Source organism: Podarcis melisellensis (assembly GCF_964234715.1).
Source record: "Podarcis melisellensis genome assembly, chromosome: 13".
In the NCBI taxonomy this organism is placed as follows: domain Eukaryota; kingdom Metazoa; phylum Chordata; class Lepidosauria; order Squamata; family Lacertidae; genus Podarcis; species Podarcis melisellensis.
In genome coordinates, this window is record NC_138545.1 from 41,599,577 (window position 1) to 41,743,292 (window position 143,716).

Consider the following 143,716-nt stretch of genomic DNA (forward strand, 5'->3'; position numbering starts at 1 on the left):
AACAAGGGAATCTTAAAAGGGTTGAAAACAGACAGGGATGTTTTCCCCCCAGCAAAAGAAACATGATACAGTGGTACCTTGGTTTACGAACTTAATCTATTCCGGAAATCCGTTCTTAAACCAAAGCATTCTTAAACCAAGGTGTGCTTTCCCATAGCAGCGGGGGACTCAATTTACAAATGGAACACGCTCAACAGGAAGCGGAACATGTTCTGCTTCCAAGGCAAAGTTCACAAACCAAAATTCCAGGTTTGAAGTTCTCAATCCAAGTTGTTCATAAACTAAGCTGTTCTTAAATCAAGGTACCACTGTACATGGAATGATGCTGGGAGGACCAAAGAGAATAAAGGGGATGGGAAGATCAGTCGGTGCTCTGTGCAAACAGCGAATAAATGCAGGGCCATAAATAGGGGTAACGGCAGTGGGAAGAGTCACAACATGAGGACTAACAAATTGACTCTGACCCTTTGGGAAACAAGTACACACACGCTTTCCCCCAAATTACTAGTTTATTAGAAAGTTTATTTTCCTCATTTTTACAGCATGTATATATATTTATATATATACTTTTTATGTGACAAAAGTTAAATATAGCCTGCCGATACTGAAGTAATAGTGCGTTCTCTTTTGTGGTAAGCACTCTTGTGGAAGTCCAGTCTCCTCCTCCCTGCTGGGGCGCCGAGTCTCCCGTCTGAACCTCAAGGGAATGAAGCACTGAGAAATTAATACTGTTACTTCTTGAATTATCTACAGCGACTACCAAGAACCGAGTCCCTTTGTCACAGCAGCAGTTTCCAGTGCTTGTCTCGTTGTAGCCAAGGGTAAGGAAGCTTGAAAGCAGTCCACAGTCTTGCCATTTCAGGGCAGCAGCCAGCAGTGGTTATTTCTGAATTTCTGAAAATGCAGGCCGCATCTCAGGATATACAAGCAAGTAGCGCGCTTTGGGTCTGGACACGTGTCCCAAAACAGCCGCTGCTTTGCAGGATCTCGGCCTCCTTTTGCACTCAGCAAAAGAACCTTGAGATTCCAGGAGCCCTAGATTCCTAGTTCACTTTGGGGCCGCACCCGGGGGAGTGGCAACTGGGTGATGTCTTTTCTCTCAAGGGGCAGTTGTGAGGAAAGGGCATCCCATAAAAGAAAACCCCAAGGGGGGGGGGAGGAAAGGGATTCGGAACGAAAACACACCACTCAAAACCTCTCCAAAACATAAAAAAGGCACATATTTGAAAACAAAGAGCCTTAACACACACACACACCCATCCACACACACCTAGAAGCTATGTTGTTGCTGCAATGACTCAAAACAAGTGGTTGAATCCCAGGGGAAATAGCTGGGCTCTCAGATGTTGTTGTCTTTTGTGGGTCCCGTCTATTCCTGCGACCAGAAAGCGACTGTTTGCTTTGCCAAACGAACGGACTCTTTCTCTCAAACGTAAGGGGCCTGGCTACCGACTGAAGCACACAGTGAATGACACCTCAGCTGCCTCACAAACCTGCCTTTTCACAGAAATTACAAGAGATGTCATTACACAAGATGGACTTTGTTAGCTATGGGACAAAGGAGTCCAGATCACTGCTCCTTTGTTTATTTCCAAACCCTGTGACATTTTCTCCTATAAAATGAAAGTCTTTTTTTATGGTACATTTAAAAAAAATGAGCTCAATTAAAATATACATGCTTGAAATCATTTTGTGCCCTAGCCATAACTAGAAGCATTGAACCTTTGACAAGAATTTCCTTTCCAACTACGTTAAAATGTATAGATAACTAAAGCCACCTGAACGAGTACCACTCAAAGAACGGGCTGTAAAAAATGTTATTGCGGTATACTATCAATATGGAACATTTGTCAGAGGAGCTACAAAAAGCAGCATTGACATGTACAGAGTTCAGTGCAATTTCTTAAATTCTTTTTTTTTTCTTCTTCTGAAAAAAAATAATCATAAGTTAATAAGGAACCATCAATATTACAGAGGAAAAGAGTACAAGTTACAGAGTCATGTTCAGGATGTTCACAGGACTCCAGTACAACATATTGCTTCAAGGACTGATCAAGGAATTGCTCTCTGCTCTCTCAGCAGCGCCGTAAAGGGTGTGTAGAAAGGAGAGCACTGCCAAGCTGGTCTGGGGGTGGAAACTGGTCACTAAAAAGCAACTTCCCAGTTTGTGGTGCTCAGTGGGGGCTGCTGAACATGGTTCCCCGAATAGGAGCTGGAGAGAGGGGAGAGGGCAACAGAGGAGATGGATCAAGTGCTGAGTATTTCTTGGTTCTGTTGCTCGGGCTAAGCTTTAAGGTGGATTCAAATCACTAACTTGATATTGATGCCCAAATAAGATAGATGTGTATACCCACTTTAGGTCTTCAGAGTGGGTAGTAAATGATTTCTAATACGTGAACTGGAAATTAAAAAGGGCTGCATTTGCTAAAGGACTGCACATCCCTGAAGAAGCCACCTCCCTGGGCGCACGAGCCCCTGAATATCCTTACAAGCAAACCACCAGCAGCACAGCTCTCCCATCTTTCACAGGCCTGTTCCCTCGTGCCTCCCTGCCTCTGCCCAATCCTCCCCCTTCCTGGGCTGTTCTCAGGTCCAGAGACAGCCGCCACTGCCTTCCCGAGAACGAGAGAGACTGATGCACACGCACAGAGACAGACAGACATGCCCCTGTCCTCTCTTTCCCCTAACCCTCCCCTCCCCGATAGAGGCTGCCTCTCTCGTTCTTTCATGTGCCGTGGCTGGGAGGGTGCTGCAAATCCTGTCCTGAGAAAATGGGGTGCAGGAGAGGGTGGAGGTGCAACGCCGTGGCTGCCGCTGCCGCTGGCCGGGGTGCCAGGAGGGTCGGGTAGAGGGCAGCGTGGTGGACGGGGTGGAAAGTGAAAGGACCCGGGTGGATGGCAGACGCGGGGATGATATGGATGGGGTGGCTGGCCAGGAAGGTGCCGGGGTGCCCAGGGATGATGGAGTGGGTCAGGTGGGACAAGGAGATGGGGGTCAAGTGGGGCTGAGGGATATGGTGCACTTGAGCAAGAGGCTGGGGGTGAGGGTGGGGGTGGATGCCGATGGCTGCGGCCGCGGCGGCAGCGTGGTGCTGCAGAATGGCGTGCTGCACGGTGGTGATGGAGGTGGCTGCGGCTGCGGCTGGCTGCTGGATGTGGATGGGCTGCAAGGCAGGAGCCGTGGCTGGAGCCAGGGCGGCCGAGGCTGGGAAGGCCTTGACCTGCTTGGCCAGGAGCTGCTGCTGGATGTGCTGCTGGGCGGCCTGCTGGAGCTTGCTGTACTTCTCCATCTCCTCCGGGGTGAAGGTGATGGGCTGGCTTTCCAGTGGCGCCAGGGAAGAGTCTTCACTGCCTTCCGGCTCCCCGCTGATGCTCGGCTCCGCGCTGTGTGGGACGTAGCTGGGGAAGGGCTCCACTTCGGGGGCCAGGGGCACCATCCTGCCTTCGAGGGAGATGGGCTGGGCGCTGCCATCCAGAGGCTCGCCGGCTTCACTTTCCGCGGGGGCAGGGAACGGGTGCGGCACGGGCAGGTCGCCGGATCCAAAGTGTTCCGGGAGGGCTGGCGGCTCCAGGGGCATGGGAGCCATCTCCACGCCTGCTTCTTCTGGCTTCTGATCTCCCAGAAGGCTCTCCTGGGTCTCTATCACCAGGGTTTCGTCCACTGTGGGTTGGCTTGCTGCAGCTGCCTCCCCGCCATCGTGGGGAGTTTCGTCGAGCTCAGACAGCTCCAGCTCCTCCCCGGTCCCCAATCCTAACCCGGACTCCTCACACTGCTTGGCGTTTGGCTTTCGGACTGTGGGCAGCTTCCCGATCAAGGGAAGGACTGGCTTGTTGCCTAGGGAGGGAGGGAGCTTAGGGCCAAAGTAGCCTTGCGGGGGATCTTTCAGCTTGATCCCAACTTTGTGAGGCCCTGAGGGGGAGTCCTCGCTGCCGCTGGGCTTCTTCTCCACCTTCCTGGACTGAACTTTTTCCAGGAGGAGCTTAGCCGTGGCGGAGTTCTTCTCCTCGGAGCTGCAGTTGCTCCCCAGGCTGGAGTTGCCGCTGTTTTGGGAGAGGCTGGCAGTGGTCCCTGTCGCTTCATCGCCTCTCGCTTCCTCCCTCCTCGCGGGCCCTTCCCCTGGTCTGCCTCTGAAGTAGTGGGGGGACTGGGAGCGGTAGATCTTTGAGCGGATGAAGTCTCGCCGTGCAGATCTCCTCTCCCCAGGGCTTTCGTGGCCACGGGACCCCTTCCTGGAGAGAGACCGCTGGGAGAGGCTCCTGGCACTCCGGCTGCGCTCCCGGCTGTAGCTCCTGCTCCGTTTCCAGCTGTGCCCGGTCCGGCTGCGGCTCCGCCGCTTGCCCCGGCTGTGGCTACAGCTGCTGCTGCGCGTCCTGCCCCGGCTCCTCGTCCTCGACCTCCCCCTGGTGTGGGTTCGGCTGCGGCTGCGGGATCTGCTCCTGCTCAGGCTGTAGTCGTCTTCCGAAGAAGAGTATTTGTGCCGTTTCGACCTGCGCTTGGAACTGGCGTAGTCGGAATCGTCCTCCGAGTCGTGGGAGCGCTTGGTGCGGCTCCGGGAGCGGTCGCTGTAGTCACTGTAGCTGTCTTCTGAGTAGCTGCGCCGCCGGCTGTACCGGCTGTTGTCAGAGGAGGCGTACGAACTCGTTGAGTAGGACCTCTGGGATGACCTTCGGGAGGAATGCCGGCGCCCTGACCGGGAGCGGCTTCGGGAACAGTTGCTACCAGAGTCATAATCGTCGCTGTATTGCGAAGCAGACTTCTGCCGGAAGTGCTTGTGGCAGGAGTCCTCGTCGCTCTCGTAGCCGCCGCTGCTCTGCCGGCCTCTGTGGCTGGAGTGGGCGGAGGTAGAGGCTCGCCTTTTGGCGGTGGATGACGCCTGCTGCGGGTCCCCTTTGGTTTTTTTGCCACCATGATCTTGGGAAGAGGTGCCGCCGTCCTCTTTCTTGTTGCCGCTTTCTTCGGTGGAAAGAGACTTCCGCTGAGAGTCTTGAGCGCACCACTTTCTTTTCTTGAGGTGGCCGGTTTCGTCGGCCCCTTGTGCCCGCTCCAGCTCCGTGGCAAAGGACGGCTTGCTCTTTTTGTGTTTGTGTTTCTTCCGCTTCTTGGATTTCTCTTCTGCCAGGTCCCCATCCCTGCTTTTGTCTTCTGCCTCGCCTTTGCGCCTGCGTTTGTGTTTCGTGGACTTCTTGTGCTTCTTCTTCTTCTTGTGCTTGTGGGATTTCCCCACTTTGTCCTTGCGGCCAACAAGGCTGCCTTTGCTGCTGTCTTCTGGCCCCTCGCCCTTGCCAGCCGACACAGGATTGGACTCCTGCTTGCTGCAGGCAGACAGGGACTTGCTCTCCGGCACTGCTGTGGAGGTGCCTGCAGGAGCGCCCACCTCTTTGCTCTTGCTCATGCTGCCCTCTTCAGCAGGTGGTGCTTTCTCCTTGGGAAGGCTGCTTGCAGCTTTCTGTTTCTCCGCCCCTTTCGCTTTAATGTCTTTGTTGCGGGACAGCTTAAAGTCAAAATACAAGGGATTGCAGCTGTATGACACAGAGGGCTCTGCTTTGGTGAAGATCAGCAGTTCGGAAGGCCACTGGAGGGTGGTGCTCTCGTCTTTACTGAGCACTGGGAAGAAAGGTCCTGTCAAATGCTTAGGCCCATCTGTGCCTTCTTTACTGGTTGACGCAAGCTGGGGAAGCTCTTTGGTGACCTCAGACTCCGCAGAACCGCTTCCCTTGAGTGGCTTGCCTTCCTGCCCGCCTGCCTCTTCTGGAGGGTCTTTAACTTCAGTTTTGCTGCCTTTGCTGGAAGGACTCGGTTCCTTCTGGTGGGTGGCACACTCTGCTGCTGTCACCTTCTCACCATTCTTTGTCGCTTTGGGTTTTGGGGAGTTGCTCCGCTTTCTTTCGCGAGCCATTTTCTTGCTCATGGCTTCTGCTTCGACTTGTTCCGTGGCCTTCATAAACAGCAGGAACTGGAAGTTCGGCTTCACCTTGCAGTGAGCAGGCGGGATGTAGTGGTAATACTCTGGCTCTAGTGCCATGGGGCCGTCGTCTCGCTTCATCTTTTTCAGCTTTGACAGGGTGGTGTTTAGACCTTCCTTCTCGTGCGCTTGCTCCTCTTCGTCGCCTTTGCTGTCAGGGCTGTTTGTCCCCTCGACCTCCCCAAATTTCCCCAGGGCTCCAGGATCGGACTGGGCTTTCTCATCCGCTTTGACTTCGTCATCGGGAGAACTGGACTCATCAACGTGGTCTTTGAAGACGGAGGCAATTGACTCTAGTTTCACTGGGGCTTTTTTGGCAAATGAGAAAGACACGCCTATCTTAAGAGGGTTAACCCCTGAGCTGATGGCTTGCGGTACCTGGACAGGAACCTGCCCAAGCCCGATGTTGCTACTAGTTTGCCCAGTGGCACAAACAAGACCCTTGTCTGTGGTCATACTGGCAACTGGCCCAGGAGCTGGTGAAAAAGAGCAGCAACTGCTGGGAGCTGCTGAATCGACGTCATCCTCTCCTCCTTCCTCGTCTACTGCCACAGTAGTGGTTCTAAACATCGGCCCGCTTCCTGGAGCACTGGGGGATTGAAATGGGACAGGGGTAAAGGGGAGGGAGAAACAATAGTTAGATACTGCTTAACATTAACATCTTAACCTTTATCTCTTACCCATGCCTATTCAACCTCTCACTAATTTCCTGGAATTGCTTTGAAAGCTAACAGTATGTCCAGGAACAAAGTTTTAATCTACACTTCCACTGTATTGTATGTGGAATAATTCATGTGCTCCAACCAGCACATCCTTGACAGAATTCAAGTATTCGTGATTTTTTTTTTTTAAAAGGTGTCTTAAGATTCAAGCCTTCCTGGTTATATAAAAGAATCAAGACGAAAACATCGCAAGGTTTTGATGCACACAAGTAAGAGCTGCCTCATCCATTTCAGGCCTGAACCTTTCCCCAACTCAGATCCTGTTCACTAGAGCAGTTAGTTCAATTAAATCTGTCTCCCTCCACTCACATAACACACTGCCCTTCCAACATGGGGAATGGAGAATCAAACTTGCGGACTGGCCACTGGTGAGCTAAGCATTCCTCATGGGGGCGGGCATAATAAATGTTTTACAAAAATATGAAGAATAACTTGCTATCCAGTCCGTTAAAAACAGCCTGAATAAAAGGGGAAGTCAATTGTATGTTTAACTTAACTAACTTGCTGGCACAAGGAGCCCATTCACTTACCATTCAGGTTGCTTCCTCTGCTCAGCCAACTCGTGGAGACGACGGAGGGCTTTCTCCTGCTTCCTCTCATCTTTCCGGGATCTCGAGGAAACATTGCGAGCAAACTCCCTTTGCTTGAGATCCTTCAACCTCTGTAGCAAAGCAAGAGAAAAGGAAAATAGAAGGGAATAAGATGGAACGGTGAACCTTTTCAAGTATTTCCAAAAGAGTTTCCCAGCTGGCCATCCTTAACCCATTCCGCGTCATTTGACCAGGGGTGGGTAACCAGCAGCTCTCCTAATTTTGTTGGAATTCAACTCACACCAGCCCCAGCCAGCATGGCCATCGGGGATGATGAGAGCTGTAATCCAGCAGCATCTGGAGAGCCATAGGTTTCCCACCTGTGCACTAGACAATTTAGAGGCACTCCCTGAACTCACTGATATAGAGCACATCCTTTCCATGTAGAAGGTCCCAGATGCAGTCCCTGGCATCTCCAGATAAGAGGGCTTGGAAAGATCTCTGCCCAAGACCCTGAACACTCTAAGTAGACAATACTGAGCTAGATAGTTCAGTGGTCTGACTTAATAGCAGACCATATAGTCACAGGGTGGGCTCACTAAAAGTCTCCAAAGAGTAGCCATTTTAGAGTGTAAGCAAGAAGCATTGAAGCACTTCCGAGAAAGGATTAAGAGAGGAAGAAGATACTATATTTAGGTATACAAGAGCAGTAGGGAGGAACAGTTCTATCTCCCTATACAATCCAGGATGCTTAGAATTGCAGGTTCCTTTTCAGAGGAAAACTGGCGGAAAAGGCTTAAGGGCTAAATTTGTTAACCAACCTTGCTGCGAAATCCCAGTGACTGAACAAAGACTGGGAGTGGGGTGCTCTTGCTACAGCAAGCATTGAAACTCATCTGATTGTGTCTGGTGACACAGCAATTGTTTAAATATTGCAATTGTTTTTAGGCTTAGCATATCTCAAATTGTGCTCTTTGCAGCCACAGCTACCCGTCCCCTCCCACACGCATCCATCCATAGCAGAGAGCAGGAAGAAAGTTTTGCCCCAGCAACTAAATGCATCAGGTGAAGAATACGCCTTTAGAAAGAATCGGCTTATATGGACTTGTCCCCGGCCACAATATGGAAGCTGCGGCTTTGGCACAGAACTCTCGAGTTTTTGCCCCTAGCCCAGAGCAGACTCAAGTCTAGCATTACTCCGCTGAAAATGGACACCACTTTGAATGAGATGAGATGATGCAGGGAGGGGAGGTGATGGGTTCTCCAAAACTAGTAAGACATCATTGAATGGGGTTATGGTTTCACTGAACTGAGAGTGGAAGAAGAGGAGCGGAATGCATAGCTACGTTCTCAGACATGCACACAGAAAGACAGAGCTACAGACACTAGTAGGAAAAAAAACTCACTCTTATGATCTGGCCTCCATAATATGCTTTCATTATATCAGTTGACAATATCATATCATGAGTGGGGGGGGGGAGGTAAAAAAAAATACATGAGAGCAGAAGAGAGAGAGAAAGAAAAAAAGGGCAACCATTACTAACATCAATGCTCAGAATATCTGCAAGCTTATTCTATTGGATATGGAACTGGTTCACAGCTAAGAAGGCACAGAGGAACAGGACTCTCATCAAGTAGGATAACACTAATAACTTTGCCAGGACAAATAAGCTGGGGTGGGTCACTACATAGTCAAACACTGGTTCTACGAGGCTGCCTTGAGCGGAGAAGAGGAGAGAAAACACAAAACAAGTAAGTATCCCTGTAATGTGAAAGGAGCAGCATTTATAGCTGGGACATGGAATCTGGGGCCCTCCAGATGTTGCTATTAACGGTATTTGTTAGAGCACAATTCCTATAGTTGCTGGCCATGCTGGCTGGGGCTGATGGAGCTTGGTAGTCCAACGACATCTGACAGGCCATAGGTTCCCCATCGCTGATTTACAGGAAAGGTGAAGCTGGAGGAGAAGCCTTGAGAGAACCAAATGGCTTTCAAGTACATCTATGAAAGTCTGAAATTTCATAAACCGGATCCCTCCATAAAGAACCATTTCCAAGGTTCTTTGGAAGCATTTGTGGAACCAGTTTCATTTTGGAATGAATCCTGGTCTCCTTCAACCCCTTGCATGAACCACTCTTGTAATGTTCAGTTGAAAATGTTCAACATAAGGGTGGTATATAAATAGCGCATGCAAAAACCTCTAAATGAGTATGCAAAAGACCTCTAGATTTACCTTCCCCTGTTGCAGCCACAGAACCCCCAGATGGGTCAAATCCTGTTCATGCCCATCTGAAGAATACACACAGCTGGGAAAACCAAGTCTTCACAAGAATGAACAAAAGCACCAGCAGCGTGGGAAGACAGCACCAAAGCAGTGGGAAGGCTCTTGCAGCAAGCCCCATGTGCATGATAGAGCTCTGCTATTAAAGAAAATTATAGCCCACTTTAATGATGGGCCGTAAGGATGCCTCTTGCTTAGCACTTTGACAAGTGTGGGGAACAAAGAGTGCGACAAGTTGGGCTCATCTGTAGCGGTTTGGCATGAGCTGTGATATGATTATAGCGCTGCATTTATTAGACTGGGTGACAGGATAGGCGGGGTTTTTGTTCGTTTGTTTTGTTTTTGCAGAGGCTCGCTTTGCGTTTCGAATTTGCAAGAGCAGAGTAAGACACAAATTTACATCCCTTGGCAGAGTGCACTTTTAATACATGCAAGAGGGCAATATAGTTAGCAGAGGCATGCACATTCTCAGTGAACGCCTTGCAATTTGCACCAAGAAAGCCGATTTTAGAAACCTGCATTTATTATGTCCTGCTAGTCAGTGAAAAGGGCAGGTACTCAGCCATGGAGGTTCTGCCACCTGATCACTTGGTCACCCTGCAGCAGAAACATCTATATGCTTAAAATTTTACATCTGCACTCCACCTTAATCTGGAATTACGCATTTTACTTGCATTCATTCACACAGGTGAAGAATTGCTGCCAGCCATTAAATGTGAGGGAAGTTACCCATGGTGGTTAAAAGCTGTTGCCATTTACAATAATCCACAAATGGAACAGCCATGTGGGCTCTAGCGTGCCCGGTTAGAGGGGCAGGAGGCATGCAGATCCACTAATTTGGCATGTTTCTTTGGTCTTCACCACTAGTTTTATTTCCCTTGTTGCCTTCCCGAAGCAGCCCTTTAACTTCCGGAAGTGATGAACTGTCCCAGACAGTTATGAGTAGCGCAATAAGGCAGGTAAGGTGCAGGATGAATAACAAGGCATCTAAAACCAACATATTTAGCTTGTGCCATAATTAAAGGCAGTAGTTTAAAACAACCATATATATAAAATATGTGCTCAGGTGGAAAAACTTGTTTCAAAACAGTATGAATAGTTAATAAGAGAGGATGAGTTAGCCTGTGATGTTTCCCTATTTAAAATACAGAAGCTTCCTGCTCCTTCAAGTTCTAGACCCCAATGGAGCTTTTTTTTCATCCTGGCCCCACCCCACCCCCGCAACATCAACTCTGAATACTATCATGCTCTAACTTCCAGCTCTTTTGTTTTATTTGCAAACGTAAAACAAATTGTAGGACGCGGGTGGCACTGTGGATTAAACCACAGAGCCTAGGACTTGCCAATCAGAAGGTCGGCAGTTCGAATCCCCGTGACGGGGTGAGCTCCCGTTGCTCGGTCCCTGCTCCTGCCAACCTAGCAGTTCGAAAGCACATCAAAGTACAAGTAGATAAATAGGTACCGCTCTGGCGGGAAGGTTAACGGTGTTTCCGTGCGCTGCTCTGGTTTGCCAGAAGCGGCTTGGTCATGCTGGCCACATGACCCAGAAGCTGTACACCGGCTTCCTCGGCCAATAAAGCGAGATGAGTGCTGCAACCCCAGAGTCGGCCACAACTGGACCTAATGGTCAGGGGTCCCTTTACCTTTACCCTGTGGGAACAAGAGCACAAATTGTCCTGCTGCCTCTGCTGCCTCACGTAGGTGGTCCCAGCCTTGCTGAGGGACTGATGCCTTGCTGAGGGACTGATGAGCGCTATAACCCCAGAGTCGGCCACAACTGGACCTAATGCTCAGGGGTCCCTTTACCTTTAAAACAAATTGCAGAAAGCAAAACCAACAACAGGGGTGCAATATAAGTACACTTGGAGGCAGGTTGAGTAAGGCATCCAGGTCTTTTTGCTTCATCTGAATATAAATTGCACTGGCACATCGACAGAGAAAGCTTGTGTTCCCCTTTGCTCTGGCAAGTTCCCTCCACCACCCCAGCTTCCGGTGAAGCATGCAAAGGTAGGGGTGGGCGTCTTCCCTCCCCTTCGCAAAATGTACTGTTCAGGAGGCCTCTAAAGTGCTTTAGCAGCAAATGCACAGGAATAGCTGAGTCCCAGTAGAGGGAGTAGAGGACTGCAGGGAGATTTGCCTGCCAATTCAGCCTGCACCTAAGGGCTTTTCTGAGACTTGCCAGATAAGCATAACAAGCAGACCTAGGGCAAGAGGATTCCTTTCAAGCAGGCCTAATGGCCTGTTTAGCTTGTTAAATTGTTTGTTCGAGGATCAGATCAGAAAATGGAGCTATCATCATCCCCTGCTCCAGGGAATCTCAGAAGCTGGGAATAACAAATTACAAAAATCTTACTCGGCTCTCAATTTTTAAAAAGCTCACTCAATTCCCACAGAAGCCGACCTTCTAGGAAGAAGCGGCAGAGAAAGTAGAAATATGTGTGAGGCATTATTCTCCCAACCTTAAGGGAGTTGGGTGTTGCTGATGGGTAGCGATTCTCTCCCTGCCCCACCAATCCACCACCAAGCTTTCTCTTTCTTAGCATTTTGATGGAATTTTAAAATGGAGTTTTCAGCATCCACTTTATAAATGATTTGTAATGTTTTCTTCTTTTTAAGGCTTTTGTGTTTCACTCTTTAGTCTTGTTATTTATTGCTATATTCATGGTTTTCTTTTACAGTGGACGCTCGGGTTGCGAACGTGATCCGTGCGGGATGCACGTCCGCAACCCGCAGCGGCGTTACTTCTGCGTGATTTAGCGCTTCTGCCGAAACCCAGAAGTAACCCGTTCCAGTACTTCCGAGTTTCAGCAGTCCGCAACCTGAAGCGTCTGTAACCCGAGGTATGAATGTATAAACTACGGGGAGGGGGGCGGGTAATTAAGTGTGGTAGTTACTGTACAGTGGTACCTCGCAAGACGAAATTAATTCGTTTTGCGAGTTTTTTCGTCTTGTGAATTTTTCGTCTTGCGAAGCACGGATGCACCCTGGGTATTAACGGTTTTAAGAAAAAGGAAACAAACTTGCAAGACGTTTTCGTCTTGCGAAGCAAGCCCATAGGGAAATTTGTCTTGTGAAGCAACTCAAAAAACGAAAAACTCTTTTGTCTTGCGAGTTTTTCGTCTTACAAGGCATTCGTCTTGCGAGGTACCACTGTATAAACAATTTGCTGCCTGAAACTAAGAGAAAGGGCTGCCTTTGCAAACTCCCAAGAGCAGTGAATGCTTGCGCTCTCTCTCTCTCTCTCTCTCTCTCTCTCTCTCTCTCTCTCTCTTTTTCACACACACACACACACACACACACACACACACACAAACACACAGCTTAAAAATGTGGTGCTTGAAGGCTGCTCAGGACAAAGCTTTGCAGATGTAACCATAGCTGCTAATTTGGATGTCTAGGCTGTGGCAGCATGCAAGCTTACTGAAGAGGAAGCTCCACTGAACTCAGGAGGACATGCTGTTGAGCAAAGAAGCATAGATTCAGGCAGTAAATGGGCAGACAGAGATTTGCTGGTAAGCAAAGGGGCCTGTTGGACCCATTAGACAAAGACACAAGTGACATGCAAGGCATACTGTGCTGCCTTTTCTTCCCCTGCAGAGCAAGCCAGAGGCTTAGCAGTGAATGCTCCCTGCAGCCAAGACGGGAGTTTGCTTTTCATCCCCATCCCAAATTCTCGTGAACTGGGCAGACCCATCTCCCCCCCCGCCCCACCCCATTTGCTGAAGCAGAGGAAGAGCCTCTTCACATGCCATTTATGCCTCCTGCTTGCCTCAGCCCATGCAGATGCTCCTCAAAGCCATACATATCCAATTGGTCATTGCGAGAGCTTTTTAGAGAAACTTCACAGCCATGTCAGCTGCTGTGTGCTCTTAAAACCATAATGTATTTTCTGGAGGTTTAATTAAACCAAGAGACCGTGTGCTTTATAGGAAACCAAACAACTGAAAAAGTATTTTTAATTTCTGCTTGGTAAAAACTGTAAAATGGCTTAGTTTGCACGCAAAAGGAAAGTCATTCACTTGGCTACTTGGACTACTCGTCTACGTACACTTACTGGAGAATAAACCCTGCTGAGTTCAGTGCTACTAAATTTCAAATAAATTATTATGAATCTCAATACAACTCACAATCCATTTAAGGTGTAAACCTATTTCTTCAGAAGGAAGACCCACTAAAATTATGGTAAGATTGGGCTTTGGAACGAACCTTGGGACAATGATTATCCGGGAAGTTTAGCCACAATGTGCGGAAACCTGATTTCATATGTTTAGTGCAGAAGATAACACCCAAATTAATAACACATGCCTCTCATTCTGATTAAACTGGTATCTGCTTTGAAAATGTTGAGTTCTGCCAGAGTTGGCTGGCAGAAAACAGTAGGACGACTGCTGGACCCAAGCTGAAATTGTGAAACGGTAGCTAGCTCATTATTAACCACAAGTGAGTTATCTGAAGTCATCTGAAGAAGTATGCATGCACTCAGCAGTTCATACGAAGAACAAAACTTACCGTATTTTTGCTCTATAAGACGCACCAGACCATAAGACGCACCTAGTTTTTGGAGGAGGAAAACAAGAAAAAAAATATTCTGAATCTCAGTAGCCAGAACAGCAAGAGGGATCGCTGCGCAGTGAAAGCAGTGATCCCTCTTGCTGTTCTGGCTTCTGGGATAGCTGCGCAGCCTGCATTCGCTCGATAAGATGCACACACATTCCCCCTTACTTTTTAGGAGGGAAAAAGTGAGTCTTATAGAACAAAAAATATGGTAGTTGGTCTTTAAGGTGCTACCAGACAATTTTTTAAATTATATTTCCACAAGTGGGTTGTGCGTCTCAAGTGAAATATAGGGCGCTCCTACACATCAGGAAGCAGAGTCCTTAAATAGTTGTCTCATTTATACCCAGCCTTCCTCCAAGGTATGCAAGTTCCCTCGTCTGCTCTTCACAACAGCCCACTAATATAAGGCATGCAAACCAGGGAGTTTCATTGCTAAGTAGGCATTATAAACTTTGTTGTACACATTATCTAGCAGCATCAACAGCCTGGCCCCCACTAAGCACTGCACATCACGTGCTGGGTAAGCCGGGGGGGGGCACCAACTCATCCCTCTTGGCACATTTGGCTAAAGATCACGCCCCGCCCCACCCTGCTCGCCCTCAATTCTGGCACAAAGGGACTACAGATAATCTTTAGCTTCCCAACAGTGACCAAAGCAGCCTTGGCATTTCTTCACAGAATCTTCCCAATTGTTTGATCCAGCAATGTTGTTGACATTCCCTGCCTTGTGCAGTGGCCTCAGCATATTTGAAGGCTGACATGATGCATGCTGAGACGCATTTCTTCCTCCTTCTTACTCGAGGGAGTTCCACGGTTTGGCTTTGTATGTGGGAGTGCCTGGCGGAGCATGCCTAAGTCACATGAATGCACACACTTGTTGTGATGTGAGCACAGAATCGGAAAGCCTGCGGATGAAGGGGCTCTTTCAGAGGTCTGCTGGCTTCCATTTCCTTCCTCTGGCAGTGCTGCTCTTTGTGGGCAATGCATTGCGTGGGCACTTAAGCAATTTCTCAATCAATCACTGTAAGAAGTGACCCCGAACAACACCAAAGGTGACACCGGGTAGCATTTTATGTCTCGGGAAGCGCTATCAAAGCAACAGAGGAGCAAAGCCACAAACACAAAATGTGTTAGAGGTGTCAAGAGTTCTGCTCAAAAGCAAGCCTCTATGTGCAGCCATATGATGCGGGGGACAACTTCCACGTGCAAAAATATTTCTGCTCATTATAGCATGCTAGCAAGGACGATCTGGCCCACAAAATCTAACGGAGCATCGGAAACATGTGAAATGCAGTTTCTAATGTTCTCAGATGGCTCTGCTTTCAGGTTTAGGGTGTTGTTTGAGGACTAGAGAGGAAAATGTGGGGAAGCTACATTCCCATCTTTGTTACTGTTCTCTTACTGGGTCTTGTTTCAAATGGAAGTGAGAATCAGAGCCTGCAGACACTTGACAAGAAATTCTCCTACAATAAAAGCTAAAGGTAAAGGGACCCCTGACCATTAGGTCCAGTCGTGACCGACTCTGGCGTTGCGGTGCTCATCTCGCTTTACTGGCCAAGGGAGCCGGCGTGCAGCTTCCAGGTCATGTGGCCAGCATGTCTAAGCCGCTTCTGGCGAACCAGAGCAGCGCACAGAAACACCGTTTACCTTCCCACCGGAGTGGTACCTATTTCTCTACTTGCACTTTGATGTGCTTTCAAACTGCTAGGTTGGCAGGAGCAGGGACCGAGCAACGGGAGCTCACCCCGTCGTGGGGATTCGAACCGCCAACCTTCTGATCAGCAAGTCCTAGGCTCTGTGGTTTAACCCACAGTGCCACCCGCGTCCCTTAAAAAGCTAAAGGTAGCTACTGTATTACTGTATTGTGAATCCTGACCCCCATGCTAACACAAAATACTTTGATGACCAAGCAAATATATGTGCTTTATTTTTTATAATAAATTTCATTTGATTAATAAACAAACCTTTTTCAGCAGGTTTAAAGCAGCATAAGTTTTCAGGCCCAGCTACGAAGTCTGCAATTCACCTATTGTTGGTCTGACACAAGACATAAGGCTCAGTCTCAATGTAGAGTGATCCTGCCGGGAAAGGTGTTGAGGACTAAACTGATGATAAGTTATTTGTTTTGTTCTCATAGGGCAGAACAGGCCTGGCTTTCGTAGCATGTTTTAAGAAGACTACAGTGGAGCCACAATTTGGTTAAAATTGTAGGGAGTAGGAGGTGGGTCCTTTGCATTAAATGAAGGGCCTCTCTACCTTCTCCTCCTCACTGTTCCCATTTGAAGACTGATTTGGAGTGACACTGAGCCCTTGGTTCGTGACTGATTTGGTTTCCCTAATATGACTCAGTCACCCAAATGTACTGAGGGAGAAATCAGAAACCTTTACGGTACCAACTGAGCAGCAATAATTGTCATGCAATTTGTAAAAACCCTTGGCACCAAGAAAATATCAAAGGGCAACATTCAGTAGTGATAGCAGTGAGGTCTGATGGTGAAGTGAAGGAACTAGCAGCAAAGTGGGTGGACTGAGATATGAAAGCAAGCAAACCACATGGTGTTGTGTAGAAGGAGGAGGATTCTGGCATGGGAGGCTACCCAAAACTTACAGGAATGAATGAAGGTGTTGACAGTCCAGAACTGGTACCAAGCCAGCATTCCTTTTTGGTACTGTAGAGTCCTTTTTCTCAACATGGTTTAAAAATGGGTGAATGAAAGATTCTTTGAGCAGGATTGCTCCTATTTCCTTCCCACACACCCCATTCCCTCGAGCAAGAGGTCTAGATGCTCTGGACACTGGCCTGAATGAGTAAAATGAAGCAGTTTCTTTCCCCAGTGGTAACATGCAGTGTTTTCCCATTGTAGGGGTGCGGCACAGAAAGAGGAACCCCAGTTCTACTCAACTTCCTGCTCCATCAGATCATTCTTATAGTCCCAGCACCCAGGACTCTCCTAAAACTGTCCTATGCTCTTCCAAAAGGAAGGATCCCACAGCTTGAGTTAATTTTAAATAACAGCAATTCAGTGGCGAATAAGTACCGTAGGTGCAAAGTGTAGATCTTTTTACGCCCCATTATTTTGAGAGACCGCAAGAAAAAATGCACCACACTCTGGATCCCAGGCTGTCACCATGAGAACAGCAAACTGGGACCAGGTGTTTCCAATACACAATCCTCATCACTAGAGTGTCCTGTCTTTAACCACCTTTACCACACTCATTCCTTTCTTTAAACTTCAAATAAAGAAAATTCCAAGGTCTCCTTGGGCAGCTTGTACTAGTGCTGAACAGCTCAAATAGCTGAAGATGCCATTCCTGAAGTTTAATTCCTTCCTGAAGAGTAACAACCGTGTCTTCTCTATCTGGTCATGACTTTTCGGGGGGGGGGGTGACAGTGACATGGATAACGATGCCACGTTTAGGGGAAGGAACACTATCAGTGAAGGAGCAATGAAGTAGGGTGGTGTGGGTTCAAGAGACATGGGAAGAATAGCGGGGTGGGAATGGAGAGGAAAGCTGAGGGTGAAAATCCAAGTGAGCTGGCAGGAATGCAGTTAGAGCAAAAGGACTGCAAGTAAATTGACAATTTTTCGAAAGCCCTTATCTAATAATAATTATTCTAAAAAAAGAATCTCAAGAGCCACAGGGGACTAGGGAAGGAAAAGCAGCTAAGGGAAGTAGAAGGAGGAAATACATCAAGAGGGAAGCTTTCTAACATGCTATAAGCTTCCCTAATCAAGGTATATTAATGTAGATTCCTTTTCTATCCCCCCCGCCAGTGTTGTTGTGAAGGCAAGCTAGCAAGCCACATAGGACCAACATCTAAATTGCCTGTGCCTGATTTATTTCAAACACAAGGTCAGCTTAACTCACTAATAACCAAAGTCATTTCTACATGTTCCAAGAGGGGATTTGCTCAGGTGCTCGACTCGGCTTCCTTGACAGATTCATCAACAATGAATCCCAAAGTTAAGTGTGTGTATATAAGTGACCATGCATTCCTTCCATAGGCGAAGGTGAAGCTAAGAGGTTGTTGGCTGACATCCACCGCTGAAGTGGACTACTTGCAGGGCCAGGGAAAAAAGGTCCTGCTGCAGCAGATCTCCAACCGAATGCTGGTGAAATGCTGCAGTTCAAATTAAATCTTGGCACAGATCATGGCGGGGGAAGAGGGGGAGGATGCACATGGCTGGAGGAAGAGATGAAAAATGTAAGCCATGAGCAACTTAGAGATGGGAGTGAAATAACAAATCCTCTCACTGACCTGAATTTACCTTTTGACCTAGCATGCTTTTGAACCAGTCTTCAGCTCAGCTAACTAAAGGACAAGTGAAGCTGCTTCTCTCTATTTCAGGGGTGGGGACTGGATCAGGCAGGAGGGCCAAATCAGTAGCTTCCACCTTCCTCACAGTCCGTGTCTGACTAGTGGGTTGACTCACCCACTTGCCTATCAACTGACATCACTATTATATTGGGTGACTTCAATTCACAAGGGCCTTCAGAAACTCATTTCATGATCTTGAGCCAATGATTTGAAAGGGGCTTTGAAAGGCACCACTGATTAGCCCCTTTTGGCTGAGCCAGGTATTTCCTTGCTCCACACCTGACGTTTTATATGACATCAGGTGGATGACAGGTACAGTCTGGCAGTCCTCATTAAGCCTGTGGGCTTGAGGTTCCTCATCCCTGCTCTATTTTAAGGTGTGAAGCAAAAATGCCTTGAAGCACAAATGCTTTCCTTCTTGAACTTGAAAAAAAGCAAAAGGTAGACACTGATTTTCCTGATTTCCAGACACAATCTCCCCAATGAACAGCCCCTAGTTGGAACACTTTCTGGTGCTCTAAAGATTAGGCTTATATTAGCATACATAACCACCATGATCTCATTTTTTAATGGTTATGCTCTGTACTCATAAGCTTCAAGAATTCTGATACAACTCCAAGTGTGCTTTCAGCAGTTAGCATATTTGTTGGCAAAACAGGTTTACAATCTCATTTCCTGTTTTCTTTTCATTGTGACTTCTGTATAATTTTGCCCCAAATGACACGAGGGGCTTCTCTCTCACTCCACAAGAGAAGGGTGATGCTGCCACCAGGACCAATATGGGGTGATTAAGCAGGACTGTGTCATACTCTCACTTTATAAGGTTTCCTACCGATACACACACAGTACTTGCTGGCTCCAACCTTATTGGCAATCTTAGCTGTTTTCTCCAATGCCTGTCTATTCCCAAGAACTATTGATTATGTTTTTTAAAAAATCTAAATGTTCAAACCTGAAGCACACATTTTATGAATATTATCCCCCTCCTTTATTGAAATTCAAAGCAGCTAACAGAAGTTAAAGCCTATGCAAAATCAATATTGAATTAAAAGCTGTAACACTTCAAAACCACAGAAAACAACAAAACAATAAAAGCAACGAGGTCAGGTTGATTGAAGTATCACCCCACTCCCCAAGCCTCAGTTTTGGGACCTGATTGCATTGACATAAGTAGGGGTTGCCAACCTTTTTGGGCCCATGTGAGAGAGGGTTGTGAGCATCACCCTGCCACCTCTCCATCCCTTTCCCTCTGCTAGACAAACAGAAAGAACAAAGGTACATGCATGTGGGTCTCTCTACTATTCCAAGGTGTCCGGGTAAATATGAGAACTAACAGAATCAAAAACAGATACACTTACGTATGTCTGATTTTACAGTGTCCCCTTAAACCCCACTAAATTAAAGCTTCTAGTAGCAAACTGCACAGTAAAAAGAACTGAATGTATGATTTTCACAGTTTAGTCAATGGAGGCAGGCATGACCTGCAATTTGATGATTGTTGGGAGAAGAGGAAACATGAAGAAAACATGCAATTCTAAGAAGACCCGTTTTTCTGAATCTGACACAGGCATGCGTGAATCCCTGCACATGCCTTCTCTCACACAAATTTATTCTCCCCCTCCCCCATCGGCACCACACATTATCTTTCCTTGCACCTCTGTTTTCTTCCTCCTTTCCCTTCTAACATCTCTGTTGCTCTGCTTTCTGCTGCTCAAATGCCAAACTGAACTTTGAGAAACACAAGGAGTTGAAAAAGGAAATAGGAAAGACTCTCAGAGGCCTCATGGGCACCAGGTCAAGCTCTCAAGGGTGTCAGTGATCTCATGGGCCTCATGTTGATAATCCTAGCCTTAGAACATGAATGCTTCTGAGCATGCCCAGAATTCAGATCACTCCACAAAGTGAGATCACAGTCTTCTACAGTCTCACATTTAGGTTTACACAGGTCAGAGGAGTTTCAAAGGAAACTTGAGCCCCTTCACCTGCTTTTTACACTTTATATCTAATGCAAAAATCAGGCAAACATGATTTAAAAGACCTGGCCAGTAAATGAGGATCATTCTGCCTGTTACAGTTTGCCAAAAATATCAAAATGGCACTAATGATCTAATGAGCTTTCTTTCTATTGTGTCATGTTGTCCATTCTACATTATCAAAAGCTTCCAACTGTTTACCTCCTACATTAGATGTGAAAGCCTTCAAGCCTGACATATTTACACAGAATCTATAACTATTTATAACTATATCAATTTCCATAACTCTAAATCCTCTCCCCCCTCCCCAACTTTAAGCTAATCACCTACTATCAAAGTCCAAAACAGGTGCTGTCTTAATTTCCTTCCAAGTCAGGACAAAAAATTAACACTTGATGCTAGGATTAAGTTCAGCTGAAATCATTCACTAAACCATGGGGCATCAAGGCAGACTGTGGGGAAGATGACAGCAAAGCAGACAACAGAAAATAAAGTCACTGTATGGATAAAACTACTGCCTCTCCCCACAGGAAGATGATCAAACCACATAAGACAATAGGCTGTCCATTTACCTGTTTGTGGGCGTGGTCATAGGAATTGATGTGGTTGTCAAACTCTTGATGCTTCTGGTACTGCTTATCACAGAGCTCACAGTAAAAATTGGCTCGAAGGTCCTCAAGGGCCTTGGCAATCGCCTTTTCTTTGTCCACATAATCCTGTAACAGCAGACAGAGTCTATTACACTTTGTTTAACTAGCCTAACAACAACAAAATGGTCAGGAAAGGTCTAGAAAGCATTAAAAAGGCCAACTGGCAACAGTCTATTTAGCCGCTACTTTTCAACTCACTGCTTAGGCTATACAGTAGTACTTCTGGTTACGTAACCCTCTGGATGCGTAAACTTTGGGATGCGAAAGCGGCAAACCCAGGAGTATTTTACTGGGTTTTGCTGCACACGCATGCACAGAAGCGGTCCTCAGGTTGCGGAAACCTCTGGATCCGACCGGACCTCCGGAACGGATCCTGTCCGCAACCGGAGGTACCACTGTACTGGTTTTTTAAGCCGCTAGCTGCCATAGGAATGCAGCCTCAGGGACCCTGTTACCAGGAAAGATCATCATGGCAATGGGGAGACCAATCCAGCCCCATTTATTAGCCAGAGAAGGAGCAACTGCAGGGAGTTTGTTCCCTTCCCAAGTACAGGAAAATGTGTCAGTTACCTGCGACTGAAGAACTGAAGGGAAGCACAGGCTCTGGCCTCTACCATCAGCCATGTGATCTAGGGCCACTGGAAGGCTTCCCAGAAGGACTTGGCTATTAAGTTTAATAGTTGAAACTGGGTGGACCTGAAATGCATTCTGCTAGTCCAGTGCCTTTGCAAGAACTTCAGCAACCAGTCAATGGTCCACTGATGGATCCTGTCCCTTGACTGGTTTATAAAGTTCATGTCTTGTGCATGTGTGACCAAATGAGTCCGCACAAAGACGTTTCATCCACAGCAGAGGGAATTCATTGGGGTACCTTGTACTTCTGTCTCAGTTCTTCGGTGTCTTCCTTCTCCACTTCCAAGACCCGCCTCCGTTCTGTGGCGTCTTCGGCATAATCAAGCTAATCAACAAAAGCAGAGTGAGAGAGATCAGTCAGCCATGCATGTACACTGAGCATTACCCAACCAGTCAAGAAAATGTCACATGTAGCAAACATGCAACTGATTCCTCTCCAATGTGAGTCTGCTCGCCCCCACAGTGAGAACAAAACACAAAACAATTAGCTAATATTTCCATGCTGGCGAACCCCCAGTAGGGACACCAGATGCGAATAGATTTTTGTTTCAAGGAAATTAGTTTTATTTATTTGATTTAGCAAGATTTATGAACAAAACTTGGGATGTGGGTGGCGCTGTGAGTTAAACCACAGACCCTAGGGCTTGTCGATCAGAAGGTTGGCGGTTTGAATCCCTGCGACGGGGTGAGCTCCTATTGCTTGGTCCCTGCTCCTGCTAACCTAGCAGTTCGAAAGCATGTCAAAGTGCAAATAAATAGGTACCGCTCAGGCAGGAAGGTAAACAGCGTTTCCGTGCGCTGCTCTCATTCGCCAGAAGTGGCTTAGTCATGCTGGCCACATGACCTGGAAGCTGTACGCCGGCTCCCTCGGCCAATAAAGCGAGATGAGTGCCGCAACCCAGAGTCAGTCACGACTGGACCTAATGGTCAGGGGTCCCTTTACCTTTACCTATGCACAAAACTAGGAGCCTGACATTAAGGTTTCAATAGGATCAAAAAAGAAAGAAAAAGAAAAGAAGAGAGGACAGTTCCCCCCACAATACTGCAAACCTTAATCCCTAAAAAAGCAGCATTCAAAATTTATGCCAACCCAGTCTAAGAAATGACTACATTGTCTTATTCAGAGCCTATTCTGTCTACTCTGGCTGACGGAGACTCTCCAAGGTCTCAGGCAGAAATTTTTCCTAGTCCTGGAGAGCCTTTTAACTGGAGGTGCCAAGAAGAGATCCTGGAAACTTCAGCACACAAAGCTAGAGTCCCTTCCTGACTATACTGACTCTGAACTTTTGGAAATCCCAAGTTTAATTATTATAACGGATAGCTACTAACAATAGCAGCATGAAACCACCATCCATCTGTCTAGTCCCTTTTAAAGCCTTCTAAATGAACAGGATTCACCACATCTAGCAAAAATTGACGCCACGTACTTCTGAATTTCCATGAATCTGCCGGCAATTCCAATGGATGGCCCCGGCTCATGTTTTGAGAAGACAACTGTAGCAATTGTAAGGGCACTGTGCTAGAGACTGTATGGTTTTTAATTATAGTTTTACAAACATGTCATGGACGACCTGAGTGAAGCTTGGGGACCACAGTTTGGGAACTTCTGGGGTAGGATGTTTGGCATCAGCTAGAAAGCAGAGAAGTCATCACTACTTCTCCAGTGTGCTCAGCAATCAAAATATGCTGCATTCTTCTGACAGGATTATAGTTCATCTGTTCATTAGTTCAGTGTTTCCCAACCGGTGTTCCGCGGCACACTAGTGTGCCGCGAGACGTTGCCTGGTGTGCCGTGGGAGGGAGGCGGGCGAGTCAGGCGGCGAGAGGCCTTAGGCGCCCTGCAGAAAGGTGTCCTCTTTGTGGGTGGGTTCTCCCCCCTCCCTTAGCGCATCGTATTTAGTTGGGGATTCTGGAGAGGGGGGCGGGGGCGCGCTGGCCCCGAGCGGAACAGACGCGCCGTCGTCCCCACCTCCCTCTCCTCAGTAGCTCCGAGCCGACTGACTGAGGGTGGGACGCGGCCAGCGGCGTCCTCTCTCTCTCTCTCTCTCCGCCTCCCAGCACCGCTTTTCCCGAGGCGGGCGCGCGCCTAAGGCTGAATGGGAGCAGCCTGGAGGCTTGGCGGCCTCTCAGCGGCTCATGACGGGCGTCCCCGAGGCGGGAGGTGCTGAGCAGGGGCTCGGCGCGAGGGATGCGTGGTGGTGCCTGCGCGCGCGTGACTTAAGAGGGCGACCTGCTGCCTCTCCTCTCTCTCCCCTCCCTCTCCTCCTGGGCACGGAGTCCCCGGCACAGCTTGGCGCTACTACAGCTACAGCTGCTGCTGCTCCTGCTTGGATGAAGGCGGCTGCTTCTTCCTAACGCCCAGCCTCTGAGGGACCACAGTCTCCCGCCCTTTTTTTTTGGCGGGATGCTGAGGTAAAGGATCCCCTCGCGCGCGGGCGGGCATCTCTTTGGGCAGGGCGCGTGTGGAGGCTTAAGGTGGGGAGTGTGGAGGGGTTGCCGCTTGCGAGGGGAGGGTTCATATTGTATTGGGCTGCGGTGTGGGCGACACGGCTCTCCAATGGCCAGCCCGCGGAGGAACATTGAGTTGGAGCATTTCGAGGAGAGGGACAAAAGGCGCACTGAATAAAGTATTTTATAATTTTTCAAATTTCTGTTTACTTACTATTTCATAATAAAGTAATTATAAAATACTTTCTTTGTGTTTATTTCATTCCTATTAAAGAGAGTTACTTTATATATAGTCAATATAGGCACAGAGTTAATTTTTTAAACATTTTCTAATGGTGGTGTGCCTCGAGATTTTTTTCATGAAACAAGTGTGCCTTTGCCCAAAAAAGGTTGGGAAACACTGCATTAGTTTACTTTCCTAAACTTGGCGAGTTTTGCTCACATCATCAACAGTGTTAACTGAGTAACCTTTCCCACGGCACAAGTGTGGGGCAGTTTTGTACTTTTTAGGGGATAGGCGAACGTTTGCGCACAAGAATAGTAACAGACCCAATTAATATGTTTGTTAAATGTTCAATTACAATTTTAATCTGCTGATTGAAGGCTAATATACAACTTTCTTTCCGGGAAAAGAAAAGTGCAGGAGGAGGAGAGAGGAGTCTATGTTCTCAATGTCAAGTCATTCAAGATATTCAAAATCTTCAAAAAGCACCCCCATCCCCCAAGGAGCTCCATATGTACAGAGGCTAACAAAGGTCCGTATAGTTAAAGCTATGGTTTTCCCAGTAGTGATGTATGGAAGTGAGAGCTGGACTATAAAGAAGGCTGATCGCGGAAGAATTGATGCTTTTGAATTGTGGTACTGGAGGAGACTCTTGAGAGTCCCATGGACTGCAAGAAGATCAAGCCTATCCATTCTTAAGGAAATCAGCCCTGAGTGCTCACTGGAAGGACAGATCCTGAAGGTGAGGCTCCAATACTTTGGCCACCTCACGAGAAGAGAAGACTCCCTGGAAAAGACCCTGATGTTGGGAAAGATGGGAGGGCACAAGGAGAAGGGGACGACAGAGGACGAGATGGTTGGACAGAGTTGTCGAAGCTACCAGCATGAGTTTGACCAAACTGCGGGAATGGAAGACAGGAGTACCTTGAGTGCTCTGGTCCATGGGGTCACGAAGAGTGAGACACGACTAAACAACTAAACAACAACAACACATACTGTACACTGAATGGTAGTTCACTTACCTCCATTTCCATCCGTCCCATGCCCATGACATCATATTTGACGACAATCGGGATGGGATCTGTCCTTCCTGCAAGAGAAGAAAACCGGTTAGGGGTGTGTTGGGTGGGGTGGGGAGAATGATCAGCCTCTGGTGAGTCGCTTTGTACACATTGGGTTTGGGTTGGTTAGAGATCTTGCCTTGGAGTGCAGAGACCAGAAAGCTACAGAGAACCAAACACAAGCCATTCTCACAGCTTACAATCACAAGCCCGCACATTTCGGGTGCCAGACCTGTTCTGCTTTTAGCCCTTGCTGCCAGCAGCTCTCAGCCCAGATATTCTAGCAACTTTACAGTGAGATCAAACACCCTCACACCGGAAGATAAAATAATTCTGGGCATGGACGAAGAACACAAAAGAGAGATTCAGGTGATAAAACAGAATACTAGGTATTCTTGAATGATCTTGGCTGAAGATCAGAAATGTTCTAGTTAATAAAAATGCATTAATGCCCAGCAAGTCTAGCTTCACAAACAAAATACTGAAGTGATGTCATAGGAAGACAGAATTCTTCCCTCTGCAATGTTAAGCTTTAAGTCTTTCAACCAAAAAATGGGCCTCCTGGATTCTGCCGCTCTGGGTGTCCTATCCTTTACTTGTAAGCTGTGAAAAGGACTAGTTGCGAAGAAAACTGACTTTGAAACTAATCAAACTATGCTGAAGATTCCGTACGTATTTTTAATTCACTCATAACCAGCCAAACAAAGCAAAATGGGGCAGACGAGCACTTTGACTATCACAGCCTTTGGGGGGGGTGTTTATTTTTACATCACAACATGCGCTGTGAGTTGTGATGTAAGGCCACTGGAAAAAAGGAGTTACTTACCTTATCCGGTGCATACCTTGAGTGAAAAAACAGAACGTTTACTTCCCTTATTATCTGTCTTGGGGGGATCGGTGTCAATAATATACTCTCTTTGTTATACACACAAATACACATATTATTATACCCTTGGGCCAAAAGATGTCCAAGCTTGAGTTGTGCCAAAATAAGGAGACCAGATTGTCAAAACCAATCCAAATGGCACAAGAGGTATTGCTTTAGAGAACCCATGTCTCAAAAAGTTGGCTATCAACACCTTTTGACTTTTGAGAGCTAGTGTAGTCCAGCTGACAGAGGGCTGCACTTAAGAGACCTGGGTTCACATCTCACCTCTGTCAAAGGACTCAGGTGGCCTTGCCTCTGCTCCTTATCTCTGCAGTATGAATTGTGGACTTCCTCACAAGATCATTGTGAGGGTTTTTTTTATTGAAGAGTTCTTTGCACTTGAAGTGCCATCAAAACAAAGACAAACTAATTCCAGACTCTCCCAGACATAAATTTAACTTGGGAATGAATATCAGCATGGTTCCAAGCCAAACAAGTGTCTTACATAAAAGAACCATTTTCAACATATTTATAATTTGGAATGTGGGGCTGAAAGATTCAAATCTAGAAAAACTGGTCTCTCCAATAGCATTTTCCACCAATGTAGCTTTTATATAGGTATACACACATTTTCAGTAAAAAGGGGGGTGGGAAGGGGATTTTATGCCCAATGGTATAAGAAGCAGTGACTGCAATTTTGAGCAAAAGGACCAAATTCATGATAGCTTATTAAAAACTATACACATTTCCCTACCCCCCAAAATGTTTGTTTTGTTTTCTTCAAGAGTTGTGATTGTTGTATCCAGGTTTGTGATTGTGGCGGGCTCCTTCATAATATGAAGAATGCATCAGTACTTTTGCTTTCTAAGGCAGTCAAAGTTTTTAGTTTTTCAATTAGCTAGAAAATTGCCGTAGCAACTGCTAACAACACCCACCACATGTTGGGAGAAGGGAGGCGGGAAATCAGGTTTGGACAATATTAGAAATTTGATATTTGAAGTGATTCTCCACAAATTTTTGGCAGCTCTAACACAAACATCCCTTCTGAGCATTAACCCCTCAATGAACAAGGATCAGACACGAAAGAGTGCATGAAGAAATGGAAAGGAAAAAAAGGGAAATGAAAAGACCAAGCAGAAAAGATGAAGGCTACAACAGAGAAAAGTAAGCCTAACATATTTGGTGCTCTGATGACAAAAAAAGAAGTAAATTCAGTCTGAAAATTAAAAATTACCACTAAGTTTACCATCACCACAACAAGTCCCGGATCATTATGCTGTAAAAAAGAAACACCATTTGTTAGGCAGGAAACTGTCAGGGACAGAAAACAGGCCTATGGGGCAGGGGGGATGTGTAGGGGGAAGGAATGAAAGTGGTGCCTAAGACTTCCTGCCCGCCCGCCCCACCCTTCTTGGAACTGGGAACAAGCTGCAACTCTGGTTTACAAAGGGTTTTTTTGCAAATTGACAACGAAAACATGTCCCCTGATGTTGTTCGACTACAACTCCCATCATCCCTGACCACTGGTCCTGCTGGCTAGGGATGATGGGAGCTGTAGTCCACAATCATCTGGGCATCAAAGGTTGAGAAAGGCTAGTCTAGATTCCCCCATGAGCTTTAGGGTGAAGGTCTGAAACATGGAGCCTCTTAATCTATGGGTTGGCGCCATTTAGTATCTAGACTGGTGCTGGAAGAAGAGGGGCCTGGCTTCGTGCCCCCCTGCATGAAGTCTCACAGAATAGGGGGCAGACTATTACTTCACAAAAGAAAAACTAGTATGTCAGTGAAAAGATTATATGTTGCAACTTATTTCCCCTGACATGTTAGTTTTCTATGGTGAGGGCATGGGGGTGGGTTTATGAAGCATTCAATCACATGTTTCCACCTGGCTGACATTTGCCACTTAAGGGAAGAGGTGGAAGATCTAATTTTCCAACTTGTGTTCTATGTTAAGTTGTTCAGCCAGGGGAGTGTGGGACACTTCATAAGAATGATGAACGATGGACAGAGTGGGGGGGGGAGAGAGTTAAATTTTCCCGCCACCCACACCAATATCACAATCAATTGTATGCATTTCCCAGCAGGACCAGCAGGCCAGAGGTGGCTGATTTATACTGGGAAAACAATGCATGAGAGAAGAAATTAAACTGATCCAATTCTCTAGTTAGCCGCTATGGCAACTTGAGAATCTGGATAGACTCAGAACATGTGTCACAAAACAAGAACACAGCTAGCTGTAGCAGTTTCCTTGTAAGAACCGTTTGACAGCTTCCTGGAAATACATCCACCATGGCCCCTGCTCCAGACCCCAATGTAAAGTCATCCTTTCCTTTCCAGAATTCAAATATAAGGGCAAAGGCTGTCAACTCTACACACCTGTCACTAAATGTATTAATTACACTGCCAAACCGAAGCAACATTGATTCAATTACATTAAAATTTATGTGGTGTTTTGGGGGCAAAAAAAGATGTCCTCCAAGAGCTGCTTACATCATTATTATTTTAAGTTGTTTTAAGACAAAAAACTGAATGAAATAAACTGCAAAAAATAAATAGAAATAAATTACAGAAGAAATAAATTACATCAAGCATCTGCAGCAAAAAGCCAGATAATAAGGGAGTATGTCTTTCAATGCACCCTGGACCCAAACCATTTATTGGCTTTGAAGGTGATAACCAGCACTTTAAAAATTGGTCTCAGAAATAAACCAGGAACCAGTATAGACCAAAGCGTGTTAAAATATCATGCTCTGAATGGGAGGCCTCAGCACCTTAGGAGCAACATTCTGCATCAGCTTCCAGTTCTGAGACAAACTTCAGTTGTCTTAAGCTGAACGTGAGCAAATGTGTGACAGTGGCTGTATCTGCCTTCTCCAGGAAAAGGCCAATGATGGTACACTGCCTTAAGCTATGCAGAAGCACTTCTGACTCCAAATGGAGCCAAGGAGAAAAGCCGGGCTCAGAAGCACCTTCAAATTGCAAACCTGAGCCCTTCGAAGGGAGTGCTTCCCCTCCAAAAACAGGTCAAACACACAATCTTTCTCGCTGACCAAGATAACTTTGTCTTGCTTGGGTTTTCAGGTTGTTAGACTACACCTTGCTCCCAGGCACAGTTTAGGGTTTCAACTGCCTTCATAGAAGATCCCAGTGTTTGAGTTACGTGTCATCCACATACAAACAACCCCACACTCTAATTCTCTGGACAATCCCCTTCCCCGTTGTTTCATTCCAATGACAAACAGGATGGAAGACGGGGAACATGACAACCCAATGGCCAAGGACCACCTTCTGAAACCTGCACTCCAAGAAGGACCAGAAACAGCACAAATCACTGCCCTCCCCAGCACCTGAGTGGCCAGGTAATCCTGAAAAATACCATGGCTGATGCCCTGAAAGGTCCAAGAGAACATAGGTGTACTCCCTAGTCCAGCACAGGCTGTCCACCAATGCGGTCTCAGTCTCTGGGTCCAGAAACCAGAATGAGATGTCTCGACGTGATCTGCATTATCCAGTAACTTTTATCTGCCTTTGCCTAATTAGCAGACAGTTGAATGGTTTGTTTCCCCCTGGTTCCAGAATCACCTTTCTGAAAAAGCAGAATCTATACTTCTTGGTATAGTGAGGCAAAGTATTTCCAGGGCTGCGGTGTTAAGAAATAGAATGATGCTTCACATCCCAAGGGTAGCTCAGTTGGTTGGAGTGTGGTGCTGATAACACTAAGGTTGCAGTTTCGATACCTGTATGATACAGCTGCATATTCAGGTTGGACTGGGTGATCCTCAGAATCCATTCCAACTTCTATGAAATGGAGCACCTGACTCTAACAGGTACCACTTGGAAGGAGATTCCCTTCATTAGGAGGGATGCTGCAGACTGACCCCATCACTAGCAGCAAGCTCTCCAATACAGCACGTTCATTGATTGATTCAGGCAAAGCAATTAATAGTTAAAAGCTGTTAACAACTTCCTCCATTTATGTGTGAAAGAGATCATTTCAGTCTTATTTGTAAGAAGAATAAGTTGTTCTTAAAAACGCTTAACTTCTAAGATGTGAGCAATGCTTGGCGAGATCTCACGTAGCAAAATGGAAGGGGGGAGGAAAGCAGATGGTGTGTTCATGCCTTCTTTGGGGAGACATTTTTCCAAGGAGCTCAGAGCTGCATATAATGAAATACCCAGGCTGTTTTCCTTTCCCCTCAAGGTGCTGGCCAGACAATGAGTTGCCTTTAGGCTAGAGATGTTAAATTTCAGATGAGCCAGAAGGTCAAAATGCTCACTTAATAAATATGTCCAGAGGCAACACACATATTTTTGCATCACCAATAGCAGAGAGCGTGTTTAGAAATATCCCAGCCCTCATCATTCAAGCAATATTTCCACGTACTGCCTGCCAAAATCCTTTCAACAGAACCAGCACCAATCTTCCCTTGTCAACTCCCCCTTTATCGTCTAAGCCCCTTCCCCATTTGCCATTGCTTAAGCCTCAAAATCCCTTCAAGTATCTTGCCAACAAATTTCCACATCATCCAAGTTCTATAAATAAAATTCATTTGAATAAATATGTGTGCGTCACTTTGGGGGCCTTAAAAAGGGTCCCCAAAGCAGCTGAAATAAAAACACATTAAATTTTATTCTCTACTGACTAAATAGGCTACTACCATCTATATTACTATATTATCTGGGGTGGGGGGAAATCAAAGACTATAGAAGATTCTGTCATATTCTCTTCTCTTTAATCAAGTTGTTTGGCAGTTCTGACATAGCAGAGCTTGGGAGAAGGGAAGGGGATTACTGATTCTTAGGGCAAGATGGGAAACTACTAGCCTGCAGAAGAAGTTGCTCCTGTCCAAATACCAACCCCTTTTAAGACGAAAACCAAGATAGCTTTTTAAACATTGTACATGGTATCTTTACGGCTTGATATTCTACAGCTTAAATACTCCACATACACCCCATGCCATCTGCACACCCGTGACAGAAACACATGCTTAACCTTTTTTTTTTAAGGAGGAACTCCAAGTTGCATTCCTCACACAGCACCTGCCTTAAGCTTTGCAAATATCTGAAAGATAATCTAGCAAGACATGTGGAGGTGGAGAAAGAAAGCAGGCTGTGTGAAGTCTCTGGGTCAGTCCCAGCAGGTGTCCGTTCTCTGAGTTCTCACATTTCCTTGGGATTTAAAGAAACAGAAGTGCTTTTTGAACATTAAAACTTTGCATTAGAAAAAAAGGAGCAGGGCTATTATTTACTTATTCATTCAATTTATACACTGCCCTATATCTGGAGGTCTCAGGGCGGTTCATAACAAGACCACAACATATAAAATCAAACCAAAAGCAATACCCCCCCCAAAAAAAAAGCCAGATTCTAAAAGGGTGTTGGATGTCAGTAAGATCAACCAAAGGCCTATGTTTTCAGTTGCTGTGCAGTAAGGACTAATGCACTGTATGCTCTGTAGCAAAGCCCTGAGTTGCAGAAATCCCTCTCTCTCTCTGCTCCAGGCAAGACCAGTGACATCATGCAAACACCTGAGGTCCAGGGACACTATGATTTGCCCAGCACTGGCCTGAGCACCAAGTGAAGGAGTCTAAGGAACTGATCCTGCAGGATACTATAATTCTTAATCAGGGGATAAAGAGTTGGGAATGGATGTCTGAGCCTGACAAAAGTCCCTTCCTGCTGCAGGTTGTTGGGGGGGGGGTGCTAATATAGAAAATACATGCATATAACCAGATATGCATCTTGGCTCACAAATAATAAAAAAGCATTTTTGCTAGCAGCATGTGTGTTGGAAGGGGCTCTGAAAGGAGATAGCCAGTGGCGGTGGGGTGGGATTTGCAATTTCAAAAGGAGTGTTGTACTAAAAAAAATTGTGTGTGTATTGTACTGGATCCAACATGTGTGCACACCTTCTCTCTCCTGATTCTTGCAGCAGCACACTTTCTTCCCTTAGTTTCTCTGTTTTCCTTCGCACAGTCTCCCAGAGCTCTTTCCTTTCCTTTCTATCCTCTTGGCTTCTCCACTTTCTGTTCAAGAGCTTTGAGACTTACACAGAGCTGTAAAAGGAACAGAAAGGAGTACGGTACAGTGGTACCTCAGGTTAAGCACTTAATTCGTTCCAGAAGTCCGTTCTTAACCTGAAACTGTTCTTAACCTGAAGCACCACTTTAGCTAATGGGGCCTCCCACTGCTGCCAGAGCACGATTTCTGTTCTCATCCAGAAGCAAAGTTCTTAACCCGAGGTACTATTTCTGGGTTAGCGGAGTCTGTAACCTGAAGCGTATGTAACCTGAAGCGTATGTAACCCGAGGCACCACTGTAGTTTGTTTGATTTCCTGCTTCAGCTGTTAGGTACTTTTCAGGGAGAAGGGCAGTGCTTTTCCCCCCTTAAGAAATGTTTAGTACTCTCATTTTGACTCAAGAAAATCACCATTTTATAGTTCAAATTGGGAAAAATAAATACAGCAAATGGACAAAAGATTCACAAAATGTTTAGGGGTATGTGTACCCCTGTGTACCCCCCCCCCCAAAAAAAAAAGCACTGGAGAAGGGTAACATTTGTGATCTCATGATTAATGGGAGGGAGATCTCAGAGGCTTAATGGCCCAAGTTTAGTGCTACAAGGATGAGCCAATGTATGCTCCAAGCTCCCGTGCTCTGCCCTCCCTCTCTTGCTCTGGCTCTGTCATGGCCATGAGAAAGGGAAGGGAATCATGTGCTAATAGTATTGATTAATCACAGTTTAGCATTACGTGCAGGGACGCGGGTGGCGCTGTGGTCTAAGCCACTGAGCCTAGGGCTTGCCGATCAGAAGGTTGGCAATTTGAATCCCCGCAACGGGGTGAGCTCCCGTTGTTCGGTCCCAGCTCCTGCCCACCTAGCAATTCGAAAGCTAGGTGCAAGTAGATAAACAGGTACCACTCCGGCGGGAGGGTAAACGGCGTTTCCATGTGTTGCTCTGGTTTCAGTGTTCCGTTGTGCCAGAAGCGGCTTAGTCATGACCCAGAAAAACTGTCTGTGGACAAATGTTGGCTCCCTCAGCCAGTAAAGTGAGATGAGCGCCGCAAACCCAGTCATCCGCGACTGGACTTAATGGTCAGGGTCCCTTTACCTTTTTAAGCATTATGTGCAAGCCCAAACTAGTCGTTTAGTTGTGTCTGACTCTTCGTGACTTCTGCCTTTCTCCACCTCCACATGTCTTGCTAGATGGTCCTTCAACAGCAGCTAAGCTGGATGTTCAGCCATGAGCATGCACAGAAAGATGTGTGCAGTCAGACCGTTTCAGAACTGCTTCAGTGACGTATGAGCATATCGCAGATTTAAAATACTTTATTTAAAAAACAAACAAGCCATATGAGCAAAAGACCCTCTTAGGGGAATATTTGGGAACCGGCTATCCAGAGTCTGTGAATATGTGCATCCTGCTGAAGTGATTCTAAAGCATGCCCCGTTAGCGTCTGCCAACTTCTTACGGAACCAAGGAAACTTGCTCCAACTGCTAGAAACCTAGTTACAAACTTTCACTAAATCTACCCAAAAGTCACATTCCGCATTTCTACAATGCTTTTAGTTGCAGGGATAGCTATCCTAGTTTCCTTCAGATGTTATTGGACTTCAACTTCTATCAGCCCCGGATAGCATGGCCAATGGTCAGTGATAATAGGAGATCTAGTCCAGCAATATCAGGATGGCACCCATGCTTTGAATAGAGAGTTGTAGAAATAATTATATTAACTAATATTATTAATTAAATTTCTATACCACTCTTCATCCAAGGATCACAGGGTGTTTTACAATATGGAAACACAAAAATACATAACATTCAAACACACGTAAAATACACCCTCGCACTTCAAAAGCTCATAAATTGTTTAATTAGCCAAAGGCCTGGGAGCAGATATTTTTACTTGGTGCCTAAAATTATGCAACAAGTGAATTAGGGCTAAGTCAAACCCACACTGCCGAGTCAGAGTTATGGATGATTACAGATGGCAGTCGGGTGAGTTTATGGTCAAGGTGATTCAGGGAATCCTCAGCTCATATCCTTTAGCTATCATGCTACACCAGCTCCATCTTGCCTTAGCTGAACCCACTGCTTGTAGACCTATCTTCAACAAAAAGGTGTTAACAGTGTCCTCTTGGGCTTCTTTCAAACTTCTGAAAAGGGTGACTTTTCTTGCAGTGTAGCAAGGTCTTTTCAAGGGAGAGGTTCAATCTCCAGGGGTTGTAACTAGATGATGATGATGATGATGATGATGATGATGATGATGATTTATTATTTATACCCCACCCATCTGGCTGAAATTGAGGGTGAAAGAGGAGAGCACAAAATATGGTCTGAAGCTCAACATCAAAAAAAGGAAGATCATGGCCACTGGTCCCATCACCTCCTGGCAAATAGAAGGGGAAGAAATGGAGGCAGTGAGAGATTTTACTTTCTTGGGCTCCATGATCACTGCAGATGGTGACAGCAGCCACGAAATTAAAAGACGCCTGCTTCTTGGGAGAAAAGCAATGACAAACCTAGACAGCATCTTAAAAAGTAGAGACATCACCTTGCCAACAAAGGTCCGTATAGTTAAAGCTATGGTTTCCCCAGTAGTGATGTATGGAAGTGAAAGCTGGACCATAAAGAAGGCTGATCGCCGAAGAATGGATGCTTTTGAATTCAGGTGCTGGAGGAGACTCTTGAGAGTCCCATGGACTGCAAGAAGATCAAACCTCTCCATTCTGAAGGAAATCAGCCCTGAGTGCTCACTGGAAGGACAGATCCTGAAGCTGAGGCTCCAATACTTTGGCCACCTCAGGAGAAGAGAAGACTCCCTGGAAAAGACCCTGATGTTGGGAAAGATGGAGGGCACAAGGAGAAGGGGACGACAGAGGACGAGATGGTTGGATAGTGTTCTTGAAGCTACCAGCATGAGTTTGACCAAACTGCGGGAGGCAGTGGAAGACAGGAGTGCCTGGCGTGCTCTGGTCCATGGGGTCACAACTAAAAGACTAAACAACAACATCTGGCTGAGTTTCCCCAGCCACTCTGGGCGGCTCCCAATTGAGTGTTAAAAACAATATAGCATTAAATATTAAAAATTTCCCTAAACAGGGCTGCCTTCAGATGTCTTTTAAAAATAAGATAGCTGCTTATTTCCTTGACATCTGATGGGAGGGCGTTTCACAGGGCGGGCGCCACTACTGACAAGGCCCTCTCTCTGGTCCCCTGTAACCTCACTTCCCGCAATGAGGGAACCGCCAGAAGGCCCTCGGCGCTGGATCTCAGAAAAAAAAGTGAGACATTGTCCTTGGATGCTTCACATATGCAGTGATACCTCTGGTTATGAACTTAATTTGTTCCGGAGGTCCGTTCTTAACCTGAAACCATTCTTAACCTGAGGTACCACTTTTGCTAATGGGGCCTCCCGCTGTCACCGCACCACCAGCACACAATTTCTGTTCTCATCCTGAGGTAAAGTTCTTAACCCGAGGTACTACTTCTGGGTTAGCAGAGTCTGTAACCTGAGGTGTTTGTAACCCGAGGTACCACAGTACTTTCCAGGTTATATAGCTCAGCCCGAATATGGCCTGTCACCTCTTTTCCCATGCACACAGACACAAAAGTGTACGGGCAAAAGTGTAATTTTTCATAAATATTACCCCCATGTTAACAATGGCCCATGCCAATGCAGGCACAGCTTTTCCAGAAGAAGCAGAGAATCAATATTCATAAGGACAATGGGAAAGTCGCAAAAGGCCAGATAAAAACAGGGATGGGGGTGGCCAAGGTTCCTCAACCCTGAACAATTATGATGAAAGCTGTAATTTGACTTCCAGTGTGGCAATCTCTGCCTTCTCTTGCTGGCAATAAAATGCTACAAGTACTTGGTCATACGGGAATCCTCATTTATGCAGCTAGCTTCATTTTTAGTTTAGTTTCTTTCTGCTTTGTTCTCCTGTTGAATATATTCATGTGATCTTTTGCTTTCATTGTCTATTCCTGCCACCTTCCTTTCCTGTACCAGTACAACTATTATTGCATGCATTGGTTTCACTATGAATAATTTACCTCCTCCTTGCTGTCTTCCAACATCTGGTCCCAGATATGAAAGCATATGCCAGTCACGCTCCTTTCTGCACAACTGGTTTTATAAGCCAAGAGGTACAACAAAATAGCAGGCTGACTTATAGCGGGCTCCTCACAAGTAGCTCTTTGCTCTTCAGGAATGGAATACTTCTCCTTTTTCACATAGGACTTTCACCTTGAGGTGTACACATCTCAAACAATACCTGGCCTAAAACATCTAGATTTCTTCCTATATTTAAAATATGGAAGCATATACATTGTTCTTCGCTGTGCCACATTCATCTTGACAGGAAGGAAAGTTCCATCTATATTATTGATATATAATATGATATTATATATGATATAATAATTTTCAACTTGTCAGTTGCCTAACACTGTAACCTCTAGGTGATGTACAATAAAAATTTAACACAAGTCAATGTAATCTTGATTATACGGTAGGTGATTATAATACACCTAATAATCAGTAAAAGCAAATCAAAGCCAACTGTCTATTTATAGGGAACAAGATAATAACATATATTGAAACAGGTTGATTATTATTGTTATTAGCCTGGGAGAAAATTAAAGATCTTCACCAGATGTCAGAATGGCATGAGCCAGTTGAGTTGGGGAACACATTCTACAAAGTAGTGGGTCACCACTGAAAACCCTCTCACTGCCACCCTTTGTGCCTCAGAAGAAGGAGGGCATGATCTTTAGACCTGAGTAGTTCCTAGTGCAAAGAAGTGTTACACTAGGTAACAGGTCCCTAAGCTGTGTAAGCTTTAGTTTCTAACAGGGTGGCCCAAATTTTCACATCAAGTGGGCTGCAAGAATACTTTGATACAGAACTCACGGGCCACACACTGCCTTGTCGATTGGGGGCGAGGAGCGAGCCCAAAATTTGAAGACCCTCCAGCCCCCCCACTGGCTTCCCAAAGCCGGCTAAACAAGGTGTCGGACTTTGGGAAGGAGGCATGAAGATCTGAAAGAATCCTAGACCCTCCCACCTTCTTCCCAAAGCTGGGAAAGTGCTAGGTAGGCTTTGGGAAGGAGGTAGGAGGACTCTGGGTCCCTGTCAGAGCCCTCATGCCTCCTTCCCAAAGCCCAACACTACACTTTCCTCAGCCCAGTATACCTGAAGGAGAGTCTTCACCCCCATTGTTCTGCCCAGACGCTGAGGTCCAGCTCTGAGGGCCTTCTGGCGGTTCCCTCATTGCGAGAAGCAAAGCTACAGGGAACCAGGTAAAGGGCCTTCTCGGTAGTGGCGCCCGCCCTGTGGAACGCTCTCCCACAAGATGTCAAAGAGATAAACAACTACCGTATTTCCCCCTCTATAACACGCAGATTTTTTCTCCTAAAAAGGAAGGGGAAATGTCTGTGTGTGTTATTGAGTGAATGTGTGGTCCCTGGAGCCAAATGGCAAAAAAAATCAGGCAAAAATCAAATTGCGCGTCTCGGAGAAGGGAAACCTGAAAAGAGGAAGCGGCTGCTTTCCTGCATTCTGCCTCAGGGTCTTACTGCCCACCCTCCTCTGTTTCCTTGCTGTGTTTGCTCAAACGGAACAAAGAGGGGAAAGCAGAGTGTCCTGCTGCTGAAAACATGCAGAAGGGAGAGAGAGAGAGAGAGAGAGAGAGAGAGAGAGAGAGAGAGAGAGAGAGAGCGCATGAGCTGGCTGGCTTGGGTGGGTAGGTGAGGGAAAACTTTTGCCTTCCTTTCCTCCCTCCCGTTATACCCCTCTCTTGCATTCTTAGCCAGCTGCTTCTCTGCACACCCCTCTCGTGCTCCTTGTCCGTTCTGTGTTTTTCCTTCCCTCCCCACTTAAAATGTGGTTAAAAAGCATGGATCCACATGGATCCTCAGGATCTTTGCATTGGGTCACCCCAAATTCACCATCAGATCACATAGCATATCCATGGCTACAGCCTGCCCCCCCCCAAAAAATCACGCACCCACTGTTGCCTGGGGCTGCAATGGTGCAAAAACGTAGTTACAAAACATGGATCTACATGAATCCTCAGGATCTTTGCATTGGGTCACCCCAAATTCACCATCAGATCACATAGCATGTCCATGGCTACAGCCTGCCCCCCAAAAATCACACACCCACTGTTGCCTGGGGCTGCAATGGTGCAAAAATGTGGTTACAAAGCATGGATCCACAGGGATTCTCAGGATTTTTGCATTGGGTCACCCCAAATTCACCATCAGATCACATGTCTGTGGCCACAGCATGAAGCACAAAAATGATACACCCACTGTTTCATTCAGAATGTTTTTTCCCTTGTTTTCCTCCTCTAAAAACGATGTGCGTGTTATAGAGCGAAAAATACGGTATCTGACATTCAGAAGACATCTTAAGGCAGCCCTGTTCAGGGAAGTTTTTAATGTGTGACATTTTGTGGAAGCCGCCCAGAGTGGCTGGGGAAACCCAGCCAGATGGGTGGGATACAAATAAATTATTATTATTATTATTATTATTATTATTATTATTATTATTATTATTATTAGGGAAGGCAGTATGAAGGCTCAGGGGGAATGTCAAATGTTCCCGAGGGCTGCCCAAAAAAGATATTGAGGGCTGCATATTGGACCACCCTGGTTTAGAGGTTAAAACCAGCACTCAGACTGGGCCTGGAAACAAACTGGAAGCCAGCACAAACAAGCAGGCAAGGATTGGCATAATATGGTCAGAATAACCTAATCACTACATTCTGCAGCAACTGAAGTTTCTAAACTGTGTTCAAAAGCAGCTCCACACACAACAACACATTGCACGAATTCCAGGCAGACGTTTACTAGACCACAGACCACAAAAGCCAGGTTATCTACATCAAGATAGGCTAGTCACCCAGATATGTCTTAAAGCTCGTAAAAGACACATAGCACCAAGGCCATTTGTAGCTTCTGTGATATAATGGACGCAGGAGAGCCCCCAAGCTATGAACCAGGTCCTTTAGCAGAAGTGCAACCGTCTCCAGAACAGGTTGGATGCCTCTCATACATGAGTTAATTGGTAATAAACTATATCACTGGAGGTTGGAAGGTAGTAGAGAGCAGGTTTGGGCTGATCTTATCTGGCCTATCTGTAGCACTATCAAAAGCTAGACCAACCAGATTATCTAAGTGGACATTCATGCTGTTGGCACAAGTCAAGCATAGACAAGGGACATTTTAGGAAAATAATAAAAGCCACAATAGTAAGATGGGAAGAAGCAGAGACTGGGTAGCAGCTCAAAGACAATGATTTCAGAAGAGACCTCACTTGTACCTCCCAACCAACCAGCTGAAAATAAGGATTATATTTATCTAAAGAAACCAAATGCCTTCCTTGTGGGAAGACTCTGAAGGGGTCATGTGATCCCCAAGCAAACCTAGGTCAGTAGCCCAGAGGGAGCCAAGCAATGGAACATGACCTGACTTAACCATCCTTTCTGGAGCCAAGAAGCCTGTCCTCTCTAATGGGTCTAGTGTTGAAGGGCCACATCACTTCAATGGTGGTCCTTGGCCTGCCCTTTAGGAATACAACTTCAGCCACCCATAGCCCATTCTCAACCATAAGCAACACTTCTGGTTGAGCCATGCCCTGATACAGTTCAAATAATCAACACTTTCTGCTTTGGGGGGGGGAATCAGCTGCCTATTAAACTTGTACAAAATCAGGATACTATGCTCTCTAGAATCTAGATAACCATTTTGCTACATCTTCACTAACAAGGACAAAGTGTTGCTAAGCAGCTGAAGTGGCTGCATTCTGCTTTTCAGAAAAGGTTGAATCACTGTTCTTGTATAGACCACTATAACACAAGAAGACAAAGAAGCCACTCTGAAATATGCTTGGAGGAAAAATGTACCCATCCTCTTACAATGCCTACCCAAGCTGCCCACCATCATTGGAAATGGTGGAGTGATCTGGGGAAAGTAGTCTGGAAACAATGATTGCTTAGCACTGTTTCACCCACTCTAATGCAATTCAATAACTTTTTAAGCACAGTATTGTACTTGCCATTACACTGTTACAGGAGCAGAACTGAGTATTTTAGCTTAACACTGAGCAAAATCAGTGGCTGCAGCTGAATATAATGATCACAGTTTATTATCTAAACCCAGAAAAGGCATTTACTGAAACAAGCCAATTTTAAGCCATGGTTTATTAAATTGGCTTGTTTCAGTAATCCATAGTTAAGACTAGTCACAGTTTGCCCAGGTTCAGATAAAACACCAAACCAAGGTTAACTGCAGCAAAAGCTTGTTCTCTCCTCCATGTGGCTATGCCTATGGCTTGTTCACATAACAATAAAACAAAGTTTGTTATTATCAGATGCAGCCATTAACTGGGATAGGATGGAGAATAAACATTTTCTCAAGAGGCAGTTCAACAGTGGTCCTTTTCCTCACCAGACCATGCATGAAAACACTGATGAAAGCCCTCTTGACCTAACTCACTGAGCCTTTTAAAATGACCCATGTTTAAAAGTCCATCCTATAAACATTGTTGCTGTTAAAATTTATATCCTGCATTTCAGCATCTAGGTCTCAAAGCAGCTTACAACAATAAAAATACAGTATGCAAAATTTAGAAGAAATTAAACCCCATAAATTTAAACAAAGAACATCAGAAAATTGTACAACATCAGAGAAGCGTTCATGACGTAAATGCTTCCTGAAATACTGTAAAGTGATTTTAACCAGTCACCTGAAATTCAGCAGGGACAGTGCCTGAGTTCTGGTGGGAGTTCCAGAGTTGTGCCCACAACACTGAAGTCATAACCTCGTTGATATGTGTTGCACTTCTGGTCCATGGATGACCACCAAGCTCCATCAGATGATCTCAGTGATCAATTTGGCATATACAGGGAAAGGCATTCTGGGCCCAAGTTATTCAGGGCTCTGTACACTAGTAGAAAAACCTTGACCCTGGCCTGGTTGCAGCTGGGAAGCCAGTGCAAGTCTTTTAACACCAGTCTCATGTGTTGGCAGTAGCCTGCTCCAGCCACAACATTCTGCACTAGCTGAAGCTCCCAGATCAGACTCCAGGGCATCCCCACATAGAGTGCACCACACTAATACAGAAATAGCTGCTATGGCTATTTCCTGAAGCAAGTGAGCCAAAATTAAGATTGCATTACATATAACCAAACATGAAAAGAAAAAAGGGGACTTATTTAAAGGAAGGAAAATACATCTGGAGTACCACCCTTAAGAAAAACACACCGGAATATGAAGCATTATTTCTGTTGGTACACTCAGTAGACAACAGCAGCTTAGTTCTCCTCTCCAGGCTACCATCACCATTTCAAATGCACACACTCAGGCTGCTAAAAAGGAATGCAGGGTAACACCATGATGTGTACTACACCTGCTTTGGATATGGGGGATGTACAGATGCTACCAGAAACCTGGGCATTCCCAAGCACGTCTGCAAAACATAAAGCATTTCACCAACATTAAATGGTAGGAAGGCTTCCTGTCTCTAACTAACTTGTGGGAGCCTTCAGACCAATAATTACTACCACTGGCAATTTACCTCCAGTTTATTGTACGAGTCTGTATACTTGACTAGTAGCAGCTGAATCCAGCAATCATTTTGAGCTTTCCAGAAGCAACTGGTAAAGAAGCAAGCATGGACAGCCTTAGAGTTTAGAACAGATACAGCTAGTCAAAATGCACTTTTCAACTGGGGACATTTCCCATTCAATGCAGAGGAATATGGGATAGTAATTAATTGTCTGCTCAACATGGAGTGGAGAGGTACATTAATTTAATCTTCACTCAAGTGACAACCTACACACAGTGAACAGGAGGAGTAGTTAATTGCTAAAATGAAGGTGGAAGGAGAAGACTGGTATTTGAATAGGAAGTGCAGATTCTCTCCCTCTGTTACTGATTAATAGGTGATTTTGTTTCAGCCTCAGCACTCAGAAAATATACAGAATCTAAACAAGAATAGAGGTGTGCGAGAATTAAATTTTAATTTGGGAGAGGGAGAAATGGAGATCTCATGGATGTCCTTTGCTGCCAATGTTACATTTTTACCTCCTAGCTCTCCGCACAGGACTGAATACATTTAAATTCCTCTGGCATCAGTATCAAATGCCTTGATATTCTGACAACCAGATGTGTAGATAGGAGAATCAAAGTCAGTGGAGTGCATCTAAGTAGAGTTTATACTGTGTTAGCAGAGAATTGGTAGCTGCTGCTAAATCCCAATGAGAGTTGCAAGACCGCCATACCCATGGCAACCTCTGAATAATCATCCATCTCAGCTCTCTGCCTTTAACTAGGAGATTCTGTAAAGCCAGCAACCATGCACAGGTTTTTTTTTGGGGGGGAGGGGGATTCAAGCTACCCTGAACTGCAACCTGCCTCTCTTGTTCATTTCAAAACCCAAACCATGCACTGGATTTCAGGAACTACACCAACATTTCAAATGTGGGGCTTTGGTGCAATTGGCAATGTACAGCCCATGCTGATCCTGCAAGTGTGCTCTGGAATGTGCAGAGTGTTCCCTGGACACACTTATTCAGCACAATCCCACACTCTCAAATACCTGCACCCAGGAAGGCCTAACTATGCAGGTGAGATAGAAGGAGGAAGCTGACAAGAGACAGTCCAGCTGCATCTATGACAGCACTTCTCTGCCAACCACTCTAGGTGAGGACAGCAATAATCGCCATTAAACCAATTTGATTCCCCTCACCCTCTGTATTTACGTAAGACACCAGTGTGGCGATGTTTTGTTTTACAAAAGGAATTTAGAAAAGCTATTTGATTCTTCAGTCAGAGCTGTCTCTTTAGACATCTTGATAAAATGGCTCTGCTGTATACATTGTACCGTAGGAAGCAGACACAGAATGTAATTATTTCAAGAGCGTGTCTATAGATTATTCAAACCAGTATTTCAAACCAATATTAACAATCATTCCACTCAACTAGCTCCCATTTGCTGGGGGTTGTGGTGCTGCAGCTATGCTGCAGTCCAAAGATGCTGCAGTGTGCTGTTTACTGACCATTATAAAGCCTCTCTACACACAGGCCTTTGAGACAGACTGGGCTGAACAGGCCGACTGAATGAACAAGCAGGCAGCAAGAGTATTCTTCTGGTACAAGTGGCCATTCAAAAAACACACAAGGAGATTGTTCAAAGCCTTGCAGGAAATGGCAGAAGTTCCCAAAATGCACCGGTGGAGGAAAAAAATGTCTGCGGGCAGCAGCCCCCTTCCCCTCACCTCTTGAATGGCCAGGACACTATTCCTTGGCCATACAACAGCTGGAATCCATGGGAGTGCTGTTCACTCTTTCAACATTCCACAAGAGGCTGGGTGTGGTGATAAGAGGACTAAATTCAATTGATCCTCATTATGCCAGAATTTTAAATATGCCTTCTAGGCACAGCTCCAGCGCAGGAGCTCAGAATATTCTTTTCATGACAAAGGGAGCTGCAGTTCACACCTCCAATGATGTATAAATAGTGGAAGTTAACAGAATAGCTTTCAACTGGAGCTTTCAATAGGGGGAAAGGCACAAAACTGAAATCTGGAAAAAAAACTTCATTTCTTTGATGATGTAGAGGTAAAGGTAAAGGGACCCCAGACCATTAGGTCCAGTCGCGGAAGACTCTGGGGTTGTGGCGCTCATCTTGTTTTACTGGCCGAGGGGGCTGGCGTACAGCTTCCGGGTCATGTGGCCAGCATGACTAAGCCGCTTCTGGCGAACCAGAGCAGCGCACGGAAACGCTGTTTACCTTCCCGCTCTTTATTTATTTATCTACTTGCATTTTGACATGCTTTCGAACTGCTAGGTTGGCAGGAGCAGGGACCAAGCAACGGGAGCTCACCCTGTTGTGGGGATTCGAACCTCCGACCTTCTGATCAGCAAGTCCTAGGCTCTGTGGTTTAACCCACAGCGCCACCCGCATCACTTGATGATGTAGAGAATGGTGCTAACCAGCAGTTCTCACACTGTGGGGTGCCTGCCATGACACATGTGTATATGTGTGTGTGTTTGTGCATGTGCATGCACAGAATAAGTTCCTATACAAAAAAATACCAGAGGGACATCTCTCCTAGCTTAGCATTTATAAACATGGATGGCGAAGAGGGAATGAACACGTGACAGCTTTTGGTCACAAGTTTTCTGCCTCTTGCCTTCTTCCCTGAAGGTTTCAGAATGAAATCTGGAACACCCTCCTTTGGTTCTCTTACAATACCAACACAGGATTATTGTTATTATTTATTAAATTTGTATACCACCCTTCACCTGAAGATCACAGGGCAGTTCACAACAGAAAATTAAGAATAAAAAATATGTTTCACCTGGCACATAAAAATATGCAATGAAGGTGCCAGGCAAGATTCCCTGGGGAAATATAATAATAATAATAATAATAATAATAATAATAATAATAATAATAATAATAATAATTTATTTATACCCCGCCCATCTGGCTGGGCCTCCCCAGCCACTCTGGGCGGCTTCCATAGAAACCAAAAATACAGTAAAATATCACACGTTAAAAACTTCCCTGAAAGCATTCCACAAATGGGGAGCCCCGCAGAAAAGGCCTCAGGTGATGGTTGCAGGGTCTAGGTAGGTTCAAATGGAGAGAGGTATTTTGCAGTCCTGAGCTGTTTAGGGCTTTATAGGTCAAAACCAGCACTTTGAAATGGACCCAGAAACTATTTGGCAGCCAGTGCAGTCGGTCCAGGATCAACGTAATAATGCTCAAACTGTCTTGCTCTGGTGAGCAACCTGGCTGCTGAATTCTGCACCAGCTAAAGTTTCTGATCCATCTTCAGAGGCAGCCCTACGTATGTGTTGCCGTAATCTAATTAGAGGTTACTGGAGCATAGACAACCACTATCTCTGTCCAGGTGGGCACAGCTGGGCCACCAGCCAATGCTGTGGGAAGGTGCTCTGCAGCACTAAGGCCACTTGAGCCTCAAGCAACAGCAAAGGATTCAGACGTACCCCCGAGCTATGTCCCCGCTCCTTCAGAGGGAGTGTAACCCCATCAAGAGCAGACAACCTCCCATCCAGTCCACACCCATCACAGCTGGTTGCAATATAGTTAACGTGTATGTGAAGATTCTGCACCTTAGCATGCAGCATTCCAGGAAGAAGCCATGCTGAAAATGTTTGATGGGAAAATAGCTTAAATCAGGGGTCCCCAGTCTTTCTGGGCCTGGGGGCACATGAGGACATCATGTCACCATACAAATACCCATTTCACAAAAGAAAAACTGGTGATGCTTAGAACAGGGGTCAGCATACTTTTTCTACAGAGGGCCAGTCCAGACCTTGTGGGGGGCAGGACTATATTTTTTTTTGGGGGGGTGAACGAATTCCTATGCCCCACAAATAACTCAGAGATGCATTTTAAATAAAATGACACATTCTACTCATGTAAAAACACGCTGATACCCGGACCGTCCGCGGGCCAGATTGAGAAGGCAATTGGGCCGCATCCGGACCCCGGGCCTTAGTTTGCCTACCCATGGCTTAGAATCTGCTCCCATCCCCGAACCCCCAGCAAAGAAACCAAGCAGAATATCTATACCAAAAAAACACCCAACTAAAACAAAAGACAAAAAGAAAACACCCAAAAACACCCAACTAAAACAAAAGACAAAAAGAAACCACAGCCAACATCCCTGGCAACCAACTGTTATGAAAAAAAACTGGAAGAGACGCAAGAGCTTGCAGGGCAGCATGGGGTGGGGGTCTGATGGTGCCCTGGGAACCAAATTGAGGAACACAGAGTTAAATCAAACTGCAGCTCTGCATATGAAAGTCAAACATATTTTGAAACTTGATCCACTCTCCCCAGAACTCAAGAAAATTAGCCTCTCAAATCATATTATGCCCTTCACACCCCATTTAACATTTTACACAATTTAAAGTTTACTTGTAAACCGCACTACCAGAAGAACTGCCCCCCCCCCGTTTTTATCTGAATAGGGGCCCTTTCATGGTGTGTGTCATCAAATGAATATTGAAAGTTCTCATGGCTCGGCTTGCAGAAAACAGTATAAAAGACAGCACTGAATACTTTGTTTGGACTGTTCATGTACTCGACCTGGAGTATCAGCTTGCATAGAAGGATCAATTAAGTGAATACAAGTGTATTCCTGCATTACCCGCTGTGGTGCATTCAACATAGTGATACCTCGTAAAATGAACAAACAAACACACATACACACACGCTAGCCAGGCAGTGAGCATCAGGAGTTTGATGGCAATACTCCCATCATGGAACTTACCAAAAGAGAACTCCTAACAGTGAGCTAAACCAAATAACCAGTCTCACAGTGCAGTAATTCTTAGGTTCCAACAACTGCCTGGATTCTGCTTCCAGGAAGAAAACAAAACTTGTCTCTTTATTCCTCTGGCTGGCCTATATCACACTCTGCAAATGACTCACGGAGTCTCCAATTTGGAATTGAAAAGTTGGTTACCCAACACAGCACCCCAGAGCTCAAATGCGGTAAAACTCTCATATCAGTTATTCTCTCATATGAATTTTTTTAAAGTCCAAATTAAAAGGTTACAACAGGAAAAGGAAGGAATTGGAAACTGTCAAACACTAGTCAAATCAAGACATTTAACCTCTCAACAAGCAACCTGACTAAATTAAAGCTAACGTCTTTTACATCCTCTTTGTCTCAAGTTTCAAATCACATTGTTCTGGGACACACACACACCTTCTCAGCAAAAGAACCTTTTTCTGGCTAGTTGAGACAGTTCATATCTTCTTCTTTCTTTGTTTTTTGGTTGTGCCTTCATCTGCAAACCAAAATCATGGTGGTACTATGGTCAGCTATCAAGAGCACAGCGTACAAATTTCTCTAAGTTGACTCCAACTGTCTTCCTTGCTTTCAGTCTGCGTGAAATAAAAACTATATTTCACAGAATAAACCCAATACTAGACCTGTGTGTATTAAGAGAAACTGAGTGCAATATGAGAAACATAAAACTCAATGGGTACAATCAGAGGGCTGAGGGAAGGGGAGGAATCTAGAAATGTAAGCAGAAGTAAAATGAGCATTGTAAACAAATCAGATTTCTTACTTACCCTGGAGAGATTTCCCCAAGCCCTGGCCCAGCTTCCAGCCATGCTTCTGTAGCAAGCGGTGTCCAATATTATCCTGACAGACAGAACAGAGAAACAAACCAAAAATATTCCAATAATATATTCTTCTCTTCCACAGAAACACATTATGAACAAGACATTTTTCTACATATATGCATGCAAAAGAAATAAAATAAAAACTACTTACGAGCAATATATGCCCAGTAAAAGGGAAAAGATATTTACATAATAAAAAATAACTAACAAAAACAAAACAAAAAAACACCTGCTGGCAAGATTTTTCCACAGGAACAGGGTTTCAGGGAGGGTCATCACACTTTCTGATGGTGTGCTGGGCAACTTTTGTGCATAACAAGGGGAGGGGAAGCAATGGGGGAGAAAATAAAAAAATGACATTTAAAAAGCATAAAATCAAGCTACTTTATACAATCATATCCATCACCTAGAGAGCACCACTTGATTTGTGCAAAGAAAAACTGACGGATGTGCTTAGTCTGCTTTTTTTTTTTTAGCTTGTTTGTGTGTCAGACTTTAAAGAGACCAAGTTAAGTTGTTAAGTGTCAGACTTGCCCCCACCACTAGAAACCAAAACACAATCAGAGCAAAATCCAGGCTAGACTTGATTGGGTTTTCTTTAAAAATAAAAATAAATCAATTATAATATATATATTATATAACAAGAGATATATAATATACATATATGTGTATATATATATATATTAGCATGCAGCCAATTGTTAAACTGAAAATATACAGTGAGGTTAGTAAAAAAAAAATACAAAACAAATTGAAAATATTAACCAATTAAAAGGAATTTAAAATATAAAATAAAATGAGCTCAAGCACAAACTGGGTGATGCATTTCACATGTAAGCTAACAGAAGTACTAAGATGTTAGAATGGAACAGGCCTAGCAACAGGTTAAAACAGCAAGGAACCATTAGTGCATGTAGGGAGAAAACACAACAAGCATAATGTCTCATCTTTTGAAAAGAAAATCAAAATGGTCAAAAATTAATGTAGGCGGAGGGGAAAGTACTGCAGCAATTCAGTGTCAGCTATTTGCACAACGGTTAAAGAAAATAAAAAGGTTTTCTCCTATGGATAAGTGCTGCATTTATAACAAGGAAAGCCCTGGGGCTGAGGCGTATCTAAGGAGTTTGCTTGGATACCTGGGGGATTACTTTAGAAGCAAAGTTGAGAGGAAGCTGCATTCATCATTTGTCCAGAGCTATTCCTTGGCAAAGGGACGCGGGTGGCGCTGTGGGTTAAACCACAGAACCTAGGACTTGCCGATCAGAAGGTCAGTGGTTCGAATCCCCGCAACAGGGTGAGCTCCCGTTGCTCGGGCCCTGCTCCTGCCAACCTAGCAGTTCGAAAGCATGTCAAAAGTGCAAGTAGATAAATAGGTACCGCTCCGGCAGGAAGGTTAACGGCGTTTCCGTGTGCTGCTCTGGTTCGCCAGAAGCGGCTTAGTCATGCTGGCCACATGACCCAGAAGCTGTACGCCGGCTCCCTCGGCCAATAAAGCAAGATGAGGGCCGCAACCCCAGAGTCGGCCACGACTGGACCTAATGGTCAGGGGTCCCTTTACCTTTATTCCTTGGCAACTAGCCAACAGTGGTAGACTTAAAATCCCACAAATCCCACATAATCTAGGGGTGGGAACACTCTCACCATTGGGCCAATCCTGGCTGACCAGGGTGACCAATATGGCCAGCAAAGCCATTTCCCTCAAGCCACGCCCACCTGCTGCTATCAGCAGGGAACAGGATGGTGCAGCCCAGGCAGCAGGACTGAATCCCCACTCATGAGCAGGAATTAAAGCTCTTTGCAGAAGTGCTGTTTGAAACAGTTCACAGTTCTCTTTTCAGCAAGCAGGAAAGGTGGATGGCAGCGTCTCATCCACTGCTGCAGCAAAGAAGCAGCACAAGCTGTTTCAAACAGTACTTTTACAAAGCACATTAATGAAGTCGTCACATTTAAAGGCAGTCTTAAGGTAAGGTTACCAGATTATTATTTTTCAATGAATCCGGGGGCACTTTTCAACTTTAATGGATTTTGTATGGGGATTGATTTGTCAATCCGGAAACAGGGACGTCTGGTAACCTTAGCTTAAGGAAAGCTCACATTTCAGCCTTCAGAGTTCAGAATGGGAGCACAGGGATGTCTTGAAGCCTCTGTTAAGTCTCCTCACACTCCCCTTTCAGGCGCTTACGGGGGAAGAGTGGGGAGACTTGCAGAACCCTTTCAAAGTCTTTGCAGGCTCCTCTTTAAAACTCCTAATTGAGTGTTTAAATGGGTGGGAGGAAGCTTGCAGAACTGCACAAGGGATTTTTTTTTACAAGTTGGCAAGACTGTCCCCCTGTCTATCACGTGTCATCATAATGACATCACAGGACTGACAGATGGACAGTGTTGCCCATCTGTGAAATATGGTCACTGAGTCACCCACTAAATGGGTGGGAGGAAGCTTGCAGAACTGCACAAGGGATTTTTTTTTACAGGTTGGCAAGACTGTCCCCCTGTCTATCACGTGTCATCATAATGACACCACAGGACTGACAGATGGACAGTGTTGTCCATCTGTGAAATATGGTCACTGAGAATGATCCTGATGAGGATCTGATCCATGAAGCCACCCCTGATCTTGGATATACATAATGAAGCTGGAGCTAGATGTTCCAAGGGAAACACAGGATTCCCAATCCTACGTAATGTCAATATGAGGGAGACGGGCTTGAAGGGAACAATTTGTGGGTGTAGAACCCTTCCAAGGCAAGACTCCTTTGCTAGTCCCTCCCACAATTTTATTTTATTTTTAATTACTGAGTTTTCCCCAGCTCGGCTCCAAAACTAGAAGCAAACCCAGCCGAGAGAAAAAGGTCTATATGAAGGAAGAGAGGGGAGGCCACAGACCAAGCATCCCTCTTCACCCTCACCATCATCTCCTGACACAGATTTGGGAATATCCACATGTTGAGATAACATTTAGCTCCACCTTCAAAGTTTCAGCTCAACCTTAGGCACTGAAATTTGCCTCTTTTTCCAGAAGAAATTTTCCAGATAACCTGCTTCATTCATTATGGAGCTGAGCCAATTGTTCAATTTCAGTGCTCAGGACTTACAAAATTCTTACAGGAAAAATAGGGCACATCGATGAAGTGATTTTCAGAGCACTTTAGAAAATGGCTCCTTTGTAGTCACCAAAAGTGTCTTGTGGGATTTTACTGTTTCCCTGCAATTCTTAAAACTGATTTGAGCACAATGGCTCAAACCTTTTCTGAAAAGATGAGAAGCCTCCTTTGTTTCATATAACGAAGCTACTGCCAAATTCTGGCAGAGGCAAAACAAAACAAAAGGAAAAAAGTATTAACAAAACCCCACCAAAATTTTACTGTCTTATCTTTTACAATCCTCAAGCCATTTAAATTTACGCATAAGCCATGAAAGCCCCTGGAATTGGGGCCATAACCAATAGCAGGCAGAATGATGGGGCAGTGGCACTCAATTGACCTCCTGACAACTGAGTTGCTGCTTAGAGGGATGGGTGAGGCAGTGAGAAGGTCAGCAGAGTAGAAGAAGTTGGAGTGGAACCATTCTGGCCTGGTGTATTTGCATGACACTAGCTTCCCTGCTTCTCTCTTCCCCAGGAAGCTGCAGCAACTCAGGAAGTCAGCTGAATGGTGCTGCCCCACCAATGGTGCTGTCCATGGGTGGCCATAGCTCAACGATCAAACACATGATTTGCATATCCCAGGGATCTCAGACAGTAGGGCTGAGAAAGAGTTCTCTGCCTGAATCTTTGGCAAGCACATGCCAGTTAAGAGTAGACGATACTTAATTAGCTGGACCAATGATATGATCCAGCACAAGGCAGCTTCATAGGTGAATGTAGGGGGTATGTTCATGTGTATTTTAAGTGGCAATCCTATGCACACCTGAGTGAGAGTCCCACTAAGCGGCATGGGGCTTACTTTTGCATAGACATGTACAGGACTCCGCTGTCAGTGTGGTGATAGTTAATGGACCCTTGGTAGTTAATAGGCACTTGTCAGTCCCTAAGAGGAGCGCTCCTGTTCAGGGTTCCAGCCAGCCACACCTTTCCTGGATACACTATTAGGAGCCAGAGAAAACAAATTAAAACCCCTCTTTCCCTGGTTTTCCATTTGTTTTTCAACTGGCACTCATTTTTTGGTCAACTGAACATGCTCAATCCTAATTGGGCCTTACATGGCTGGGGGTTATCTCGTTTGGAGTATGTTTAGATTTTTTGTGTGTTCCTGAAAATCTTGTGATTCCTTCAATATGCCTATACCATTCTGCTTGGCTCTATTTCTGTCAGCAAATGGATACTGAGATTGTTCGGGGTGGGGTGGAATATGTAGCTGTGATAATAATTTTTTAAAAAACCTTTTCCATGGCTTTTAATATGGAAAAATGCAGCAAACATGGGGAAAGTTATTCAATAAAAAATGTCAACATCAGGCTGGCAAGAAGTTCTGACAGAAAAACAGCTGTGCTTGTACTCCCACTCCTGCAAAAGGAAACAGCTACCGCCCAGATGAGACATTGTGCTCCATGTGTTGTGTTATGAATGCACTAAAAAGAAACAGACAAATGAAGCTGTTATGCTATTTCCAAAAGCGGTGCAGGTGGAGTGAAAGCATTTCCATACGAACCTGGCTTTAAAAACTGGGCTGTCAAAAGAACAGTTAAATGTAACACAAAGTAAGAAACTGTCCAACCAACTAATGGTAATTTGTTTTTGTTTTTAATTCGTTTGCTTTGTTTTCAATTCACTGCTTGCAAGTAATGTACTTATTAAAGAAGAATGAAAGCATAAAATAAATACAAGACCAGCTGGGAGTTTTAAGAGCGCTGTGACTGACACAGTGAAGGGCGGGGGGAGAAACAAACGTTAGAGGGGGACATGGGGAAGGAGGAGGAAAAAAACCTGAGGAGGGTTATACACATTAGCACCACACTTACCAAGCCACTCAAGAGGGTGAGCAATATATGAAAAGGTAAAGCTTTGAGCCTGTCATCTTCCCCATGCTCAACATGTGGTCCTCTTCTCTTCCAAATAATGTCAAATGCTCAACATATGAGGCACCAAAGCAGCAAAAGTGTGGCTAGCTGCTTTCTCAGCCGTCACCTTCCCCATTTTTTCTCCTTCAATGCCACTCCCAATGGGAGTGCTTTGAAGGCAACCGCCTCTTAAGATTTATGGAGGGGCTTCTGCTATGTGTGAGGTCAACCGACAGGACTGGTTGGGTAGCCTTCCAGAAGCCCCTTATAGCAGAATGATCACCCTGGTTTGTTCAAGGAGTAAATCAGGGGCTAACCAATGAGCAGCAATGAAATATCAAACTGGACCAGCCAGTGATTTTGAGATGATCCACAAGCATCCGGGTGTCATACTCCTCCTCATTGGACATAATGATCATTCAGGAATGGTAACAACAGAGGCATAACCCTTTCCTCGGAAAAGGCTGTATGTATAGCTGCTTAATGAGGCTGTGATGAGTGGTGTGTCCATGAGTAGTTTGACATTTAAGGAAAGAAAGAAGAGAAGGTGAATAGAGTCCATGTCAAATTTGTCCCCAAAAGGCCCCTGTCCCACCCGACGAAGACTGACAGGTATCGCTATCTCTTGAGTGGCTCCATAAGGGATGCTGACTGTGTATCAAAGAACCCATAAGCAGGAAGACTAGGCGCTACAAAGGGTGATCCCATGCAAAACAGGAGATAAAGGAAAAGAAAAGAAAAAGATCCCCCAAAACAAAAACCTAGAGCTTACTGCATATGACACAATGAAGGCAAGAGAGAATAGTCCAAGAGTAGTGCTACACCATTCAGCTTCTCTAGAAAGCACAGTATTTATAGTGCTCAGCAACGTACAGGCTGCTGCTAAATGTCAAATTGGCAGCCGTGTCAAGTTACATACTTTGGAACCAGGGGAGTCCACAGATCGGTATAGATATGCAATGTGACAAAAACCAAGTCTCATCAGAGTGTACTTGGAATAAGTTAACTTTGGCCAACATCAACTCGCCTGCAGCTCTCAATGGCCCTAAGACACAGATTAATAATATGCACAGTGGCATCTTTGTTGGTGAGGGTAGAGAGGAAGGGGATAGAACTAGAAAGAAAGTAGGCCTTAAGGCAACCTTGCTTCCCATCCAAAATGGTGAGAAGCTGTTATCCTTTTGTGACACATCAATGGGACAGAAAAGGTATGGTTTGTCTAAATATTCTGGGCCTCTTACTGCCTTCCTCCCCCATGCATGTATTGCTGTGATGGAATAAACATTAAGTGCACAGAAAATTGGAACTGTAGCCAAGGAAAATATTTGGCCAAGTCTTGACAATTCTATCAAGTTTTCTCCACTGTGTTGTCTTCTACATGACCACCTTTGGGCTGCAACCCCTATGACACATCAGCAGGACAGCAGGTAAGCCAGAACAGGCTACACCTACTGGACTTAACAGGAGATTTTTAACTTTAAGGACAGGGATGGAAGGAAGATTGGGGGCAGTCCCCTGCTTTCTGCAAGAAAGTGGGAGATGATAGGGACTGCTGTAGTAGTTCTTTCTAGATTTGAGGACACCATTGTGGTGCAGGCAAATTCAGCCTCCTCTCCTGAGTGGCTATCTTCAAAAGGAACCCTATGGATGTCTGCAAACTACTCCCAGGAAAACTGTAGGTGTCATGAGAGACGTTGTGTGGGGTTGTACTCCAGCTCCAACTACAGGAGGAAACCTCAATAAAATTAGCCAGACCAGATAAGCCAGAATAGTATGTAGTACTGTCTCACTCTTAAGAAATTTCCATGTCACACTTCCTTGACTCTGTTGCAGCAGATCACCATCTTGCTCCCATCTTCCAACCTGACAAGAACTGGCTCCAACACTCTTCCACCCACCTCAACTATCTCTCATTCATGATGGACATGTTCTAATGTTTCAATACCTGGTCCTTCAAAGCAATTTAAGTTAATTTTTCTGTTTTTTTCTAATTAATCATCGCCATCAAACTTCTGAGGTTACGACACCTGATACCGTACCAACAGAAGATGGAAATGCCCAAAGATATTTAGAGATGAGTCAAGGTCCCATGAACCCCCAAAACTCTAATGAGAATGACCCCAAAGAGGGATTCATTACACATGGCAAAAACTGTTAAAGAAAAGACCTGAACTAGTTTATTTTTTGGCCTGCTGGCTACATGATGGAGGCTATAGCAGTGTTGAAGTGTGTGGGGCTGAAACACTAGCCTGAGATAGAGCAGTTGGGGAGAAAAGCATCCCCAGCGAGGGAGAATGTTGACATTTTCTATTCTGGCCACCAGTTGCTGAAGAATTATGTAAACAGCATCATGTTCTTTACCAATGCAAAGATCTGTAGACTCCCAAACCAAGTTTATTCCAGTCACTATCAAGTTCCATGTTGTAGCAATACAGGTAAGGATCTCCTCAATAGATAATGCTGCAGAGCCACATGTGAATTCAGCTGTGTTCCCTAGCAAAGCCATTCCCCAGAGTTTTCCAGGAGTATCCCTTGGGCTTTATATAGCTTCCAGAACCAAGAGATCTCAACAGCTCTTTAAATCCACTTATGTTTTAGAAGGCTTTACTTACTACCGTTAAGCCCTTATGGTAAATCCACTTTACGTTTCCAGCTGAAAATTGGGTTTTATTTGCTGCTGGAAAGAAAAAAAATCAGTTTTCAACATTGAATGGTAAAAGGAAATGTTCTGTGTTATATTGCTTCCCAAGGGTGAGCAGAAATGCTTTAAGCACTGTGTTTTTAAATGTTAGCAACAATGACTGCTATCAGAGCACATTCCGGCACTAAGCCTTTCAAAGTGTTTCACTTTTCCTGATATACACTCACAGCTGTTCTAGTCATGCTGGAAAATAAACTTCCCAAAACACGGTCCATAGCTGTTGAGAGTCCATAGGACAAACATCTTCCCTAATCATGTACTTTGAGAGACTAAAACTTTCCGCTTCGTTGATCTAACCAGTATATTTTTTTAAAAAAACAACAACAACAACCTGAATAAAGCCTGAGTGTTCAACAATCTAAGCCAAGTGGTTCCCAAAATGGGAATCTCTCTAGTATCACTCTCTAGAGAGCAGAGAGATTATCCAGGGGGTCTTTAAGAGGCAAGAGGGCAGCTGAAGGCGCTGGAGGTATAAATGAAAAGCTGGTATCACTAGATCAAGTTAATGAATTAATTAAATAAAACAGCTTTTGGGGGCGTTTGAATAAATGTGTAATTGTTACTGTTTTGAATTTTACTGAGTTATTATCTTCCTTAGCAGGGTCACACAAACCACTATTCTGAATAAGGCTTTTAATGGGGTAGGGGGCACTGGGGGTGAGTTTATGAAACCAAGGGGGCAGTGGCCCACAATTGTTTGGGAACTATTGATATAGGCTCTCTGGAAATTTTAAAGCTATTTTAGTTATTTGAATAAGTCTGTGAGTGGACAATACATTTTAAAAAATTAACTGCATATCTTATTGCCTCCTTTTGCAATTAGGGTTGCCACTCATGCTCACATATTGCCAACTATTTAATGAAACTAAGAATGCCACTGCGTAGGTGACAGCTTACTATTTTCTTTCTTTATGGAAACATTTGCCAGAAAGGGCTAGCTGTCCCCCTATTAGGGCAAACCTAACAGCACAGCAAGTCTTCTCCAATTGGCCACCTGCTATAACTGCTGTTGGCACCTCCAAGTCAGAACAAGAACACAAGCAGTCATAAGTGACAAAGGTTGCTACCTAGGACTGCCCACGACTCCATATCACCTCCATGTGACTTGGCTGTCTGCTTTGCCACACTCTTGTGAGGGATAAGATTCGCGTATACAAAAACAGTTACTGCTGAAAGAGCTGAAGACACATTAGACTGCTGCAATGGCACTTCAGCTTATGGAGATGGAGAGTTCGGGAAAACTAAAATCTTTCTTGCTGTTCTAATAAAGTTAATGCATTTGAGGTGCTTGACTTATTTGACAATATGCAGCCAGATGATGGGGGTTCCACCTGGTGGACATGGGAATTCTTTAAGATTCCATGGTGGCCCTGGCCCCCCCTTCCCAGCCAAACTGAGTCCACATCATGTTATGACACTGGACAAAAAGCTTTGCTCCAAGAGATAGGTGATGCAACACCTAAAATGGAAATCTGGGTATTTAAACTGGGCAAAGAAAATAATAAGTTTGGATAGGAATTAAAACACCAGCATGATAATAACAAGTGGAGGTGGGCTGTGACTGATCCATGACCTGGATCTCAACTGCTCTTCATCAGGTAACTTGCTTAAACTATTTATTGAGGTGTTCTCCTGTAAATCTGATTTAAGTTTAATTAAAGATAACAAACTGAACCCAGGCTGAGTGAGCGGCACTTAGTTCCCTCTGAAATCAATAGGCCTTTAAGTCAACCCACAACTAGCATGCCCCGTTGATTTCTAAGAGCTACCTGAGTTCAACTAAACTAACATGGCTCTAACCGAGGTGGGGGGGGGGGAAGAATTACAGATTGTTGCACAAAAAACATCAAGGTGAAAGCATTTTGCACCTTGAAAGGACTACATGCTGATTTTAAACTCTCCACTAACATGGGCGGGAGGGTGTTCAACTCAGAACATTTTTTTAAAAAAAACAACAACTTTGGGGCATGTTGCTTAGAAAAATAAGACACTGGTTCATTCTGTAGATCTGTGGTCCAGAAGCAAACATTGAGGCACTGGAGATTTTTCTACAGCTGCTGTACACATTGCAATGCAATCAATGAGACAGGTCTCTGGTGATAACAGGAAAGCCCCAGTTTCTTCGCTATGAAAGGGGATGGGGTTTCATGGGCTCACAGTCCCTTTCTGGCATAGGCAGAGAAGGGAACCCTGTGAGCATGAATGACTATGGAACACAGCGTCATTTGTCTTATTACGAACATCGCCAGCATGGCACGCAATACTGTTCCATGACATTTGCAAAGAGGGAAGCTGGCTTCGCATTTCAATTGGGGTGTGCATGTACACACACACAACGCTGAATAATTCAGGAGAATCAAATGCAGCTGCATCACCACTATCCTTCCCACCCCCCTCTGCAGCATTATTTCATGTGTCATCAGTGACCGCCATGCCTAATTCTAGCATCATGCCAGCACAATAAGACAGTAGATACTGAATGCAGTGTTCACTGGACCAGAAGAACAGAAATAAGAAATGGGGGAGGGGGGAGAGGAGAAAGGAGGAGAGGAAACCCTAGAAAAGAAATTAAAAATGCAGACCGTGCAAATACAAACCAGGTCATGGCTGCTTAGCTAATTTGGGCCAACTGCTGTGGAAGAAAAAACGTCGAACACCCCAAGTTGTGTAAATTTCTGTGAACATCTCAACACGCACACAAATACTCACACACAAACACCAATCTACTACACAGGAAAGCAAATATATGTATATTGCTTCGTTCCTAACACTATTTTTTTATAAGGTTTTTAGTGCTCCTAAATTGGACTCCAGAGAGCCTACAGCCAGTAGTCTCTGGATACAAAGCATTAACAGGGCTGGATTAACTTCACAGGTGAGGTTCCGACTGATCAGGGTGAAAGCTGCGTGGGCTGATCAGCAAAGAGCAACACCGTGTAGAAAGAGAGCAAAATAAGAACATGTAGGAAAGGGCAAGGAGCAAGTGCTGTGTTCTGACAAGGGCCGACTGCAAGCACTAGAATGCTGATGGGGGTCAATTGGCTTTGTCACTCTTGACATTATTACCATACAAAGGTCAATATGCCCTTATTCCATACCTGCAAAGAACAGTTTTTAGACAAACTGCCTTTGCAACTTTGGAGAACACAAAAGAAGAGTAACATCCTGAGGATTCATAGGCTCCAAGGCTCTTAAGGAAGATTCCAGGACCCAATGATCTTACATGTGGGGTCGTCGGAATTGTTCAACCAATATGTTTCCCTTGTTTGTGTTTGGCACAGGAAACCTACTCAACTCATGCACAGGTTCTTGATGTGGGGTTGGTTTAACATTACTCAAGCTACAGAGAGGGCTTGCTCACCTTCTGAACTGCTACTTTAGGGGTGGCCAGCAGGTGCTCAACAGTCTCAGCTACCATGCTTGCTTACACTACAGCTCATCCCACAGGGTAAAACTGCAAGGGTGATTATGAATTGAGGTGGGGGAGAGAGGTGGAGCCTTGTCGTGCTTTGCACTGCCTTAGAGACTGCTCAAAAGAGGAGATCAGAAGGCAAAAGGCATCTCGGGCTCCTCAAAGAGTAAACACCAAAGAAGGATGTGGCATAAAATTCAGAGGATGGAGCAGGACAGAAAGTTGTAAAGGGGTCAGACATAATTATTTTAATCCAGCCCTGAAAATGCTGGGGAGTTGTTTTGTTTTCATTTCCACAGCCTTATCCATAATACTTTATATGTATCCATCACATCTTTTTTTAAAGTGCAACTCCAATGACATTACAGCCCAACACAAATATTAAATAGTGAATCTCAAAGGGGCATTTAGGCAGCTGAACTACAGCTATTCCACGGTGCGGAGGGGAGAACACACAAATGTGGTATGATTAAGAGAGTTAAAAAACCTGACATGTTTAAAAGGAAAAGCAAGCCAAGTGGCTCTTCTCTTTCCTGTCTGTAGTCTCTCGCCAGGAAATTCAGGTAGAAGGAGATTTGCACCAATATTTTTATTAATGCCATAGGCAGTTTTAAAAAGAATCCTATGCAACCTATTTTTACTAAATTCTTCTTAATGCTGCCCTCTTTGCTCTACAGTCTTCTTCCTTGTGCCAAAGAAAATGTGAACTAAGGAAGAGCAAAATATATTTTACTCCTCAATATCCACTCGGGCCATTAAAGAGGTGTTTTAGCACAATATTGTTTAGCACAATCAGCTGCTATAAATTATTTCAATTTGAGGTGAGATAGCTTTTTCTTCTTATTTCAGATTAGATTGATTAGTGACTTGCCTCATTTTTAACGTTAACATAAGACATGCATATATACTAGAACACATCCCTGAGTTCCTTAATCTAAATGTAAGATCTGAACTTGGCTAGTGGAGCTGCACTTGCTTGGGGCTTGAGAATGAAAACTGTTTTCTTACCGATTCTATAGGCTTGTCTAAGGACGCCTGTTCAATCTCCAAGTGGCCTTCTTCATACTGATCAAAGTGATTACCCTGCAAGAGAAGAACAAAACGTTGTTTTCACCATAAAGCACAAACAGTTCTGCATGGTTTGGTACTGAAAGTTTATAATCAATCAAGGCCCAAACATATAGAACCTCCTTCCTTAGCTGATCATGCTATATTTCTGTATGTGCTCTATGTTACATATATTCCGCAGGTGGGGCTGTGGTCTAAACCAGTGTCTAGGGCTTGCCGATTAGAAGGTCAGCAGTTCGAATCCCCGTGATGGGGTGAGGTCCCGTTGCTCGGGCCCTGCTCCTGCCAACCTAGCAGTTCGAAAGCACATCGAAGTGCAAGTAGATAAATAGGTACCGCTCTGGTAGGAAGGTAAACGGCGTTTCCCTGCGCTGCTCTGGTTCGCCAGAAGCGGCTTAGTCATGCTGGCCACATGCCCTGGAAGCTGTACGCCGGCTCCCTCAGCCAACAAAGCGAGATGAGCATCGCAACCCCAGAGTCATTCATGACTGAACCTAATGGTCAGGGGTCCCTTTACCTTTTACATATATTCCATATAGGGTATATATATCTTATATGGAATCAATGGAGATGGACAAGGAAGGTTTCATGGGCATCACTTTCAGTGGGGATGGGGGTGATGACTTGATGGTAGAGCACCCAGACATTTTCAGAATTGTTCTAGATACTCAGAAAAAGCACAGCCATGGCTTCTAAACTAATTTGCCTTGATACTGATGTAATGAAGAGCCTGTAACATTTCAACTGCAGCTTTTATTGGATATTAAATGTCCAGAGATCACCTGACATTTCAATATTAGCTGCTCAACAGCAAAACAGACAGCTCAATATCAGCTGAAGATGTACCATATGTTCAGAATAGTAAGGCTATATTAGAAGAAGAAGAGTTTGGATTTGATATCCCGCCTTTCACTCCCTTTAAGGAGTCTCAAAGCGGCTAACATTCTCCTTTCCCTTCCTCCCCCACAACAAACACTCTGTGAGGTGAGTGGGGCTGAGAGACTTCAAAGAAGTGTGACTAACTGAAGGTCACCCAGCAGCTGCATGTGGAGGAGCGAAGACGCGAACCCGGTTCCCCAGATTATGAGACTACCCCTCTTAACCACTACACCACACTGGCTCTCAATGCTTTTAGGCAATTTTTCTCCTAGAAAATAGGCAAATTGAGCACTTTTAATGGGCAAGCTTCTTTTTATTCAAGCCCCAAGATGGAGAGAGGTTAAAAAACAACAACCCAAAAGCTTGCATGCACTTTTTTTAAAAGCAGAGTTATTTCACTACCTGAGAATTTACAGTTCCAAGTTAAGAACAGAACCTTGCACCTTTTCTTTTTTTTAAAAAAAGGAACAAGGTTCCTAGTATTTTAGATCCACAGAAAAAGCTTTGGGGAAATGTGTGCACCATGACCATGGCAATCTCAAAAACTGGAGGTTGGGGTGGAAAAGAATACAGTCATACCTCAGGTTACAGCCGCTTCAGGTTGCGTTTTTTTGGGTTACAGACCGCCAAAACCCGGACGTACCGGAACGGGTTACTTCCGGGTTTCAGTGATTGCACATGCGCAGAAGCACCAAATTGCAAGCCACGTGTGCACAGACACGGGTTGCGAACGCTGCAGGTTGCGAACGTGCATCCCACACAGATCACGTTCGCAACCCGGGCGTCCACTGTATTGAGCAAGCCTGCTGGTATTTTCTATGTGGCAGGGGGACACCATGTTCAGCAGTTTCCTATCAATAACTGAGTCCCTGTGATCCTTTCAGCCTTAAACTGCTGGTGGTTCTTTAAGATTAGAGGTCAAAGGTTGCTCCTTAGGCAACCACCACCATGCAACTCCATTTAACACAGGCCTGTTTTCTTCCTCACAAAGGTGCTATCAGGGTTGTTCTATGGAAACACAGAATAATGCTACAGGCACTTTGCCCATCCCATCTCCCTCCCTTCTTTTGAGCATGCATGGGAGAGAAGAGGAGTTGAAACCCAAGCCAAGGGAAAAGAGGGATAAATACCCCTTGAACCTTTATTTTACCAGACTTGTTTATTTGACATTGCAGCAGGTGGGTAGGCAGAGTAGAGTAGAAAAAATATAACACAGTAGCTTCTATGAGGTTTTGCCCCATACACATTATCATGGTTGACAAATCTGTAATATATAATATTTAACATTAATCTAAATTTGAGGGTGGAGTCAAGCATCTGAGTTTCTATTCAGGTAACACGTAAGGCCATCTTCTGTCTCCACTAGTTTCCAAAAACTCAAACAAGAGAACCAGCAGCCTATTACATGTATCTTAATGACAGTACCCAGAAAAGTAAGCAAGACCCTCATGATGCAGAAGAGTTTGGAGGTGTTTGCAGAAAAGTTTGATTATTCAAGAGCATTCATATTACAGTCTGGTAAATGTGGATAAATGCTGCTCCCATGCAATTCTGGATCTTAGAACTAGGATTTGATGGAAATTTAGGGCAAAATAACAGCACAACCCCTCCCCCCGAATGTTGCACCACAGCTCCAAAAAGGCTTTCACTGGTAACCAAGCACAGTGTGAGATTATCTTTGTCCACAAAGGGTCAAGCTAAATGGCTCAGTTGGCCCGTTTATCACGTTTAACTGCCAAAATCCCAGACAACAAAGGCAAGAATCAGCCTACGTGACAGGCCCCTCGAAGTTATTTCCAAAATAAATGAAGCACAACATGCTTTTTGCTTTGTGGTGTAAATACATTCTGCAAATTTAAGCAATGCAGCACACATGCTGAATGCAGGTTCAGCTCCAAAAGTAGCAAGACCAGACCAACCCTCTAGCCATAAACATCTGGCTATTAAATCTACTCTGCTGCCAAACTATCAAGCACGCAAAAAAGCTGAAATTTACAAATGGAATCATTCCTGCTTTATATCAGAAAGGACAGGCACTTAAAATGTACAATGCTTGACCACAACAAGTCTGCTCATTAGTACACGAAGTCTGTGTATGCACAGAAAAACAAAGGGACAAGAGACCTGGAAAATGGAAATGGACAGCTACCTAGAGAACTGGCACAAATGCTTTTACTAGCACCCTTCTCCTTCCTAGAAGCAGGCCTCATGCCAGTTAGGTACTTTCAGCTCCTTTCTGACACGAAGCATTAGCAAAGGCTGGGGTGGGGAGAAGCAGCGAACAGCAGTAGCATCACCCCTCTGCTTCTGTTCAAGGTTTCCACCTCCTTGCTAAGCCTAGAGCTGTGATTTTATTAACAGGAAGACATGCAGAACATAAAAAATGTAATGCATATCTTGAAGGGAAAGCCCCAGAAAGGGACTTTCAAATTCTTACAGACACCAGACTCAAACTTTCAAAAGTCTAAACGACATAGACACCTGGGATTATGCCAATCCTGCTTCTCGCAGCATGCCATGCAATAAAATTGCAGGCATCCCTTTCCTCCATTTCTGTTTCTGTAGTTAAATGTGAGAAACCAGATGTGAGTACCATCTTGCTCTGCTCATATCTTGGTCCCTGGACTAGAGTATGCAGGCTAATAGGGACCAGAAAGTCTTAAACTGCATGGCATTGATCTTCTAATCCAGGGGTCAGCAAGCTTTTTCAACAGGGGGCTGGGTCCACTGTCCCTCAGACCTTGTGGGGGGCTGGAGTATATTTTTTTTGGGGGGGGGAAATGAATGAATTCCTATGCCCCACAAATAACCCAGAGATGCATTTTAAATAAAAGGACACATTCTACTCAGGTAAAAACATGATTCCCAGAACATCTGCGGGCCGGATTTAGAAGGCGATTGGGCCAGATCCGGCCCCCGGGCCTTAGTTTGCCTACCCATGTTCTAATCTTAGGAATCAGAAAACTGATTGAAGAAAGCTCTACAATGAAGGCCAGTGGCTAGCATTTGGAGAGCTCCCTTAGTGGGCATTTTGCTTCTCATGTAGCTTATGAAGAATAATCAGAGCCAACCAAGCTAAGATTCTGCTGGGACGTGGAAAAGGTCCTCTAAATAAAGTCTCTCTATGCAACAAAGCTCAACTCATTTTCCATTTACCTTCTAAAGTCGCAATGTGAAGGGCACATGACTTAAGAACGCCCATCTCTAATCATGTACCTCTAATAATGTAAGGAGGAAGAAGTGCAGAAGAGGTCTTGCTTCCTTATCCTCCAGGTTCTTTAACCTTAGAGCAGGCATAGGCAAACTCAGCCCTCCAGATGTTTTGGGACTACAACTCCCATCATCCCTGACCACTGGTCCTGTTAGCTAGGGATGATGGGAATTGTAGTCCCAAAACATCTGGAGGTCCGAGTTTGCCTGCCTTAGAGTGCCACCCACTTTAAAAACAGCACAGCACTACAGAAGGTCCTGCCTGGTCTCAAAGATCCATGAAACTTAATTCTGTGGGTCCAAAGAGGCTCCACATATCTTCTTCTTGAACAGCAGCTACTCAAACAACCCCTGGAACGTCTGCATGGGTTTCTGATATGGTGTGAGGGTCAATTATTCAAAGAAATCAAGTTGGAAGTTCCACCATGCTAAAGCAAACACTTGCCTGGGCTTGAGAGCTGCTCTGAGTGCTGACAGCAGCACATGCCCAACCAACCCCGCACCCCACCAGAGAACTGGTCTGTGAAATGGATGTTAGTCAGCCATTCTAAATGCCACTGCCAGCCTCCCTACTTTCAGACTGTAATTACATTTCTAGGGTACTTCAACATTTGAAGATGCTCACTTCAATGCAACAAAAACAACTCAGCGAATAGGTTGGGAGCCAGATGCAAACTTAAAAGTGCCCATTTTCATGTATATTTATTTAGGAGAAGCTAATAATTTACCTTTCAAATGCATTGACTGTTTAAATTAGAAAATGATCCAGAATGTTTTCAAAGGAAGAGATTCTCTCAAGGGCAGAATTCAGCATTATAATTAAGCTGTTGTAAAAGCCAGGAGATTTTCTTTTGTCTGCTGGAACAGGGTAGCATGCTCAGCTGTTCCACCTAGGTCTTGATTTTTATTTTTTTCTGGAGTAAGGCAAAAGCAGGAGAGAGATGTCCACTGCACAAAGGAACACCCCTCATTTCAAGAAATTGTTCCTTCATTCATTACATTACAGTTTCCACAGAACTGAATGTGTCTCTACATTATGCATGTTGGCACTGTAGATCTACAATATACAGTAGACTCTTGCATGGAAGGATCTCTAAGGCAAAATCAAATAGTTGCCATCAAACTATGAGAATCAAGCTGTGAATTCCCCCCAAGGCTCCAGCTCTACATGAAAATCCTCAAGGAGCAAGAAAAAAATGAAACCCTGGAAGATTCATGAACTCAACAGTGTTTTGATTCTGTTTAGAAAACTTCATTATATTCTAACATGAGAGTACTTGTAAATGATAGGGGAGAAACGCAATACTGTTTTAATTAGATACATCTAGTTTTCTACATCGTATATCATATACAGTGACCATTCCCTCTCCTTTGGGGGGTGTCTAAATTCTTTAAGGCACCCTCTGTCCTATCTATCACATCAATCTATTAGGTGAGACATCACAGAAGTTGTTTCCTACAGGAACCGTCTTGTACCCCTTAGAAGCAGAAAGCTTTACGCTTGAAGCAAAGAGCAAGTTCAAATGAGCTAACTCACATTCGAAATTTCACAGCAATTGCTGTGATGAACATCGTATAAAAAGAAGATACGTGTCTCCAACAAGCAGCGGAAAGCTGCCGGAGACTCATGGCCAACTGTGGCAGCCAAGTACACACATGCCTTGTGTTCCTGGGTATTTGGGGATGCCTATCTCCCCTCCAAGTTTACCATGGCACATACCACTCAAACAGTGGTGTACAAAGCATGAATTGCTACAGGAGAAGAGAGCCTTGTCTGCAGTGGGAGCAATATGAACTTAGCATACTTGCAAAGACCACATGCCTGTTTGTGGCTTAAGACAAGGTACAGCTGCTTTTACAGGACATGCTTATTAATAGGGTTACGCAAGCTAATCTTCTGGGAGGAGCTTGGCAATGGGGGGGGACTTAATTCTCCAGCTCCACTGCATCCTCATTGAACCACCCAGCAGAAAGTTTTGGAGCAGTGAGAGGACTTCTTAAACCACAGAGAGGTCGTCTGGAAACTTGGCGGTGCCAAGTACTGTAAAACCACCTTGAGGGCAAAGACTCTGACTTGCAGTCCAAACACTATGCCACAGCTTCTAGTGGAGGTGTTAAGAAACTGTTTGCTCAGAATTCCTAGGATCAGTTTCAGTTGGCATGGCCTGATGATACAGCATGGATGTTTGAAGAAGTTAGGTCAGGGGTCCCCAACCTGCAGCCCATGGAGGCCGTTTAACCGGCCCACAAGCCGCCACCAAACCCAAGCCATCCGCTCAGTGAGTCCCTGTGCACTGCACTAAACTGGCACAGCGCGGCATGGGGACTCTTTTCCGCGGCTCCGAAAATCGCTTCTGTGCATGCCCAGACGCTGGATATTGCGTCTGCACATGTCCAAAGTGCTTCTGCGCAGGCACGATTTCCGGCATTGCGCTGTCATTCCGGACATGCACAGATGCAATTTCCGGCATTGCGCTGTGCCAGTCCAGGCCATGGAGGATCTCTGCAGGAGTGATCTGGCCCATGCCCATTAAGCCTTGCCGACCGCTGCGTTAGACCAACCACATGCCCTCTCAATCCATGTCCATCTTTGCTACCAAGATCTAGCAGACAGGTACTGATTGAATTGTTCCTAGGGTGCAGGGTCATCAGCATGACACCAGCAGATACAGAGGGGCCACAGGGCCTTCTCTAGTGCCCACAAACTCCGGGTTGGCTTTATGTGAAAACCTTGGATCACCCGGGCTTTTGGAAAGTAATTAATCATCTTGCTCGCACTGCTACTTTGTAAGTTATGATGCTGTTACATTATTATTATTTAATTGTGCCATATATATAATACTCTATTGTTCACTCCTCTGTACTCCAATTGTGAGGAAGGGCAAAAAACAAGTACAGTGAAACCTCGGCTTTTGAACGTAATCTGTTCCAGAAGTCTGTTCAACTTCCAAAATGTTCGAAAACTGAAAATCAAAGGGCTGTTGGCAAAGTGAATGGAGAAAATTGAGAAACGCACCTCAGAAACTGTTCGGCTTCTGAGGCGCGTTTGAAAACGGAAGCATTCACTTCCGGATTTTCGGCGTTCGGCTTCCAAAATGTTCGGCAGCCGAGATGTTCAAAAACTGAGGTTCCACTGCACAATAAAACAAATAAACGAACATCTGCTTTGCATGGAAAATGCTGCAGGTTCAATACTGGGATCTCCAGGTAGCACTGGAAAAGATTCCTGTTTGAAATCCTGGAGAACCAATGTTCCTAAGAGTAGACAATACTGAACCAGATGGCCAATATAAAGCCAGGACAGCATGGAACTGCCCACCCTCAAGTAATCTTACATCACCATGAAATCAAACCATGTGGGCAAAAGCTCAGGGATTTGCAGGTAGGCAAACAGCAGACTGGTAGAAGATGCAGGCACAACTTCCTCTGCCCAGGCAGTTTAAACTTGATTTAAAACTTATTTAAAGCAACCTTTTCACTGGTTGTAAATCAAGTCATCCTGTTTGACAAAAAACAAAAAGAGAAAAAGCTAAAATATTCCGAGAATTAATTTAGTAGAACTGTAACAGAGACTTGCGTTCACAGCACAAACGATGTTAATAAACTGCTCTGAACAATGCAGACTTAACAATCATTTTTTGCTTTTATCTCAGAAGCCCAGGGATCATCAAACAATTACCATTTTTGTAGAAAAGTAAACACTGCATACTTAGCAAACCAATAAACCGAACTTTAACTCTGGATCATCTTGTCTACAACATCCCTTTTCCACATCAAAGCATCCTGTATGTAAGTATAGCTGAAGGAAGCCAAGTGTATCTGATATATATCTGTGCAAACATCTCTTGAAAGCCTCCACCAAAATATTGCACTGCTTTCTTAGGCAGCTTTTGGAACAACAGCAACACACTGTTAACATGTTCAGTTTATCATGTACTAAAGCCTCAAAGGGACGCAGGTGGCGCTGTGGGTTAAAGCCTCAGCGCCTAGGACTTGCCGATCGAAAGGTCGGCGGTTCGAATCCCTGCAGCGGGGTGCGCTCCCGCTGCTCGGTCCCAGCACCTGCCAACCTAGCAGTTCGAAAGCACCTCCAGGTGCAAGTAGATAAATAGGGACCGCTTACTAGCGGGAAGATAAACGGCGTTTCCGTGTGCAGCTCTGGCTCGCCAGAGCAGCGATGTCACGCTGGCCACGTGACCCGGAAGTGTCTCCGGACAGCGCTGGCCCCTGGCCTCTTGAGTGAGATGGGCGCACAACCCCAGAGTCTGTCAAGACTGGCCCGTACGGGCAGGGGTACCTTTACCTTTAAAGCCTCAAAGCCGTTCCTGAAAGAGCAGGCAAGCAACCATCTTGCTTAGACGCCTTTCAACAGGAGTTATGCTTATCAAGGGCACTTTTAGGGGGGACTCATTTCATATCACAGGAAAGGGACCATGATACATGATCCACTGGGTCTCAGCAACCTGTCTCTTGACAATTTATACTTCTAAAACCTAGTCTAGACCAGAATTTCCCAACCCTTTTCTGACTGTGGCCCCCTCCCAACCCTGTTTCCTTCCTGTGACCCCCTATGGGTATAGCCGGGGTGTGTGTGTCAGGGGGCAGCTGCCCCCCCAATAAGTAGAAATCAATACAAATCAGAGGTTCTGTCCCCCACCAAAAAAACCTACCCTCCCCAAAAAACACAATCCTGGCTACGCCATATTTCAAAAAATGATTTTAAGCTTTTTTACTTGTTTTCGCTACTTTTTCTATTGCATTCCCATACATCTGGATTTTCCCTGACCAGGCCAGTAAATCCCACACATGGTATAACTGTTAATCAACTATACTACTTCAGATTGTGGGTGGAAGATTGCCTGTGATCAATATGCAAAAATACCTTTGTTTGGCCACTGACATCTGATACTCTGACTCTCCTATGCTTGCCCCAGTATTGGAGCCTGGTGCATCTCTCCTGTCATTTACACTTACCTATTATTTTCCTGACAGAACAGCCAAACAATATTTGGACACTTCACGGAGTAGACAAGAGCCAGTGATTAAGTAGAATGAAACGAAAGTCAGATGAGAATCATCACATTAAAATTACATCTTTTTTATTATATTATTATTATTATTATTATTATTATTATTATTATTATTATTATATTATGTGCTACTGACAATAAAATAACTTGGTTTAAGTGATATCTGTACGTAATATAAATATATTTAACTTTATACTCTGTGTTAAAAATATTTTCTAATACATTTGTGCATACTGCATTCAGGCATCGGTTAAATCAAATTCTTAAAATCTCACTTTCACAGCAAAAGTGAGAGATGTGAGAGAATGAACAAAGGGCAAGAAAACATGGCTTTTTAAGTCTCAATTTTATAAATGGCAGTAGATCATGTATCATATTTCTTATGGTACAAATTCAGTACAAATACGTTACAATTTAGATGTGTCTAACAACTCTTGGACATTAACTTTTCATGTCATGAAAGGACACTGTTCTGCTCTGTAGCTACTAGCCATTGCTTCCAGAGTGTTCTGGACACTTATGTCTTCAAGCAAGTGATCTTGCTTTGTGACACTGCATGAGCAGATAGATTTCTCTTTGGTGTGCTTCATTTTACAAACATTCCCCTCTAAGCAAATATGAGGCATGCAGGCTGCACAATCAAAGGCAGTGGCATGTGGTCCTGGGAAGTGGAAAGACTCTGTTTTGTCGCAAGGATGGTTTTTTAAAATTGAAAAAAAATCTTTTAAAATTATCCTACTGTTCCTCAACGGAGCCCAGGGCAGTGAGCATGATTCTCCCGTGTCCTTAGCAAATGTCAAGGAAAGTACTACAACACCAATGTTAGAAGCTGGGACAGGAATGCTAGGAGCCATGTGGCTCCTGGGACCTAGAGTGTGGGTGCCAAACAAAATGGCAAATAATTTCGGATGCATTCCCTATAAACAGCGAAGTGAAACTCTCTTTGACATATTCTTCTCCCTGACGCTCAGCTGAAGACAGTGTGTACATCCACTAAAGGAGCAATGAGAGTCTGTTCAACCTGGCACGTCTCTACACCAAGACAAAAGTATAGCAGGCCATTATCCGAGAGATGATGTTTGCAGATGACGCAGCCTTGACAGCACACTCTGAGGAAGCTCTACAGAAGGGGTTGGCAACCTAAGGCCCATGGGCCACAAGCGGTCCATGGGGGTCGTTTAACCGGCCCACGAGCCGCCCCTGAATCGAGTCGCCTGCTTGGCGAGTTCCTGCACGCTGCGCTAAACCAACACAGTGCAGCACAGGGTCGCTGGGAGAAGCGCTGTTCTGTGCTTGCACATTTGGCGGTAGCGCTGTCCTGCGCATGTGCAGATAGCGGCAGCCACTTCTGCACATATGCAGTTGGCAGAAACCACTTCTGTGCATTTACTTCCAGGTTTGCCGCAGTCGCGAGTTGGATTGTTCACGAGTTGGGGGGGGTGCAGTGGTAAGTCAAGGTTCTACTGTACTGCCTCTTTTACTGTTGCAAACTTTTTAAAATTAATTACCACTACTTTATTGCATTTTATGAATTGTTGTAAACCACCCTAGAAATTTTTGAAAGGTGTTATGTGCTAAATTAGAAAACTCTTATATCCTCTTCAATCATTAAGTTCTCTAGGAATAAATTCTATTGTTTCACCATTCCTCTTTTGCCCAAAACCATTGTGAAAAGCATCTAGAAATCTCTTTAGAAGCAGCCTGCTACACAGTGGCGACTAAACTCAGATTTTCATCTGAACCTCTCCCTCTCCTGCCACTTTCAGCAGCCTTTCCTCCATTCTCAACCACCGTGGCTTCTGCCTACCTTCCTTTCCCACATCTAAGAAGCCAAAGCCAAAAACTTCCCTCCTTTTCAGAATCTCCACAACCTGATTTTTGCACTCTGAATCCCTCGTCAACAGACCATCACCTCCTGTTTAGTCTCTTCTTCCATGGGCATCTTGCCTTCTAGCTGTACTGTACCTCCTTATTTTATTCTTGAGGTTCATCTTTAGCCTCTGTGCTCCTCACTTGGGCTTCTGATTTTGCTCTACAGCAGCTTCAATTCTTCATGAAGCTTTCCTGGCATTATCCACTCCCTTCAGCCTGTGCAAATTCAGCTTGTGTTGGCTCCCTTTGTTTCCTTCTCCCACGCCCACCTCTGTGTCTTTCTACTATCCTACACAATGCTGACACAGCCTCTCCAAGTCCCTCTTCCTTTGCAAAGCCTTTCTTAAGCCACCCTCACCTCACTTCACTCTCCTAGCCCATCCTCACTGCTTAATAATCAAAGCCTGCCTCTGCCTCTCTTCCCTGCAAACGTTATTGCCTTGCCTATTAAACGGAGCCGAAAGCCCTTCAGTGGGAACTGGTTGTTTTTAAGTTCTATACAGCCCTTAAAACATGGCTTCACAAACGCAGCTACCGAGGCATGGGAGAGGGGGTGGACAGCAAGAAAAGAGCTGGAACAAATGAGACAGTCATAAGATAGCAGAAGAAACATGGGAGCTGCAGCAGGAGGTATCACTGATGGAGAGGCAATCTGCTTGCTCCGCACCTGTCCCCTTCAGTCAGTTTCTTTGTCTTTGCATACAATAAAGGTGGAGTGGGGAATGATTGCCCTACATTTCAAATCTGCACTACAGCAGCATTATGTGAGCTTCAAAGAGTTTTGCAGCTTGACCTACTCAAAATGAGGCTTCGGTACCCTTAAAGATGGGGTTACAGAGGAAAAATCTTATCCAAGAAAGCAGCAAGATTCTCCTACAATCCTAAATCTGTCAAGATTTACCGTGTGTGTGTGTGTGTGTGTGTGTGTGTGTGTGTGTGTGTCCCTCCCATCGTCTAACACCGCTGCATAAAAAAAATAACTGTAGCCTCAGCAATACAATCTTCATTCCGTTACGTTATCTGGGAGGAAACAAATAATGAGCAATCAGGTTTCGGTTTAAGGCTGCAGCAGGAGGCAGCTTTCCTTTCCGCTGTTATTACACATTCTGTCTCTACAGTTTGATCAATGGAATAAGGCAGAATGAGGCCTGACACTGCAGTAAGAGGAATCCCTTGCAAGTCATTTGTGCATGAAACCTGAAAGCAGAGAGAAAACTGTGCAACCCAAGAGCTCAGTTTTGGAATGCCGCTCTCAATGCACAGCCTGAATGTAAAAGTGCAAACTGTTTTGATGTTTATAGTCAAAGGTATAGGGCAACTGCTGCCCTCCCCCAAAGCAGAGGGGGATCTGGAACCCAGCAAGAGACATAAAAGGCTGAGAGGAAGCATCATAGTCTAGGCAGGAAAAGGTCAGTAAGTCCAACTGAGCCCATACAGACAGAATCTGGATGGCAGGGGAAGTCAGCTTGCTGCTGAAGGTTCGATCCAGTTATTAGTGGAGATGAGATGCTGAAGGCTTGTCCGTATGAGAGCTTATGTTGAATCAATAACCCCGGAACTGTTTTTGGCTTCATCTTTCTTTAAACAATTCAGAGATCATCCCAAGGCTTCTGCAAGTTCAGAGCAAGGAGATTAACTGAAAAAAATCTTACTCTGCTTACTAAGGTGAACAGCTGTGGGGCTAGTATCTTTTGTAGGTGGAGCTCAGCGCCTCTTAGAGAAGCTACGGATCCTGAAAGAAAGCTAGCAAGGGTGTGTGTTTGAAGCACCCTGGAATTTGTTGTCTGCTTAGGCAAGAATTGTTCTGAAGATAGCAGGCCCTGGATGCATAAAAAGGCCCTGAGTATACAAATGATAGCAAGTGTGTACTTATGAACCAAGATGAAAAATGGCCCTGAATTGAAGGTGAAAAAACGACTTAGAATCATAGAATCTTAGAGTTGGAAGGGACTCCAAGGGTCATCTAGTCCAACCCCCTGGAATGCAGGAACCTCAGCTAAAGCATCCATGACAGATGGCCATCCAACCTCTGTTTGAAAACTTCAAAGGAAGGAGGGTCCACCACTTCTCGTGGGAGTCTGTTCCATTGCTGAACAGGTCTTTTTGTCAGAAAGTTTTTCCAAATGTGTAGTCGGAATCTCTTTCTTGCAACTTGAAGCCATTGATTTGAGTCCTACCCTCCAGAGCAGGAAAAAACAAGCTTGTTCCCTCCTCCATGTGACAGCCCTTAAGATGGTTGAAGATGGCTATCATATCTGCTCTCAGTCTCCTCTTTTGCAGGCTAAACATTCCCAGCTCCTTCAAGCTCTCCTCATAAGGCTGTTTCCAGACCCTTGATCATCTTGGTTGCCCTCCTCTGCACACGTTCCAGCTCCTCAACATCCTTCTTAAATTCCCTCAATTCTGTCATCCAAGTCATTTATAAAGACGTTAAACAACAACAGACCCAGGACAGAACCCTGCGGCACCCCACTTGTCCCTTTTTTCCAGGATGACAAGGAATCATTTGGGTTCGGTCAATCAGCCAGCTACAAATCTACCTAACAGTTACCTCTTTCAACCCACATTTTACCAGCTTCCTCCTGAGAATATAATGGGGAACTTGTGTGTCAAAAGCTTTACTGAAATCAAGATACACTATGTCCACAGCATTTCCCTGATCTACCACGTTTGCAATTACATCAAAAAAAGAAATCAGATTGGTCTGGCATGACTTATTTTTGAGAAACCCATGCTGGGTCTTAGTAATCACAGCACTGTTTTCTAAATGCTCACAGACCGACTTTTGAATTATCTGTTCTAGGACCTTCCCTGGTATCGATGTCAAGCTTACCAGTCAGTAGTAACCTGGGTCTTCCTTTTTTCTCCTTTTGAAGATGGGGACATTTGCCCACCTCCAGTCTGTAGGGACCTCACTTGTTCTCCAAGACAGGGAGTCACCTATCACCACCACTCGTCTCCTCCTCCTCCTCTGGGGAGTAGCAGGAATAATTCTATGGGCTGTGCCTTCCAAAGGCTGCTTGGAGTGTTCTGAGGTCTGCTTCTGTCATTCTTGAGTCTTCCCCTCTTGTTTATTGGAGCTTATTTTGATATTGTTGGGCTAAATTACAAAGGCCGGAAACTTATGGTTTGAGTACTTCCTACTCCTTCCTCCCAGCTTGTCATCTCTAGGCTGCAATTCCCTTTCTCTAATGTTGTCTCCACGGAAGGTAGCAAGTACGTTATCAGCATACTCATCCACGATCAGTAGCCTTGGATCTGATGGGGTTAGATCAAGAATGGAAAAAGACTTCTCCAAATCCATCTCCTCCTGTCTCTTTCTCCTCTGGGGAGTGGCAATAATCATCCTGTGCACTGTACCTTTCACAGCCACCTTCGTGTCTTCTAAGGTTGGAACTGCTGTCCTAGCTCCTCTGGCCCAGAATCCATGTCCATGGAAGCGATTTTGCAACTCTAATGACAAAGTGTGTTTTGTGACTGTCCTACTTCTGTGTATCACATTCCTCCAGAAGTTAGCCCATGGGTCAGCAAACTAAGGTCCACGGGCCAGATCAGGCCCAATTGCCTTCTGGACCCAGCCTGCGGACGGTCCGGGAATTGACGTGTGGATCACCAGCATGCACGTTCTTTCCCCTCTCCCTCCCTCTCCCTCCCACAGCGGCAGCGCCAGCACCTCCTCCCTCCCTCCTCCTGGTTTCTACCAGCCCTGCCTAGAGGAGGAAGGGGACTGGGCTTTGTTGGTGCCAGCAGCAGCAGCGCTTGAGCAGTCGCCATTTTAAGCAGCCCCTCTCCGGAGCCATTTTGCACGCCACTCATTGTCCCTCCGCTGCCGCCAGCCCCTGCTGCTCGCAAGACACAGGTAAGCAGCCACCGGGGCTCATGGTGCTCTTGCATCATTTCCCCCCCCAAAATATAGCCCAGCCCCCCACAAGGTCTGAGGGACAGTGGACCAGCCCCCTGCTGAAAAAGTTTGCTGACCCCGGGTTAGACTGTTGCAATGGGCAATCTTTCTCCACCCTGGGGGCACCCCATCGTATCTTGGTGCTCAATCCCAGTCAACTCAGCTGTATCACGTAACTCTGCATTTTGTCCTGTTGCTTGAGGTGTGGCTAGGCGGGCCACAAGTTGCTGCACCTTCTCTTCCAGCATGACAACCAGCTTGCACTTGCTACAAGTGTACTGTTGCTTGTTCTCTGGCAGAATGACAAACATGCCACAGGTGTTACAGGTCACTGCAGCAGCTCCCTTGCCCTCCATGTCTCTGGTCCTATGCACACCAAGAGACAGAACTCTGGGCCTTCCCCTTAAACTCATCCACTAAACGTCCTTGCAAACGCCCCTGTTTGTGAGCTCAGATTGCGAGATCCCAGGATCCGCAGTGAGCTAAGCTTGACTGCTGCTGGTTGCTAACTCCTCCCTCAGCCTGGCTTCCTCTCAGCTATAACTCCTCCCCGTCAGATCCTGTGTTCCCACATAGCAATCAGCCACACATACCCTCAGGCTCCAAAAGACACAAGCTCACTCTCTTCAGTCTCCTCCAGCAATTCTTGTCCCTGTTTGCAAGGTCCCAGGATCAGCACTGAGCTGGGTTTGACTTGTGTGGAGGCAAGTTTGAGAATCCTTGAAAGAGGTGGGATGCATACAGCTTTTTTAACACAGAGATGCATTTAACTCTTTTAATCATCTGGCGTTATCCAGAACCACTCTTAAGCATTCACACAGGAGTGCCCAAACCAGTTCTTTAACAGATAGTCAATGGGGTCACATTCATCTTCTCCAGAGTTTGGCTCTCTTACAGAAGAAAAGAGAATGCAAGGCAAGGACCAACTTCCTTTGTGGGTAAAGCTTCCCTGCTGAAGGCAACTCACATTTGCCTGGTCACCTGCAGGATGTTTGCTAGCCTGCTTTTGACTCACTGACCCAGTTTATGTTGTGATTATATAGTTTCTGAAATCAAGGTTACATGATCTGTGGGTTGGGCCAGCATATTTCCAAACTTGGAGAGTTCTTGAGAGTCCCATGGACTGCAAGAAGATCAAACCTATCCATTCTTAAGGAAATCAGCCCTGAGTGCTCACTAGAAGGACAGATCCTGAAGCTGAGGCTCCAATACTTTGGCCATCTCATGAGAAGACTCCCTGGAAAAGACCCTGATGTTGGGAAAGATGGAGGGCACAAGGAGAAGGGGATGGCAGAGGACGAGATGGTTGGACAGTGTTCTCGAAGCTACCAGCATGAGTTTGACCAAACTGCGGGAGGCAGTGGAAGACAGGAGTGCCTGGCGTGCTCTGGTCCATGGGATCACAAAGAGTCAGACACGACTAAACAACAACAAATTTCCAAACTTGCTGGCCTAAAGGGATTTTTCACCCGCTATTTGCTCATGATATAAATGAAATACCCCATTCTCTTTTAGGCACTAATCATCAACTTGGTACATGAGGGCAGGTGGGCTAGTAAGTTTTGTTGCCTTCTTTTGTAAAGGTCACAAACATGTTTTTAAGAAGAGAAAGACTAGAAGAAGTTAGTTTTTAGGTGGTAAACATTTTCAGACTAGGCAAAAGACTTTGCAAGAGATTACAACACTGTAACCCAGAAAACTATTCAGAATTGATGGTAATGCCTCGCAGACTCTGCAGAAACATCTGGCATGCATGACAAAAACAGACAAATTAACCACATTATTTCCACACTATCTATGTAGTTGCAGGGTGAATTTAAGGTAGGGCAGACTTTCTTCTGCAAGGTCCTAATACAAGCTGTTGCAATATTCTAGCAATATTCCTGGAATCTCACTATGATTAACATTTTGCTTTACTGTTATTATATAGCACCATCAGTATAGTAGGTGCTTTAAACAACAAAATAAGCAAAAGCAGTAGACCCCTCGAACAAGGAGCTTACCTCCTCAATTTTAACGCTGACGGACACAATATAAGGAAAAGCAAAATGATAAAGATGGGGGTAACAAGGCAGGAATATTAATAAATTTTGTTACATATACAATGCGTGAAGAATTTGCAGGAGAAAAACACAGAACCAACTAAGTTTCTGGTGATTATCCAGACACAGGAAAAAGTAAAGAAGAAAGGACAGGTAGTAGAAGACCTTTGTGTATCTTAGGGTGGAAAAGTGAAAGTCAAGGACAGAACTATGAAGAGACACAGGCAGGCTATAGAAAAGTTTAAGCTTCCTATAAAGGCATACAAATAACTTTAAATAGTTCGAATAATTATTTTTTTTCTCTATGCATTAGTCTACCCTACAAACATATATTGCAAAACCTTATCAGAAACATAATTCACCAATGCTTAGAAGACCCAACACATGTGACTGAAACAAGATCCTAAATCTTCTATTTCAAATACACTATACTCAGTTTTTCAATGCCTCATTCTTTATCCTGACAATATTTATTAAATTTGTTCATATACTGTATACCACATTCCATATTCTGAACAACCAATTTGTCACTGAGGGTAGATTCTCTCCCCACCTGTTTACTTATGGTGAACAATCGTTCTAGTAACCACTAGAAGAAATTAACAGGAAACAGGGAAGGAGTAGTAGTAGTATTACTGAAAATTGCTCAACAGATAAAACCATATTACAATAGGTCACTGGCAGTTCTTATATAAAGATGATTCGGCGAATGCTTTGTGCACCTTAGACTATACAGTATCATTTTGGTGATGTGCCAACTTCAGCGGCTCCCTGTCCATTCAAGGCTGAATGCATAGTGCTGTTGTTGACCTTTAAAGCCTTTTACGACTTGAGACCAGAGTACCTGAAAGATTAATGTGTGGAGACTAGCCAAGTCAGCTCTGCTCTGCCTCCATAGCCAGAGGCAGTAATGCTTCAGAATACCAGTGGCTGGAAGTCACAGGAAAGAAGTGTTCTTGTGCTGCTTACCAGTTTCCCACTGGCATTTACTTGGCCTGATCCAGCAGACTTTTCCTATGTACCAACCTAGCCCATAAAATCATCTTTTCAATACCTTTTTAGGGTTCCCTGCCAAGAGATTAGGTATGACAGGGGGACACTGGGGAAAGGACCTTCTCAGTGGTGGCACCTCAGCTACAGAATGCCTTCATCAGGGAGGCTTGTCTGGCACTTATCACTGTTTATTTATATCTTTTTCTATATTTTTAATGATATAGTGTATTATAAATTAATTAATTAAATAAACTAAATATGTTATTTTAGTGCCAAGAAGATCCCCTTTTATTTTTATAAGCCTTTTAATCTGCTCTAGTCAGTTTTATCTTTGCATCTTTTGGGGGGCTGCTTTTAACTGTCACTGGTCTACCTTACAGTTTTGGTCTTTTGGTTTTCATTCTTGTTGCAATCCACCCTGCAAATTTAGTTATAAGGGAGCAATGTATATGCCTTAAGTATATTACATTCCTTTGTCAGCAAGGTGACAACTAAACAACAAAAATATTACATTCCTAACCTTAACAACTGAGGATCATCATGAATTTAAAAACTTATATAAAATTATTGGTATTTTTTTTTACAAGAGAGTCTTAGCTCAGTCATCCTCTGATGCCTCTTCCGTTATTATCACCACAACTTGTGCCCCTGTACCATCTCTCCATTAAGCATGAATTTGCACACACAGAGCTTCTGCTTAAAGATTTCGTGAGAACTGGCTAACTAAAGATAATTAAATGCTTTAACACACCCACTCAAATCCTTGCCACATTAAGTACAATGGGATCTTCTATTAGAATAAGCGACACATTTTTTGCTACGTTTATACAGCTTGATAAATATAAATGGTCTTTCTTTTGCTTTCTCAAAACAAAAACACAATGCTGTGGTTCTCTTTTGAGAAAACACAGAGAACCCATCTATAAGGGAACCAGTTAAAAAGCAGGCATGACTGGAAGTAAAAAGGTAAAGGTAAAGGGAACCCTGACTGTTAGTTCCAGTCGCAGACGACTCTGGGGTTGCAGCGGTCATCTCGCTTTATTGGCCGAGGGAGCCGGCGTACAGCTTCCAGGTCATGTGGCCAGCATGACTAAGCCGCTTCTGGAGAACCAGAGCAGCGCACGGAAATGCCATTTACCTTCCCGCCACAGCGGTACCTATTTATCTACTTGCACTTTGACATGCTTTCGAACTGCTAGGTTGGCAGGAGCAGGGACTGAGCAACGGGATTCAAACCGCCGACCTTCTGATCGGCAAGCTCTAGGCTCTGTGGTTTAGACCACAGAGTCACCCGCGTCCCTATGACTGGAAGTAACCTGGGATAAATAAGCTCCAACTAGAATTACGAGGACATTGCAGCCTCATCAAGTAGAGCAATTCAAGAGAGAATATTTTTTTGAGGCGACTTCCAAGACAATTTGACCATTACATCATACCACAGAAGTGGCAAAATAGCTACCTAAAAGATTAATGTGAGGATGCAGTATACTCCAGTCCAGTATACAGCCGTTTAAGTATACTACTTCCATCACTATACTATATTTCAAAGATAGCAATCCCTCAGACTACTGGATCTACAAGACCAGAGTCGAATTTCTAATCAGCAGTTAATTATGTGGACCCTGTCAAGTCACAATCCTTCTGTTACTTTCCAAATTAAGTGCTTTATAAGTTCCTCTGTTTGCCTCTAGCAAGAACTAACCCTATACCTTGATGGTGTTTTCAAAAGTTAACTGTTTAATTGAAACTACTTCTTTAAAAAGCTTACCATCATCCTACCATCCTGTGCAGCATCTCCCCTATGGAGGACAGATAAGAGGGGTGAGGGGAGGGGGTAAAGAAATAACCATTCAACTTGAGGATAAACATGGCTTCTTCAGATCTAAAACGAGTTCAGAAGCTCCTACTGCTGCAGAAAGGACTTCAAAAATGACTTCTGCATAGGCAGACCTTGCATGCCAGCCCCCATCAGACATCTTATTTCACAATTATCTATGCTAAACTGTATTTTCCATGCACTGTCCCAGTTACCTTGAATATCCCTAAATCCCTCTTAATCGGGTTGCTGGAATGACTGCTATTTTCATATAGCACTAAAAAAGAAGCTGAAATCTAACAAAGCAAAACAAAAAACACACACACAATCCAACAATATTGTGTATTAGTCAGAATCTATCCGCTGACCCAAATTTTCTGTTAACCAGGATGTGCAGCTGTAATGCAGTACTTTTGAGGCTGCAAAAGGGTTTGTTTTCATCCAGATAACAGAAAGCCACCACCCCAATATTTATGCATTATTCAATGATTTTCCACAGTGCTAGTATGCTATAGCAAAGATGCCCAAACTTAGCAAATGCCAACTAGTTTTAAGAGGCAGAAATCTGAACGGTGCAAATGGACAACGTAAGTTTGCATATGAATGTTTATTTCCAAAGGAACAGATTGTGTTTACTTCAAGCTTTTGCAGCCTATCAAGAAGTAATTTGCAAGGAAGGCCTCTGTCAAGACACCTGTCTAATATTATGCAACATGCATAATTATGATTTTCCTATCAAATTAGGCCATCACCATGAGACTCAGTGACCAAAACCATCTGGAACACCCATCTAAAGATCAGCCACTACTACTAATGCATACCAAACGCAGTATCCTCAGTAAGTCCAGTAACTGACAATCAAAGCTACCCCTCTGTCCCCACACTTTCCCCTTTGGGGCTGGCAGGAGAGCGACAAAAATCACAAGGAGAATCCTGAAGTTCCCATAGAACTTCTCTCTCCCCAAATTCAGTGGATACAACTGGAAATTATACCTCAAAATTGCCTGTTCAATTATCGTCTAGCCAGGAAAAAAAAAACAACAACAGCCAAAATAAAAAGAGGTCACGCAATCCTTCATCCAAATACCTGCAGGGCAGGGATGGTTTTGAACTGAGCTCTGACAGCTGGGGCTTGCTTCCCCATCCTCATTGTTCCTCTGTGTCAAGAAAGCAAGAGTCAGGTATATATATATAAAGGAGAGTTATCCTCTTAATGTAAAGAGATACGACCTCTCCCTCCCCCACTTGACCAGTCAATATGGCCAGGGCCTTATTTTTCTACCATGTGTCGCTCAATCTCAACGTTTCATTTTCTGTACTACCATTCTCACCTCCTCAACATACAAAAAGGAAACCCTTAGACAAGACACCCAAAGCACTCACCGAAGACAAAAAACAGATGTTCATATTTACATAAAACTTGTGTATGAGCAGAAAGGTAACAAAACTCCCATAGCCGAGCTAGGGCACCACACAAACACACCATATCCCTATCTACAGGAGGGAGTTACACAATAAAGAGCAGTAACTGCCTGAAGACGCTCATTATTCTAGACTCCCTTTTTTTGTCCTCGGTGAGTGATAAGGAGGGGAAGGACCGGAGCATCGTAAACTCGGCGATCCTAGGGCTGGAGAGTGGGGGGCGGGGAACAAAATAGGTACTTTCAAATTAACCTCCGATATTAAAAGTCAGGGGAAGGCGGCGGAGTAAGACGTGGCTGATCCCCCCTCGAAGCCCCCCCCAAAGACCTGTTTTCTTCCCCGGATCTCCTATGGCAACGGATAGGAACGGCAAAACAGGGAGTCGCCTCGCCTTCCTTGCTGCTGCACAAGGGAGCGCATCTCTCGCCATCCCACCCAAATCCTTGAAGGAGGCCCAGATCGGAGGAAAACCAGCCTGGGGGGAGGGGGAAACACCAGCCAGCCCCACCGCACCTGGCTGGGAGAATGGCGGGCGGGGGGGGGGCAGGGGAATACTCGGGAAGAGCCAAAGGGGCAGGATTCGCACACATATCTCAACATCCAAACAAGTTTTTTTTGGGGGGGGCAGATGAGGGACCCCCCTATTAGGGCGAGGCCTCAGCAAACCTAAGCTGGGGGAGGGGGTTATAAGGGGGAAATTGGGGGGGGGGGCTTCGCCACTTCCCGAGGAGTCAAGGAAGAAGAGGGATTCAAAGAAGCCAAAGCTGGCTACCCCCCCCCTCTCTCTCTCTCGCCGCCGCCGGTTACCTGGAAGTCCCTGTCCTCGTTGAAGCGGGAGAACCTGTCCGCCATTTTGCCTCGGTTCGCCTCTACCTTAGTCAGGAGACTGCGACGAAGGAAACGGGGGCCGTACGCCGCTCGACGTGCGCGCGCCCGCCCGGCGGCGGGTCTCGTTTCGCTTTGTGTGTGTGCGCGCGCGCGCAGAGAGAGAAAACAGCAAGAGACGCCTCAGAGAGTAAAAGGCTTAGCGGTGGCTCTCGACTTCCGGGTTCTCTTCGGCCGCCTATGGAGGCAAGCCGGGATTTGAGCGGAGGTGGAAGTGGCTGCAAAGGAGCTTCTTCTCGTTCTAACTCGGGTCTCGTTCCGAGTAAGGGAATTTAATTTAATTTAATTTATTAAAGCGCAGCAGGCAACAAGTCAACAATGCGCCAGTTGTTTGTTTGCACGCGGCTGGATGCGAGAAGGAGGATTTAAATAGATTGGCCTTTGCTGCAACCTCGAGGGTGTTTTGTGATTTCCGGCCGAAAGAGCTTCAGCCCCACATGGCTGACCTACAACAGAAGCGGTGGTCTGCCTTGCAGGGCTGTGGTAACCCCCGCAGTCTGCAGCACTATAACGTCAGCAGAAAAATAGAGCAGTTTCCTGGGGCTGGTAGGGTGTTTATATCATTTTTAAAAATTACAATTTTGAATACTTATTTAAGCATCCTTAAAATATTAGTGACTTCCCTTCTCTTTCCATGGTTCATTTTGCATATCATAAATCCCTGCATATTTTACATAAACGAAACCATTCAGTATTCCATTATTACATCCATCAAAACGTATTTACACTGTTGGGTTTATCTTAATGCTGCCAACGTTTTCAAGTGTACACAATTTCCCCCCATGTATTCAATAAACATTTTCCAATCTTCTGTAAACATATGTTCTTCTCTTATTCTATATGTTAAGTCTGCAAGCTGCACATATTCCATCAGCTTAAATTGCCATTCTTTTTTTAGCTGGGACCTCACGCGTCCATTGCAGGGTGCGTGTTTTTTAAATTCCTTAAAATTGCTTTTTATCTTGAGCTGGAAAGGAAACTCATGTCCGGTTATGCTGCCTTTGTCGGGGGGTGGGGGTGGATGCAGGCAATCACCCAGTCGTAGAAGCTACGCTTAAATCCTGGGTTTTATCATTCGTTTAATTCATAATTGAGTACGGCTCAGGTCCAAGCTATCTGAAAGGCTCTGTTCCCTTCATACGAACCTGACCTGTTTTGAGAACCTCGGGGAGGAGGCCCTGCTCTCACTCCTGCCACCCTCACAGGGACACTTGCTGGGGACGCAGGAGAGGGCCTTCTTGGTGGTGGCTGCTCCCAGACAACATGGGAACTCCTTCCCTAGAGAACTTAGACTGGTTCCCTTCTTGTTGTTCTTCTGCCAGTGGGTGAAGATCTTGTTCCACCAGGCTTTTGGAAACTCACTGTTTTAATGAAACAGCCAGCACCATGTGGTCTTTATTGTAACTTTCTGTATATATTAATTCCATTATGGTTAATAATAATAATAATAATAATAATAATTTATTATTTATACCCCAGCCACTCTGGGCAGCTTCCAACAGAACACCAAAATACAATAACCTATTAAGCATTAAAAGCTTCCCTAAATAGGGCTGCCTTCAGATGTCTTCTAAAAGTCTGGTAGTTGTTTATCTCTTTGACATCTGATGGGAGGGCGTTCCACAGGGCGGGTGCCAATACCGAGAAGGCCCTCTGCCTGGTTTCTCTGTAACTTGGCTTCTCGCAGTGAGGGAACCGCCAGAAGGCCCTCGGCACTTGACCTCAGTGTCCGGGCAGAACGATGGGGGTGGTTTATATATGTTTTAAATTATTATCCCTCCCCTTATATTTCTAAGGTGTTCTTATTTTATCTGAACGCCACCTTAAGTCCCTGTCAGGGAAAATATAATATATATAGATCAATATATAATAATAATAATTTTAAGGAGCAGCTCATTGATCTGATTTCTTTTTCTTTTAAAAGACTTCAAAATACCCCTGGAGGTTCTTTTGTTGTTGTTGTTTAAAAAAAGTTCTCTAATATACTCCTCTATGAATCAAACCCAACACCACAGACTTCAGAAATCTAATCGGGCCTGAGAATCACGACAGCCAGGACTGTGTGTGTGGCTTTTCGCCCAGCTCCTAATTCCCAGTTTTCCCACTAGTTGCTCGCAACACATTAAACCATGGGTGGGCAAACTAAGGCCCGGGGGGGGGGGCGGATCCAGCCCAATCACCTTCTAGCTCCGGCCTGCGGACGGTCCAGAAATCAGCGTGTTTTTACATGAGTAGAATGTATCCTTTTATTTAAAATGCACCTCTGGGTTATTTGTGGGGCCTGCCTGGTGTTATTTTACATAAGTAGAATGTGTACTTTTATTTAAAATGTATCTCTGGGTTATTTGTGGGGCATAGGAATTCATTGATATTTTTTTTCAAAATATAGTCCGGCCCCCCACAAGGTCTGAGGGACAGTGGACCTCTGCAGAAAAAGTTTGCTTCCCCTTTCTCTATTGAGAAGATACTTTTTTTTAATATAAAAGGCCGTCTCTGTCCTCCACTGTCCCTGTCACACCGCCATGCTTCATAAACATTTTCTGCCTCTGGTTGAGTTCCTTCAGAACGCCTCAGTGTGTTCAGGTAACCAACGCCTGAGGTAACCCTCTTAACATGTCACCTGGCTTCTCCCAAAGATTGTGTACACGCCCCACCATCACCCATGTAGCCATTACAAGCATTTGGACGGCTCCCCTTCTCTCTCTGCACTGCTCTTTCGAAGAAGGAGCCATAGGTCTCAGACGACAGTGCGTTTGACTGGGGAATTTTATCACCGTCTCCTCTGAAGTTCGTCCTGGGTCCAGCCATGAGGCCAGGTGAGGCAACTGCCTCAGGTAGCAGGATCCACAGAACCAGCACATCCCAATGTCAATCTTTATTACCGCCCAAATTCCTGGCGGGTGAGGCACCCTTTTGGGGTTCTCCTCAGGCGCCAAAATGTATTGGGCTGGCCCTGGTAAGTCCTATTGCAGTGATAGCAAACCGGGTAGACACCATGTGCCCAAACTGCAACTCAAAACCCACTTATTTATCGCAAAGTGCCAACACGGCAATTTAACCTTCATATCTCATTTTTCGTGTGCGTTTCACGTTTCTTCTTTATGACTGCTGTTGTAATAAATAATCCTTCATAAAAGTTACTGCATTACATTCTTCATTAAATTATCTTTCCCTTGATATATAATTTTATGGTTATAACTCAGTGCTTTTTTCCTCTCTTAAAAAATGTTTAGGGGTACTCTCATTTTGACTCAAGAAAATCACCACCGGGGGGAAATAAAAACAGTTCAAATCAGGGGAAATAAATACAGTGAATTTCTTCTCCCGTTAAATTCACAAAATGTTTAGGGGTATGCGTCCCCTTGCGTCCCACAGGGGGGAAAAGCACTGGTATTACTCCAAAACAAAGTGGTGTTATGAGCCAGCAAACTTCGGAAATACAGGAGGTTCCACAATTTTGGCCACTAGTGTACACTGGAGGGCTGTAGTAAGAGCCACCCTCTCCCAATTTTTAATATGAGATAATAATCATTGGCTGCGTGCGCACATACAAATAAATATAAATAAATACACCCAGCCAGATGGGTGGGGCATAAATTTATTATTATTATTATTATTATTATTATTATTATTGGCCGTTTCCTCGGCTGCCATTTGATCGTAGCCTCAATGGAATGAATTCCTCTGTTGGCTTCTGTGGGAAAGCCCAGCGAACATGTAAACCCAGCAGCCCCTTCTTAGGTTGCCATCTTTATATGCTTACTGACCTGGGAGTTAAGCCCTGCTGAATTCAGGGCGGCTTACTCCTGAGTAGGAAAAACAGACTGGCGGGAGGCCCTGATGCATCAAAAGTCAATGCCTGCTCAGTCCCTCGCTCCTTTGCCAGGCCCTGGTGCCGCAGGCTTTGAATGGCAAGCTATGGCCCTGCTGGGGCAACGGCATGCATGCCCACAGAGAGGGCTCTGAGTGCCCTCTCTGGTACGTGTGCCATAGGTTTGCCACCACTGTCCTATTTGATTCAGTGGGGCTTATTTCCAGCTAAGCAGGGCTAGGACTGCAGCCTGCACCCCACCGAACATAGCAGGGCTTGTGAGTAGAATGAAACATTTTCTATCCTGTCTTAAAATATTATTACATGTCGCTCGGTTCTCTGAGTGTGAGAATGACAGGGGCGCAGTTGTACGCATGAGACCATACCTCATGTTACGTTTGCTTCAGGTTGAGCATTTTCAGGTTGCGTCCCGCGGCGACCTGGAAGTACCGGAAATAGTTACTTCCGGGTTTTGCCGCATGCGCAGACGCGCAAAATGACGTCATGCGCAGAAGCTGCAAATCGAGACGCGCAGACGCGGATTGCGTTCTGCTCATGTTGCGAACGGACCTCTGGAACGGATCCCATTTGCAGCCAGAGGTACCACTGTATAGTTTTATTAGGTTAGAGTGAGTTATTTAATTTCTATACTGCTTAATATATTAGAAATGTCTCTAAGCAGTGTACAAAGAACTGAAACAACCAACAACTTAAAATACCCAGTTACATATACTTTTTAAAAAAATATCCAGTTACATATACAGTGGTACCTCAGGTGACATACGCTTCAGGTTACATATGTTTCAGGTTACAGACTCCGCTAACCCAGAAACAGTGCTTCAGGATGAGAACAGAAATCATGCTCTGGCGGTGTGGTGGCAGCAGGAGGCCCCATTAGCTAAAGTGGTTCTTCAGGTTAAGAACAGTTTCAGGTTAAGAACAGACCTCCGGAACGAATTCAGTACTTAACCCAAGGTACCACTGTAGACATGTTACCTTAATGCGAAGTGCCTAATATATATTAATAAATAATATCAATTCATTTTCTTTCTGACACATCCTCCCTCTCAGCCTCCAGGTTCTCACCCAGGGTCCAAACAATCTCTCGGATCACCCACAAAAGTCTCACAACGAGAATAGTTTTTGGTCTCAGCGGACATCACCCTAATCTTTAGACTTGCTTTTTATGAGTAGGGCCAAGATGGATGCTACTTCCTTTAGGCTGCTCATAGCTGTGTCCCATTCAGCTGCGCTCTGCACACCAGTACAGCTGGTTTGTTGAGTTTCCCTGGGGGTCCAAAGGATGGGGAAAGAGCCCCCCGTGACTCACAGCTCTTTCTTCACCCTCTGTCCTCTCTTCCTCCTCTGGCTGCTTTTTTCACTTATATTCTGAAGGTTCACACAGCTTAGACACAATGTGTGTAGAAGACAATAACAACAACATCATAAGCAACACTGTGGAAGCATCTGCCATGGTTCTTCATTGTTCAGTATTGACTTTGTGAAGAAAAAGAGCTTTGGTTATCTAGACTGTATGGGCTTTGCTTTTATAAACTGCACTGTATTGTGCTATGAAAAAATATAATACAGTATCTTGCATCTCTGCTGGGATGTGGATACACTGAAGACCAGGTAGAGCAGAGGATTAAAACCTTCCTTGAATGTGTTTTGCAAGCCAGTACCCAGAGGCTATATCTGCCAGTGACTTGCCTTTTGAGAGTTAGATCAAGGGGGACAAAGGAAGTACAGGAGAAGGGTGTCAGAGAACAGAGGATGGGTAGAAGTCTGTACCTATGGGAATGTGGAGAGAGAGGAAGAGAGTGTGCAGGGTTTAATTTTTCCTTTGATTTGTTTCCCCACCTGTTGGTGGGTTCAGGTGGTTTTTCTATCTATTCTATAACATAAAACCCTTTCCCTAAAAACTCTTTATTCTATCAATTTAGAAAACTCTTCTCTCTGTGTGTGTGTTGCTTTAAAAAATGTTTAGGGGTACTCTAATTTTGACTCAAGGAAATCACCAATTTATAGTTCAAATTGGGAAAAATCAATACAGTAAATGGACAAAAGTACAAAGATTCACAAAATGTTTAGGGGTATGCATCCCCTGCACACACCCCCAGAAAAATACACACACACACATACACATACACACCACCCATCTGTTGACTGGGTTGCCTCAGCCACTCTGGGTGGCTTCCAACATAATATATAGAAACACAACAGCAGCAGCAGAACAGCCACAAATCAAAACATCCCAGTACAGGGCTGCCTTCATATGTCTACAGAAGATTGTAGAATTATTTATGTCCTTGACATCTGGCAGGAGGGCGTTCCACAGTGCACGCACGACTACGGGAATCCAAGGTAGATCTTTTAGAACCCTTTCCCTAGAAACTCCTTAATTCTATCAATTTAGCAAACTTTTATCTATGTTCCACTAAAACCTTGCGGCCTCCATGTATATACCACCCATGTCTTAAGCCACATTCTACACGAAGGTAAAGGTAAAGGGACCCCTGACCATTAGGTCCAGTCGTGACCGACTCTGGGGTTGCGGCCCTCATCTCGCTTTATTGGCCGAGGGAGCCGGCGTACAGCTTCCAGGTCATGTGGCCAGCATAACTAAGCTGCTTCTGGCGAACCAAAGCAGCACATGGAAACACCATTTACCTTCCCGCCGGAGCGGTACCTATTTATCTACTTGCACTTTGAAGTGCTTTCGAATTGCTACACTAGTTTAGTCCAAATAAAGCAGAGGTAATGTCAGGAAGCACAGCTGACTAGTGGTTGATGGGAGAAATATCTGTTCTTGACAGAGTCATGCCCCCTCCCTTGGGGATCAGGACCACTGCACTGCAGGAGGGCTCACATTGCTCCTGGATGCCCAGGTAGCGACTGTGGTCTGAGATGGGTTTTCTCAACGTCAGTTTGCATGGCAACTGCTCCCGCTGCAGGAAGACAGGGATCAGCTACTGTCATTCATGCTTTGGTGACTTCTGGATTAGATTACTTTAATGAGCTTTATGTGCAGCTGCCCTTGAAGATGTTCTGGAAACTTCAGCTGGTTCAGAATATGGTTGCTCAGCTGCTGACAAGCCTAAGCTGTCACAAATGTATAATGCCTGTTCTAAACTTCTAGCTCAATTTAAGGTGTTGATCTTCAAATTTTAAAGCCCTAAACCAGGGGTGAGAAGTCTTTTTTCGGGCCAAGAACTGCATTACCCTAGTGGAGAGCTGTGGAGGTCCGCATTCCAGTAGTCATAGAATCGTAGAGTTGGAAGGGACCCAAAAATCATTTAGTCCAACCCCTGCCAAGGCCAGACCCTAAAGTGGACAGGGCCAGCTCCAAGTCCCAATCACAACCTTAACAGATACGCTGGCACACAACCACACATGCACAGAGGCATACAGCCTTAGAAAAAAGGTCATATGCTATATTATTAGTAATTCCACTCAAATTCCGCCTTCCGTTTCTCTCTAGACTTTTTTGTGTACAAAGTATGAAGCAGCAGCAGCTCAGAACCTATTATCTATCCTGACTGTGCAAAAAAAATGAAACAAACTGAGTGATCCCAGCGGAAGAAAGAAAATAAGGTAAATACACAACTGAACAAGCCGTGCGTTACATTTATTAAAAACCTCGCTTCAAAATGCAATTGCCTCCTGAAGGTAGCATGAATGCAGTTGTGAAATGCCTAGACTGCTTTTTGTAGATCTGCAAGCGACACAAGTCTGCAGGGGCAGTTTCCGAGCACAATTCAAAGTGTTGGTGCTGACCTTTAAAGCCCTAAACGGCCTCGACCCAGTATACCTGAAGGAGCGTCTCCACCTCCATCGTTCTGCCTGGACACTGAGGTCCAGCGCCGAGGGCCTTCTGGCGGTTCCCTCATTGCGAGAAGCCAAGTTACAGGGAACCAGGCAGAGGGCCTTCTCGGTAGTGGTGCCCGCCCTGTGGAAGGCCCTCCCATCAGATGTCAAAGAGAAAAACAACTACCAGACTTTTAGAAGACATCTGAAGGCAGCCCTGTTTAGGGAAGCTTTTAATGTTTAATAGGTTATTGTATTTTAATATTTTGTTGGAAGCTGCCCAGAGTGGCTGGGGAAACCCAGCCAGACGGGCAGGGTATAAATAATAAATTGTTGTTGTTGTTGTTGTTGTTGTTGTTGTTGTTGTTATGTCTTTGTGTAGAGCAGGGATGCAGAACCGTGGCACTCCAGATATTATTTGCCTGCCAACTCTATCAGTCCTAGCCAGAATGGCTGACGCTCAGGGGTCATGGGATTTGTAGTCCAACAGCATATGGAAGAAGTTGAAATTGCACATCAGAGTCGTTCCCCTCTCAGCTGCTTCTCGCTGAACAGCTGAATGTTGAAAGGCGACCCAGAGGGCATGATGAAATCTGTGTATTGCCATGTCCACCCACCACAAGTCATAGGTTCCCCCATGCCTGCCCTAAAAAGTCAGAGTCCAGATTATCTGTGGGAACACCTTCTCTGACAACCTTTCCATTTTTTTAGGTCTAGTACTGAGACTTTGGGTGGATGCCTTCCTAAACAGTGGTTAGATTATCCTCAACAGTTAACGAAAAAGCACCCAATTTCCCCCCCAAAAGCAAGCATATGTAAGCATAATTATATTCTTACATATTGCAGCCACAGTACCTCTCTGTCCTCTTTTCATATTTTAAAAGATAATGAGTTGGATCCAGACGATCTTAACTAGCACAGTGGGACACGTTAGTCACCACTAGCTTTTCACAGTGATTTCAATGAGTCATAAATGAGACTAACTGAGGCTATGTACACATTACTGGCTTAAAATGCAGAGAGGTTGTTAGTTGCGCCTCAAACTAAGAGATGCCGGGGATCAAAACTGGGGCCTCCACCACCGTAGCTCTACCACTGAGCTACATTTACACTGAACCTCTTGTGCTTGTCGATGGGAAGGTCGGTGGTTTGAATCTACTGAACGGTGGTGAGCTCCCGTTGCTCTGTCCCAGCTCCTGCCAGCCTAGCAGTTCAAAAGCACACCAGTGCGAGTAGATAAGTAGGTACCACTCTGGCGGGAAGGTAAACTGTGTTTCTGTGCACTCTGACACTCGTCACGGTGTCCTGTTGCACCAGAAGCGGTTTAGTCATGTTGGCCACATGACCCGGAAAGCTGTCTATGGGCAAACGCCGGCTCCCTCAGCCTGAAAGCAGGATGAGCGCTGCAACCCCATAGTTGCCTTTGACTGGACTTAACTGTCCAGGGATCCTTTACCTTACCTTACACATTGGATCCTTTACCTTACCTTACACCTTACCTTACACATTGCTGTCCACACAAGATAGGGGCCAGGGGTGTCATCACCTGATGTGCATCATCTCCTGTCTGGTTTCCCCACACCTGAACCCCCCCCCAAATCCTTTGTTAATGAAGCTGTCTTACGTATTCAAATTGGGTGGGTTTGAGAGAAAACACATCAGTATTTCTTGAGGAAATACAGGATACATATGGATTGTAGCTGACGTCATGTGTATGAGGCTTCAAACAGCAGTGGTGGGAACACACTGGAGCCAGAGTAAATGGGAATATGTACACAGCCTTAGTCTGGATCCAGTTCAAAACTTTCATGAATGTGGGTTCTTGTATATTATGTGGTGAAACTCAACACATTGGAGCAACATGCCTGCTTTAAAAGTATATTTGTGTGGGTGACTCTTCCACCTGCTGGCCTTGTACGGAACATATTTTCATTACGCACAGCAGAGGACTCTCCATAATCAGCCACTCGAAGACAAAATCTGGAGGGCTGAATCTATAGCATTGCTTTGGCGCCCCCCTGCAGCACAGTGAGCAGTGTGGCAGCTGGGGTCACGCCACCCTATAACCCAGGCTTCCTCAACCTCGGCCCTCCAGATGTTTTTGGCCTACACCTCTCATGATCCCTAGCTAGCAGGACCAGTGGTCAGGGATGCTGGGAATTGTAGTCTCAAAATATCTGGAGGTTGACAAAGCCTGCTATAACCACTTCTGATAAATGTATTATTAGTTCTTTGTTGTGTAAATGTAGGTTACTGTACAGTGGTACCTCAGGTTAAGAACTTAATTCGTTCTGGAGGTCCGTTCTTAACCTGAAACTGTTCTTAACCTGAAGCACCACTTTAGCTAATGGGGCCTCCCGCTGCTGCTGCGCCGCTGGAGCACGATTTCTGTTCTCATCCTGAAGCAAAGTTCTTTACCCGAAGTACTATTTCTGGGTTAGCGGCGTCTGTAACCTGAAGCGTGTGTAACCCGAGGTACCACTGTAGTCAAAAATAGATAGGAGCACCAACTGGGATGTAGGAACAGTGTGACAGTGTAAGATTTTATCTCCCTAAATACTAGAGACCAAAATGGTTGCACTTGGTCACATCCCCACCAAATAGGACCATTTCCGAACAACCTCTTCAACATCTAGGGTGATGTAAATGGGTGTATCCTTATATGGGTCCAATAGACACCCTGTTTGAAGCCAACCATTTCAAAATACTTGATTCCATCAAATGGGTACACTACCACCTCCCATAGCTGTGCTTTACCCCTGTATCCGCTAAGATTTCTTTTGGGAAATTGTATTTTTAAATTTGTGACATGACAGATGACGAGAGCCTCTGTCTAAAGAATGACAGCTGGTTTTAAGAACAGGAGCAATTTAGAAAAAGGAGCCTCTGAAAAATTTGGTGAATAAGACAAAAGCCACACCTGGGAGAGCCCCACAAAGTCTGCTCACTTGCCCGATTGAGGATGGATTTTTCATAATCACAGACACCCTATAATGACTTAAGCGATCCTAAAACTTGAACTTCGCATGGAATAGCTTGGTTGGTTTAGATCAGGCATAGGCAAACTCGGCCCTCCAGATATTTTGGGACTACAACTCCCATCATCCCTCGCTAACAGGACCAGTGGTCAGGGATGATGGGAACTGTAGTCTCAAAACATCTGGAGGGCCGAGTTTGCCTATGCCTGGTTTAGAATAGTGGGGCTGATAACGCCAAGGTTGCAGGCTCAATCATCATATGGGACAGCTGCATGTTCCTGCAATGCAGGGAGTTCGTGTTAAGTTGTGGGTGAATATATCAGACAGCACAGCGATTCTTCAAACAGCTCTTGTTTATTCACAGGCCCAGAACAGAACAGAACTGAAGGGTTCAGCCAGCCTGCTTATATAGAGCTCCACTACAACGCAACAGTAGCAACTTTCTGTAACTATCCAATCACTGAACGTCACTTTCAATCCCTTATTTGCATATGTGGACCTGAGTGAAAACTATCTACAGTATCCCCCTGCTGGCCCAGGGTGAAAACTTCAGTACATAACAGTTTGACTGGATGATCCTCATCTCTATGATTCTGTGAATTTCTATGAATTATGGACTAGAGTTAGACTCCACCTCTTGAACCTTCCTTTGCTCTGCTTTGCAGATTCGGTTGTGTTCTCTACCAGACAGCAATGAAGAAGCATGTTTGTTTGCCTGCAGTAAGAAGTAAGAGTTTCTTTATTCTTCAGTTATTATGATGAGTAGAACAGGACTGGGTGCTTGTTGCTGAAGGCTGAAATATAGAAGTGACCTGAACTTTTTTTTTAACCCTAAGTTACCCGTCACTCTTTTAAAGCACTCAAAATCATAGCGGACATTTCCCCCCTTCTTTTTCTTGGCAAAGGATGGAAACAGCCCTAGATGAGTAGAATCTCTGCTGTGAGCACTACAGTCCTGTTCAGGGAAGTTTTTAATGGTTGACATTCTACTGTGCCTTTAATATTTTGTTGGGAGCTTCCCAGAGTGGCTGGGGCAACCTGGTCAGATGGGCGGCATATAAATAATAAATTTCTTATTAATAATAATACGGTTAGTTGGCTGGCCAACTACATTGTAACTCAGGCCTAATTTCTGATTTTTCAAGTGTGTGCAGCTCAGCATGAGGTCTTTGCAAAGTTTATTTGGGGAGGGGGAATAAATCTTTATTAAACAATCAACATTAACTTACACAACAACAATACAATATATTCATCACATACCACAAATCTTACGAAATACACTTACTTTACAGAAGAGAAAAAAGAAAAGTAAAGAAAAGGATAAAAGATAAAAGTAAATAAAATGAACTTCTGATTATTCTCATTGTACTATTTCTTGTTGTTTAGTCGTTTAGTCGTGTCCGCCTCTTCGTGACCCCATGGACCAGAGCACACCAGGCACTTCTGTCTTCCACTGCCTCCTGCGGTTTGGTCAGACTCATGTTTGTAGCTTCAAGGACACTGTCCAACCATCTCATCCTCTGTCGTCCCCTTCTCCTTGTGCCCTCCATCTTTCCCAACATCTGGGTCTGTTCCAGGGAGTTTTCTCTTCTCATGAGGTGGCCAAAGTACTGGAGTCTCAGCTTCAGGATCTGTCCTTCCAGTGAGCACTCAGGCCTGATTTCCTGAAGAATGGATACGTTTGATCTTCTTGCAGTCCATGGGACTCTCAAGAGTCTCCTCCAGCACCATAATTCAAAAGCATCAATTCTATTTCTTATTTTGTTATTATACACACATTGCCTTATTATTGTTTTTTGCTTTCCCAAGTCTTATCCAGGATATTCTACTGTTTATCACCTTTATATTGCAAGAATCATTCAAGGAGATTTTTGTTATCACAATAATTTTTCAAATACTCTTTAAATGCTATCCATTATTTATTAACCTTCTGCATCGGATATCCTCTAACTCTCCCTGTCATCTTTGCCTGTTGTATGCATTCTATCATTTTTACCTACCATTCGGTTTTCGTGGGGATCTTTTCACTTTTCCAGTTCTTCACTACCAGAATCCTGTCCGCTGTTGCTGCATACATGAAGAGAGGTCTGACATTTTTCTTAAATTATGTTGACATTATTCCTAATAGGAAGACCTCCGGTCTTTGCAGAGTTTATGGGCAGAAAAATAAACCCAGTAACTAGCAAAAAAGAAAAGGGGGGGAAAAGAATCAATTTGCTTTCCACCCACTTTTGTGTTGGGGTGATGTAACCCTAAGCATAGTGATGTATGGAGGTGAGAGTGGGACCATAAAGAAGGTTGATTGCCGAAGAATTTATGCTTTTGAATTATGGTGCTGGAGTAGACTCTTGAGAGTCCCATGGACTGCAAGAAGATCAAACCTATCCATTCTTAAGGAAATCAGGCCTGATTGCTCATTGGAAGGACAGATCCTGAAGCTGAGGCTCCAATACTTTGGCCACCTCATGAGAAGAGAAGACTCGCTGGAAAAGACCCTGATGTTGGGAAAGATGGAGGGCACAAGGAGAAGGGGACGACAGAGGACGAGATGGTTGGACAGTGTTCTTGAAGCTACCAGCATGAGTTTGACCAAACTGCGGGAGGCAGTGGAAGACAGGAGTGCCTGGCGTGCTCTGGTCCATGGGGTCACAAAGAGTCGGACACAACTAAATGACTAAACAACAACCCTAATCATGCCTGAGTTCTAGTTTGCATTGCAATCTGCTTCAGGCTTGCTTCTCCTGCCTTTTCACCCTTTGGCATTAACCACCAGAGGGCTGTGTTCACCCATCTTGGGAAAAATGCATCAACCGACTCTTGATAGCCCACTGCCAATTTTAAACTGTATGAGGGCACACTGGTGTGCTCAAGAGAGCAGTCTGAACAAATCTCCCTCTCTTTGGAGAGTTTGCAGAGGCAAAGTTTGCTGGCTGGTTCAGTGCACAGATTCTAAGGATCAGTAAAAACAGCAAAGTAGGAGACAGACAGATGTGACTCATCGGGCACAATCCAGTGAGAAACTTCCTTGCTGAAACGAGCAGAGAGTTAGGTCATCTAATTTTTAACCTTTTTTGTGCTGTGCAACCTCCTGGATTTTGGAATTATTTCCTTCCCTTTTTTATTATTGAATCTAATTTTTGCAAGTTATTAAGAGTGTAACAGTTGTGGGTTTTTAAAGCGATGTAGTCCATCTGTAAGTAATAGACCAGTATTCCGTGCCTTTTAGAGCTGCACAAGAATTAAAATTACAAAAATGTGGCAATAGGGAAAGCTTATTAATGTATGACTGTGTTAATGGCACAGAGCTGCTTATTATTATTATTATTATTATTAGTTGGCAACTCTAAGCTCCTTGTCCTAAGCCAGGATATCCTATCTCAAAGCATCTCCAAAAGATGTTTACATAACCATCAATGGATCCCGTAAATCAACTTGCAGACTTGAAGCAGAGCTCCCCCCCTCCCTTTTCCTTACACAGTATTACTCATTTGCTGTGGCGGATTCGTTTCAGATGTCTTTTTTTGTGCATTGCACTGATGCTGCGGGAAAATGTTTTAATACCGCTGGGAAAGCGAGATCCTTCCTCCGCTGTTACTGTCACTGCTAATGAAATTGTCATGTGTAAGATGGTTGCAAAGAGATGGGGAGGTGACAAGGGTTGGAAATAACCCAACCCGCCCCCCCCCCAATGCTTCTCAAGACACCATTGTCAGTGGCACAATTACCCTACCTTCTGTGATACTTTATTTTCAAAGTCATTGTTAGAGAAGCTATTGAATCTCAGCAGAGTATAGCAGCCTCCCCCTCCCCCCACCTCCCCTTAATGTGGTAATTAGCACCTGCGCTGTGGGTTAAAGCCTCAGCGCCTAGGACTTGCCGATCGAAAGGTCGGCGGTTCGAATCCCTGCGGCGGGGTGCGCTCCCGCTGCTCGGTCCCAGCGCCTGCCAACCTAGCAGTTCGAAAGCACCTCCGGGTGCAAGTAGATAAATAGGGACCGCTTACCAGCGGGAAGGTAAACGGCGTTTCCGTGTGCGGCTCTGGCTTGCCAGAGCAGCGATGTCACGCTGGCCACGTGACCCGGAAGTGTCTCCGGACAGCGCTGGCCCCTGGCCTCTTAAGTGAGATGGGCGCACAACCCCAGAGTCTGTCAAGACTGGCCCGTACGGGCAGGGGTACCTTTACCTTTACCTTTAATGATTGCCTCTGGGACACCGGTGGCACTGTGGTCTAAACCACAGAGCCTAGGGCTTGCGAATCAGAAGGCGTCCCTGCTCTGCCAACCTAGCAGTTCGAAAGCACGTCAAAGTGCAAGTAGATAAATAGGTACCGCTCCAGCGGGAAGGTAAACGGCGTTTCTGTGCGCTGCTCTGGTTTGCCAGAAGCGGCTTACTCATGCTGGCCACATGACCCGGAAGCTGTATGCCGGCTCCCTCGGCCAGTAAAGCGAGATGAGCGCCACAACCTCAGAGTCGTCCGCGACGGGATCTAATGGTCAGGGGTCCCTTTACCTTTTAATGATTGCCTCTAAACTTGAGAAGATCCATTTTTAGTTATCCCTGACTAATAGCCGTTCCTGGACTTGTCTTTTTTGCGGATTTCAGAAGATCCATTTTTTAGTTTGTTGTTGTTGTTTAGTCATTTAGTCGTGTCCAACTCTTCATGGACCAGAGCACGCCAGGCACTCCTGTCTTCCACTGCCTTCCACAGTTTAGTCAAACTCATGCTGGTAGCTTCGCGAACACTGTCCAACCATCTCTCCCTCTGTCGTCCCCTTCTCCTTGTGCCCTCCATCTTCCCCAACATCAGGGTCTTTTCCAGGGAGTCTTCTCTTTTCATGAAGTGGCCAAAGTACTGGAGCCTCAGCTTCAGGATCTGTCCTTCCAGTGAGCACTCAGGGCTGATTTCCTTCATAATGGATCAGTTTGATCTTCTTGCAGTCCATGGGACTCTCAAGAGTCTCCTCCAGCACCATAATTCAAAAGCATCAATTCTTTGGCAATCAACCTTCTTTATGGTCCAGCTCTCACTTCCATACATCACTACTGGGAAAACCATAGCTTTAACTATACGGACCTTTGTTGGCAAGGTGATGTCTCTGGTTTTTAAGATGCTGTCTAGGTTTATCATCGCTTTTCTCCCAAGAAGCAGGGCTCTTTTAATTTTGTGGCTGCTGTCACCATCTGCAGTGAACATGGAGCCCAAGAAAGTAAAATCCTGACTAATAGTTGTTCCTGGACTTGTCTTTTTGCGGATTTCAGAAGATCCGTTTTTTAGTTATCCTAATTGATGTTCCTGGACTTGCTGTTCCTGGAATGGGACCTCAGTCAAGGATGCTTACTTTGCACCACAGGAAGATATGCCCCACCAACCTCATTATGCCCTCAGCCAATCCCCAGCTACCTGCCTGCTTGCTCTTTCTCTTTCTTTCTTTCTTTCTTTCTTTCTTTCTTGGATGTCGGCTTCCTCCTCCTTAAGCCTCAGTGCTGCCTTGTGGAACACAGCAGGGAAGAGGATGGAGTCAAAACATCATGGATGCTTTAGCTGAGATTCCTCCATTGTAGGGGGTTGGACTAGATGACCCTTGGGGGGGGCACCTTCCAGCTCTACAATTCTATGATTCCATGAAAAGTAGAATTGAGTTGGCTCTGCCTGTCGTTGGCTCTGGCGCCACCTACTGTTGGGCTCCTTGCCTTCCACCCAAAGGGCACCAGCCACCAGCACATTCAACCTCTAGTGTGCTTGCCTTGTGTTTTGCTGTCATTTTTTTTACCTCTCCTGCCCTTGGCCCCAACGGTGGGGCAGCTGTTGACAACAACGGCAATTGTTTTAATTTTTAAGGTGAAAAGATGTCAACGCAGGTGCAGAGAATAGAAGATACAACAAATGTCTGCTCCTCCCTGGGCTGCCCACATTCTGCCCACTCCACCACAGTTTTGGTTGCTTTGCAGGCTAATAATAATAACAATAGCAATAATAATATTATATTTATATGCCATCCATCTGATGACTGGGTTGCCCCAGCCCCTCTGGGTGGCTTCCAACAATTTATAAAACCACAGTAAAACATCGAACACTAAAAGTTGCCCGTATACAGGGCTGCCTGAAGATGTCTTCTAAAAGTCCCGTCTAGGAGTGACAGTAGTGGCTGCTCCTTGCAGTGAACAAGCAGTGCAAAGCAGCCAGCTGTGTGAGGGTGGGGGGGGCGGGGTCCCATCCACCCAAGAAGCAAGGGGTCAAATTTCTCACCCACCCAGAGCAGGGGTAGATGGTGGTGGCTGCTGCCCTGAGCAGGTAGGCCCTTCTGGGATGTTGGTACCCGTCCAGAGACACCAAGCACCCTAACTCTTTTCTCAGGGCCGAAACAGCCGATACAAGAGAGATCTGTGGCTTGATCTGCCCACATTTTAATCTACTTTAAAGCAGGCTGCATGGGGGTTGGGATTCTTATTTTACCAGAGCAAGCAGTAGTGGCAGCAATCATCCCCATCATACATGTAAAGCATGTGGCGCCCCCCAAAGAATAATGGGAACTGTAGCATGCTAAGGGTGCTGGGAACTGTAGCGCAGTGAGGGATAAATTCCCAGGGTCTTTGGAGGAAGCTATATGCTTTAAATGTGTGTTTTGGCATGGTATGGATGTGACCTAGATTGCTCTTCGAAGCTGCTGTTTGCCCAAAGGGACGACACAAAAGTTGTTGAGCTTCTTTGGGCCATAGTTCTCTAAAAATACGTTGTTTTTGAGCTATTTTTAAAGAAAATTCGCCAATATATAGACTTGCGACATGAGTTGCCATATGTCTGGATTTCCCCGGACATTTCAGCAATCCCCCCCCCCCCAGACACTGTTTCCGACTGCCATATTCCGGCTATGTCCGGGAAATTCCAGACATTTGGCAGACCTAGTTTAATGTGCCCCCCCCCAGATGCTCCTATTAAATTCAAACACTTTCCTTCTTTGAGGTCAAAATTTAAATAAGAGATCCAAACATGGGTTCCTGTACCTCATCTGTGTGCCCCTAAACTTCAGTAACCGCCTTTTCTGCAATAACTGGCCTACTTGACAGGGCTGTCATAGCAATCTCAAGATTATATAAGTTAAATGCTTTGAATGCTTTAAATTGCTATATAAATTATGGTGATTGCTGCAATATTATTATGAGAGCGAACCTTCTGGAACTGGGTGGCACTGGGATCTAGTATGAATATACACTACAGTGGTACCTCGGGTTACATACGCTTCAGGTTACAGACTCCGCTAACCCAGAAATAGTGCTTCAGGTTAAGAACTTTGCTTCAGGATGAGAACAGAAATCGTGCTCCGGAGGCACGGCGGCAGCAGGGGGCCCCATTAGCTAAAGTGGTGCTTCAGGTTAAGAACAGTTTCAGGTTAAGAACGGACCTCCAGAACGAATTAAGTACTTAACCTGAGGTACCACTGTATATGTAAACTGCAAGGCACCCCTTTCTTTGGCTGAAGAACAATTTATCAGGCAATTCAGCTCTGTCACAGGTGGTGGCTTGGCTCAAGATTGCAGACTTTTATCACACCGCATGTGTTAATTAGCTGACCATTTGGGGGATGTTTGTGTTATCACCAACACTGCCTTGTTAATTGGTCAGTGTAATTATTATTCCGCCTTTAGGTAATTGACAGAGTCTCTTCTTTTTTACATTTAATTTCCCTTTGACCTCATCCCCCTACCCTAACACCCCACAACTGTGTATATTATGGTCTATCCTGGCCAGAGATCTTGGGGAGTGTCTCTGCTGGTGATACGCACTGCACAGAAGTACTACTAACTGTGCATTCAGTGTATGGGGCCCAATCCTTTGGCATTCCCTCCCCAATAAGCTTAGATAGTCACCCTCCTTGCTGAAATTCAGGCATGAGTAAAACTTTTTTTGGTACAGCAGGCATCTTTAGGTAGTGTTTGTTTTATTATCCCCCTCTTCTGTAGATTGTTTTTATGCACACCACTTAGAATAATAAAGCAGCACCTAAATATCTTAAGGGACGTGGGTGGTGCTATGGGTTAAACCACAGAGCCTAGGACTTGCCGATCAGAAGGTCGGAGGTTCGAATCCCCGCGACAGGGTGAGCTCCCGTTGCTTGGTCCCTGCTTCTGCCAACCTAGCAGTTCGAAAGCACGTCAATGTGCAAGTAGATAAAAAGGTATCGCTCCGGCGGGAAGGTAAACGGTGTTTCCGTGCGCTGCTCTGGTCCGCCAGAAGCGGCTTAGTCATGCTGGCCACATGACCCGGAAGCTGTCTGCGGACAAATGCCAGCTCCCTTGGCCTATAGAGCGAGATGAGCGCTGCAACCCCAGAGTCGGCCACGACTGGACCTAATGGTCAGGGGTCCCTTTACCTTTACTTTTTACATATCTTAAATAAAAACAAATATTGTATATGCTTGCCAATTTAGTGTTACATTTCATGCATCTGATGAAGGGATCTGTGGTCCACTGAAGCCGACACCATAATCAATTAAGTCTTCCTGCTGCCACAAGACACTTTGGGAGGGAAGGAGTTCAGCTAGGTTTTGGCATAATGGATTAGGTGCCAGGTAATTAAGAAGGGAACATAGGTACATAGGAAGTTGATTTATGTATACTATGACCACAGATCCACCTAGTTCAGTATTCTCTATCCTGGTATGCAGCTGTTCGCCAGGATTTCAGACAGGGGTTTCCACCCCAGCCTGATTTGGTGGCTCCTGATGGGACAGCTCAGTCAGTAGAGCATGAGACACCGATTCTCAGGATTGTGGATTCAAGCCCCACATTCTTGCATTGCAGGGGGTTGATCCTTGGGATCCCTTCCAACTCTACGATTCTGGGGTCTCCTGCCTGCGAAACAGATGCTCTACCCCTGGGCTACTGCCCTTTCCCCCTCAATCCTGCCAGGCAATTCTTGCCTGGTTTGTTTGGCTCTTTTTCTCCTAATTGCCCGTTTATTTTACAAGCTGCCTGGAGCTTTAGAAAAGCGACATAAAAAGGCTTCGCGCAAGCCAGCGCGTTTCCCAGGGGTTTTTTTTTTTTATTTATCATTCCTCGCTGCTCCGAGAAAACACACCAATCTCTGCAGTTAAAGAGGGATCCCCAGGATTCCCCCGAGCAAGGATCCCGTCCCTGGCCACAACATGGAGAAGCGTGCTCTCTCTCCCTTCTCCTCCTCCCCAAATGGAGAGCCCGCCACCAACGGCCTGGGCCTCGAGCTTTTCCCTGCGAACAAAGGAGGAGCGAGAGAAGGGGGGCGTCCCGCCCGGAGGGCTCCAATCCGGGCAGGCAGGCAGGCCGGGAGCGAGGGCCGGGGACGACTTCCACGTCCCCTCGCTAAGAGCTTCCCTTCGGATGTGGCGCGCCGCGGGGCGCGCTTGCTAGCCGTGCGCCAGGGGCCGCTGCGCCGGGTGGTTGGAGGCTGCGGAGCGCAGGGCCGGCGGCGCAAAGCCCCTTCCTCCGCCGCCTCCTCCTCCTGCTCGGCTGCCTTGGCGGGGCTCTCGCCTCCTTCCCTCCTTCCCTCTCCTCCTGCCTCTCCCCGAAGGGCCCCTCCTAATCCCTCGCTCGCCGCAGCGGGAGGCCTTAAGCTGCCTATTCAGGCCCTTTCCTCGGCGCGCTCTGGCTCTCGGCGCTTTCAATGGCTCTCCCTGGCAGGAGACGTGTTGGACAAGTGGAGGGATCCGTCCCCCGCCAGCAAGGTCAAGGTGCGCTTAAAGGCAGCTCCTTCCCTCGGCGGGGCGGCGGGCGCCGATGGGCCAGGTTGGAGGGCTGCGCCGGGGAACAATGCCGACGCTTGTTCCCACTGCCAGAAGCCTCCCTGCTCTCTCTCGCTCTCTCTCCATCGGCCCCCGAGAATGGATCCAGACCCGCCAGCCTTTCCGGCACCCAGAGGGTGGGGGGGCATAGGAGCCAACTCCTGCGGGCCAGGGTCCCTCCGGCACCCCCAATAAAATATCGATGGGCAAAAAAGTCGATGGGCATTGCCATTCAAATGGTGTGCGTCAGGGATGCCAACTTGAATAAAATATCGGGGGGCAGGCAAGCCCTGCCCCACATAATCACATAATGGGGGGCACCCACGCTACTTGAATGGCAATCCCTCTCAACTTTTTGTGGGGAGGGTCCAGACCAGTGGCGTAGCGTGGGGGTGCAGGGGGGGCTGGCTGCACCAGGCACAACATCTGGGGGTTAGGGTTGGGGGGCGCAAATCCACGGGTTAGGGGGTGCAAATTACTTGCCTTGCCCCGGGTGCTGACAACCCACGCTACGCCACTGGTCCAGACCCCTCAAATACAGTGGACGCTCGGCTTGCAAACATGATCTGTGCGGGATGCATGTTCGCAACTGCGTCTGCACATGTGTGGGTTGCAATTTGGCGCTTCTGCGCATGCGCGGCCGCTGAAACCCGGAAGTAACCCATTCCGGTACTTCTGGGTTTTGGTGGTCCGCAACCCGAAAAAATGCAACCTGAAACAGCTGTAACCCGAGGTATGATATGACTGTATTTTACCGTGCCGGCAAAGGGACCTTGGCCCCAGGAGTTGGCTCCTATGGTGTGTGTGCATTTCTTCTTGTGCTCCCTCCGCAATATTTTATTCAAGTTTGCACCCCTGCTCTTCCCTCCAAACCACGGCTTTGCAGGCTTGCTAAGGCAGTAATCAGCATCCCTTTCCAACCAGGTCTCTGGTTTTAAGGGCTAGCTGCTAGCAGGGACAGTGAGGCAATGAGGGAGAGAGAGCCAGGGATTGGCGTCCTGCCACTGAGAAAGGCACAGGAGCCTTGGCAGGAAGAAAAGTGGCAACCTTTGTTGGCCAGCGCCAGCCTGTTTTGTGCCCTAGGCAAGGCTAACTAGTTCCGTACACCCACACAACATTGCTAACAATTAGAATGTATGAGTTTCTTCAAAACTGGTAACATTCTTCAAAATATAAAATGAAAGTAAATTATAACCGGAAATTTATAAGACATAAAAAACTGAATCTGCATAAAACTGCCCTTCAAAGGTCAGTACTGCGCCTCTCTGAGGTCTGCACCTAGTTGGCCTAATGATGGCACCAGCCCTGCTAGTTGGTAACGGTAAAGGGACCCCTGACCAATAGGTCCAGTCGTGACCGACTCTGGGGTTGTGGCGCTCATCTTGCTTTATTGGCCGAGGGAGCTGGCATTCAGCTTCCGGGTCATGTGGCCAGCATGACTAAGCCGCTTCTGGTGAAGCAGAGCAGCGCACGGAAACGCCGTTTACCTTCCCGCCAGAGCGGTACCTATTTATCTACTTGCACTTCGACGTGCTTTCGAACTGCTAGGTTGGCAGGAGCAGGGACCGAGCAACAGGAGCTCACCCCGTCACAGGGATTCGAACCGCCGACCTTCTGATCGGCAAGCCCTAGGATCTGTGGTTTAACCCACAGCGCCACCCCTGCTAGTTGGTAAAGAAGGGTATATTGCAGAGGTCAGCAACCTAAGGCCCTTGGGCTGCTTCTGGCCCATGAGATTCCTGGAACTGGCCCACGGCCGCTCCGTGGATCGGCATGGGGATTCAGTGTTTTTCCCCCCATGGCACCATTTTTTTTCTTGCTACAGGGCCCGACTTCCGGGTCAGAAGAGTGCCGGAAATAGTGTATGCGCATGGGTGCTCCTCTGACCCAGAAGAACACTGGAAATAGCTTGAGTGCACGCTTGGGTGAGCACGCTCCGGCCCACCGGAGCCGCAGTGGCTTGAGGACAGGAAAGGGCACGACTGGGCAGCTCTGTAGGTTTTTAAGCCCTCCGTTTTTTAAAGCAGAAAACAGCTGGTGTATTTCATCTTACTCAAATTGCTACCACTTCTGCTTTTATTTGGGAGACTTCTGCATTGTGCCACAAAAGAAATACAAGCGTGTGCATCGTTGTCATCTTGTGACAAGTCACCTGGGTTCTGGACCCTCTGCTACGCGCCATCAAGATCAAGGGTTGTAGTACCTGAACCAGACAAGAACCGCCTGAAAAATGAGGCCTCTTGGATGGATTTGCCATGCTACCAAGTTGTTGTTGCTTTAAAGCAGTAAGTCTGCCTCTCCCCACCCCTATATTCCTGGCTGCTACAAGGAGTAGCCCTACTGTTGGTTTGCAATTTGGGGGCGTGTGGCAACCCCATCATGGAATACTGTTCCCCCCCCCTCGGTGGTTTGCTAGGGGGGTGAAATATTCTGCACATTTCAAGCAGGATTCAAGCTCGGTGTAGCCTCCCAAGTGGGACCAGGCATTTCATGAGGCTGCCCGAAGGAAAGGCCTCATCTCCTCCCTCTCTGGAGCGCATGCCTGCCGATGCCTAGCAAAGCAAAACATGTAATGTGAAGCCGTGTGCTCTTCCGTTTCCCTGCACCACCCTGTCGCAGCGTGACGGCATTGCGCTCTGCATGTTTTACTAGGCGTGCTGAGGAAGGAGGAGGACGAGATCCAGGGCCCATTGCTTTCAGTGGCCATCAGGTCTCCCTTTCTGGCCCAAAGCAGTTCTTCCAACAGATCCTATATCTTGTGTCAACCTGATGGGCTCTTGGGTTTCAACAGCAGAGGCGTACCTAGATTCCCTTGCACCCTAAGCAAAGAGCAGGGGTGCCAACTTGAATAAAATATTTTTTTGGGGGGGAGGTAAGCCCCACCCTACATAATCACATGATATGGTGCATGCACAACATTTGAATAACAATGCTTATCAACTTTGGGGGTGGCCCCCTTAAATATTTTATGGGGAGAAGCCGCCTCGGCCCCTAGGAGTTGGCTTCTGTGGCAAGGAGCTGTTCCTGCACACACACCCATCCCTTGTACCCTGGGCAAGGAGATGTATTGGTGCCCCCCTAATCCTTTGCAAGGGACGTGGGTGGCGCTGTGGGTTAAACCACAGAGCCAAGACCTGTCGATCAGAAGATCGGCGGTTCGAATCCCTGCGATGGGGTGAGCTCCCGTTGCTCAGTCCCTGCTCCTGCCAACCTAGCAGTTCGAAAGCACGTCAAAGTTCAAGTAGATAAATAGGTACCACTCCGGCGGGAAGGTAAATGGCGTTTCTGTGCGCTGCTCTGGTTCGCCAGAAGCGGCTTAGTCATGCTGGCCACATGACCCGGAAGCTGTACGCTGGCTCCCTCAGCCAATAAAGCGAGATGAGAACCGCAACTCCAAAGTCGGCCACGACTGGACCTAATGGTCAGGGGTCCCTTTACCTTTAATCCTTTGCAACGGCCCATGCCAACAACCAAATTCCTCCACTGAGGCACTCAAATGAGCCTGTGCGTCTTATCTGGCGAACCAGAGGAGCGGACCAGGGAGTGTGCAGACAAAGAGACGGGCTTCTAGCCACAGTGGAGAGGCGCAATTTTTGCACACACAACACAACCCGGCCTGCACCTTGGAGGGAGCCAAGCGGAACAATGCCTAGATATGCCCCTTTTAACAATAATACTTTATGTAACCTATTCAAATGTCCACGGCACTTCCCACGAGCCATATAATGTTAGACCACTACTGTATTGTTACCCCACGCTTCCCCATAACAGTGGCCGACATTGGAGTCTCCAATTTCAGTGGCACCCTGCAAAGAAATCAGCGCCCCTCTCGCCTCTTATCCCCCCATTTGAAATAAAAGTTGCGGTGCCCCTGAGACTCCACACCCAGAGCAACCGGATCGGTCGTGCTCCCCTAAAACTGCCTCTGCCCATACTACAGATTTGGGTGGGCGGGCTGAGGAACTGTAACTATTGCCATCTCCACTTGTTCCTGCTTCGCTAGCTGGTACACAGCATCTCTTCCCCTCGCAGGGGACATCAGAGCTGAATACCCTCCAAGTCAGAAAAGCAGCAGCATGCAAGGTCACTGCTACTCCGTAAATTGGACTGGAACGCCCTTTCCTTGCAGCAGGCCAGTGGGTTGGGGTGCTTAGAACATAGGTAGGCAAACTAAGGCCCGGTGGCCGGATCCGGCCCAATCGCCTTCTAAATCTGGCCCGCGGATGTTTTTACATGAGTAGAATGTGTCCTTTTATTTAAAATGCATCTCTGGCTTATTTGTGGGGCATAGGAATTTGTTCATATTTCCCCCCCCAAAATATAGTCCGGCCCACCACATGGCCTGAGGGACAGTGGACCGGCCCCCTGCTGAGACAGTTTGCTGACCCCTGGTTTACAGTGTCAGACTAAGACCTGGCAGACCACGGTTCAAATCCCCACACTTGACCATGAAGCTCCCTGGGTCACCTTGAGCCAGTGATTGCCTGTCAACCAAGCCTACCTCACAGGGGTGTTGTGGTGAGAAGGGGGAGAACCACATATACCACCTTGAGCTCACTGGAGAAAAATGTGGGATGGGAATGCAATGCAGTAAGAAAGAACCAGATGCGGGTTTCACCAAAGCATAGAGCTCTAGAAAAATTGTGCTAACATTGATTTCATTTTGCTTCTTTTATGTGCCTTACCCCATATATACAGTATGCCCACTCAACTGCGTTGATCTGTAGAACTGGCACTGTTAACAAGTGCCGCATAATTCTCATTCCACAGTCGTAATAAATCAGTTTTTTTAATGTGGTGGCATCTGCACTTGTGGAACTCCCTGCCTATTGACATTGGGTAATTGCTGTACTCTTTTCAATGCCTGCTTAAAACATTTTGGCTCGGGCAAGCCAGACAGATCTCTTTCTACTGTTTTCTTTTCTTTATTGCTTTCAACCGTTTTTTAAAAATTGATCGTTTTCATATGTCCTGGAATCCACACAGAGGTTTTTACTTACTATCGGAAAGGTTGTGTCCATTTTTGTGAGGTAAACAAATAAATGCCCCCGTTTACTTGTGAAAGGGAGCTGAACAAGAAGTAGAGCAAAGTTTGTGTTTGTGAGACCCTCGTATTGTGGGGCGAGGGGAGTCATAGCAACGGGAACATGCGAGTGGAAAAGGGTGTATTATTTTTTAGTTTCCTCCCCTCTGCTTGCTCAAGGCGTCCAAACTTAATACTGACGTTGTGAGCCCTTTGGGGAGAGAGATGGATATGGATGAAATTGTGAGCCTGAACGCCTGGGATAGGGCGGGGTGCAAATATTGTCATGGCTGCTGGCCACAGCATTCCTTGGTGAAGGGTCTTGCTTGTTAATGACTACCAGGATGACTGGTAGATGTTTAGGAAGTAGCTGGGAGATCTCTTTCTTGAGCATTCTGAATAGGAGAGCTATCAGCTTGAAAGGTGACTCACCCCCTTCCCCCAGCTAAGAAGGGAAGGGGGGGTGTAATTTGTGTGTGAGGGTATGTGTGTGTTGAGGTTGAGGTTGAGAGAGAGAGAGAGAGAGAGAGAGAGAGAGAGAGAGAGAGAGAGAGAGAAGGAACAAAAAGAAACTGCTTGGAAGAGAAACACAGAGAGCCCAGAGCCAGCAGAGAGTTTGCTGAATACTGGAAAGCGGGGGCGGAGGAGGAATTTGTTCCGTCTGTTTTTCGCAGCAGAGCGATCCAGTTCAACAGTCCCAAACCTTGCTTGCGGATCGGAATGCAGCTTGTGACTGGGCGTTGCACTAATCCAGATTCTGCAACGGCGTGTCGGGGGGAAATGTGTGCATATTCTGCGGTTGAAATGCGAAATTTTACGGGAAAGCAGCTTGGGAAAGGATGTATTTGGGGGAAAGGCATACAATAACGTGTAAAATTTAAATGCAAACTTTTTGTCTGTTCTTTTTTTAAAAAAACATGCAAAATAGAAATGGAACAAACCTATGATTGAGTGCCAGCAAAAAAATGAAAGTGGACGGATTTAGGCTGGATCTAGACACGTCAAAGAAGCGATTCAGTTAAAGGCGGTGTTGCAAACTCATACAGAGAAATCCGGTAAGGAAAGACGGGACTCTACAACGCCATCTGGTGTCACAGTGTTATATCACATATACAACACATATAAGACATTTTTTCTTTACCAATCTAGCTGAGTCCCAGGGTCTGATCTGTCCATCCTTACTGGGAACACCTGGGTGTTCAGGGGCCCATTTTCCAAAGTCTGGATAAGAGGTAGCGAAACTGCTGCACATTAGGAGCGTGTTGTATGCTCCTTGCCTCCGCTTATGGTCTACTTGTAAAGAAACCAAATATAACAAAACTCATAACTGTCTGATGCTCTCTCTTCCAGAGGAAGCCACACCTGGCTAGCAGTTCCCCTTGGAATTTTTCACCTGTTGGGGAGGTGTGGAGCACAAAACAGTACTCAGTGCCGGCCCACTCATGAGACAAGGTGAGATGACTGCCTCAAGCTGCAGGATCCACAGGGGCAGCAGGTCCCAGTGTAGATCTTTAGTCTCCCCCACCTTGTTCCTGATATATATCTTCACTCACCCATTCTTACTGGCAGGGGTTTTTTTGGCCATTTTTTGGTTCGCCTCAGGTGCCAAAATGTATTGAGCTGGCCCTGACAATACTGTATAAATCAGGTTTTCAACCTTTCTGAGTCCATGGCTCCCTTGACCAACTACATTTTTTTCTGTGGCACCCCAACCATCATTCAAGGTACCCCAAGGTGTCACGGCACACTGGTTAAAAACCACTGCTGTCTAAGTAAATAGTGGCTTGTCTCTGAACCACTAGACTGGACCTTGGGCCCTGGCCCCAGATAACACTCACTTGCCTGTCCCCGCCTTCTGTGGATCTGAAGCTGGTGACCAGTTTCCCAGAGCTGTGTGGCTCTGGCGATAGGGACACCATGGTTTGGTTCACAGGCCCCCAGTGCCTCATGAGAGGCAGAAGCCTCAAGGCAGAGATTGAGAACATGTGGTCCTCCAGGACTTGCTTAACTCCCAAGCCCATTGGCCATGCTGGTCAGAACTGATTGGTGCTAGGAGTTTGACAACATCCGAAAGCAGGTTCAACATCCCTGCTGTATAGGATGGAAGGAAAGGGCTGAGGCAAAGCTCACCCAGTGACTGCAGGCACATTTAAAGCATATGGCTTTCTCCAAAGAATCCTGGGAAGCATAGTTTATCCCTCACTAGGGCCAGGCAATGTCATCGTGACCAGCCAAACATTGTGCCAATGTGATACATCACAATGTTGAAAAGTGGAGAGAGGAACGAGCTGCATCGGCCGCAGCCCCCCAAGGTGCCAGGGTGAAACTGCAGCTTGTTCCACTGGGTACCGGCGGCGAAGGGAGTCCATCCGCTGCCAGCACCTGCCACATGGAGTCAGGAATAGGCAAGCCCTACCTGTGATATGCTGCCAGGTGATGGCACCATTGTACTCTGGCTCCCAAACCAGTCCTGGGCGATAGTAACCTTTTGCCAGTTACCCTCAAGTCAGTGATAAATGCTGGTGAAGCAACCCTTAGTTCAGCTTTCTGTATGCGTGACCACACCATTGTGGTGCTACTGCACCAGCCTCGACTCCCAAGCCACCAGCCAGCTGCCCTGCAAGGGAAAAGCTGCTACCTCGTTCCTGGTGCGTGAGAAGGGGGTGGCGGCCTTTCCTATATGCGTTGCTCCCCCTGCCCATCATTGCCAGGCTGGCGATGCCAAGTATGTAATGGCAACACAGCCTCTCCTATTCATTTCCATAGCAATGATACTCTTCCCTCCCTCCTCTTGCCGGCAGGACTCAGCTAGCCAGGCCTTTTGTGGCTGGTTTTAATTAAAAGGCTCTTAAGTGTGAGACAAAGGCAAAGCTGAAGGGGTCTGTGCAGGGGGGAAACGGGGAGGGGGGCTCCTCTATTCTCTATTCTTCCAGCCTGGTATGCAACCACTAACCCTAACCCCCACCCCAAACCGTCCGGCATCAACACCACCCACCTAGGGCAGGACAGTTGGGAGCAGTCTTGCGCCTAGCTGTTGCGGTGCAACTGGCGGAGAGGGGAGGGAAAGAAAAGGGAAGGTAGAAAGAATTGTGCTGATACACATACTCCCATATGAACCCAGCCCAAATTTCCGCGTGAACTAAATAGCCCCTCTCTACCACTTCACTGGGTGAGGAATGTCTTTTAAGATTTTCTACAGCGAAAATCGCAGGCAGATCAAAAAGAGACGTTTTAATGCACATTTAAAGCCTGTGTGATTCCGCCCCCCAAAGAATCATGGGAACTGTAGTTTCCCCCTAACAAAGCTGCGATTTCCAGCACCTGACCAAACTACATGTCCCAGGATTCTTGTTCGGTCCCAGCTCCTGTCAACCTAGCAGTCCGAAAGCACCTCAAAGTGCAAGTAGATAAATAGGGACCGCTCTCCGGCGGGAAGGTAAACAGCGTTTCCGTGTGCTGTTCTGGTTCGCCAGAAGCGGCTTGGTAATGCTGGCCACGTGACCCGGAAGCTGTCTGCGGACAAGCGCTGGCTCCCGGCCTATAGAGCGAGATGAGTGTGCAACCCCAGAGTCGGTCACAACTGGACCTGATGGTCAGGGGTACCTTTACCTTTACTTTACAGCGAGAATCACAGGCAGATCAACAAGAGACATTTAAATGCACATTTAAAGCCTGTGTGATCCCCCCCCCAAGAATCCTGGGAACTATAGTTCCCCCCTAACAGCTGCAATTTCCAGCACCTGACCAAACTACATGTCCCAGGATTCTTGCCGGGGGGGGGGGGCAAACACTCATGTGCTATAAAAGTGCATTGGCTATGATTTAGTGTGGCTCTGCAGGGATGCTTGCAGTTGCAAAGAATTATGCATGTCAATATTCCCCTTCTCTGCACAGCACCAAGCTACACACTGGGTCAAAAATCCCCCCCCCACTTTTTATATATAAAAAAATAGGGCTCCAACAGACTTCCCTTCTTCCCCAATAGCAATGCCCTCCAAAAACCTTTTTTGTCCAGCGTATGATCCAAGTTATAACCTGTTGAACAGGACACTTGTAATATCTTCATCTGGTTCTCCTGTTGCAATCAATGGGACTTAGAAAGGGTCTGGCTTTGGCTAAACTGTGCTTTAAATTTTATACACACAAAAACGGTCTCTGTTGCCTGTCTACATTTTTGCAGTGCACGGCTAGCCTTCCCCACACCAAAGGGATATGCAGAACGAAGAAGAGCAGCTAACCCCTCCTCTGCGTCCCCATCCCTAGCTATATCTTCTCATCTATTACTGTGTAAAAACTGGGCAGGAGGGGGAGGGATTTATGGAAGTATCATGCAAAGGCTGAAATATGACTGGGGTGTGCTTTGAAGTTTGATGAACTGAGCAAAGAAACCTTTACGCCCAGTATTTAGCTTGGGGAATAGGTTGTGTCAACAGAGGGGCAGGGGTGGTGGTGGTGGGAGGAATTGACATGGTATACTTGGAAGGGGCTGGCGACTCTGGCTTGATGGATGGGGAGCTCCAGCAACGCAACACCTCCCATGTCTTGATAAGCAAGGGTGTGAACCTTGGTGGGGGCAGGGAAGGGAGGCTGCTGCAGCTGGCCTGGCTTTCTTTCTCAGATAAGACACAGATTCCTTGAGATGCAACTTCTCGCTCTGCCATAAAGCTTAGTTTAACCTGGCGCCTCTTCTGCTTTCAGTCCCAAGGTATAATATATATATATTATATATATGGTGGCGCTGTGGGTTAAACCACAGAGCCTAGGGCTTGCTGATCAGAAGGTCAGCGGTTCGAATCCCCGCGACGGGGTGAGCTCGGTCCCTGCTCCTGCCAACCTAGCAGTTCGAAAGCATGTCAAAGTGCAAGTAGATAAATAGGTACCGCTGCGGCGGGTAGGTAAACGATGTTTCTGTGCGCTGCTCTGGTTCGCCAGAAGCGGCTTAGTCATGGGGCCACATGACCCGGAAGCTGTACGCCGGCTCCCTTGGCCAATAAAGCGAGATGAGCGCTGCAACCCCAGAGTTGGCCACGACTGGACCTAATGGTCAGGGGTCCCTTTACCTATGCAAAACAATAATAAAAAACAGAGTGTGTTGAAGCATGTGCAGAGTGTTGTTTCCCTGCCCACTCCCGCATCCAGTGGGACCTTCTGCCAGGACAGTGTGCATGGGATTGCTCTGTATTTCTATGAACATATCCTCTAGATTCAGTCTGGCAACTCATTTGGCAGAAGACTCAAGCTGCAGGGCTTGATTGCAGCAAGAACTAGAACTGCTCAGTGTCAGGCCCCTGGATGTGTTTTAGGAAGCAGGGTCAGGCCCAGGAATTTCCCATTCTTGTCGTGTTATTATCCCTCCAATAGAACTTCAAGGCAATACTGTGCACTGAACAGATAATTGAAAATGACAGTTCCCGCTGGACGATTCGCAATCTAAAACATGCAACGTGCGGGGGAAAGAAGTTAAAGCAGCAAATTCTCAAGTGCAGGCACAAAGCTGGGTGAAAGTGGGAACCACAGTGGTAAATACTGGTAGACGTATACTTGTGAATTATGTATCTTCAAGTGGAGCCTGCAACAAAATGTTGCAGTGTGGACTAGTGTTCCTGTTCTGGATGCCAGCCAGCTAGCCATACCATCTTCCAGGGCACCCCATTCCATTGCCTCCCTTCCAATTTTTCCATTCCTTCCCTGTCCCTCAATTCTTAGTTGTCATTCTGTGGCCACTAAGCGTGCTTAGTCTTCCTTCAACTGTCTTGGAGCTTCTTCTCCCCCCCCCCCCACACTTTAAAAGTTTGCTGTACTTCTGCGATCCTTTGCATTTCTCTATGGCTATCTGACGACTTCCCTCTGTTTAGAGAAGCTCTTTCAAAAAAACGAGAAAAGGAAAACATCATAGAATCATGGAATTGTAGAGCTGGAAGCGACCCTGAGGATCATCTTGTAGTCCAACCCCCTGCAATGCAGGAATATGCAGCTGTCCCATACAGAGATTGAAATTGCAACCTTGGCATTATCAGCACCATGCTCTAACCAACTGAACTATTCAGGATATACATGAGTGCTTCTGAACCCACTTTTGTTGGCGCTATGGGTTAAACCACAGAGCCTAGGACTTGCCAATCAGAAGGTCAGCGGTTCGAATCCCTGCGACAGGGTGAGCTCCCATTGCTCGGTCCCTGCTCCTGCCAACCTAGCAGTTTGAAAGCCCATCAAAGTGCAAGTAGATAAATAGGTACAGCTCCAGCGGGAAGGTAAACGGCGCTTCCGTGCGCCGCTCTGGTTCGCCAGAAGCGGCTTAGTCATGTTGGCCACATGACCCGGAAGCTGTACGCCGGCTCCCTCGGACAATAAAGCAAGATGAGCGCCACAACCCCAGAGTTTGTCACGACTGGACCTAATGGTCAGGGGTCCCTTTACCTTTACCTAAACCACTGAGCCTAGGGCTTGCCGTTTGGAAGGTCGTTTGGTCCTTGCTCCTGCCAACCTAGCAGTTCGCAAGCACGTCAAAGTGCAAGTAGACAAATAGGTACCGTTCCGGCAGGAAGGTAAACAGTGTTTCCGTGCGCTGCTCTGGTTTTGCCAGAAGCGGCTTAGTCATGCTGGCCACAAGACCTGGAAAAGCTATCTGCAGACAAACGCCAGTAAAGCGAGATGAGCACTGCAATCCCAGAGTCGTTCGCGACTGGACTTAACTCTCAGGAGTCCTTTACCTTTACCTTTATACCTAGATGCAGAGCAGCCAGCTCTCATACTTTCAGGAGTAGACTGGAATCCTACTGCTGCCTCTTTTAAGCTAGATACAAGTTATGCAATACCCCGTAATGCAAGAGGCAGAGAGGGGAGTAGAAAAGAACGCAAGGCAGCAGGTTGGTGTTGCTGCCCCAGGGTGGGGAATATACAGCTAATTAGTTTCCGTGCTGCAAATCTCTTACATGGGATAAAATTTGTCACAGCGTCCCGGAAGATCCCTCACCCTATAAATAGCTTGTCCCCTTCGGCATTTTCTCATCACATGCAAGCTTGAGACGGGTGGAGGTGAATGGAAGCACCAGGAGAGGGTCCAAGACCAGCTCAGCCGTCTCCAAGCCCACCTGCAGTCTCTTTCTGCCTCCCCCCTTGCAATATCGCTTTCCCATGGGAAGCAAGGAATAGTTTCTGTTTGGTACCCTTTGCCAAAACCGACGGCAGGCTCCTCGACTTGGGTTCCCTGTGACTTGACTGTAGAGATCAGAGAGAAAATGAATCCTGCAGCAAAGCACACGGGCACACTACAGAGTCATGCAGCAAAGGATATTTATCTGGTCTTGGACCTCTCATTGCTGACCCACATCCAGGTTGCTTGTTGTTGTTGTTGTTTAGTCGTTTAGTCATGTCCGACTCTTCGTGACCCCATGAACCAGAGAACGCCAGGCACCTCTGTCCTCCACTGCCTCCCGTAGTTTGGTCAGACTCATGCTGGTAACCTCGAAAACACTATCCAACCATCTCATCCTCTGTTGCCCCCTTCTCCTTGTGCCCTCCATCTTTCCCAACATCAGGGTCTTCTCCAGGGAGTCTTCTCTTCTCATGAGGTGGCCAAAGTCTTGGGAGTCTCAGCTTCACAATCTGTCCTTCCAGTGAGCACTCAGGGCTGATTTCCTCCAGAATGGATAGGTTTGATCTTCTTGCAGTCCATGGGACTCTCAAGAGTCTCCTCCAGCACCATAATTCAAAAGCATCAATTCTTCGGCGATCAGCCTTCTTTATGGTCCAGCTCTCACTTCCATACATCACTACAGCCAATACAAATTACCCAACAAATGCAACCCTTCATTTGCAGTAGCTATCATGTGATGTGGCCACTCAAAAGGACCACACTTCCTTGCAGACGGCCGTAAGAACACGAGGCAAACCTGCTAGATTTGGTCCAGAGTCTAGTTCTCAACGTGGCCAACCAGGTACCTGTAGGAAACCTGAAACAGTGGCAGACCTTGGGTCTCAAATTTCAATGGTGCCTTGTGTGATGCCAAAATTCAGTGCCCCCTGCTTCTCACGCTCCATTCTACATCATAGGTGCATTGTCTCTTGCAGCACCCCAATGCTCTGCACCCAGAGTGCCCAAACCACGTGCTCTCCCCTAAATCTGCCTCTGCCCAGACAAGAGCACTCTCCACTGTCTTGCCTTGGTAATGGATTGGATGAGAATCAGTAAAGTGAAGCACAATCTGCATAAGACTGAGGCCCCCTTAGAGGGTGGTTTCCAAGATCAGATGGATGGGAGGTTGCCTCTGGAGGAGCGGGTACACAGTTTGGGAGGTACGGTACTTCTGAATCAATTACTGTCGCTTGAGGCTATGGTGGCCTTGGTGGTGCAGGGTGCCTTCCATCAGATTCAGCTGGTGGCCCAGCTACACCCCTAACTTCTCTTGTATATGATCTGGTAACCTCTAGGTTAGATTACTGCAAAGTGTTATATGTGAGGCTGCCTCTGAAGACGGTTTGGAAACTTCAGCTGGTGCAGAATTTAGCAACCAGTAGATTTTGAGCATATGACGGCAATCTTAGCCCGACTGCACTGGCTGCCAATTAGTTTCCAGGCCCATTTTACGTTCCGGTTTTGACCTATGAAGTCTTAAACAGCTCAGGACTGCAATACCTCAGGTACCGTCTCTCCCCGTATGAACTGACCCAGACTCTGCGACCATCATCTGAAGCCCTTCTTCGTGTGCTTCCTCCACAAGAACAGGCCTTTTTTGTGGTGGCTCCCTGTTTGTGGAATGCTCTCCCCAGGAATGCTCTGTCCCAGCTCTCTTTTTGTGGAATGCTCTGTCCCAGCTCTCTTTTTGGAATGCTCTGTCCCAGCTCCCTTTTTGTGGAATGCTCTCCCCAGGGAGGCTTGCCTGGTGAATTCACGTGACAGGGTGTGCTCCCGTTGCTCTGTCCCAGCTACTGCCAACTTGGCAGTTTGAAAGCATACCAACGTAAGTAGAAAAATAGGTACCGCTGCGGCAGGAAGGTAAACAGCATTTCCGTGCACAGTGTCCGGTTGTGCCAGAAGCGGTTTAGCCATGCTGGCCACATGACCTGGAAAGCTGTCTGCAGACAAACACCAGCTCCCTCGGCCTGAAAGTGAGATGAGCATTGCAACCCCACAGTCAAGTTTGACTGGACTTAATAGTCCAGGAGCACTTTACTTTTACCTTTAAATAATAAAATAATAATAATAATAATAATAATAATAATAATAATAATATAATTATTTAGTGTAAGGTAAAGGACAGTTAAGTCCAGTCAAAGACGACTATGGGGTTGTGGCGCTCATCTCGCTTTCAGACCAAGGGAGCCGGCGTTTGTCCACAGACAGCTTTCCAAGTCATGTGGCCAGCATGACTAAACCGCTTCTGGCACAAAAGGACACTGTGACGGAAACCAGAGCACACAGAAACGTCGTTTAGGTACGCTGCAGCAGTACCTATTTATCTACCTGCACTGGTGTGCTTTCAAATTGCTAGGTTGTCAGAAGCTGGGACAGAGCAACGGGAGCTCACCCAGTCGCGGGGATTTGAACCGCTGACCTTCTGATCGGCAAGCCCAAGAGGCTCAGTGGTTTAGACTACAGTGCCACCTATTTTCATTGGAGAAATGCTGGAGGGTATGGAGTTTTGTTTCCTCCTCTTTTAAGTAGCAGCAGCAGCAAATTGGCCAAGATGGCGGACTCCTTGAATTTGCTTCAGGCGGAGGGGCAGACTCTTCTCCCCTTCCTCTTCTTGCAAAGTGGCTGTCCCTCTTCTACAGAAGCGGCTGCTGCATCACTGCCAGTGCCACCCCTCCTCCTCCTTGGATGGGTGAGGATTCCAGCCAGATCTAGCCTGACAAGCACAGCTGTGGGATCTGTAGCCCGGCTACTATCTCTTTGGCTTTCCGTTGTGCAGCCCCCCATGCTGGGTCATATGAGGGCCCTCAGCTGTTCCCGCTGAGCGGAGACAGCAACTGGGGTGGGGTGCGGGGAGGCCGGGACGCAAACATTTCATTAACCGAGCGCATGGCATTTAATCTCCCTAAATGAGTCACGGTCTCGGGAGCCAAAGCTGGAGCCAGTTTTGCCCCTTGCTCCTCCCCTCCAAGAGTGACACTGCATCAAGGGTTCTCAAATGATGTCAGCCAACCTCTTCAGGAAGCACCAGGTCAGCCTCCCACTCCCACTGGCGCAAGTACAACGCAGCCAAAACAACAATGTCAAAAACGCATTCATTTAGCAATCTAGTCCCTGTTTAAGTTTTATACTCCTGCTCCTTGGCATTCTCTTGACTCTTTCTGCTCCCCAAGTGCTCCAGTCTCCTTTCTTCCCTGCATCCTTGCAGAGCACCCTACTGACTGCTAAAATCTGGCATGATCTGTTCTTTCTAAGGCAAACAATTCTCTGCAGAGACCGTCTTGCCATCATTCCATGGTGGACTCTTGCCCCTTAGCAGTTAGACTGTTTGTGAACATTCTATGACTTACAATGGACGTGTCTTGGGAAAAGATGGATTCAGCTCTTAGCTGCTGTGCTGCTGCTTTAACTTCCTCTGTCCCCCAAGTACCCAAAGCTAACATCCATTTCTTTCCTGTCAACTGCATGTAGGTCCTATGTAAGGTTTCCTCCTCGTTCTGACTTCTCTTTCCCTTAGCTCCCTCACCTTTCCCTAGCTCCTTCCCTTCCTCTTCAGCTTTATGGCTCCTTTGCCCCTCGTTCCCTCTACTTCCTGCTTTTCACCCCACTACCTGACACCCCACTACTTCCTTAGCCCCCTCAAAATAACAGCTATTGCTATTTATGGTAAAAACGTGTGCCTGCGACGGTTTTTGACCAACTTCAAACAGCAGCATCATGTGCTTGCAACACCATGAGGAGGATTACATTTCTGGCACACCTCTACAAAATGATGCACAAATAATGCAACTCCATGCAGACACTGACTTAAGATTCTATAGAGAGGACTGGAAAGAGGAGGTGTGACTCCGCATGCGAGCCCATGAAATAGAAGCAAGGTGTGAATCATCTTCTTTTCCGACACCCAGCATAAAATGCTGAAACTAATTTGCAGCGTGTATGACTATTTGCCTGGCGTATGGAGGGTTTCAAAGAACTGAAGTGAATAGGAAATAGCTTACATCATGAGTGAGCTGGAGGCGTACCCATGCTCAACATTTATGAATAGCACAAATATGTTTTCCCAACATAGCATATGACTGACCTGGAAAGCTCAAAGACACATGATTTGCAGACAGCAAAGTCTATAAAATTGGTGTGAGGAAACTATAACCAATAAAAGATATGTCATCAGATGTATTGGAGAGGGCATCCTGCTCAGACTTTTGCAAGAGTGGTATGCAAGAGCTCGGTTCAATTTAAAGCATATTCTGCAAGAGCTGGGCTGCTCCCAGCAAAAGCCCAGGTTTCTGGAAATCAACGAGTTAAGACACACTTTGCAATGAGGTTCCTCCACTGGAAGCATAAAACTTACTGCTCTGCCTTAGAATATAGTAAGAGATGTGCCTGCATGTCTTTAAAACTCTGAGAAGCAGGAGCTGAATTAATGCATCTGGCAAATCCAGCCTAAGACGACTTCCTGGTTCTGCACTATGGAAATGCAACATGAATGAGGAGCAGGGAATGATATCTAACGAGAAATCTGCCAGGATGATGGACTTTTTCTCTTAGCAGGGAGTTCCAGCCCAACAAGACAGATACAAAGGTGCGTGCCTTATAATTTCCAGATCAGGAAGTCGTTTTGCGCATGTTCAGAGGCTCACCATCTGACTAGCTTTTTCAGGGAAGTACAATCCAAGCCTGATACTGAAAACAGGTCTGAGGTTGAGTCCCGTGGCTCAAATTCCATACTGCTTAGAGGCACTCCTTCCATTATCACCACACACGTTCCAGAGGTCACATACTTGTGCTGAGCCCTGGTTAGTCCTCACTGAGTATTCTGGGGTGGGTTGAAGGGCTGGAACAATGAGACAGTTTTAGGCAACAGGCAACTTGATTCCCTGCTAAAGGAAAGGTAGCATCTATGGTTGATGCCCATTGCTCTGGCAGCAGACTTTCTGAGTTTTCAACAACTTGCATGAGAGGTAGAAGTTCAACTAGTTAAGGATTTACTGACTTGGTGCTGGAGGCGACCCAGGGATGTAAACTGCTTGTCCTGCTGAATTTCTGCCTGTCTTTCAGCTGTTTTAGGCGAAGGAACTTAAAACAAAAAAACAGGCCTCTTGCACTGCAGCAGGGAATTGGCACAAAGCGTTTCCCTCACAGTTCTTGCTGGTGGGGTCTGCTAGCAAGTACCGTTTAGATGTACATGCATAAGATCCGGTTAATGCCTTCTGCTTCTGGTCCTCTGATTTTGGGGGCAGGGGGAGATCTCTCGCTCTCATTCTGCTGCCAAGTGTTAGGTTAGGAAAAGCCGATTGACTAGCTGGTGGGCAAGAGGGTCATAAATCAAATTTTGTCTTGAAGGGTCAAGTTATTCCCCTCCGCCCAAGCCCCAGGTCTTTGATTCCGGGAGCCCCTCTCTCCACCCCCCACCCCACCCCACAGCTACGAACAGCGCGATGGTTTCAATTACGCCCTGAAAGGCAGAGAGGGGGCCTCTTTTCAAGGCAGGCTGGCCTTCTCCTACTCTCAACAAAAGCTTAAGTTACAGGAAAAGGAGAGAGAGAGAGTGGGGGAAAGAAGTTAGAAAAGAAAAAAAACAGGCCAGGGTAGAGAAGGGGGAAGGAGGGAAAGAAAGAAAAAAGCAAGCAGGGGGGTTGGGTCAGGGAGAAAATCCCAAAAGAAAAAGAAGAAGAAAGAACAATGGAGAGAAAACTTAGAGGGAGGGGGGAGAAGCAGGATAGAAAAGGCCCTGGTGTTGGGTGCAAATTTCGGAGTAGGAGAGAGAAACAGGCCCATTCTTCCCTGAGGACTTTCCGCTGGAGTTTTTATTCAGGACACGTCAAAACTACAGGACAATTTGATGTTATTTATGACCGAGTCTCGGGGTGCAGACAAGACTGGCCCTGTCTCGAAATAAGCTTGGTGGTAGAATTAAATCCATCTACAGGCAAGTTTTACAAATCACCCAGTTCTCCCAAGCAGCCTGTTTCTGCCCCCCCCCCCAAATCAAAATTTGGCAGGAAGGCAACCCAAATTCTTTGCTGCAGAACAGTGTGTGAAAATTCATAATGCGCATTGAGCATATTTGCTTACTTTGCACCATGTATTTAATTTGCTTCTGCTCAACACAGGGAAGGCAAAGAGCTCTGGCTGCCCCTCGAAGGGCTGCTCCCTGGAAATCATTCTTTTGAGGTCTTGCGAGTGAGATTCACCCATCTTGTACACGCACTGTATACCTTTACAGCCTTAGAAGCTGCAGAGATGTTTCGTTTTGCTTTTAAAATGAACCATAGGAGCTGACTTCATGGGGCCTGAGGGGGCCCGAGCCCCCTCAAAAATTCGTTTGGGGGGGCTCTGCCCCCCCAATAATTTAAGAAAATTATTAGTTATATTATGCTTTGTAAAATCACAAAATTATGTTGGTATTTTTTTATTTTCCTTGTTTGACAATAGTTACCTTTTAAAATACATTCAGTAATGAGTTAAAACAAAGCCACTCCTGATCTAGAGAGGGGGTGGGGTTGCGGGCTCTCGACCCATCAACAATCTCGCGGGGCTGGCGTCAGCCCCTCGAGAAGCGGGGATTCCCCCTAGCTCATTAATATTCACCGCCCACGGCGGCAGCCAATCGGCTGCCGCAAAGGGCGGGCCCTCACAGATTCACTTAAGGTCGGGGCAGCCCGGGGCTCGCCCCTTTCGTTCCCCCAGCAGCAGCGGTTTGGAGGTCTTGGGCCCCCCCAATATTTTTTATAAGTCGGCGCCCCTGAAATGAACGCAGAGATTCTTAAGAAGTAGAATTCTGTTGCCAGCACTGATTTCTGCACTTGCATTGGGTGGTTTTGAAATGGTGGAATATGTACAGTTCTAGGTCAGGGTTACCAACCCTTGAAAAGACAATGTTCTGGCAGATTAGCAGGGCCTGAGGACATAGCCCAGCAGGTCACTAGGTAAACCCCAATCATAGACTCAAGGGTGGAAAGGATAGCAAACACTCTGTTCATCTTTCTAAGGTGTGCAGTTATAGCAAGGACCTCAGGCATTTGGATGGTACTGCTTGGTGATATCAGACTACTATAGAGCAAACCAACACAATCCATGCTACAACTCTTGTCGCAAGAGAAATGAAAGCACATATACAGCAGATGAGCCAGGTATATGTATCTCACACATATATGCACATGGAACATATACAGTGTTCAGAAGACATCAAACATTCACCCATTTTACGGATGGGGAACTCTGGGGCTTAAGAGTCTCCAGTCTCAAGGGCAACCACGAAATCCATGGCACAGAACTCTCACCCTCTGAGCAGGTCACTCAAGAAAGCAAGCCGAGACACAGAGCCAGCATCTCCAATAGGTACACCCTAGGGTGTGTGTCTAAAAGTAGGTACAGTGGTACCTCGGGTTACATACATTTTGGGTTATAGATGCTTTGGGTTACAAACTCCACTAACCAGGAAGTGGTTGCTTCAGGTTAAGAACTTTGCCCCAGGATAAGAACAGAAATCGTGCACCAGTGGCACAGCGGCAGCAGGAGGCCCCATTAGCGAAAGCACGCCTCAGGTTAAGAACCGTTTCAGGTTAAGAACGGACCTCTGGAACAAATTAAGTTCTTAACCCGAGGTACCACTGTAGTGAACTCACGTGCATTATTCTCACACACCTGCCCAACAGTTGAGAATAAGGCAATGCATGCATAGGCATGCGCAAGTTGAATAGGCACACGGGGTAGGAGGAGCTAGGCATGCAGGTTGAGAGCCAATGAGGTAGCTACGTTGGCCTCTATGCAAATGTGGTGAAGCCAGTGCGAAGAAGCCTGACGACAACCTAGTGCAAAAATAATATAGAAGGATATGGAAAAGGAATTAAGCATCCAGAAAACATGTATCCCTTTCACAGATGGGACAGAGGGCTTATCTGCTTACCTTTCCTCTGCTCTTTCCAGGCGTGGTCCATGCTTTAAAGCTCCATGTCTGCTTGCCCCCCCCCTTTTTTGCTCCTGAGCTTCCCCCCGCCCCACGATTTAGCATCCAAGTAGAGAAACTCTTCTGCCAACCTAGCGGTTCGAAAGCACATCAAAGTGCAAGTAGATAAATAGGTACCGCTCTGGCGGGAAGGTAAACGGCGTTTCCGTGCGCTGCTCTGGTTCGCCAGAAGCAGCTTAGTCATGCTGGCCACATGACCTGGAAGATGTTTGCGGATAAACGCCGGCTCCCTCGGCCAATAAAGCAAGATGAGCGTCGCAACCCCAGAGTCGCCCACGACTGGACCTAATGGTCAGGGGTACCTTTACCTTTAGAGCAACTATCAATCAGTAGAAAACCTGAGTTGTTGCTCCGATTGGGTGCTAAAGAGCAGCTTTTCATGGGGAATGTTCTGGAGCAAAAAAAACACCCTGCTTTCAGACACAGAACTTTTAAGCGCAGACCTGTACCTGGGGAGAATGGTGCAAAAAGTAAGTTTGGATAAGCTGAAAAACAACTTGCCTAGTGAGGCTGAAAAACAACTTGCCCAAACAAGCCAGTGACCCCAGCCAACAACCTGGAAAAACCCACTGAGGTGGGCACACAAAGAGAGGCAGACACACAGAGAAAAAGGGAGGGCACAGTTTCTGAGGACAAAAATGGAAGAGAATAGTGTGTCCATACATTTTGCCTCATATCTCAGGTTCAACAAATTCTAGCAGCTTAAGTCACATCCACACCATACATTTAAAACACTATGGTACCACTTTCCCTGTCACAGAGGTACAGTTCCCATAATGCTTTGACAACTTACCCCTCTTCACTGAGGATTGTAGATCTTTGAGAGGGACAGGGGTGAAGTAGCTCAGAAAGAGTGACTGGGCCAAAGTCACTCAGAGCACATCATGGCAGTGTGATGTGTTGGTCAGAGTGTTGGGCTAGGTCCTGAAAGCCAAGGGTTTGAATCCCCACTCAGCCACATAGCTCACTGGGGACAGCTTTGGTTGTAGATACAAGCTAAAAGCAAAAGGGAAGCCCCATGCTGTCAGGAAAGTTTGGGGAAGGGTCATAGCTCAGGAGTAGAGCATCTGTATGAAATCCTGCAGGGCTACTAATATTGAGTTAGATTGCTAGATGGAGCAAACGTCTGTGTGGCTCAGCATAAGGCAGCTTCCTTTTGTGATAGAAATTTTATGGTCTTAGATATATGGTATTGTTCATAAGTGTACCAACCAAGCACATACATAGATCAGCACAGGAAGACCAACCTGGAACCATTTTGATTCCCCACCTTTTCTGTGATGTAGGTGTGATGTATCTGAGGGGTGGTCTTAGGTTACACCCCTTCTGTGATGTATGTATGATGTTTCTGGGGGTGGTCTTGATGTACAGGGTGGCAATTTCAAAAGTCTTTATAAGGCCTTGCACGCCATTTTTCTGGGTCCCTCCTCTCTCCTGCGGGTGAGGGGAACACCCTGTTGCAACAGATCAATAAAGATCAAGCTTACTAGCTGCTTTGCTTATCATTATTCTCTGGTTGGCCTCTGTTATTCTCTCCTATCAATAGGGAACCTATGTAAGGACTCTATATGGGCTCTTGGATACCCCATAAAGGAAAAGGGCAAATTTTTGTTTACAACTCTATATTCCTAAAATGGGCAATAATGGACATGTGCAAAATACTACTGGCAAGAAACCATGTCAATCCAGGAAAATAATTGTAGCCTTATGAGGCTTTGCCCTCGGGTGGGGAAAATATTGCGCCTGGGAAAGTGAAGTGGGAGTCAACAGACACTCAAGGAATAGTTTTGGAGAAAAAGGTTTTATTTCTACCATCCATGAACTGGTAGAAGGAGCAAGTGTGATAAGTCACAAAAAGCATGCACGAGTTCACAGTCATGTGCACAAACATATATACCCCTTTCCAGTTCCCTCCTCCTTTCTCCTCCCTCAGGAGTCCTCTGAGCATGAACAGAAAGCTGTCTTGGGACTCTTGGCACCCTTCCCAAGAAAGGGGTTTCAGAGTGTTCAGGTGTGTTTCAATCTCTTGTTCTGGCATGGTTCCCGGACAGAAAGTAAGTTGCAATGTGGTTCTTTAGCAAGGCCAGAAGACATGAGAAAGGCCTGAGAAACAATGGACTGTTCTCTACCTTTGTTACAGCAGAGCGGAATGTTTCTGATGCTTAGCTGCTGAGAAAATGATTTTGAAAAGTTTTGAGAAGCTTTGAGCCTGCTTTGGTGGGGGGTGATTTCGGGCCTAGGTGAGGTCACCTGTCCTCACCTTCCTTCATTATAAGTCATGAACATGCCTTACTGAGCTTAAATTGTAGTATTTTGGAAGATCCAAAGAATCGTGCAAGCCATGCTTACCAGTGATGGTATCGTACAAGAGTAGCAAAGCATTTTCCAACAGTCCAATAGATGAAGACAAATCATATGCCTTCAAATGTGGCATCAGAAAGCCCCTGGCCTGCCTCCATTGGGGGGGGGGGTTGTTTCCAAATAGCTTGAAACAAAGCAGGCAATAGGATCTGAGGAAGCCAGGAGAATTCTGGCCCTGGGTCAATTGCTCCAGGGACGAAAGCCCAGCTCCGAGCTGCCTATCTGAGAAAACTTGGAAAGTATGTCTGAGGGAGGGAAGGAAGATAGCAGAAAGGGGAAGGGGTTCCTTTTTATGCTTTTAAAAAGGGTCAAGTTGCGGGGAGAAAAATGGCCCCAGATAAAAGGCCCCGGGTCAGGCATGAGAGAGCTAAGAGGGGTTTTGAAATATGACAGAGGAAGAATTACAACGGCCAGGAGATAAGACGCTGAGGGTAAGCGGAGATGGCAGGAGGGGGAGGAGGCGGGAAGGGAGGAGGTTAAGTTGGCAGCGGAGAAGGGGAGAGAGATAAGGGAAGAAAGGGTTAGGGTCAGTTGTTCAGAAAGAAAGGCCACCTCGTGTCAGGAAGGCAGATGGCTTGGTCCTGTTACACAGACCACATTCCCCAAAAGCGCAAGGTGGGGGTGGGGAGAAAAGATTCCTTGCAGCAAGAAGGGGAGGGAAAAACAGTATTTTTTTGGGTGGTGGCAGTCGAACACACTCATACACACACACACAAGAAAGGTAGCCTCCCCACAAGGCAGTGATGGCCACCATCTTGGGTGGCTTTCAAAGAGGATTAGACAAATTCGTGGAGGTTAAGGCTATCCATGGGTGCTAGCCATGATGGCTGTATTCTCCCTCCACTGTCAGAGGCAGTACCGTGGTACCTCAGGTTACATACGCTTCAGGTTACATACGCTTCAGGTTACAGACTCCGCTAACCCAGAAATAGTGCTTCAGGTTAAGAACTTTGCTTCAGGGTGAGAACAGAAATCGTGCTCCGGCGGCGCGGCAGCAGCAGGAGGCCCCATTAGCTAAAGTGGTGCTTCAGGTTAAGAACAGTTTCAGGTTAAGAATGGACCTCCGTAACGAATTAAGTACCATATTTTTCGCTCTATAAGACGCACCAGACCACAAGACGCACCTAGTTTTTGGAGGAGGAAAACAAGAAAAAAAATAATTCTGAATCTCAGAAGCCAGAACAGCAAGAGGGATCGCTGCGCAGTGAAAGCAGCAATTCCTCTTGCTGTTCTGGCTTCTGGGATAGCTGCACAGCCTGCATTTGCGCCATAAGATGCACACACATTTCCCCTTACTTTCTAGGAGGGAAAAAGTGAGTCTTATAGAGCAAAAAATACGGTACTTAACCCGAGGTACCACAGTATTTTATGATGCCAGTCACCAGGAATCGCTGGTGAGTGAATTGCACTGTTGCACCCATGTTCTACTTGCCTGCTTTCCGTAGGCATCTGGTTGGCCCCTGTGAGAACAGGGTGCTGGACCAGATGGGCCCTTTGCCTGATCAAGCAGGACTCTTCTTATGTGTGGTGTACAAATTGAGTCAGGTAGTAGATGACTAGGCCATTGATTGTCCTATGTCGGAATGCAGGGCAGCGAGGATGTGACCCTCTTTAATTCTCCTTGACCTCTTGGTGGCTTTCAGTAGGATGAGCTATGGTATCCTTAGGGACCAGCTTCACTGCAATGACTGTGGGATGGGTTTCATTGGGTAGGAGAGGATACCTTAATTGCATTTTATTACTCCAGGTACCCATGTGTGAGAGCTGAACAGTTTTAAAAATCCCATCCTTTGTCAGCAAAATTAAAAGCCTAGGAATCAGGCTGCAAAACTCTGTTTTGAGCAAGTCCAGTTAACAAAGTACAGTGGTACCTTGGGTTAAGTACTTAATTCATTCCGGAAGTCTGTGCTTAACCTGAAACTGTTCTTAACCTGAAGCAGCACTTTAGCTAATGGGGCCTCCTGCGGCTGCTGCTGCGCCGCAGGAGCACAATTTCTGTTCTCATCCTGAAGCAAAGTTCTTAACCCAAGGTACTATTTCTGGGTTAGCGGAGTCTGTAACCTGAAGCGTATGTAACCCGAGCTACCACTGTACTCTGGCTTCCCCCTTCTTACCCAGCCTAATAAAGAATCAAGGAACAACTTGGGAAATAAGTTTAAAAAATATAATTTACTTATAATCGTACACTGGTTCGTAGTAATGGCAGCAGTAAAAACTATGCAGGCAAAATATCTATATTTATAGTATAACCAGCTTCAGGGATGCATACCCTCCAACATTTCTCTGATGAAAATAGGGACATCCCATTCCATAATGATAATTTTACTATTTATACCCCACATATCTTACTGGATTGCCCCAGCCACTCTGGGTAGCTTCCAACATAAATAAAAACATAGAAAAACATTTAACATTTTTTAAAAAAAATTCTCCAATGAAACTAGGGACATCCTAAGGAAAAGTGGGACATTCTGGGATCGAATCAGAAATCAGGATGGCTTCTCTAAATCAGGGACGTCCCTGGAAAATAGGACACTTGGGAAGGTGTGGGCACGTGCCTAAAGTTGGATCAAATGGAGGCATGTTTGAATCCAACACTGGTCAAAGGGAGAGAGAGAGAGAGAGAGACGAACAGGAAGTACTGTATGCTCCTTTCCCTCTAGAAGATGCAGGGGAAATGACATCACACAGAGCCCTCTCTACCGATTGTATTTCTATTGCCTGAGTATCTGCCTATGGACAGATATGCACAGCTCTATGGACTTAGCCCCTTCTCATTGTCTCGCCCACCCCCAGGACTATGGATGCAGCAATGGCCCTGCCGTTCCATGAAGGGGTGGTGGTGTACGACACCCTAAATTCAAGCTATTTGCAGTGAAATCCTAACCACAGATGCTCAGAAATGAGTACTTTTGAATTCCCAGGTAAGTGGACTGCAGCTTGACTCTGGTTCCAAACCAGTGTCTTTAAGTTTATCTTAAGGAACAATTTAAGGAGATTATGTAGTTAATGACCAGCCAGCCTTGCTTGATGATTCCATCTTTCTGTAATGTGAAAATAAACAAAGTTAAAGCATTTCAGTAGAATAAAATAAGACTTCCACACCTTTTCAGTGTCACTTCATCCCAACGTATACAAGAACATGTAAATTTGATGCAGGATTTGAAATAAGTATCTAACAGTTGTTTTAATAAATGGTGCCCCCCAGTCCAGCATTCCTTTCCTACCAGAACTGACATAGAAATCAAATTTGCACCCACCCAGCACATCCCATAAGTATGGGAGGATCCCAACATACAATTACAATCAATTAAAATTTAATGAACTTTGCTTTAAGATCTGCTTGTTAATGGCCCCTACATGTTGCATAATTAAGACCTCCTCCGCCAATCCTAAATTTCTCCCTCTCCCAAACAAACTCTCACAACAACATGTTAAAGAATGTTCTTGCTTTGAGGTGCCATTGAAGAAAAGGGGGCCATAATGCATTTCTTTGTTCGCGAAAAGGGGCAATTATAAACAAGGAGCAACCTAGCTATTAAAGGGGTCCCTTTAAGAGGTCTCCCAGCGCACAGAAAGATGGAGGCTTTCAGCTTAGGTGGGGGAGGGAGGAGAGACACTCTTAAGAGGATCTTTATGTCTTTGGGTGGGGGAAATCTCCGTATAATTATTACTGGACCAGCCGATCTCTTTAAAATACATTTGGGAGCTGCACAGAACCCTTCTGTAGACTTTTGCATTCCCCCAAGAGGGAGCAGAGGGCTCCGCTGGGTAACCATCGGTCTGGCTGTGCAATGCTTGCGAGTGCTCTCAGCATATTTGGAATGGGGTGTGGGTGTGTCTCCCTTTGCTGCTGCTCTCAGTGTTGCATCTTACGCTGTGTACACATTACCAGCTTAGAAGGCAGCTAGGTCATTATTTTTCTCAATTCCAATCGAAGCTGGGGGGACGGGACACACACATCAAAACGCAGTAGAAGAAACTATGGATGGCAGCTACCGTCGTATGCACATTGCTTCCCCAAACCAGCAGTGGAAACACACTGGGTGCAGAGTAAATGGGAATGCAAACACAGCCTTAAGTCTTTCCCTTTGCTTTCCTTGCTGCCCGTTTTTGGCCCACCAGTACTGCAAACATATACAGTGTGATTTACGGTTGTGCCCCAGGTGTGTGTGTGTGAGAGAGAGAGAGGGGGGGGAGAGAGAGAAAAGAAGGATTCCTTTGCTGGAAAAGACCAAAGCGCCATCTCAGCCAATATATGCTATCTTTCATTTATTTATTACACATCTATCTCCCCCTTTCATCTAAGGTGCTCAAGGTGGTTTACATAGTTCTTCTCTTTCCTCATTTTATGTTCACAAAAAAGAAGGCTCAGGTAGGCTAGGCTGAGAGACTGTGACTGCTCCAGGCCGGGGTCACCCTATGAGCTTCATGGCTGGGTGGGGATTTAGACCAACATCTTCTGGGTCCCAGTCCAACATCACACTAGCTCTTTCCCTGTTACTTCTATTAAGGAATGACTGCCGCTTGATGGCAGGGCACAGGTTCAACCCCTACGTGCTACAAAAAGAGCCGGGGAAGACTCCCTTCTGGAATTCTGGAGAGCTGATGCCAATCAGTGTAGATAAGACTAAGTTAGATGGATGAAGGTGTAAGACAGACTCTTATGTTCCTATCTGATCTGATAATCAAAGGTATACTGCCTTGGACCATAGAAATTCTGTTCTGAGTGATCATGACTTAATAGCTGTTGATCCTCCTCTCCATTGTGGGTTCCACTTGGCTTTCAGGGTCCGTCTGTCAAGATGTCTAATCTGTATTTAAAAAGCTATTCCCAGCATCCTGGAGAAGCAAATTCCATGAATTAATTAGGCGTTGTACTTCCTCTCCTTCTGAGGAGTCAGCATAGACAAAACTGATGTTTTTAATACTGTTTCTTAGACTGTTGTAAGCCTCGCTGGGACCTCATGGCGAAAGGCAGTTAAGAAATCTAGATGAAGATGATGATGGTGCCACCAGCAGGCGTACCATTTTCTGTCACAGTGCTGCAAGGATGGGAGAACTTATACTTAATTGGTTCAGATGGTGTCATCTTAAGCCATCACCTTATAGCTGTATCTGTAGATTATGTCAGTTCTCTATGTGCTTTGGAGACCAGAGATGTAACTCGCTCGCTCATCCCCATACGTCTTGGGTCCTCTGAAACTTCTCATTAGCAATGCCCCTGCTGGCAGGCCTGCGATGGGCATGGAGTTGGACAACGGGGACTTCTCGTCTGGTGGCTGATGATCCCTGGGGTGCTGGTGGAGTAGGTCAAGGTGCGGATTACTGTGGCAAATTCGCAGGAGCTGCTGCAGAGGATGACGGGAAAATGTTTCCTGAAGTGTATTAGAAAACCTGGAAGATCCCTCAACAACTCCGAGCAGAAATGTGTTCTGATGTGCATGGACTGTTCCATGGATGCCTGGAACACTGTCTCACAGGCCTACAACTCCCGGATGCAGAGGAGATTTGGGGTGGACATACTGCTTCATTTGCAATTAGGGCATGTACCATAGCTTCCTGCTGAAATCCTGTAACTTCACACAACAAATCTTCCGGGGTGGGGTGTTGTTGTTTGGTGCCACTTATCGCACAAGGATGCCCCTCCAGATGGCAATAAGGCTGTAACATTGCGGAAGCACCACAGAACAGCTCATAAAGGGAAACGTGTGAACAGTCCATTATATATCCAGCATGAATGCACTATTATTGTGTCATTAATATGTTGCAGAACGCACTCTCAAAAAAACAACACCAGTCTGGAGGAGCTCTCAGTATTCTGTGGGAGGGATTCAGTGGCACCCCAGAACTGTAGGCTTACACATTTAAAATGAATTCAAAGCATTCTGGCTCTAGTGCAGCAAATCCACTTGTAAAAAACATAAGGACTTTTTGCAGTTTGACAGGTGAAGGGGAAATGCATTGAAAAGTGTGGAATGAACTAATGGCTATGCGGAAGATGCTAGAACACTCTGGAAGCATTTGTTGAGGGCCAGATATAATCTAACTTCCACGTAAGTTTTTGTACAAGCAAATAGGTCATCTGGAGGGGCCCTACATTTTCCCTTGAGGGTCCATATTAAGCCAAAGTACTTGACTATAATCTAACTTATTTCCATCAAAGCTAAATTGGTTTGCATCTAAGTCCTTTAGCTTAGCTATGAATTGGGCTGCTGTCCAGCTATTCTGCAAATGTAATATTTGGAATTCATGGGGTGCTTCCAGTGTGTCACTATTTTGGGGTGGGATTCAATTGCATCCAGGAAAATTCAGACCACACATTTACACTGAATGAGAGGTCCTGTGCAACAGACTCTCTTCCCAAAAAGATTTTCTGCAGTAAGCGAAGTGATGGTAAAATGTACTGGAATTGTGGGATAATGCTTGGTTAGACATGACATCCTCTAACCTCCCCTGCAAACAGATCCATAATGAATGGTCGTTAAATAACTAATATTATCTAATCTCCCTGCAAACAAATAAGGATGAATGATTCCTGTGTTGCAGGGGGTTGAACTAGATGACCCTTGAGGTCCCTTCCAACTCTGCAATTCTACGATTCTATGAATGGTCAATAAACAGATTGTCTGGAAGCTCCTGTAGATTCAGAACCCTTCCAATGCCAGAAAATTCCGCTCTCTGCCTTAAAAGCAGGCTCACCCACCAAACTACAGACAAAAACCAGATCAGTCTTTCATGTTTCAGGAGTGGAGAGCAATTGTCCATCAGAATGGGGACTGCAGAGCAAATGCCATCAGATGATTTGAGCAAGTGAATCGGCCCACACACTTATAGAGGAAAATCATAACTTCCACAAGTCCCAGGTCTTTGGGGAGAAAGGGAGGAAGTCTTTTGGTCCCCTGGACTAGGATAAACATGAGCCAAATACAACCACTAGATCTTTTCAAAATAATTTGGGGGGTGGGCTGCAACATGGCACCTTCCACCTTCTAGAATCACAGGTGGCATTCCGCATGCTGATGCTCCAGCTCCCATAGGCCGACGTGACAAATGATCAGCGTTGATGGGAGATGTCCTCAAGCAACATCTGGAGGACCGGGGTGGGGGTCCCCATTGCTGCTCTAGATTTTGCTCTGAGCCTAAGAAGGGAAGGCAACCCCACCTCCCTCCCAAGACTGAGTACAATCAGACATTGTGTTGGGAGAATATTCCTTTCCAACAAGGTCATGCATCAGGTCTAAACTGAAGGGCTCACTCCCACACCTTGTTCCCAACTTAGTGATATATAGAGCAACAATGTATAACCTAATACAGTGGTACCTCGGGTTAAGAACTTAGTTCGTTCTGGAAGTCCGTTCTTAACCTGAAACTGTTCTTAACCCAAGGTACTATTTCTGTGTTAGCGGAGTCTGTAACCTGAAGCGTCTGTAACCTGAGGTACCACTGTAATACAGACATGTCTGTCTCTGAGCACCAGCAGAGAGCATTAATTGCCTCCAACTTCCCAAACACCAGGCACAACCTCTGGGTGAAATGGCTGGCTTGAGGGGGTCTCAACCATTTTTTTTTAAAAAAAAAGTTAATAATGAAATACAGTACCCAGGAAGCAGGGACTTTCATGAACTTTTTTTCCATCTCTTGTGTGGAAGTGTGTGGAACTGGAGGCAGGGAGATTGGCGAGAAAGAAGAGGCAACAGGATGTGGGGATAAACATGCAACTCACTCCGGCAGTTTTCTGTGTGTTTTGACTGGAAATTGTTTGCAGAGAAGGGAGAGGCGGCGCTCTGCACTTTGCCTATTAAGAATCGGAAAGTGGGGGGGGGGGAGTAGTTGTGCTGCCCGCACAACCAAGATAATCTGCCTGCTAATAATTATAATTGTGGCGGGAGGTGAATAATCATCATCGAAGGTAAATTATTTCTCCTTAAAAGCAGCCACAGGCTCGTGACTGAGCAGGCGCGGGGGGAGGCGGAGAGAGAAGAGAGGTTTTTGGCATCTGATTCGTGATCTCGTTAATTTTTTTCCCCTTCCGCGATTGACCAATCCTGGGAAGGGAGGGTGGGGGGAGGAGGGCTGGTCCCTGATTTTGAATCTGATTGGGCGAGAGGAAATTTTGGGAAGGGGCTTAGGCAGCCAAGGTCTCTTTGATGGCGCTGGGAAGGGGGGAAAGGAAGAGAGGGGGCCGGACTGGAATTGATTAAGTTGGGAGGAGAAAGAGGAGAAGGCTGGGCGAAGCGCAGCTCAGCCCGGGGGCCCTCCTTTGAAACGGACTAATTGGGGAGCGAAGACACAAAGGGACGCGAAAGGCGCTCGGAGAGACGCACAGCAAGGAAGTTTCCCGCTGGGTGAGTGGAGTTGCTCCCCTGGATCTCCCAGGCGGATCCCCCTCTTCACCCCCCCCCCGCAGAAAACCAACTCGGAAACTTTTGCCAGGACCCGTGTCCCCCGAGGGAGTGACAGATCCCAGCTCGTCCTGGGGAGGAGACGAGGCGATCGGGTGTCGGTGAGAACCGAGGGGGGGAGAGAGCCACCATGCGCCTTGCCGACGCGTCCTTGGCTCGCTGCCTGGCGCCGCCGCTGTTGCTGCTGCTGCTGGGCTCCTGCCGGGCCCAGTTCCATGGGGAGAAGGGCATTTCGATCCCCGACCACGGCTTCTGCCAGCCGATCTCCATCCCTCTGTGCACCGACATTGCCTACAACCAGACGATCATGCCCAACTTGCTGGGGCACACGAGCCAAGAGGACGCTGGCTTGGAGGTGCACCAGTTCTACCCGCTGGTGAAGGTGCAGTGCTCGCCGGAGCTCAAGTTCTTCCTGTGCTCTATGTACGCGCCCGTCTGCACCGTCCTGGAGCAGGCCATCCCGCCGTGCCGCTCCATCTGCGAGCGGGCGCGCCAGGGCTGCGAGGCGCTCATGAACAAGTTCGGCTTCCAGTGGCCCGAGCGGCTGCGCTGCGAGAACTTCCCCCGCCACGGCGCGGAGCAGATCTGCGTGGGGCAGAACCACTCGGAGGAAGGCGGCTCGCCCGCGCTGCTCACCAGCGCCACCCCCATCGCCGGCCAAGGCACGGCGGGCCACCCCCGCTACGCCACCCTGGAGCACCCCTTCCACTGCCCGCGCGTGCTCAAGGTGCCCAGCTACCTCAACTACAAGTTCCTGGGCGAGAAGGACTGTGCTGCGCCCTGCGAGCCGGCCAAGCCCGACGGACACATGTTCTTCAACCAGGAGGAGATCCGCTTTGCGCGCATCTGGATCCTCATCTGGTCGGTGCTGTGCTGCGCCTCCACCTTCTTCACCGTCACCACCTACCTGGTGGACATGCAGCGCTTCCGCTACCCGGAGAGGCCCATCATCTTCCTCTCGGGCTGCTACACCATGGTGTCCGTGGCGTACATCGCCGGCTTCGTGCTGGAGGAGCGGGTGGTGTGCAACGAGCGCTTCCAGGACGACGGCTACCGCACGGTGGTGCAGGGCACCAAGAAGGAAGGCTGCACCATCCTCTTCATGATGCTCTACTTCTTCAGCATGGCCAGCTCCATCTGGTGGGTCATCCTCTCGCTCACCTGGTTCCTGGCGGCTGGCATGAAGTGGGGCCACGAGGCCATCGAGGCCAACTCCCAGTACTTCCACTTGGCCGCCTGGGCCGTGCCGGCCGTCAAGACCATCACCATCCTGGCCATGGGGCAGATTGACGGCGACCTGCTCAGCGGCGTGTGCTTCGTGGGCCTCAACAACATCGACCCCCTGCGCGGCTTCGTGCTGGCGCCGCTCTTTGTCTACCTCTTCATCGGCACCTCCTTCCTGCTGGCGGGCTTCGTCTCCCTCTTCCGCATCCGGACCATCATGAAGCACGGAGGCACCAAGACGGAGAAGCTGGAGCGCCTGATGGTGCGCATCGGGGTCTTCAGCGTGCTCTACACCGTCCCGGCCACCATCGTCATCGCCTGCTACTTCTACGAGCAGGCCTTCCGTGAGCACTGGGAGCGCAGCTGGATCAGCCAGAACTGCAAGAGCTTGGCCATCCCCTGCCCGCTCCAGTACACCCCAAGGATGAACCCCGACTTCACCGTCTACATGATCAAGTATCTCATGACGCTCATCGTGGGCATCACCTCGGGGTTCTGGATCTGGTCGGGCAAAACCCTGCACTCCTGGAGGAAATTCTATACCAGGCTAACTAACAGCAAACACGGGGAGACGACCGTTTGAAAAGGGGGATATCGAGAGGTGGGGGAAGGAGAGAGAGAGACTTGGTTTGCCGGCCCCAAACTTTGAAACAATTATGAGAAAAAAACAGGGAGCCCCCACCCCGGATGTGCTCTGTGGGGGGTATGGGGTGGTTTTTTTTGCAGGGAGGGGGAGCCTCTCTCTGGAATTTGGGAAGTCCTGTTGCACAGAGCCGAGACCTTCCTTTTGACAATCTCGAGAGAAAACGCGGAGGCACAGGAGGAAAAGAACGAGGGAGAGAGACCGAAGTATTTAAAACTGTCTCCTTTGAATTAAAACTTTTTTTTTTTGCTTTAGGTTTTTTATTAACTATTAAAGGGTGTCTTTTGTAATTAAAATTGTAAATAGCATTTGTAAATTTAATTATATATTTCTATTTAAAAAAAGAGCGAGAGAGAATGCCAGCAAGGACCCAGAAACATAGGGAGAGGGTCAAAGAAAGGAAATGGTCACCCATATTCTTCTCTCCCCCCCCCTTCTTTGGGTACTATATATATTTTTCCCCTTTGCCTTTGCCATACCATCATCACCCCTCCCTCTCCATGGAGCCACGAGGACTGCCTGCTGTTTGGGTTGGCCCCTTAATAGGACATTCTCGCTTAAACTTTTCTGAAGAGCCAGGCTTGGAATTGCTCCCCCACCCCCTGCAAAAACACATCGCCCACCAACTCCCCTTTGGAGACTACAGTTTTTTTGGTACGGTTCCAGGAAGACTTCTTCCATCTCTCTCATTTTTTCCTCTCCACTTCTGAAGGTTTGCAAGTAACTTTCTGCATCTATGAAAACGCAGTGCTGGTGGGGGTGGGATGTGAGTCCTTTGCTGAAAATTGGGCCCTGGCTGTGCGGATCTCCTTATGGTGATTTCTGCTAAAGAAAGAAATCTGCTGCAAGAAAAGGGTTCCCCTCTCCCTCCTGCCTTAAGCTGCAGAGTTCTTTTTTCTGTTGCATTTGTACATTTCTATTCCCCCCCTCCCTTTAGATGTTTTGTAAAAAAAGTGTCTTTTTAAAAACTACATTTCCTGTATTAAACAGACTTGTTCTTTGCAAATTCAGTTTTGAGTTTTTTTCAGAAACAGCAGCAGCTTCAAAAGCAATCTGTTGGCGAGATGTCCCTCCGTCAAATTCTATAAAGCAGTTAAATGCTGCAATGCATACTTCACAGACCAGCACACAATGCCTGCTTGCCAAAGGGATGGATCTGTTTTTTTCTTAAAGAAAGAACCTTTTCAGAAAGGGACGCTGGAAAGTGCTTGATGACATTTTATAAAGTTTTCAAGGAGAATCCCCCAATATATATATATATATATTGACAAGGCATTTATTTAACTTTTGAGAACTGGTACCTTACATTACCAGAAATTCGGCACAGAGAGAAATTTATATTTTTTGTCTTTTTTTTTTTGGTGGGGGTATGCTATTACTCCTTCCCCACCTCCCTTGCCAGCTCTCAAAAAAAGTCAAAAATATTTGGACAGGTTCTTAAGTGACTTTATGAGGAAGTATCAGGTTTGTGTTTTTTGTTCAGTAAAAGAGTGGTGTGTCTGGTGGAAATGTTGTAGCATTCACGGCATTAACTAATTTGTTTGGAAGTAAGTTCTGCTGGTTTTTTTTGATAGAATGGATTTCCAAAAATGTTTGTGAGACCACAGCCCAAGGCTTCCACTGAAATCTATGCGCGTTGATGCACGTGTTAGAATTCGTAATCAAACAGCACTTTCTAGAAAAAAAGGATGACCATGTGCAGATAATAATATGTGGCAATTGCCTACACATGCATTTTGCTGAATGTTATGTAACCTCTTGAAAGATTTAATTGCCACCTCATTGTTCTCTTTCCCGCTCCAAGTAAATCTATTAGGGGTTCCGGTGCCCTTTGTCATAACAGTGAAAGCATACATATAACAGCAGCCCAATCTTTTGAGCTTTTTGCTCAGAAATAAGTCCCACTAAGTTCAGTGGTTCTTGCACCGAAGTAAACTGCAGCCTAAATTTCAGTTCTCTCAAGTGGAAAATTAATTCCTGTATTTTAAAAACAGTTAACGTCTTTTTTAAAAGCTTCTAATGAATTACTTAAATGTCTTTGCCTCCCGCCAATCATTATCCCGCTTTTAAATTTCTAAATGGAATTCTGTTGATTTGGCAACAATCAAAATTCAGTCCTAGCCACACACATATACACAAAAGGTCGTTTTTGTATTTAAAGTAAGCTCCTAAAAAGGCTTTATAGAAGTCACTCTGATCCTAACCAGAAATCAGCTAGAAAATTCCACCCATGCTTGTGAGATGATAACACCTCTAGTAATATATCTCTTTAAAGCAGAAGCAGTACACTAAAGGGTAAAACTTGGAAGTGGGGAGGAGAATCCCATTGTCACTAGCACGTATATTCAGAAAAGTGGAGGGGGGCCTGAAATAAAACTTCCCACCTTTAATTCAGTTTAATTTCTCAGTAGCAGGAGGGAGCACATACATCATCCCCACCCAAATCCTTTTCCAGCTTTTTGTGGTGGAATTGTGACTCTGAAAGAGTTGTTGTTGCTGTTTCCTTGTGTCACTTAGTTGATTTTTAAAAGGTAATGGACAGAAATAAATAGTTTTGCATTTTCTTTTGCACCAAAATGTTCCTGGAGGAAGCAACTTACTGGTCCTGCGGATTATGGGACTGGTGTGTATACCAAAAAAGATGGGGGAGGCAGAGAGAGAGAGAGAGTTGTAAAGCATTGCAGCAAGGAATGGGGTGGGAATGAAAGAAAGAGTGCACAACTTTGCATTCCACATTTTAAGCCTCCTTAACAGAACGAGGGTGGAAAAGAGAGCCTCCAGAACGCACCCACCCACCCCCAGACACACGCATCCTCTTCCATCAGAGAAGCGAGTGTGGTTTAAAGCCAAAAGTCAGAGGGCCACTAAAGCAAACCAGATGGACGTTTGGAAGGCTGCAAACATGTGTCCAGTATCAAAGCAATCCAGCTAGATAGAGGAGGAGCAAATTCCATCTGGTCTAATTTAAAAAAAGAAGTTGAATGGGATTTTCCTCTTGGTGTTTGAATGCGGCCTGCCAGGGAGCATGCCAGCCCCGCTACCACCCCCTTGTCGCCACTTAAGAGTGGCTCTTTTGCTACTCCCACTGGATTTTTTTTTCCACGACAACTGGTGATTTGGGAAGTTCCAAAAAAAAAAAGAGAGAGAGAGAGAAATGGAGTTCTTTCTACTGACTCTGAAATTTACAAGAGGGGGAAAATGGACTTAGAGCTTTCGGTGACAAATGGCCTTTTAAACTTTCTCTTTTCTCAAACCGAAGAAGTGTGTGAACTTTCTCTCTCTGCCACACACCCCACCCCCCTGCCACTTTATTTATGTGACCCAGTTTTGGAATTCCTCCTTCCTTTCCAGGTGACTTCAGTGACACAAGAGCACAACTCTCGAGTCGGCCACAGCGTCATCACCAACTGCTACCCCGTGGGATTGAGCCCTTAGTTCTGCTGCCAGGGCCTCTTTCTGTTTTGTTTTTGTTTTGTTTGGTAAGAATCGCATTTGCCGAAAGTTTTTCTGCATGGCTCATATTCCAGCATTCTCTCCCTCCCCCCCCCCCCCCGCTCCAACTCTTAGACCTGTCTTAGGAATCTTTCAAAAGCACCGACAGATGGATCTCATTAGTTTCCTCTTTTTTGGCAAAGGTACCTCAGCCGCTCGCCCCACACAAGAAGGGACTACACCCAAACTTTTTGCGCCCCGCTTTCCAAGCTCTGTGGACAGAACGACGTGCAACGTGGACCCGAGGCGGGGAGTGGAGAGCGGCCTTCCTCTGCCAAGGAATGCCGAGGCCAGGAGTTTAACTCTCTCCCCCTCTCCCCATTTTGCTCTTAATTTAATCCTTCTGGTTTTGTAAGCCTAGAAAAACAAGACCATCTAATGTCAAGACAGTTTATATCAGGCGGGTGCCTCTGTGTGTATGTGTGTGTGTTTTAACAAAAGGCCTGAAAACTTTTCTTTTCTCCCCCCCCCTTTCCACCCACCTCTTCCCCTTTTCCCCTGGCCTCTTGCTAAGTGCATACATAACTTGGAGCTCAGCAGAAACCCCCTCCCAACCTCTCCTTGCTCATCCTAACCATTTTTTGCTTGCAATTCCAATTTGGGGGAGCAGGGTGGGCGTGCTGAATCTGTTGGAAATAAAAGTTTGCTACCCTACACTCAGAAAGGGCATAGCCATTGCCAGATTCCCCACCTTGCTTTAAAAACCCATTTCACATTCTCTCTCTGTCTCTCCCTCTGTGGAATGATCACTCCCTCCCATGCCCCCAAAAGGAGTTGCACAGGACATTTGTGTGTTCCCACTTAAAGTTGACACACGGGCTTTGAAATGGAGATTTGTCCCTCAGCAGAGCAGCAGCCTGCTTAACGCATTAAGAATCCCAGCTGCCAGGGGGAAGGGAGAAAAGGGGAGAGGTTTGATCTGCACTGGGTGGATTCCTCTCCTCTCTTCCTCCAACCCCCCCCCCCAGTGTAAGACAAGAGTGTGGGGCTGTTTGTGCAATAAACTGCTACAGACCTGGAGCTATTTGGAAGAGGGGGGGGCGGTGGAATATGAAATTCCTTTGCAGCAGACGGGAAGGCTGTCCAGTCGTGCAGACAAAAAAGCCCTTCTTTAAATGACTCACAGTTGCAAAGAGTCAACCAGAGCTGTTTAACGAAAGAACACGAAGGAGGGGTTGGCGAGCAACTGGATTCCCAGTCAGGCTTCTGTTCCAACTCCCATCAAGATGGGCTTTCTGGTTATTGGAGCAGTTGCCGTGCCTTAAATGTGCCTCCATAGCCTCTGCAATGCCTTTATCCTGCAAAGCCTCCTCTGCATGCAGACCCTTATGAGGCTCTTTATAGGGTTCTGTGCAGCTTTGCCAAAAAAACTCAGGCAGGGAACTAACAGAGGGAGGGGGGAGAGAGAAATCCCATTTCCCAAAAATCCTAGTACAGTCCAGAATGTGACTCACTGCAATTAACAGCAAGCTGCACTAAATTTCTCCTATAGAGTCTGGATCCAGGGGTGAAGCCCTTTGATCAGTCTTCAGTGCTGGGGTTCCACCATGGAATGTATCTTAATCCCTCAAACGCCCAAACCCTTTATACAGCCAATCGATCCCTGCCAGTGAGGGCCTCTTGCAGATACCACCTTATCAGGAGGTCCTTTAATGTTGTGGTCTATTAGGTGCCTACTTAAAAACTTTCCTCTTTGAACAACAAGCCTTTTAAACCAAGATATTTCCCCATCTGCAAGTACATTGGAATCGTTCTTGAAAATGTTCTTTAATACATTCTCATTGTTTTATCGCTTGATGTTTGCCATCCTGGCCAGCTTTGGAAGGAAGGGTGCACTATACATTTAATAAAAAGTAATATGGGATGAAGACAGGCATAACATAAAAATGTAACTCAAGAGAATGTCGCTGTACCGGGGTTTCAATGGAAATTACCAATGTGCATAGTGGTGAATTGAAGTTTGGCTCAGTGTCAGATTTGGCCCTTTCCCCTATGCTTCAGGTAGTATGTCCATACTTAAAAAAAAACAAAAATCATTAAAAACATCACATGAATATTCATGTGTGTAGGCTTGTATGAGCATTTATTGCCTTAATTATGCAATGACAACAACAAAGAAACTTATTTTTACATGTGCGAAACTGCTCAAGGGAGTTGGGTAGGGGGTGGTTTCCTGGTGGCATCACAGCAGGGGGCAGGGCAGAGGACAGGACAGAAACAGCATCATGCAAGCAGCTGGTTTCAGTTTCAAACCTGTTCAGAGCTTGGCCCTGGAGAGGAACAGATACGTTTCGACTGAAGGCTGAATGTTACTTCCTTCGTCACCCAAAGAAGAGTACCTCCCCACTGACAACACTGAGTAACCATAACCAGTCTCCAAATCTAGGATTGCAAAGTAGGGATAGGAAGATCTCAGGCTTGCAGAATCTATTTGGTTTTTTTTACTAGAATGCCAAGATCCACCAACTGAAGTTGGGTGCAAAATACATAGAATTGAATAATTCTCCGTCCTAGGGTTTATTCTGAGTACTGTACCTAATTGAAACCGAGCTCATAGTTCTTTCACACAAAAATCTGCTATTTACTGTGCACATCCAAACTTCCCTGATTACTTTTTTCCAATCTATCCCTCCCTGCCCTACTCTCTTCTTACTGGTAAGGCAAGGTAAAGTTAAAGGACCCCTGGAAGGTTAAGTCCAGTCAAAAGTGACTATGGGGTGTGGTGCTCATCTCGCTTCAGACCAAGGGAAGCCAGCATTTGTCCACCGACAGCTTTCCGGGTCATGTGGCCAGCATGACTAAACCGCTTCTGGCGCAACGGGACACCATGACAGAAGCCAGAACACACAGAAACGCCGCTTAGCTTCTCTCCGCAGCGGTACCTATCTGCACTGGTGTGCTTTTGAACTGCTAGGCTGCCAGAAGCTGGGACAGAGTGACGGGAGATCACCACTATCACATCCCTATAATTACCGTACTAGTAGATCTTGGTCTACCTTCTACCACCACCACCCAGGTCCCCACCAACCCAAGCTTAAAGGTAAATATAAGCATCCATGCTTCTTCTATAGAAACTGACTTCCGGTGTAGTTTTCTTCAGCACTTACAAGCTTTGGTCCCCAAAGCCCCATCCCTTCAAAAAGTTAAGACAAGAAAGCTACATGGGGCATTTTAATGCCTGCGTTTGTTTGGGAAAGGTGTGTTGACAAATTAACGTGGGCAATTCCTGTCCTATCCTCAAGTTACATTTACAGGTTGGAATTGGATGATTCCTAAAAGCCTTAGCTGGGAGTGGCTGGAATTAACATGGGTCCAGCAATAACCCTGCACTAGTAATGGTTCTAGATTACTATAATGTGCTGTTCGTGGGGCTACTGTCACGCCTCATTTGGAAGATGCAGACAGTGCAGCATGCAGCTGCTTACTGGGGCCCTCAGCTTTGCACATAACTCTACACAGATGTTGGAAGATCTGCACTAGCTGCCTTTTAGGTTCTGAGCCGGATTTAATTTTTTGTGGTTCATGTTTTAAACCCTAAACTACTTAAGATATTTATTCTTCTATTAAGTGGTATATAATTTTTAGGAATGAATTAATATCTGCCAAAACAAGGAGGAAAACTGGGAAGATTGGGAAGGAAGGAAGGAAGGAAGGAAGGAAGGAAGGAAGGAAGGAAGGAAGGAAGGAAGGAAGGAAGGAAGGAAGCCTAGTCAGAATTCTGGGCTCACAGGCTGGTCCTACCTGGTATGTACTGATTTATTGATTATAAGATTTAATGACCATGGCTTTCTAATCCATATGTATTACTCAAGACATCTTACAATAGTTCAAATCACAATAATAAAATACAGCAACAATTAAAACATAACAGAGCTGGCCTGCGGTTGGCAGATGAAAGTAAAAGTACTTTAATCTGACAAATGAAAAGTCTGCTAAAATGAAAATATATTCACAACTGATGGAAGGCAACCAGAAAGGAGGCCAATTCTGGTGCCAACACTGAGAAAGCCCTAGCCCTCGTCCCAAACAAACTTGTGCTGACCATGGATGAGACACAGTGAAGGGCTCCACTACTTGATCTTAGTTGAATAGGCAAGGATAATGTTTACATCTGCCACAGGGGACCTCAGACGACTGGACTCTACCCTCACAGCCGTAATGGAGGCCTGGATTCTAACCCTTCAGCCAATCACAGTACATGAACAACATGATATGAGACATAGCCAAGGAACACCATTGCCATTTTGATCTATTCTCTTGCTTATGAACTTCAGAGCACAACAGGTGGTAACTTAGCATGGAGTTCACCGCTGAGAGGGCACACAGCATAAAAGTCCCAAGGTTCACAATGAAATCATTGCCAACATTGTCTTCTTAGCAACCTTTCAGGTACTCTACTTCAGGACTTTGGATGCCCAACAGGAATCACAACTCTGCAGCTACAACTGGAGCTGCAAGGCTGTTGGAAAGAAAGGGAGGGAGGACCACACTTCAAAGCTTCCATCCCTTTCCCCAACACCTCCAAATCTTCCCCAAAAAAGGGGGTGGGAGTCCCGAGATCGCAAAACACTCAGGCCCACAGAGTGTCTCCCATTCCCTACAGGGAAATGGCATGTACTGTTTTATCCACCCTCCATTACTCCACTCATGGTAGCAGTAACCCCCTTAAGGAGAGGACACAGATAAATATGTACCATACAAAACAGGGGTTGCTGTTGACTTGAGTGGATCACAGGCAATATTGTGTCGGGAAAATAACCAACAGATACTGGCAATTTTCCTGAATGGGGATGGGACAGCACAACCTGATGGGATGAAGGAAGCTGAAAGGCATCCTGGGGGCAGGACAGGCCACTCCCTTTAACTCAAGTTCATGGGCCACAAATATGCTCCTTTTTGCCTTCTGAAGTTATTGTTACCAGCTTAACCCCTCAAAAGGGACTCTTGGCTTTGCAAAGGTCACATTCAGATCTCTCCAGGAGTGCATCTCCTGTTTCATCTACCCTTTGACTTTCCCACTGAGCTACCCCCTGAGCTTGCTTTTGTAGCTACCATTCTTCTTATGCAAGTAGTGGCTTTCTCGCAGCCTCCACCCCCCACTCTCCTGCAAAATGCTGGCCCCAAAACACACAAAGGCGGCAATACACATGTTTTGTGGGCAGTGTTGTTGAGTTTGTCTGCATAGAGGCATTGTTCTTACTGCAGGGCTCCAAGGACGCCTCCAAGTTCTTCATATAGCCCTTCAACTACTATGACACGGAGACTTTTGCAGGAGATGGCGCAGTAGTTTCACTTTGGCTTCTTCCTTGGGTGTTGTGTGGAGGGTATTGTGTGCACTGGATTAAGAGTGATGTCATGGCATGGTGGCTGCCTGGCATAGCAAGAGCAGAAGACCACCCAGTACTTTCCACTGCAATGTTTTACATCTAAGCAGCAGGTTTTTGTCAACTTGTACATTGTAATCTTACC

General features: G+C 46.1%; 3 protein-coding genes and 2 long non-coding RNA genes across 15 annotated transcripts in view; 3 read left to right on the forward strand and 2 right to left on the reverse strand.

The window, feature by feature from the left end:
• Positions 1-490: 490 nt before the first annotated feature.
• Positions 491-81,717, reverse strand: GPATCH8 (G-patch domain containing 8). 9 transcript variants are annotated; one of them, XM_081883795.1, is made up of 10 exons: positions 81,567-81,630; positions 59,535-59,609; positions 52,065-52,082; positions 47,365-47,437; positions 27,465-27,506; positions 25,324-25,391; positions 21,869-21,955; positions 20,920-21,063; positions 7,215-7,345; positions 491-6,551 (listed from the first exon to the last, which is right to left on the reverse strand). In XM_081883795.1, exons 6-10 carry the CDS (start codon positions 25,348-25,350, stop codon positions 2,726-2,728), a joined length of 4,215 nt encoding a protein of 1,404 aa, XP_081739921.1. In that variant the 5' UTR covers positions 25,351-25,391; positions 27,465-27,506; positions 47,365-47,437; positions 52,065-52,082; positions 59,535-59,609; positions 81,567-81,630; the 3' UTR covers positions 491-2,725. The 9 variants fall into 9 exon arrangements, with proteins under 9 accessions (XP_081739921.1, XP_081739922.1, XP_081739917.1 ...); XM_081883796.1 differs by lacking the exon at positions 52,065-52,082 and adding an exon at positions 57,712-57,746 and having other exon boundaries at positions 81,567-81,613; XM_081883791.1 differs by lacking the exons at positions 27,465-27,506; positions 52,065-52,082 and adding an exon at positions 79,290-79,320 and having other exon boundaries at positions 81,567-81,678.
• A 2,425-nt stretch (positions 81,718-84,142) lies between these two features.
• LOC309354439 lies at positions 84,143-93,536 on the forward strand. Its single transcript, XR_014162300.1, has 3 exons — positions 84,143-84,227; positions 88,937-89,049; positions 92,906-93,536. It is a non-coding gene; the product is annotated as an uncharacterized lncRNA (long non-coding RNA).
• Positions 93,537-101,051: 7,515 nt separating this feature from the next.
• On the forward strand, positions 101,052-108,709 carry LOC309354310 (uncharacterized protein). The gene is made up of 2 exons (XM_081884462.1): positions 101,052-101,944; positions 108,369-108,709. The coding sequence occupies exons 1-2, from the start codon at positions 101,384-101,386 to the stop codon at positions 108,462-108,464; spliced, it is 657 nt and encodes a 218-aa protein (XP_081740588.1). The 5' UTR covers positions 101,052-101,383; the 3' UTR covers positions 108,465-108,709.
• Positions 108,710-127,408: 18,699 nt separating this feature from the next.
• Positions 127,409-143,716, reverse strand: part of LOC309354383 — a 63,941-nt gene continuing 47,633 nt past the window's right edge. For all 3 annotated transcript variants that reach the window (XR_014162229.1, XR_014162230.1, XR_014162231.1), the window contains one exon: positions 127,409-127,527. This is a non-coding gene — a long non-coding RNA (uncharacterized lncRNA). The remainder of the gene's footprint in view (positions 127,528-143,716) is intronic.
• FZD2 (frizzled class receptor 2) lies at positions 132,876-135,761 on the forward strand. The gene has a single exon (XM_081884128.1). The coding sequence runs from the start codon at positions 133,019-133,021 to the stop codon at positions 134,693-134,695; it is 1,677 nt and encodes a 558-aa protein (XP_081740254.1). The 5' UTR covers positions 132,876-133,018; the 3' UTR covers positions 134,696-135,761.

Excerpts from the sequence above, each read along its gene's own strand:
- GPATCH8 (XM_081883790.1), bottom strand. The coding sequence starts at position 81,611 with ATGGCGGACAGGTTCTCCCGCTTCAACGAGGACAGGGACTTCCAG. Across the intron at positions 59,610-81,566 it reads ACGAGGACAGGGACTTCCAG|GGTAATCACTTTGATCAGTA; the intron begins GTAACCGGCGGC and ends CTTCTCTTGCAG. Across the intron at positions 25,392-47,364 it reads CTTGGGGAAATCTCTCCAGG|GAAGGACAGATCCCATCCCG; the intron begins GTAAGTAAGAAA and ends CTTCTCTTGCAG.
- FZD2 (XM_081884128.1), top strand. The coding sequence starts at position 133,019 with ATGCGCCTTGCCGACGCGTCCTTGGCTCGCTGCCTGGCGCCGCCGCTG.
- LOC309354310 (XM_081884462.1), top strand. The coding sequence starts at position 101,384 with ATGGAGAAGCGTGCTCTCTCTCCCTTCTCCTCCTCCCCAAATGGAGAG. Across the intron at positions 101,945-108,368 it reads CCCCCGCCAGCAAGGTCAAG|AGGAAGCCACACCTGGCTAG; the intron begins GTGCGCTTAAAG and ends TCTCTCTTCCAG.